General features: G+C 36.1%; 1 protein-coding gene and 1 pseudogene across 2 annotated transcripts; both read left to right on the forward strand.

Annotated features, from left to right (window-relative positions):
* Positions 1-38,459: 38,459 nt before the first annotated feature.
* ZFR (zinc finger RNA binding protein) lies at positions 38,460-119,941 on the forward strand. 2 transcript variants are annotated; one of them, XM_074203497.1, is made up of 20 exons: positions 38,460-38,592; positions 38,845-38,944; positions 53,813-54,095; positions 55,055-55,199; positions 56,748-56,966; positions 73,630-73,877; positions 77,275-77,466; positions 78,361-78,649; positions 79,548-79,735; positions 81,373-81,492; positions 82,179-82,324; positions 93,735-93,897; positions 95,911-96,116; positions 100,933-101,083; positions 103,104-103,245; positions 108,596-108,693; positions 109,546-109,641; positions 115,629-115,740; positions 115,855-115,952; positions 118,378-119,941. In XM_074203497.1, the coding sequence occupies exons 1-20, from the start codon at positions 38,556-38,558 to the stop codon at positions 118,555-118,557; spliced, it is 3,213 nt and encodes a 1,070-aa protein (XP_074059598.1). In that variant the 5' UTR covers positions 38,460-38,555; the 3' UTR covers positions 118,558-119,941. The 2 variants fall into 2 exon arrangements, with proteins under 2 accessions (XP_074059598.1, XP_074059599.1); XM_074203498.1 differs by lacking the exons at positions 108,596-108,693; positions 115,629-115,740; positions 115,855-115,952; positions 118,378-119,941 and having other exon boundaries at positions 109,546-109,632.
* Positions 119,942-132,476: 12,535 nt separating this feature from the next.
* On the forward strand, positions 132,477-135,541 carry LOC141499050 (eukaryotic translation initiation factor 2-alpha kinase 1 pseudogene; annotated as a pseudogene).
* The last annotated feature ends 8,638 nt before the right edge of the window (positions 135,542-144,179 follow it).

Genomic DNA, 144,179 nt, shown 5'->3' on the forward strand with positions numbered 1-144,179 from the left:
GCCTTCTGTGGGGGGGCGGGGAAGGAAGGAAGATAAGGGGGAAAATTGTAAAACTCAAAATAAATAAAATCTTTAATAAAAAAAAACAAGTAAAATCTTGGTTAGGCTATGCCACTGGGCTCACAAAGTCTGGTTTATTGTCAGGGTTCTTTTCTCCCCTTATAAATGACTTCATTGTTTATATAATGCATTTCTTCTCTGTGAGTAGCTCAAGGACCTGTAGAAGTCAGTACCTATATAGAGAAACAAAATCTAGAGACACTAGGCAGTGACAAAAGCTAAATGCATGGTTCTGGATTTGCAAATTTTTTCCCCCTCTTTTTCCCCTTAATAGGGATTTTCTTTTTGATGACCCTAGACTGTAGCTGCCACAGTCCAAATTCCATCAGTAGCTGATAACAAATGACAAAGATTTGATTTCATTATGATCTCCATGGCACCCAGAAGCCCAGATGGTGCATATTAGCAGTTGAGGCCAATTTGGAGCAGAGGGTGGGGGGAAGCAGCTGTTAAAAATTTCATTGAATAAATGAATCAATGAATGAATAAGTGTTGTTGATCATGTCCTGCCAAGCCTTCTCTTGGATTACTCCCACCACTCCCTGTGTTCGCCTCAATTTATATGCTACAGAAGGAAACTAGAGAAAACTGCAAAACTGTACTAACTTGATCCATTACAAATATATTTTACATAATCTCAACCACCTATTCAATTCTTTATCCCACTGATCATGGCTTTTATAAAATATTTCATCCTTCCCCAAAATGATCCCATAGGATGTCTGGAAAAGTCTCAACAAGTTTCTGAGGACCAATGTTAAATTTTCAGTATGAGTATTTGCACCTTGGAAACTAAAAAATGCTACAAATCATGACTTGATTTATTGTTTTGCTAAATGTGTAGAATGAAGAAAATATTAATAATGCAGATTAATCATAAAATTGCCTCTATATAGTTGTGAGGTTTTTTTTTTTGAGGAAGCCAGTTGTTTAACATTTACCAGCACATCCTATTCGAGCTCAGCAGTCTAATAGAAGGCTTAGGGAATGAGATCATCTCCAGACTAGGTGACTGTAGATATTATCATCATCTTCATCACTGACATGTGCTTTATATAGCACTTACATGATGCTCTCTTTTGGGGGGAGGGAATTGTGGGGTAATGGGGTTAAGTGATTGCCCAAGGTCACAGAATTAGTAAATATTAATTTTCTGAGGCCAAGTTTGAACTCAGGTCCTCTTGACTCCAGAGCAACTACTTTCTCCACTGTGCCACTAAATGTGCTTTAAGTATGACACAATGTTTTACATATATTATCTCATTTGAACCTCACTACACTCCTGCCTTCTCCCCACCCTCTCAGTTAAGAACTTTATTTCACATTTCCTTGAAAAAATTGAGGCCATTTGCCAAGAGTTCCTCTTCTCTCCTCTACTTCATTTCATTCACTCAGATATCTTTATTCACTATCTCTTCAACCCTTTCTAAGGCAAAACCCTCTATAACTAATCCTCTCACTTATCTTCAATCTTGTCTCCTGGACATTTCCTTGATTTTTACACATATGCTTATATCTTCTCGATCTTCAAAAAAAGGGGGGGGGGGAACTCATTTAATCTGTCCATATCCACTAAGTCACCATCCTATATCTCTCTTCCCTTTATACCTAAATTCCTTGAGAAGAACATCTACACTTTGTGCTTCCTCATCCTTTCCTCTCACTACCCCAGAATTCAGTGCAGTAGCTAGCACATAATAGAATTTTAAAAATATTTATTTACTATTTCCTGATCACAATCTTTTTTTAATCTTAGTCCTCCTCTTTATTTTCATTATGATCTCCAGTCCATCCATCTCTCAATACTATATCAAGCAGGAGTATCCAGATAAATGCTGACATACCTTTAACTTTGATTTACATTATTAACATTTTATCCATCGCTTCCTGAAGTCCAGATAATTCAAAAAAATCAAGCCCTCATTTATAGTGTTTACCATTTTTTCCCCTGAGATACAAATGCTCACATTGAAAATTTAGCAATGAGATCTGGCTACACTCTCCTCCCTTCCCAGACTTGACCCCTCAATTCTTTTGTTCATTCCTTCCTTGTCCTATCACCAATCATGCTGCCACTATCCCAAATGTGCATTAATCTCATCATTTGTCACCCTTATTTCCACTGATGAAAAGAACTGGGAGAAATATCAAAATTATACTGACTGGGTCCACCACAAATTTATGAAAATATAACTTATCTCAACTGGGCTAGGCAATCCTACCACCCCTCCCTGTTCCACTAATCACAGCAGCTATTCTAAATCTTTTCTTCTCTCCTTAAGTTTCTCATACCACTCCCTCCTGCCTCCCTTTTGTAAAAAGATTTCTTTCAAACATCACCAAGAAAATTGAAGCTATTCTCTAAAAGCTCCTTTTTCTCCCCCTTTCCTCATGTCATATCCCTATGACATCATCCTCCACTATTTCCTCCTTGACTCTAGTCTCTGGTAGAGAAAGATCCTTCTATTATATCCTTGCTAAGATAAACACTTCCACAGTCCCTTCTATCTTCTCTGGCAGATTGTCCCTACCATCATCCCCACTAACTCTAATCTTCAATTGCTCCATGGCTACTCCTTCCTTTTCCATTGTCTAAAAACATACTCAAATCTTCCCTGTCCTAAAAAATAAATAAACAAACCCTCACTAGATTCTTCCATACTGGTCAGATATAGTCCTTTATCTTTCCTCCCCTTTGCAACTAAACTCTGAAAAAACTTACCTATTAATGGTCAAAGAGCATGAAAAGACAATTCTCAGATGAAGAAATTAAAGCTGTCTATAATCATATAAAATGCTCTAAATCATTATTGATTAGAGAAATGCAAATTAAAACAACTCTGAGATACTATCTCATACCTATCAGGTTGGCCAATATAACTAAAAAGGCACATGATCAATGTAGGAGGGAATGTAAGAAAACTGGGACATTGATGACCTATTGGGGGAGTTGTGAACTGATCCAACCTTTCTGGAGAGCAATTTGGAATTATGCTCATAGGGCAATAAAACTGCATATCCTTTGATCCTGCAATACCACTACTGGGTCTGTATCCCAAAGAAATTATGAAAAAGAATAAAAAAAACCCTACATGTACAAAAATATTTATAGCAGCTCTTTTCATAGTGATAAAGAATTGGAAATTAAGGGGATGTCCGTCAACTGAGGAATGGCTGAACAAATTTTAGTATATGAATGTGATGGAACACTATTGTTCCATAATAAATCATGAGGAAAGGGACTTCAGAATAGCCTGAAAAGACTTGCATGAACTGATGCTGAGAGAAGTGAGCAAAACTAGAAGAATATTATACACACTAATAGCAACATTGAGTGATGATCAGCTAGGTTATACTTATTCACATCAGCAAGACAATAGTAAAAGACAATTCTAAAAGATTTGTGATGGAAAATACCATCCACATTCAGAGAATTAAGCTTACAATCTTCAATTTTGTAAAAGTTGTCTTATGTATAAGTTGTTTTTTTCTCTCTAATGCCCCCCCAATTTGATTTGATTCTTCTTCTTTACATGTATAGCCTAAATTAGATAGCTTTTTATCAGTGGAAAAAAGGGAAAGGAAGGGGGAAAATATGAAACTCAAAGCCTTGAAATGATTGTTGAAACTATCATTGTATGTAGTTGGAAAAATAAATAGCTAAAAAGTCATCTATAAGTACTGCCTCCATTTCAATACTGTTGACTACCCTGATCTCCCTGAATTTTCTTCTCTGTTGATTTCCATGACTTCATTCTTTCTTGATTCTATTCTTCCTCATCTGACCACTCCAACTCAATTTCTTTTGCTGGATCTTCATCCTTGTCAAACTTACTAATTGTTGGTGTCCCCTAAGACTAGGTCTTGGACTCCTATTGAACAATCTCATCAGTTCCCAGGGGTTCAATGATAATCTTTATACTGATGACTACCAGAATTATTTATCCATCTCTAGTCTCCCTCTTTAGTTTTATTCCCAAATTACAAACTGAACATGAGCCATTTAGAAGTAGGTGTCCTGTAGACATCTCATACTCAACAAGTTAAAAATAGAATTCTATCTTTCCCCAGCCTTTCATTCTGAACTTCCGTATTTTACTGTTGAAGGCACTAACATCCTTCCAGTCACTCAAGTTTACAATTGCAATATCATCAAGTCCCATCACTCAGTTAATTGTCAAACTTTTAATTTCTTTATATTGTCCCTTCTCTTTAACCTTTTCTCATCATTCACATAGCTTTCATCCTAGTTTCAGAACTCATTGTTTCTTGCCTGGATCATGCATACCTGAGTATTTCATCATCCTATTCAATAAATTTTAGTAGTTCTCTCTAGTCTCTGGAATCCAACATCAAATTGCCTTTTTGTCATATAAAGCTCTTCCAAACTCAGTCCTTTCCAGGCTTCTGATAACCCAAATGTAGTGGACCTTTTTTCCTCTATTTGAACAGGAAACTTCCATTTCCCATTTCCTTTCCTTCAACAATGGCTAGTACTCCTCCTATCTAAAATATGGTCTCTCTCCCAAACTATGATTCTTACCATCCTTTCCTTACTTTGTTGAAGATTCAGGTGCTACCTTTTCTAGGAAGCCTTTCTTGTTCTTTTCCAGGCCCAACAATTACTGTGATTATTTTCATGGTTGCTTTCCATCTACTCTGTACTTATTTTGCATTTTCTGATTTATATGTGTTATCTGTCTGTCTCATTAAACTATAAGGTCCTCAAAGTCAAGGACTTTTAATTTTTTCTTTGTATCCTTAGGGCTTAGCATTCATTGTTACTAAATCTAGCATAGTAAATGCTTAATAAGTACTTTCTAATTAATTTATGGACAGTTAAGTAACACAGTGACAGAAAGCCAGGCATGGAGTCAAGAAGACTCATCTTCCTTAGTTCAAATCCAGCCTCATATGTTTCTTGGGTAAGCCACTTAACCTTGGTCACCTCAGTTTCCTCATAGGTAAAATGAACTGGAAAAGAAAATGGAAAATCACTCCAGTATCTTTGCCAAGAAAACTCTCAAATGAGGTCATAAGGAATTGGACACAACTGCACAACAGCAAAATTAATTCATTATTTTTTACTTTCAGGTGATTGTAATCTCTAGGCCCACTAGTTATGACTGGTCCGAACCTTCACAAAATATTGTGAGAAACTGAGAAAATCTAATTGATTTTAATGATTCTATTTTATAATTGATTTAATTCTATATCTCCCCAACTCTTTGTGTAACTGCCTAAATCATGTTTCTTTGTCTTTGAATTAAGTACAGTTCAGTCTTCTTGGAGTTGTTTAAAAATTCGGTTTCTCTATAAACACTCTAATTAAAACAAATTTTTTTATCTTTATAACACTAGCTATCCTTGTACAATTCAAGAAATCTATATCTACATACTAGCAGTCATTCTTGCAGGTGAACCAAATCAATCAGAATTTCCAAGTTATAAGATGGAAAGAAGGGTTCTTACTAGCCCAACATTCCCAAGTTCCAGCCATTCATATTGTTCTCCATGCCTATGAAATTTCTGACTTTGTTACCAATCATATTGTCTTCTCTATGATGCTGTCTTCTATTTTTTTGTATGCTACTTTTTTTGCCTATAAAAAATTATCTGTCAGCCCTCATTCAAGGTCTTAGCTAGCTGAGGAAGCTGAGACGCTTTGCTAATAAATTGATTATGTTCAGAACTTGTGCCTCAGTAGACCTTAATTTCAATTGCAACAACTGTGATTGTGGGATTGTTCAAAAACCATACCTTTGTACATGTACTTTGTACATGAGGCTGAGTTCAAAGATGCCTCTGAACTTTGTTGTGACTGTTTAATGTAATGCATTCAGTGAATTTTTCATAATTAAGGATATGAACTATTTGCTAAAGATAATTTGCTAAGGACTGTGAATATTTAACTAGAATAAGAGAGTAATAGGGATAAAGCATCCATGGAGTTGAGCTTGGTTCAGGGACACACATGCTCAGTACAGAAAAACTATGGAATGGTATATCTTCACTTTTATCTCCTATGATAGCAACAGGGTAAATGAATGGTGTTCTAATTGGTCTTCCTGCCTCAAGACTCTCCTCCCCTACCTATTTTCCAGACAGCTGCCAAGCACAAATCTACCAACTTAATTCCCTTTTTAATAAACTCCAGGAGCTCTCTGTTACCTTTAGTACAGAATATAAAAGTAATATATTTTATATATATATATATATTATACATATATTATATATGTAATTCTATGTATGTTTGATATTTAAAGCCCTTCACGATGTGGTCCCAACTTACCTTTCCAGCCATAGTGCATTGCCTTCTTGCTCTTCTTCACATAGGTCCCTCCATCTCCTAGAGACTTTGCACAGATTATCTGTCTCCCATGCCTGAAATATTTATCTTCCTTACCTCTCTCTCTCTCTCAGTATTCCTGAGTTCCTTTGCGGTCAATGTGTATAACACACACACACACACACACACACACACACAAAGACACACACACGTCATCTCTCTTCCCTGGCCTGAAGGCAGAAACTATTTTTCCTTTTGACTTTGTATTACCAGTAACTACTATATTGTAAGAGTCTAATAAATACTTATTGGTTGATTGACTGGCACTTCCTTAGTCAAGATAATATATACCATATAACACATAACTAATTGTCTGACATATGGTAAAAGCACCACTTTGATCGGTTTATTAAATAACAGTAAACCTTAATTTATTCTGTAGATGAAAATAAAGCTTCTTATATTTTTCTCACACCTTAATAGATTATCCTATTCTGCTCATTTTGTGGATCATTATTTCATACTACTATAAGACTAATCTTCTTCATGCATGTAACCAGTCATCACCATTGTCTGATCCCAAGGTTTCTATGGCTCATTATTATCTTCCCTGGAAGGTTCAGACCTTTTGATTGGCATTCGAGACCTTGGACAATTTTGTGCCAGCCTACCTAGCCAACCCAAATGTATATTACTTCCTTCCATTTAGTCTATGTTTCAGCCAAACTAAGCTACTCTCCCTGCCCTAAGTTTGACCCACTCTCTCTTGCTTCTCTGCTTTTTCTCATCGCTAGCTATCTAGACCAGAAACTTCCCTCTTTTTTTTAAGGTTTTTGCAAGGCAAATGGTGTTAAGTGGCTTGCCCAAGGCCACACAACTAGGTAATTATTAAGTGTCTGAGACCAGATTTGAACCCAGGTACTCCTGACTCCAAGGCTGGTACTTTCTCCACTACGCCACCTAGCCTCCCTGACTTCCCTCTTTTTCTTGTTCTTTAAATTTTAAGTTATAATGGAAACCAAATTCCACTTCTATGACATTTTTACTTACTCTTCCCACTCCTCATCCCTCACTGATAAAGAAATTTTTTTCTCTTTGATTTCATGATGTCACACATTTTTATAGATCATTCAAGAAGTATTTACTAAAAATGGAAGATGTGCCACTTTGATATTATAATGCAATAGGGGAAGAGGAAGAATGACACTAGCAGCTCAGAGAATCAGGCAAGATCTCAGGTGGGAACTGATGTTTGTGAGAGGAATAGCCAGAGGAATAGCCATCCCATAGAGTATATACATAAGAGATTAAAGTAAGGTAGGTTTCAACTAGATGATGAATAAACTCATCTTCTGTTACTGTATAAAATTTCTATCTCCATATGTAATATATATCCTACTAAACTATAAATTTCATGAAGATAGGAAGCCAGTCCTCCCTGTTTTGTACCTATCACAGGTCATAATATATCCCTAATAAATGTTGCATTGAATTGAATAATAAATTTAAAGCATTAAGGTAAAAATCAATATTTTTCTTAACAAGTTAAGATAGACATTGTCACTCCCTTAACTTTATTTTGTCACAAAATACAGTCTTACCCAGTGTCCTTCTCCCTTCTCTTATCACCCCTACTCCAAATCCTTCTAGGAATAAGATATAAAATCGTGATGTGATAATTATTCACTACGCCTTTGTTGATACTTAATTATTCACTAGGCCTTCACTTAAATTTTTGTCCATTTTTTCAGCTCCTAAAAAATTTGAAATAAATTATTTCAAAATGTCCAAGAATTATATTCATTTTTCTATTAGATTATTGTATTATACAGAAATCACTATTCAAAAATACTGTGTGTGGTACAGAAACTACTACTACTGTTCAAAAATCAAAACAAAGACCTAGACACCTTAAGAGCAGAAAGAAATTTATTGCGTTCTCATGAGAAGGTGGTACTTCCCTCCTTGAACTAGTTGCACTGGCCAGGGAGTGAGTGAGTACAAGAAGCAAGGTTTATTTATATATTTATTTGTTTGTTTATTTCTTTATTTATTTTAGGTTTTCCCAAGGCAATGGTGTTAAGTGGCTTGCCCAAGGCCACACAGCTAGGTAATTATTAAGTGTCTGAGGCCGGAATTGAACTCAGGTACTCCTGACTCCAGGGCCAGTGCTCTATCCACTGCACCACCTAGCCACCGCTAAGCTAGGTTTATAATCATAATGCAAGCTCCTCCTCCCTAACCCCTTTCCCCATATCTCATTGGTTGGGCTTCAAGGGACACAATCTAGTCACAAAAATCTTCCCCATCCACAAAAACAAAAACAAAGGTAGCACAGTATTTTGAAAAACATGTCTTTGAAAGTTAGCTATTTTTCAATAACAAAAAAAAAGGGAGCTTTACAAATTTACAAACAAAATCTGAGGGAGGGTTTCAAGCACAGTATGTGGTGTTTTGAAAAACATGGTTTTGTAGGTCAGATAACTGCAGGTGTTGTTTTGTAGGGGAGTGCATTCCAACAGGATGATAAAAATAATAATAATAATAATAATAATAATAATAAACCCTTTTGAGGAAAATCAGATTTGCTTTTAAAATGTTGCTTTTCTGGGTTCAAATCCGGTCTCAGACACTTAATAATTACCTAGCTGTGTGGCCTTGGGCAAGCCACTTAACCCCATTTACCTTGCAAAAACTTTAAAAAAAAAAAAAAGAAATGTTGCTTTTTAGGCATTGGTTATATGCATGGTAAGGTGGTGAAAGGAGAAAAAGACAATCTTTTTCTTGCCCTCCCTTTGCCAGTCTTCTAGAATACAAACTCCATGAGATCAGAAAGTCAATCTTCACTAACGTTTGCACTTTGCCAAGTTAGTACTAGTTTTTTTCTTTGCCAAAGGGGCTAATGACCAATAAGAAACTTCAAAAGCAGATAGTATAAGCAGAAAGGAGAGGGAAAGGGCATTAGACAATCCACAAACATCTTCAATGATTAAGAGCTAAGTACACACACACACACACACACACACACACACACACAAATATATTTTAAATGCTGCGTCTCTAGCTTACTATCTTTTCAAAGCACAGCTCAGCAACATTTCTAACCAGGTCATCGATATAGATCATATAGTCCTAATTAAAAGCATAACAGTTTTTCCTAGTTGACAACTAGAGAGGTTAATTCTAATGGAAGGAGTTGAGGTTTCCCCACTTAGAAGAAATTTTCCTTTACAATCTAAATTCCAGGTACTTTATGGAGTCTCTGGTCTGCCCCCATGCGCCCCCTGGTGGTCTCATGACCTGAAGCAACAATTTACTGTAAGCAGAGAAAATAATTGTGCGTTCTATCTTCTATTTTCTTTCCCCTGGTAGCTTTTGTAATCACACTGGGTTTATGCAAAAACAGTTAGAAATCCATTTACATTGTTTTTATTATTTAGAAGAAAGGTCACCAAGTTCCAAATATGATCATCATGAATCATATGTCATGGGTTTGGATTTGTGTTCTGCCACCTATGAGACCTTCTACAAATCACATAACTTTTATGGGCTTTAGTTTCCTTATCTGTCAAATGGGGGAGGATAACTTCCAGGAAATTTGTCAGTGCCTCAAGTCACCAAAAACATTAGAAGCCTCTGTTTCCAGGGTCACAGAAACCAGATCCAGTGTACTGACTCTACCTGAAAAAAAAACCTTTTCCAGGTATGCCTACCATCTTAGAATGAGGGTGCTAGGCTGAAGTGAATGTTAGGTCAGTCTGGTCCATGATATCCAAAGACAGGATATTTGCTCCCCTGTTATCTAGACAGAGATTGAAATTCCCGTGTTGGAGTATTACAAATTGATACTTCACACCTGCAAGCACATCCATTCATACTTGATAAGACCCTGAAAAGTTCAGAGACTCTTCCCAGCGTTATGTCTGGCAAACTCCCATCTCTGACTTCCCATAACTGTATGATTCAGAAATACCATCTACTAAAGTGAAAATCCTTTTTCCTTGTTAGGTTTCTTTATTCTCTCATTTCTTTCGCCTCAATCCTATGCCTCCACAGTTCTCCTCCTCCTCTGTCCTGGCAACTCTTGATTTATTATTTTTGTTTTGTTTTTAAATATTTACTTAAACATAAAAAGAACATTATCATATACACAGCACAACATCAAAGAGAATTCAATTCATATTTCTTGCTTTTTTAAAAAAGTATTATTTTCAAAACTGTCCTAATGGTGTATGCTCCTTTCTTTCACCACTTGACTGCTTTATTTCTCAATTAAAAATTGAGAAAAAGAAAGAGAAGTTAAAAACCTTTGTAATGGATCACCATAGTCAAGCAAAACAAATCTAGCCAGGGGTCGTATACCAAAATATACGTGTCTGTTTTGTATTTTGTGCAAGATGTGAGTTCCCTATTTTATCACAGGTGATAAATGAATTGCTCATTGCATTCTTTAAGTGCTTGAATTTCAGAGGTTTTTTTAAGATTTTTTTTACAATGTTATCTTTTTTACATTGTTTTCCTAGTTCTGTTTACTTTAGTCTTCATCAGTTGATAACTACCCAGAATTCTCTGAAATAACTTCTTTTGTGATTGCTTATAGTGCAATAATCTTCCATTGCATTACTTTGCACTCTCTTTGATTCTAGTTCTTTTCTTTTTCTCTCACTGCTTTCCTTTTAATTTCCCTGTGGAGTTTAATATGCAAGGCGAACAGGGTTAAGTGGCTTGCCACACAGCTAGGTAGTTATTAAGTGTCTGAAACCGGATTTGAACCCAGGTACTCCTGACTCCAGGGCTGGTGCTTTATCCACTACACCACCTAGCCCCCCCACCCAGATTAGGATAGTTTCAAAAGAAATTGCAGTAAATGACTAGAGCAACCTACTATTTGACAAACCCAAAGACATCAGCCTCTGAGATAAGAACTGGATTTTTGATAAAAATTGTTGGGAAAACTGGAAAATGTTATGGCAAAAACTTGGCATAGACCCACATCTCATACCCTATACCAAAATAATCAAAATGGGTACAGGATTTAAACATATAGGGCAACACCATAGATAAATTAATAGACCAAGAAACATTCTATCAGATCTATGGAAAGGAAATAAATTTATGATCAAACAAGAATTAGAGTACATTCTAAACTACAAAATGAATGATTTGACTATATTAAATTAAAAGAGTTTTGCAGTAATAAAATCAATGCTGCCAAAATTAGAAGGAAAGCAGAAAGATGGGAAATAATCTTCACAACCAGGAGTTCGATAAAGGTCTCATTTCTGAAATATAGAAAGAATTGCATGAAATTTATAAGATTATGTCATTCCCCGATTGATAAATGGTCAAAGGATATGAATAATTTTCAAATGAAGAAATTAAAGCTATATATAATCATATGAAAAATGTTCCAAATCGTTATTGATTAGAGAAATGCAAATTAAAACAACAATGAGGTATCACATCACACCTGTCAGTTGGCCAAGATGAAAAAAAGGAAAAAACGATCAATGTTGGAGAGGTTGTGGGAGGATTGGGACATTATCTCTTACCCTTAATCCTAATTCCTCATACTGAAAATGACTGGACTTGGGAAGACCCAAATCGGTCCTCAGACACTTACTTGTGGAAGACTCTGAGCTTAACCCTGGTTGCCTCAGTTTCCTGATCTTCAAAATGACCTGAAGAAGGAAATGGCAAACCACTCCAGTACTTTTGTCAAGAAAACTCCAAATGGGGTTATGAAGAATTAGACTTAACTGAAAATGATTGAACAATACAACACTTGGGGAGTTTTGTAACTGAACTTGTCTGAGTGCCTTATTCTACTTTTCCTACCCTACCTTCTTCCTTTCATGTTTTTCTTTCCCTGTTAGATACATTATACCTTTTACCTGATCACCAGACCCAGATGACTCAGGAGGAGAAAGTGAGGTTGGTGACTTAGCACAGCACCTCCTCATTCAAATCCAATTCACATGTTTGTCATGGCATCACCTCCTTGATGTTATGTTCTTTGAGAATGAAGGACAAACATTATCCAATATGCATTTAATAAGTTTTGATAGATTGGTTGTTATTTGTATCCCCAGTGTTTAGCATTGTTAGAAATAAATCTTTAAAAGAAAAACAAAGACTCCAAGATGAAGTAACTTAAAAATGAAATACATTCCTGCAGGAAGGGGTGCATATACACTCAGAAACAGAAAGCAAACAACTTTTATCACTGACCCTGAAACTCCAATTCCCTCCCTCAGACCTTCCTTGGCTGGGGATTAGGTAATTCCTAATTTCCCAGTCCACCTCTTGTATACTTTGATACTTTGATATGTCATACTGACACATACATTGCATTTTATTATAATGAGCCTTAAGCTTCTCCTGGGGCAAAGAAGATAATATGTATAAGCTTATTAAGGATGCCCAGAATAATGAACCCAAGTAACCCCGTCATCCTACTGCTACATTAATCTTCTTGATTTACATATATCCATCTACTTGTCTACTTGGTATTGCTAAATCAGGATGTAATTATATGGATTAGCTACCTCTTTTGTATTTTACTAACTGATTCCTTCTTCCTTTTATGGAAACACAAAATATTTCATTTCTTTTATCATGGTGACTAGAACACAATAGGAATTTAATAAATGTTTATTGACTATACAGGACATGTCCAAATAAGTAATCCACACAATCCACCTCCATGACACTTGATTATTTCCAGAGCCATCTTGGAAAATTATTCTCAGAATTTAGAGAAATTTGGCAAGACATACACGATGTCTTGCATAACAAGAAAGGAGAACAGTATACACAAATATAAAGGGAAAGGACACTGAAAGACATCCAAGGATTGATTGATCAGTGCAGTAGCCATTTGGGACTCTGGAGAACTATTAGGGAATTATGCTTCTATCTCCTTCTCAGAGAAGAGAGACAGAGAAATAGGTGAGGAATAATACATTTGCTGTCAGACATGGTGAATATGATTATCCTGATTAATTGTACTTCCTTGTCACAAGGTAGAATTACATGGGAAGAATTATTGGGAATGATTGTGATATAAAAAAAAAGTACAGAGAAAATTGGTCAGTTAAATTGTAAACTTCCTTCTACCTTGGAATCCATTGACCTTTTCCTATAGCCAATCATAATCTGACAAACCTTAACCCAGGATTAATTGCTGCTAAAAAATAAGTAATTGATGATGATGATGATGATGATTTATACGAATTAGGTCTAAAGAAATTTTCCAAGATTGATCAATCAGCACATATTTAAAAAAAACAGAATATACAATTAATGAATATGCAGCACATACTTTAAAAAAGTTTATACAAGTAATGAATATTCAGCATGTGCTCTTGGAACTACTTTCTCCAACTCTACTTATACTAGAAGGTTAGGTCCCTTTTGAATGTCTGGCTATGTCTTCTCAATACTTTAAGGATAACCCCATAGGATTGGACAATATACAACTTTTGTAATGCTTGAGCCCCAAGCCTCTACCAGTGAGCTTTCCACTGCCACCCTCCATATTATCAGTTGATTGCAATCAATCAGACTTAATTGACTTTTCATAGTGGATATTTACTAACATGAAAGAGCATGGATAGAGCATGAATGGAATAAGTGTAGCTTTTCTTCTGAGTTCCTTATAGAGTCTTGAATCGGCCTTTCCTAATTATGTCCAATATATCAGATGTTCTTTAATGCAGTCATTGCAACTTGCCACTGTTGTTACAGGGACTTTGTTAAGATGCCAAGAAAAATTTAAATCTTTGGATATGTAAACAATTTCAACAATTACAAAAATTACGTCTTCTTCTGATCAAGGTAGAAGGGATGAGTGCTTTCCTTTCCCTTCCAAGTAAATCTTTCTCAGAGTCTCAATTGGAAGGTCAAGCTACGGGATGTTTTCATCTCTTCCATTCTAACTGGCATGCTATTTTATCAAAGACTCACAGAGCATGACCAAATTTCTTCAATTCAAATAGACTTTCTTTGCATTTGGTTCATTCACTAGCCTTTAAAGGCACCTAGGGCTGCTATGTGGCCTTGGAGTCAGGAGGACAAGAGTTCAAATTCATCCTCAGACACTTGATACTTACTAGCTCTGTGACCTTGGGCAAGTCACTTAACCCTGATTACTCTACATCCAGGGATTTTTCCAGTCGGACTGATTCATATCTGACCTCTGGACCCAGATGGATCTGGAGGAGAAAGTGAGGCTGGAGATTTAGCACAGCTTCCTTCTCCCACACACACTCAAATTCGATTTATATGCTTTTCACATCACCAATATATGGCACAATATATGTGCTTTTCATGACATCATCTCCCTCATGTCATGGTTTTCTTCGAGAATGGAGGACAAAATAAAAACATCACATCAACAGCAAAGGCATCTAAAAAAATCAAGGATTTTTTCATGCTTTGACTAAAACCTAGGAATGATTTGAGAAATAGATTGATATTTACCTTAAATGGGGTAAGATGATTATTTATGCTGAGTCTTACCCTTACAAATATAGAATGGGATAGAGTTACAAAAGAATTAGCTGGGAACAGCAAGGAAAGCTAGGGATCATAAAATGGGAGAATAAATTGCTATTCTTTTCTATTTCTCTCTGACTGTATCACTTAACATTTTTTTGTCAGTTGTTTATATGTCACCTCTAAAAATCCCCAGACTTCTTTTATAATTAATCAATTCTTCGGTTGACCCTGCCATTATACTCTGAATTAATCATACTATGTCTCTTTTCTTTTTCTCTACTTAATTCTTAAAATGAATGTTCTACACTCATTGCCTTTATTTCCCTCACTTTCTACTTATATTTCAATCCTTTTCAATATGGTCTTTTATCCCATCACTTGATGGAAACTTTACTTTCCAAGGTTAACAAGAACCTTTTAAGTACAAAACACAATGTTCCTTTCTAAGTCTACATCCTACTTAACTATGCAACTTTTGACTGTCTCTCATCCTCTTTTCTTGGAATCGCTGTCTTCTCCATTCTATTATGACACTGTTCTCTCTTTGCTTTTTTTACCTGTGTGACATCTCTTTTGAAATATCCTTCTGAAATATACTCATCTACTACTTAACCCCATTGCCTTGTAAAAACCTAAAAAAAAACCTTAAAAAAGATACTCATCTACCTTCTAACCCACAAATTATGAATATCCCCTAAACAGCTATACTGAACTCTCTTCCCTAACTTTAACCAAAATTCAACTTTCAAAAATTTCCTCTTAAATGCAAATTAAAACATCTCTGAGGTACCACCTCATACATCTCAGATTGGCCAATATGACCAGAAAGGACAATGATCAATGTTGGAAGGGATGTGGGAAATCTGGGACACTAATGCAATATTGGTAGAGCTGTGAACTCATCCAGCCTTTCTGAATAGCAATTTGGAATTATGCCCAAAGGGCAATGAAAATGTGTATACCCTTTGATCCAGCAATATCACTGCTGGGTCTATACCCTGAAGAGATCTTGAAAAAGGGTAAAAACATCACTTGTACAAAAATATTCATAGCAGCTCTGTTTGTGGTGGCAAAGAATTAGAAATCGAGTGAATGTCCATCAATTGGGGAATGGCTGAACAAATTGTGGCATATGTACATTATGGAACACTATTGTTCTATTAGAAATCAGGAAGGATGGGATTTCAGAGAAGCCTGGAGAGACTTGCATGAACTGATGCTGAGCGAGATGAGCAGAACCAGAAGAACATCGTACACCCTAACAGCAACATGAGGGTGATGATCAACCTTGATGGACTTGCCTACTCCATCACTGCAATAATCAGGGACAATTTTAGAGAAGCTGTGATGGAGAATACCCTCTGTATCCAGAGAAGGAACTGTAGAGTTTAAACAAAGACCAAAGATTATTACCTTCAATTTAAAAAAATGTACTACATAATTTTGCTATCTCTAAAATTTAGTTTTTCCTCAAGGATATGTTTTTTCTCTCAACACATTCAATTTTGATCAATGTATAGCATGGAAACAATGTAAAAATTATCAAACTGCCTTCTGTGGAGGGGGGATTGTAAAATTCAAAACCTTACAAAAAATGATACGTAGAAACTACTATTGTATATAATTTGAAAACAAAATATTACAAAACATTCCTCTTTCTATACCTCTGTATACTCTTTGCCCCATGACAAAAATGTATTCCCTCTTTAAGGAGCTAGGTGGCGCAGTGGATAGAGCACTGACCTTGGAGTCGGGAGGACTGGAATTCAAATGTAACCTCAGACACTTGACATTTTTACTGGCTGTGTGACCTTGGGCAAGTCACTTAACCCTGATTGCCTCACATCCAGGGCCATCTCCAGTCCTCCTGATTCATATCTGGCCACTGGACCCAGATGACTCTGGAGGAGAAAGTGAGGTTGGTGACAGCACAGCTTCCCCCTACCAATCCAATTCATATGCTTGTCATAGCATAACCTCCCTGAAGTCTTGGTCTTCTTCAAGACCTAAGAACAAATATCATTACCCTCCTTAACTCTCTAAGGATCCCCATAGGGTGCAGTTTAGGTTTCAACTCACTTTCTTGGTCCACACCATTTGTTTCCCCTTTTTGGTATTGTTTATCTTTGTACATGTTATTCCTTGTGTGAAATACAAGTATTTTGAAGGGTAGGCATTATCATGGGAATTTGATGCTCAGTTCTGAAGGAAAAAAAAAGTTTACATTCTGTTCAGTTTTTCATCTATTAAGACTGCAAAGTATAAAATCTTTGTTAAAAAAAAAAAAGTCCTTCAAAATATTCTGGCAAATGCAGTATTTTTCTGCCTTACCCTCCAGTATTTTTACAAATCTCAATTGGCATCTAAATGTCTTATCAGAAAACGATAATTAGAAACTTCATAAAGATGACAAGTTTATATACCATTAACATTGCTACTTACTACTATGACATTAGAAATCACTTTGCTTCTCTGACCTTCCACATTTTCATCTGTAAAATGAAAGACTTGAAGCAACTGAATGCCAAGGTCCAAGCGAAATGAGCCTCTGAAGTACAGAATCTAAACAAAAAGAGAAAGAGACACGTGAAAGCAAGAATTTGGAGTTATATTCAAGCTTCTTTTCTGTTTTAGAAATTGGGACTTGTGTGTCATACAAAATTAACCATTATGGTATTTATGCTTCTCTTACTCTTCTAAGTACCCTTTTATTTTAACACAATATAATTAATTAGAACAACTGACAATGGCATGTTATAATTGTGTGACTAGATTAGTATGTTAATGTATTTAATAATGATGATAATAGGTGACATTTTAACTTTTTACAGTTTATAAAACATTGTAATAAAAATTTTGTGGAGAAGTGAGTGCAAATATTATTATTACTGCAATAAATATTAACCACCCCCCCACAAAACCTGGCAATTAATCAGCATGCATTTATTAAGCACAATCCATGTGCTAGGTGGAGATCTAAGTACTAGAAATATAAAACTAAAAATAAAATACTTCCTGCCCTCAAGAAGTTTACATTTCATTGTGTGTGGGGGGGCGGGGGAGGGAAATATATATTAACTGGTCTCACTCTCCCTGAAATAGATAAGATACTAGGAATGTCCTGAAGGATTGGGAGTGTCTCTTCTTTAATACCCTCTGCTTGGGCCCAATTCAATGTGTTCCCTACATTATTTAGCCACCAATACTTAATCAGTTCTTCAGGTTAACTACTTAACAAGAATTAGTTTTTAAAGGGAATATTTACTTCAAAGTCCTAGCAAGAACAAAAGTGTAAACACTCCCACTCAACCCCCAGAGGGGGGAATCACAATCTTCCTTTTATCACCTCAGACTCAGAAAGAAGGACTCAAATTTACCCCTATTTTTGCAACTCATTGATCTCCCAAAGTCTATATCCAAATGGAGTCTGACTCTCAGAGGATCTTATCCCTAAAGGCCTGGTACCTCTGGACATTCATGGGGAATTAACTACATATTCTGGCACTGATTCTTTTTTGGACTCCTAGAGGCCATTCTCCTGACCTTTAGAAACACCAAATGAATCTCCTTAATCTGAAAAAAAAAAAAATTTGAGGCAAAAGCCCAAAGTCCATTTTTTCAGGGTCATGTGTTAGTCTCACCATTCTCTCACTGGATGCCCTCTGTGAAGGAATCAAACCAAATCTTGTACATTCTCAACTGTTTTCTTTTGCAAGACTCATCAACTAGTGCCTCTTGAAGGCTACAGACCCAAAAGATAAGGCTTCTTCCAATCACAATTTTGAACAGAGGAATTTGGATTGGCACCTAAAAACAATAGAAATCCACTGGAGTTTCTTGAGTAGAAGAGTATACATGTTTAAACCACTACATTAGGAATATCACTTTATAAACTATTTGGGATATGAATTGGGAAAGATGAGGCTGAGTAACTAAATGGGAGGTTACCACAATAGTTAACACAAGAGATGACCAGGGCATGAACTAGAATAGTGATTATATAAGTGAAGAGAAAGAGATGAATTAGAGAAATGTGAAACTAGAATTGACAGGAGTAGGTAACTAATTAGATGTAAGGGGTGAGAAATAGTGTGGGATTAAAAAATAGTGCCATGCTTGCAAATGCAACCATCCTAGGGGCAATAGGCAACCACTGGAGCTTTTTGAGGAAAGAAGTGATATGGTAGGACCCAGGTTTGGGGAAGATTTGTGGAGGGTTGGAGAGGAGAGAAAATGGAGAACACAACACAATTTTCCCTAAAGGTTCCTCCAGTTTTCATTCAATCTCCTGGGAAGAACTTTAAGTTCAGACTATCAAGAACCTTCTACTGGAAGGATGTTAGAGACCTTGGCACTCTGAAGGGCCAAGCCAGAAGGATCTTGAAGTTTCTATTGCTCACAGCTCTCATTCCCTAAGAATGTCTAAAATAAGATACAGTAGAATCATTTCCTTTTATTAAAATTATTTTCTCACCATAATTGGTTTCACATTGTAGCTGCAAAGTGGAGAAATAACTATGCTATGGCATGAAGGACCTGATTAATCTTTGATCAAAAAAACAAAAAATTTCCAGAAGGTCTAGGTGCATTGAATGGTATTTAATTGGTACTGATGATTAATGAAACTCACCACTTATAGTACAGTACAGAAGGGCAATGCAGCTGTATCACTCTTCACAGCAATAGATAATGGCGAGACTAGAGTTTTATAAAATGAAGTTTGGCAACGTTTGCTTTGCCCTCCTCTTTGACAAATAAGCAGAAAAATGTATCTTCAGGCTCTCCTATCCCCAGAAAGGGAGATCTAACACACATTGCTCTAGGAAAATGAAATCCTGATTATCCTCAATTAGGAAGCCTGAAGCCAATTCTAGGGGTGAAAACAGTAGGTCCTTAACAAATACCTATTATATTGAACTACAATTTCATTTTGAGGTGGCTTATCTTCTTAAACAACACAATTATTGACTGCTCTGTGATCAAGACTTTAAGCCTTTGTAAGAGCCCTGTAATTTTAAGGAAACAGATATTTCATAGGACTGCCATTCTTAATCAGGTTGCTCTGAATAATATCTCTGGATGGTCTCCCTGATGTTAGACTGACAATTTCGTTAATGTTTATTATTTAATTTAGTACACATTAATTGAGCACTTCTTTACAATGTTCCAAGCATCATGATAGATGTAGGAAAGACAAAGTAGAAAGCTTGCTCCTTCCCAACAGCCCACTCAAATCTCCCCCCTTCAAAACTTTTTTTGACTCCTCCTCAAGCTCATCCCTCTCAAGTCATGCAATGTCTCTCCTCATTTTTTTTAAAACAGATAACCTCCTAGGAAAAGCTATCTAAACTATTTATAGTTTTTACTTCTCTTCACACTTAGTCCTCAACTCTTTATCTGATATCCAGTCTTCTCATTCAACTTGAGACAGCCCTCTCCAAAGTCACCAATGATCTTTAAATGATCAGATATGATGGTCTTTTCTCAATCCTCATCGTTTTGCAACTTTTGATATTGTTGACCACCCTCTCCTCCTGGACTCATTTGCTAGTTCTTCATTCAATATCACATTCTGTAACTATAATATATTTCATATTTCCCTCCCAGGATCTCTTCTCTTTTCTTCTCTCTGACACTTTCTCTCTTGATGAACTCATCAACCTCCATGAGTTCAAGTACCATCCCCAGGCAAATGAATCCCTGGTCTATATATACAGTTTGATTCTTTAGTTCTGGACATTCTTGAACTCCAATCCCACATTACCAACCACCTATTACCAATTAGACCTTTCAAATTCAGTAGTTCCAAACTAATTTCATTATCTTTCTCTCCAAAACCTTTCCTTCTTCTGAATTTCCTTTCTCTCAAGAATACTCCCATCTTTTCAGGCACCTACTTGGTCAATTGTTCAATTCTCTTTTCTTGCTCATTCTACGTATATCTGTCTATTTAGCACGAAATTTCAATTCTCCCTCCATAATATCTCTCTCATCTGTACCTCTCTCTCAATTCACCACCATCCTACTTCAAGTTCTCATCTGAACAATTACAATATCCTCCTGATCTCTCTGTTTCGAATCTCTGCTTACTCCAACCCATGATCCACCAAAATAGTCAAAGTAATTTTCCTAAAGTGCAGGTCATCTATGGCCTCTTGGATATAAAATACAGACTCTGAGTATCTTGTAAAGTTCTTCACTATCTAGGTCCTATCTATCTTTCCAATTTCACCTCATGTTATTTTTTTTTTTTTTTTAGGTTTTTGCAGGGCAAATGGGGTTAAGTGGCTTGCCCAAGGCCACACAGTTAGGTAATTATTAAGTGTCTTAGACCAGATTTGAACCCAGGTACTCCTGACTCCAGGGCTGGTGCTTTATCCACTGCCTCACCTAGCCACCCCACCTCATGTTATTTTCTTTCCAATATTATACAAGTTCAGTCAAATCAACCTTTTTTATTGTTCTTCATAGAACATAATTCATTTCCTGACTCTGTCTTTGCCCTGGTTGCCACATATACTTAAAATAATACTATTCCTCACTATCCTCTATATAAAGTCTATTCTGATCCCTGCAACTAATAAGTGCCATTCCTCCCAACATTGTCTTCAGTTTTTTATTTATAATATATATTTTTATATTTTATTTATATAGATATTATTTATATAGATATTTTATATATGATATATAGATGGATAGATATAGAGATATATAGAGGTATGTATAGAGAGAGAGAGAGAGAGAGAGAGAGAGAGAGAGAGAGGTACACACACACATATATATATATATATATATATATATATATGTACATATTCATGTACCTGTTATCTCTTCCAATAAGAGGTAAGTTCCTTAAGGCAGAAACAACTGTTGCTATTATTTTGTATTTGTGTAACCCATCCCCACCCAAGTCTGAAGAAGTTTTCCTGAAATAAGGCCCTATTACAGAGCAGTTTCATGATGCATATATGACTTCTGATTGGTTGAGAGACATCTGAGCTTGCAACAAAGCAAACCTGCATAAGTGAAAAAGGAACTTTATCCATATTTGCAGAAATTGCTGGTATAAATGGAGAGACAAAGACAGAGAAGACAAGAGAGGGAGGGAAAAAGAGGAAAAGCAGAGAGAGAGAGAGAGAGAGAGAGAGAGATTAGCAGACCTCCCTTGAGTTACAGATATATGGGAAGGTAGAAACTAAGAACAGATTATTCCTGGTGAAGTAGTTTTCTCTTTTTGGAATCTGATTTATTATCTTGGACAAGAAGAATTTATCTATCCCCTTTTATTCTTATACCTGCTCTAATCTGTAAAATTTAACGAATTTCTGTTACTGCTTACTTTGACAAGGAGGTATATGCTAGCTCTTTGAGATTGCTGTGCATATGTTTATGTATGTTTGTGTATGTGTACCAAAAATGTTTGGTTGGAAACAATTAGGTTGACAAGAATGAGTAATTGTTCCTGTCTGATTGAGAACAATAAGGAAAAGTGATATTTATTCTGAAACACATGTCCCTGGGTTAGGATATGTGATGCATGTCAGAGAGATAAAATTCTTTTCTTTTAATTTTTTAATTTTTTCCAATTACATACAATGAGAGTTTTCAATATTTATCCTTTTGCAATGAATCCCACACATTTTTACTATATTCCACCCTCCCCATAGCAATCTGTTATAGGTTGTACATGTACAATCATGTTTAGCATATCTCTATATTGGTCATGCTGTGAAAGAAGAATTAGAACTAAGGGGGGAAAAGTGAACATGTATATATATATATATATATATATATATATATATATATATATATAGACAGAGAGAGAGAGAGGTATATAGATATATAGAAGTATATATATATATGTACATATATACATATATATGTACATATATATGTGTATATCTATATATATTCATGTACCTGTTATCCACATCTATACATGGCGTATAGACTCCATAGTTTTTTCTCTGGATGTGGATGGCATTTTCCATCACAAATCAATAATGAGATACCCCTTGTGGAGATAGGAGTATCCCTACCTGACTAGGCTACAAGCAGTAATAGCACCCTGTTCCTTCTACTCCCTTCTGCAAAAATAGCAATCTGCTTTAGAGATGAGATAGGATGGATCTCAAATAAGATATCTATCCATGCCACATACAGGCCAGCCTTACATATATTGGATTACTTTTGTTCCATCATTTCAGTCATTTCCAACTCTTCATGACCCCACCTGGGTTTTCTTGGGAAAGATATTGGAGTGGTTAGCCATTTTCTTCTCCCTCTCATTTTACAAATGAGGGAACTAAGATAAACAGGGTTAGGTAACTTGCCCAGGGTGACACAGCTAGTAAGTGTCTGAAGACATATTTGAACTCATGAAGGTGAGTCTTCCTGACTCCAGACTGCCTCTCTATATACTGTGTCACCTAGCTTCCTATATATTGGATAGCTTCCACTTACATACCTGTACTACATTTATAAACCCAACAACCAACAAAGTATTTGAACTTAATGTTCCATGGGTACTCATCCATGATGAACTTAGTAAGCTAATTCTTACATGTCAGCACATCAGGTGCTTATGATTTCCTTGTTGAGAGAGAAAACACATCTGTAACAAGGCTTTCAACAGGAGAAACAGAAGAAAACTTAAGATAAAAGGATTTGTAGAGTTAGAGTTCATATTAGAAATCTCAATTTCCCATGGCTTAAAATCTCAATCAACTCTGACTTCTCTCCTAAATCCTGAGACATGATTTCTAACAACTCATTGAATCTCTCCCTAGACTTAACCATGTTTAAAACCAGATTTATCATTTTTCCCCACAGTCTTTTCTTTCAAACTTTTCTGATTTTTCTCTGATCCTATCCCAATCACAAATGCATATAGTCTTATTTTTCTATGTTATGTTTAACTACTCCCTCTTCTTTGTTCCACATCTTGTTGATTCTATGTCTGTCACTATTGTTTCTATTCATCCCACCCTTATCCATCCCATTGTCATCATTCTTATTCACACCTTTATCACCTCTCAATTATTCCAATAGTCTCATAGTAACAAATTAACAATAACAACAATAATAATATGATTAAAAATTTTTATTATACTTACCATATGTTAGGCACTGTGCCAGATATTTTATGATTATTATCTCATTTGAGCTTCACAACCTTTGGAATGAGTATTATTATTATTATTAGTTATTGCCATTTTATAGAGAAGGAAAGTAAGGCAAACAGGGGTTAAGAGACTTGCCTAAGGTCACATTGCTGGTAATTGTCTGAGGTTATATTCAAACTCAGGTCTTCCTGATTCCAGGTCTAGCACTCTATCCACTATCCTATCTAGCTGCTGGAATATAAATGAATAAAACACTTATTAAACAATTGCTATATTCAAAATATTATGCTAAGTAATGTGCTACAAAAAGAAAAGTAAGACAGTCTTTGCTCTCAAGGAGGTTGGATTCTCATAGGGAGACAATAAATATGGAAGGTTTTAGTTGCAAGTCAAATGGAAAGTTCTATAGGTCTTAGGTGCAGCCAAAGCAGATGGTAATGCTTCTACTTTAATATCATATCCACTAATAAATCCTATCAGTTCCTGATGTCGAACCAATTGACAATACCAAGGATTTTAGTAGCAAGAACTTTCTTTTCAGGTTCTCCAGTAGCTATAGCTAAGCACCAGTAGTAGTAGTAACAACCAGGTTGTGTTTCCCCAGGATTTGCTTCATAGGATGATGTCTAAAGGTATGATGCTGAGATTATTGTTGTCCCTAGGGTATTTGGGTTCAGGATCTTGAGCTCCATCAGTGTCTGAGGGTAGATCATGTTCAAGATGATAGTAGTGCAGAATTGACTTGCCTGGTACATGTTTTCTCCTGTCACTCCCTCAGGATAACCTATTAAATCAACTAGGCTGCTCTTATGTGTGGCCACTGATTGATTGCCCATTTGGGGGCAATGGCCAGACTCTTCTCCATAGGAGTTGCTTCCCTGGATAAAGGTTGCAGGGGCTTGATTATAGAAATAAGAATAGTGGTCTGATGGATGTTGCTACTCCCAGGATCACTTAGTCCAAAAAAAGACAATATGGGTTTGGCATCCAATTGTTGTCCATTTCAGTCTTACAATAACTTCTAATTCATTCTAATTTTGAGTTTCATTCATGCCTTCTACTTTTACATCATATTCATTTCCAAATATACTCCTCCACCATTCCTCACTTAGTGAGCCTTCCCTTGTAACAAGATTAAAAAAAAAAAAAACAGTTCAGAATCAACCAACATATTGATAGTATCTGCATGTGCTACATGTGCAGCATTCTATCCTCAGAGTCTGTCACTTCTTAAATAAAAGGAGGGAGAGGTGTATTTTTTCATCCTTTCAGGAGTTGTTTGTTCCTTTTAATTGTACAACACAAATCTCTTTACTTTTGTTGTGGTCCATGTTGCTATCACCTTGTATGCTGTTTTCCTGGTGTGTTGCTTATTTCACTCACATGTCCTTCCATATATCTCTGAATTCTTTGTGCTCCCCCCCCTTTCTGGTACACAAATATATCCTATATGAAAATTCCCCACTTCATAAGCATCTACTTTATTTTCAGTTTTCTCCAACCATGAAAATTTCTTGCTTTGACTTACTAGAAGTATCGAAATTCTTAGTAGTAAGATCTCTAGGTCAAACAGGTCTAGCTCAAACATTTTAGTCATTTTTTCCCCTTATAAATCCAAGAAGGCAGTGTGGTACAACAGAAATAGCATGTCTCTAGAGTTAGAGGACCTGAATTTACAACCCAGTTCTGACTCTTATTACCTGTGTGATCATCATTTCACTTCTCTGGGTCTTGGTTTCTTCAATCTAAGAAATTAAGGGGTTGAACTAGATGACTTCAAAGTTCCCTTCTTACCCAAAATCTATGATCCTGTGCTATCATCAACATTAATGACAACATTAGTAATAAATTGGAGCCTGGACTAAAAACTCTAGGTCAAGAGACTATATTGTTAGGAAAGCACTTTATTCAATTTCATAAGCACTAATTAAATGACTAGTACAATTCAGGTACTGTGCTAATTTCTAGAGTTAGAGACTACAATGAATAGTCCTTGCTCTCAAGAAACTTACTGTATTTCCCCATGTATAATACATTTTGAAAAAATTTGGGGTCTAAAAACAGGGAGCATCTTATACAGTGGTTGTAGATCTTTTACTTGCATTATCTACTTTTTAGTGCTTGTTGTCTTTGTGCTTATTGTTTTGCATTTGTTACTGGTATATTAGCCCAGAAATGGCTCAGAAAAGATTTTGGTACAATGCTGAATTCAAGTTCAAAGTGATCCAGTTTGCAAAAATGTAGAATACCATGAGAGGAAAATCAGCCAAATGGCCTGATGTAGAGTGGAAAATGAAGAGATGGACTGAAGAGCAAAGGGTAATTGGAATTCCTGTGTCCACAAAGATGGTTCAGCAGGAGACCAGAAGAATTGCTGATGAAGAAAAAGTGACATTGATTTCAAAGGAGGACACAATGGGTGCTTTAGGTTCATGAAATGAATGAACTAAGCATGTGTCCAGGTAACAGACTTGCCCAGGGAGTGTTAGTGGTCAAACCCAGACTAAAGCACAGACAAGAGAGCAGTCAGAGCCTTTCCTAAGACAGTGATTCTTCATCACAGATGAGGATGAACTAATGGTCGGTAGTCTCTTACAGTGATGAGGAGTTGTGTGAATTTTATGATGAATAAAACTTGAGTTCAAAAACTTTATGTAATACATTTTTTCTTCAAATTTTGGGTCCCCAAATTAAGGTGCATCTTATACATGGGGAAATATGATGCATTATATTAGGGTAAGAATGGAGCATGTGCATAAAAATAAATGCAAAATTTCTACAAATTATTCTGGAGGAGGTGGAAAGCATCTTCTTACAGGAAGGACTGTTAAGAAGTGCAGAGGACAGGATAGTAATGATCTCTGAAATTCTTTTGGGCTCTAGATCCACATTAGATCAATATGATCTAAATAATCTAAATTTGAAGTTTGTTATCCAGGAAAGTTCTACTAATTCACAATTCCATGGTCTATCAGCATACCTTTCTTCCTGTAACTTCTCTGATACTGTTTTGGTCTTTTGTCATCTCAATCATTTTTCTGGGGAAAACTTGAGAATTATTTTGATTTGCTTTTCTCTTATTAGTGATTTAGAGTAATCATAATGTGATTGTTAATGATTGCACACTTTTTGAAAACTGGTTGTTCATATCTTTTGACCCTGATTTATTCTATAAACTTATTTCTGCTTCATTTTACTAATTTACAGGCCTACATATCACTCCATTCCCTAAAAGATTATCAGTGATAGGGCTGCTAGGTGGTGCAGTGGATAGAGCACTGACCCTGGAGTCAGGAGTACCCGAGTTCAAATCCGGCCTCAGACACTTAAATAATTACCTAACTGTGTGGCCTTGGGCGAGCCACTTAACCCCATTTGCCTTGCAAAAAAACTAAAAAAAAATCAGTGGTTCCCAATTGCCTGACAAAACCTAAATTAGCTCACATTGAATCATCCTTATCCCATCCCCGATTTTAAGGTTAGGGTACTAACACTCATCTATTGAGATTCTACCCATACTTCAAGGAACAATATTCCAGTTCTAGCTTCAGTTTCTTCCTTCACAGTATCAGGGGTATGTATGTTTATGGTTAACAGATAGCTCTACAAAAGATAAAAATAAAAAATATACATATACATGCATTTCTAGCTGAAATCTACCTTACTAGCACCCTCTTCTTTACTTTCTTAAGTCTAGTCAATCTACACAGCTGATTTGTAACATTTACTAATTTCTTTTTTTTTCTTTTTAGATTTTTGCAAGGCAATGGGGTTAAGTGGCTCGCCCAAGGCCACACAGCTAGGTAATTATTAAGTGTCTGAGGCCGGATTTGAACTCGGGTACTCCTGACTCCAGGGCTGGTGATCTATCCATTGCGACACCTAGCTGCCCTCAGCATTTGCCAGTTTCTAAGTTATAAATGCTCACAATGAAAATTCAACAATAAACTCTTTTTTCAAATAACTCTTTTTTATTATTTATTTAAGGCAATGGGGTTAAGTCACTTGCCCAAGGTCACATAGCTAAATAGTTGAGTAGACAAAAGACATTGAGACACCTAGCTGCCCCACCAATAAACTCCTGAAAGTTTGAGGTGACTTCAGCATAAATCTGTAAATTATTGGCCCATAATTGATAAATTCAGGTCTTACAACTTTGAATCCCTTTTCCTTTGTCTATATCTTGCCAGGATGAACTTTGAGACTCCTCTACCATCTGTCTCCTTTACTTATACTGATTTGTTACTGAGTGCTGGAGAAAACCACTGGGTCCACGAGATCAGTGATCTGCAAAGTAGGGGTATGGCTTGACCCAAAAGGCTATTCAACCAAACAATTGATGAGGTGGGGAATGGGTCATCCCACTCTTGCTCCAGTATAGCTACTTGTGGGTTTCTCTCCGATGCAATTGTCTGATCTTTTTCAATACTCTACTCTCTCCTACCAATGGTATCCAATGTGGGTGCTGTTCTCTTGGTTCTTTGGACAGATTATAACCTCTCCTGACCCAGATACCCACAACTGCCATACAAGTAAAACTATTTACTAGCCATCACGCTCCCCAGGACCAACACTCTATTCCCTCAATAACCATAGTTGCAACTCTAGACTTTGAGTAGCAGTTGGTGGATAAGAGTTTCCCACATAAACATTTTTCATTCTTCAGTAGAAAAGGATGAGTAGCATAGGATGAGCAGGCACAGATGGATTTCAATTACATTACCTTTCTCCCCATATCCACCCTCCTTCCCACTTTCACTATCTCCATCAAAGTCACTACCATCCCTTGCAGGCTCTCAGGTTCTCAGACTGTTTCTTTTCCTTGAGCTCAGTACTCAATTGAAGCTATTCTTTTTCAACGTTATCAGTGATTTCTCAATAACCAAATCTGATGGCCTTTTATCAATCTGGTTCTTTTTGACTTTGCAACATTTAAAATCGTTGAACAGGCTCTCCTCTTGTATACTTTCTCCTCTCTGGGTAGTCATGACATGTCTTCCTCTCTGTCTCTCTCTGTCTCTCTCTCTGTCTCTCTGTCTCTCTCTGTCTCTCTCTCTGTCTCTCTGTCTCTCTCTGTCTCTCTCTGTCTCTCTCTGTCTCTCTCTGTCTCTCTGTCTCTCTCTGTCTCTCTATCTCTCTCTCTCTCTCTCTGTCTCTCTCTCTCTCTCTCCCTGTGTCATACAGATTAGATTGCTCCTTCTTAAACTCCTTCATTGTCTCTTTATCATAACCTTAATCTATAGCTATATCATTGTAGATGTACTCCAAGGCTCTGTCCAGAGTCTTCTTTTTTCTCTATATGTTCTCTACCTGTGTGACTTTAGCTTCTATGGTTTTAATTACCATCATTAAACAGTAAGATTCCCTCTACATTTCTAGTCCTAATATCCCTGCCTAGAGTCCCACACTCTAATCCTACGTCATCAATTGACTAATGGACATTTTGAACTAGTAACATAGTTATATAGGCATCCTAAACTCAGTATGTACAAAAGAGAATTTATTGCCTGTCCTCTAAACTTACCTTTCTTCATAATTTCCTTACTAATTTTGAGGGCAACATAATTCATCCAAATTTCCCAGGTTAGTAACCTTGGCATTATCCTTGACTTACTCTCAATACACATAGTCAATAAGTTGCCCAATTTTGTCATTTTTACATCCACAATATCTCTTGAATCATCTCCTTTTCTCTAGGCACATAATTACCACTTAGTTCAGGTAATCATTGCTTGTCACCTGAACAATTGCAAAAGCCTCCCAATTGTTCTCTCCCATTCAAACCTCTATTCTCTCCAATCTATTCTCCACATAGTACCAAATTGGTATTTCTAAAATGCAAGTCATTCCCTCCCCCTCCTCAGTAAAATCCAGTGACTTTCTAGAGATTCTAAGATCAAATATAATTTTTAATTGTTATTATCTATAAGTTTTATAGCATATATAATAATTAGTAAATTTATATTATATGCCTATTAGAAAATGTATATAATATATAAGGTGAAGGACAAATCAAAGATTTCATTAGTATCATGAAACCGCCTGCTTGGTTAGTTGGTTGGTTGGTTTATTCTTGTCCTTTGTTATCAAAAAAGACCAAAATGATGCCATTATGAAAACAAATTAGAGTGTGCCTAGCTATGATTGATCAGAGCTTGGAACTTCCATATCTCACATTTCCTTTGAGTTGCTTCCATTCTGCCTTGCTCATGGAGTACAACACCCCTTTCTGATGAGGGCATACCATCCTGGGTGGTCTTGTGCCAGTGTCTCCATGCTGCATTATCAATTCTAAAGTTCTTAGGAGACCTTTTGGGTGTCTAGGTATTGCTTCTTCTGACCATCTTGAGAGTGCTTGCCTTGTGTAATTTTTTCCATATAAATAGTCTTTTTGGCAAGCATACATCTGGCACTCTAACCATCCTAGTTGGTTTCTCTGTAGTGACGCTTGAATGCTAGGCAGTTTAGTTCGAGAAAGGGTGTCTCCTGCTAGGTGAACTTCAGAATCTTCCTAAGACAATTTAAATTTTCAATTTTCTGACATGGCACTGGTATGTAAAACCTGTCCAGGTTTCACAGTCATACAGCAATGAGGTCAGCACAACAGAACTGTAGACCTTCAGTTTGGTCAATCTAATTAATACCTTTTCTCTTCCCACACTTTCTTTTGGAGCCTCCCAAATACTCTGGCAACGTGAGTGTCAACCTCATTGTCAATGTTTACCTCCCTGTAAAGGATACTGCCAAAGTAAGTGAACTTGTCCACAGTATTCAAAACTTCTCCATTTGCTGTAATGGATGATTTCATATATGGATAGTGTGGTGCTGGCTGATGGAACACCTATGACCTGTGTTCTCTTGATGTTAATTATTAGACCAAAATGAGTACAAGTATAGAGAATTGTGCGATACTGATAAACTTCTCTGGACAACCAATTATGTCTTATTCTTGATCTTTGTTTTTATTCTACACACATTCTCTGTAGGAAAGAAAAACATTTAAGCAAATAACCGTGACAGTGACTGTGCTAATCTATGGAACATTCCACAGCCATAGTGGAATAACACTGCTTTTTCATAAACACACTGCTTTTTCAAAAGAAAGATTTGGATTGAGTACTGGCCTTGCAGTCAGGAGGAGGATCTGAGTTCAAATGCAGCTTTCGACACCTATATTTACATGACCCTGGACAAGTATTTAACCCTGATTGCCTCAAAAAAAAAGTCTGTTGTGTTTTTAAGTTATTTTAAAAAAGGAAGGTTTTTCCCATCTTCTTCTCTCTGGGCCTTTTTTTTTTTTCCCTTTCAGGGTCTATGGACCTGATTGAGGGGAACTTGCAGTGTGTTTATTACATCAGAATAATGTCCTACATGGATTCCCTATCTTTAGATTACCTATCTAAATAACTTTATCATCTTTAAGAATGCCTCTTCAAGATTATGAAAAAGTATAAAAACATCACTTGTACAAAAATATTCATAGTGGCCTGTTTGTGGTGGCAAAGAATTGGAAATTAAGTAAATGTCCTTCAGTTGGGGAATGGCTTAACAAAGTGTGGTATATGTATGTCATGGAACACTATTGTTCTATTAGAAACCAGGAGGGATGGGATTTCAGGGAAGTCTGGAAGGATTTGCATGAACTGATACTGAGCAAGATAAGCAGAACCAGAAGAACATTGTACACCCTAACAGCAACATGGGGGTGATGACCAACCTTGATGGATATGCTCATTCCATCAGTGCAACAATCAGGGACAATTTTGGGGTATCTGCAATGGAGAATACCATCTGTATTCAGAGTAAGAATTGTGGAGTTTGAATAAAGACCAAAGACTATTACCTTTAATTTAGGGGAAAAACCCCATTATCTTATTATTAATTCCACTATCTCTTATAATTTATTTTTCTTCCTTAAAGATATGATTTTTTTCTCATCGCATTCAACTTAGTTCAATGCATACTATGGAAACAATGTAAAGACTAACAGACTGCCTTCTGTGGGGGGTGGGGTGGGGAGGGACGGAAGATTAAGGGAAAAATTGTAAAACTCAAAATAAATAAAATATTTTTAAAAAAGAATGCCACTTTAGCTTAGTCATTGAGAATATCCCATTCATTTTTGCTCAGTCTAGTCATGTTTACTATATTTGCTAAAATATCAGAGAATTCCTATGGCTAGCATTGATTCTTCCATGATTTGAAGTCAAAAAGAAAACGTAATCAAGCTATGTGTCCTGTTTGATTTAGATAATCACTGAACAAGCTATCTTGATGGTTACATCTATCATGGAATCTTACACGATTTTAACTTAGGTTACTGAAAGGTAAGGGAGTGTTCATTACTAGAAGAACTCTAAATAAATTATAAGGAGAGATAGATTTAATTCTCAGATTCAAAACTTACTGATTGCATAATTTGTCTATGTTTTTGTTTCCCCATATGAAAAGGGAGATAATAATACATGCACTACTCACCTTCACAATTTAAAGAAATTTAAAACACTATTTAAATATTGTTTATTATTATGAAATATGCTATATTAGAGAAGAATCTTTAAGGCTACATTTGCTCTATCAAATCAAGTGGTTGTTGTTATAATCCAACATCAACAAACATAAAAAAGTTTTGTGTTCTCTCCACTTCTGAATGTGAGGAGAAAATCACCTGTAAAATCTACCACTTTTCATATTTTCATCAAGGGTGTATGCCTAGGCCATCCTCATGCAGATTTATAGAGATGAGAATACAAGCAGTGAGTAGTTCATGATGTCACCTTTTTTGGTAATATTACCAATTATCAAACTTTTCTAATCTTTTGGAACACTCTACTCTGAGATATCATGAAAATCATTCCCTAAATGCCTTGAGAAATAGTAATGTCTCCAAAATGGGTTTCTTCTGTGTATATTTGATTAAATTCAACTGTTTCGGGGTGTCTAGGTGGCATAGAGCACCAATCCTGGAGTCAGGAGTACCTGAGTTCAAATCCAGCCTCAGACACTTAATAATTACCTAGCTATGTGGCCTTGGGCAAGCCACTTAACCCCATTTGCCTTGCGAAAAAACAATAAAAAACAAAAAAAAATCCTAAATTCAGCTATTTCCCTCAGTTTCATCTTCTTAGGTATCATTTTCACTACTTCATATAGCATCTCAAATTTTGAAGTGGTGGAGTTGATATGTATGTAGTGTAGAAGATGAAAACAGATCATATTAGAGACCCTGGAAGGTCTGCTCTATTTTTTATCTCTTTGTTGTACTCCTTCCAATTTTATTTATAAATGTTCTCAGAATGACTTGGCTTAGATCTCAAGACAGTCTTTTTTTTTCTCTTCCCCTGACTTGAGTACTTTTGTGAGGTTAGTTCTTAGTCTTCCATAGTCTACTTCTCTGAGATTCCTCCTAGTCAGTTGAAGAAGTTGAACAACTTTACTGAATGGGTATACTACAAATTTATGTTATATAAACCGAGTCCTCACTGCAGTGTGACCCCATTTAATCTTCCCTGCTTAGCTTTCCATCCTAATTCCCACAGAGTCCATCCTAAATTTTTCTTCTGCCATCTATATCAAACCTCCATGCTCCTCTCAAAAGGGAAATAACTGTCTATCTTGAGCTCTCTCTTCCCATTTCTATACTTTAATTAATTCAACATTTCCATTCACCACCACCTCCACTACCACTATCAACATTCTCTTCTTTGCTCTAGCCTCAGAGGAGACAACTCTTCACCTTTTGAATTATTAGCTCTTCTACTTTTGACTTTGATCCCATTCCCTCTCAAAAATAAGATTAAAGATCTCCCATCTTCCAGTTCTCAGGTCATCAGAGAACTCTTTCATGTCTCCTGTTTTGTTCTTTCTCTATTATCTCTCTTTTTCTATTCATTTCTCTATCTATGCTTCTTGTTCTTCTGTCTCTGTGTGTATATCAATCTCTCTCCCTCTTCCTGTGTTCTCATCTGACCTCATTGGGCAAATTGTCATCTCTCATATTTCTCACTATCTTGTAGATAACTATCAGATCTATGTAGCCAGTCCTAGTCTCAACTAGACCTCTGACTGTCATCCACAAACATTTATTAAACACTTTCTCTTTCCCCAAAAATATAACTTTCCTCACTTGCCTTCCAGTCACTCAGGTTTATTATCTTGGGCTATTCCTGACACTCCCTCCCTCTTCATCTTTCATATTTAATCAATGACCATTTGATATCTGCCTCCATAATATATCTCACTTCTGACTTCATTTCTCTACTCACAGAGTCATGGCCATCATCACTTCCCAATTGGACAATGGGGAAGAGCTTCTGAGTCTCCCCTCTTCCAGTTTCTTTTCTCTCCAATCCACTTTCTTTTTTTTTTTTTTTTTTAGGGGTTTTTTTTGCAAGGCAAATGGGGTTAAGTGGCTTGCCCAAAGCCATACTGCTAATTATTAAGTGTCTGAGACTAGATTTGAACCCAGGTACTCCTGACTCCAAGGCTGGTGCTTTATCCACTATGCCACCTAGCCACCCTCCAATCCATTTACTACACAGCTACTAAATCAATCCTCTTAAAACATTGATCTGACCACCTGACTTCTCCGATCAAGAACCCCAGTATCTTCATGTGTCCAGGTTAAAATTCAAACTCCCCTGTTTGTCTTTGGAAGTGCTTTGTAGTATAGTGGAGCGTAAGGTGTGTTCAGGGGAGATCAGCACCTCTGGTATGAGGGCTGCAGGTCCTTTTCTGAGCTACTTTCCAACTTTGCTTTACACCTGATTCACCTGTCACCTGTGACTCCAAGAAGCTGTAGCATGCCCAGCAGCCACACCCAGATAGACCATTTAGCAGACAGGTTGAGCACAAGTAAGGGGCCTCAGCCCCATCAGTGAGTTCCAGGGATTCCCAGAGAATGAGAACAATTTGTTCCAAAGGCTCAGAAGGCAGCAAACCTGGCTCAGAACCTGGTTCAGACACCCTGGACTGGGATGTCTCTGGAAGAGTGAGGCCAAGACTTCAAGGGCAACTCTGCCTCATTTAAATCCAAATTAACACAGAAAACCAAAGGGAGTTCTTTCCTACAATTCTGTATCACGATTACTGTTCTGACATTCCATCTTCTGTGCCTGATTCCACTCCTGGCTCCATGCTATTCACCCCTCTCCCTGGGCCTCATCTCTGCCTCAGAATTCCTTAGCTTCCTTCAAAGCTCAGCCTGCCACCTAGCCTAATCTCCCACTCTCCTTGCTAGCTAATGTCCTTCCCCCAGAATTACTTTGAAGATATTCCTATATACAACATATTATCTCTATTTAATGTATGTGTTGTTTCTACTCTCTACTCCCCCCTCCCTCCCAATAGATTCTAAGTACCTGTTCCAAGTCCCAGCAGGGGTCTGATGTGTGAGCGTAATTCTTGTTGAATAAATTAGTGAATGAATATTTTTTTCTATAAAACCTTTCCAATGAGCCTGTATTCTGAACAACTGTGTTATCTTTTTCTCTGAACGTTCTCTATAAATAAGGGAATCAAGGTCCCTATCATGATACAGAAACTTTTCTAAGAAATGTTGATAATCAGTCTTTATGGTTTTAATTTTACTGTCACCCTACCAGTAACTTTCCAGAACACAGCAACTACTTCCCTGTGTCTTTTTGTCCTGATCTGTATCTGGCTGCTCCACCCAGGTGTCTCCAGAAGAGAAAGTGAGGCTAGTGACTTGGCACAGCACCCCCTCACTCAAATCCAATTCACTTGTATGTCATGGCATTGTCTCTCTGATAGTCGTAGCCCTCTGCAAGCAAAGGACAAACAACAATCTTTCTTTCTATATTGGAATGCAAACTTCTTGAGGGCAGGGACTGGCTTGCTGTTATATTTATATCCTCAGAGCTTGGTACACTGTGCTTAATGATTTTCATTTATTCATCCACTTCTCATTTTTCATAGTCAACATCTTAAATAGGTCAAGTTGAACCTGATATTGCAACTCAAGGTCATATCAATGCTACAGGGAGAGAGTAAGATTTCTGAGGAGTTTGGTATAGTTATCATCAATTAACTAGAATATTTGGTTAACCACTATCCCCTCCCAATTACCTGCTTATCAGAATTAATGCACTGCCTTCATTCCACCCTTAAAATCTTTTTAATTGATCTTTTAGGCTGTGTCTAGCAATTCCATCTATCTGGTGATCTGAAAGGTATAATCTGAATTCTTCTAGGATACATATACATATATGTATACACATCTGTCTAGCTATATTTTTTTGCAATGGGGTTAAATGATTTGCCCAGAGTCACACTAGGTAATTATTAAGTATTATTTGGGATGGCATATATATATATATATATATATATATATATATATATATATATATATATATTTGTGTATCATTTGGTTTGACCTAAAAAGAGGGCATGATTACTTAGTAATGGATATTAATGTGATCTCTTATTCAATCAAAAAACAAGCAAGGGCATTTCCTATGAGCTGTCTCACCTCTTGAGAGACTCGAGGTTGTTATGAGTGCAGCATTTATCATAGAGGAAGGACCTAAGTGGACAAGCCACATCCACCTTTGTAACTTGCTGGTTCAAAGATGGGGTGAGCCATCCTCACTTTCTAACATGGTCTTTAACTTCCAAAGATCCACAGGAAGCCAGGCATAAAATTGGTGAAGACAGGCAAATCTCTTTATTAACAGCTTTTTTTCCTCCCCTTTATTCAAACAGCCTTGTAACTATTTCCATGATCAACTCCCCAAAAGTTAGTCTGTACCTTGAAACCAGATAGCTCATTGAAATTCGTGGCTCATGGAAATTTTCTTTTTTTAAAAAAGTACAATTGTAATATCCTGTTGTGGGAGTTATTCTATTTACAGCAACAAAAGAACAACAAGCTTTCACTGGAACACTGATAACCTTTGCTTTGAGCAACATTAGTAATCTTGAATACAATGCCATTCATTCTTTAAGAGAATTCAATTTCTTCATCTTACCCTTTGGAAAATGGAAGAAGTATCTTTGGAGCACATACTGCGTGGGACTTTATAGACTCAGATTTCCTCTTTTCAGGGTCATGAGAGTTTTTTTTTTTTTAAAGTAACTGGGACAGTTTTCCTGGGCTGGCACCCTTGCTTGCAGACCTCGTGCTGTTTTATTTACAGTGAGGCTTCCTATCATGGGTAAAGCCTGCTCCACACATTACTCTCTGTAATCATCTCAAGAAATTAGAGCTGTAGAGGAAAGTAGCTGGAGGAGGTAAGGAGGGAAGGGAGAAGAAATGAAAGGTTGATAAAGACAGGTGGCCAGGAAAGGAGAGACAATCAGAAAAAAGAAGAGAGGTGAAAATGCTAAAGTGGTAAGTAAAAAGAAATAGGTGTGGGGGGGGGGGCAGCTAGGTGGTGAAGCAGATAGAGCAGTAGCCCTGGAGTCAGGAGGACCTGGGTTCAAATCTAGTCTCAGACACTTAGTAGTTCCCTAGCTGTGTGGCCTTGGGCAAGCCACTTAACTCCATTGCCTTGCAAAAAAAAAAAAACTAAAAAAAAAAGGATAGAAGGGGCAATTAGGTGGTGCAGTGGATAGAACATGGACCCTGGAGTCAGGTGGACCTGGGTTCAAATCTAGTCTCAGACACTTAGTAGTTCCCTAGCTGTGTGGCCTTGGGCAAGCCACTTAACCCTGTTTGCCTTGCAAAAAAAAAGACTAAAAAAAAAAAGATTGATAGAAGGGGCAATTAGGTGGTGCAGTGGATAGAACATGGACCCTGGAGTCAGGAGGACCTGGGTTCAAATCTAGTCTCAGACACTTAGTAGTTCCCTAGCTGTGTGGCCTTGGGCAAGCCACTTAACCCTGTTTGCCTTGCAAAAAAAAAGACTAAAAAAAAAAAAGATTGATAGAAGGGGCAATTAGGTGGTGCAGTGGATAGAACATGGACCCTGGAGTCAGGAGGACCTGGGTTCAAATCTAGTCTCAGACACTTAGTAGTTCCCTAGCTGTGTGGTCTTGGGCAAGCCCCTTGACCCCACGGCCTTGCAAAACGAAGAACTAGAGAGACCTGAGTGAGCGCAAGGGCCCGGGCCTCGCCCCCCTGCCGCCCTCCCGCTCCTCCCGCCTTCGGTCTCTGGCCGGGGTTAGGAGCCCATTCCGGGGCCTGGCTCCGCACCCGGGGAGGCGCGGGCAGAGAAGGCCAGAATTAGCAGGGGGTGCTTCCTGGCGGAGAAGGGGGAGTTAGGGGAGGGGAAGGAAGGCGGAGGGGGAGGAGGATACGGGAGGAAGAGGAGGAGAAGGAGAAGGAAGAGGAGGGGAGAAGAGGAGGAGGGAAGAGGAGGAAGCGTGAAAAGGTGAAGGAGGAGGAGGAGGAGGAGGAGGAGGAGGAGGAGGAAGCGGAGGAAACAGAGGAGGAAGAGGAGGCGGAAATACTGGGAGGCTGGGGAGAGGCGGCGGGACTACATCTCCCAGAGTGCCCGGCCGGGGGCGCCTGCGCAGTGAGAGCGGCGGCGGCGGGTCTGTTCTCCGCCGAGGAGGAGCCGGCAGAGGAGGCAGGCAGCGGGTGAGAGTTCAGAGTTCAGCAGCAGCAGCCCGAGCCCATGATTCCCATATGCCCTGTAGTTTCCTTCACCTATGGTGAGTACGAGCGGCCCCCGCGGGGACCCCGGCGCCCCCCGGCCGGCCGGCCCGGGGCTCGGGGAGGCGGGGAGGGAGGCGGCCTCGGGGCGTGCGGGAGGCGGGCGGCGGGCGGCGGCCCGGGCCGCGGGCGAGGCGGCTTCTCACCCAGCGTGTGTGTGTGTCTCTCTCTCCTCCCCGGCCGGTGCCCGCGCTCCTCCGTGTGCCCCTCCTGCCGCCATGGGACCCGACTCCGCGCGGCGCCCGCCGCAGTGCCCAGCCGGCTGGGGGAAGATGCCAAAATGGCGACCGGCAACTACTTTGGATTCACCCACAGCGGGGCGGCGGCGGCGGCGGCGGCGGCCCAGTATAGGTAACGGCCCCCTCGGCGTGTGCGCCCACCCGCCCTCCCCGCCCCCGCCAGCCCGCGCCGGAGGAGGTGGCCCGGCCGCCGGCCCGGGCCTCGGGCCGACCCCGGCGCCGCTCCGCGGCCGCCCGGCCCGGCCCAGGCCCCTCCGGAGGCGCAGGACGCGGCCCGCCAGCTAAGATGGCCTCCCGCGGCCTGGGCCGGAGTGGGCACCGGCAGAGCCCTCGGGCGCGAGCCGCCCCCTCCGGCCCCCCCGCCACTCCCGCCTCCTCCTCGTGCCCTCTCCTTCATCCCTTCCTCTCCACCTGGCCCGACCCGCTCCCTCCTTCCCTCACTCTTCTCCTCTTTCCTTCATTCCATCCTCTTCCTCTTCATCCCTTCCTCTGCTTCTTTTTCCTTTCCCCTTTTTCCTCTCTTCCATCCCCCCCTTGTCACACCTCCATCCCCTCTTCTCCACATGAAGTGGACTTCAGGGAGAGGAGGCAGATCGCCTCTTTGTAAGAAATGGGTTAAAACAGTACCCACCTCTCTGCTCTCACCCTCCCCACCACTTCCCCTCCCCTTGCCATCCTTATGTGGTATTGTTGGGCAGAGGTAGGGGTGGGAATCATGTTTTCCCTGGGGTGTTCTTTTCCTTCTATGAAAACTGTTCTGGTGGTCAACTTAACTGTCCGGAATTAAGGATGGGAAGACTATGTTAATTAAGTTCCCCACCAACTTGAGGCATTTAAATATCCATGTACCCGAGACCTGTGAAGTTGCTATCCTGAGAAGGACACCCAGTAAGTCAGGGCCCTCTACACCTATAAGGCACCTGTATTACAAAGAGTTCCCAGGTAGGATAAAAATCTTCCCTTAGTTTTGCTGTCTTACCATCTTATTAAACATATCCATAGTGTTAGCATTCTACTACTGAATGATTAAGATACATCTGGCATTATCTTTTATTTTAGGAAGATACTTTTAAGATTTTAGCAACTACAGATAAGGGACTTTTGGCATCTACCTCCTTGACTTGCTTGGCCTTAGTGTAAAAATCGCTAAGGGATAGAAATTCAACCTGTGGTTTTATTTGTATTGGGGCCTCTCTTGAAAGAAAAACAAATAATTGGTTTCTAAAGTTTATCCTAACCTTTGTGTATTTTTTATCGTTTCAAAGACCAGCATAAACCTAGGACTGATTTCCTTCTTTACCTTTAAATTAAACTTAAACTTGGTTAATAAAAGTCTTAAAGTATTTTTGAAATTCCATTTAATCATTAGTCCAAAAAAATGACAAAGTAGTTTTCTCCGGAAACATTTTCAGATAAGCTCAAATATAGCTGTTTAAAATAAAAAAAAAAATATTTAGAGAGACAATGTGGCATAGCAGTTTGAGATTTGGCCTGGAAATTAAGAAGACCTGAGTTCTAGTGTGACACATATTGGTTATATGATACTAAGAATTTCTCTAAGATTGGAAGTTGCAAGTAAGTGCTTATTTGCTTTGATAGAGGACTCTCCTCATTGAGAGTTCTACAGAAATTCAGGGTTTTTTTTAAAATTAATAAAATAAAATGTAAATATTTGCCAAGCACTCTAAATGCTATTGACATTGTTAAGCTGACTGCAGTGTGAGGAGTGGAATGAGATTTAAAAAACAAAAAGCACCACAACTTGAATATGTTATACTATGTAACAAATTCTTTTCTTTTGTGTCATTAGTGTATAAAAACTAGGGAAAGTTGCATTTACTTTTAACAGTACTGTGATGTTGTTTGGATGGAAATTTTTAAGAGATATTTGGAACTTCTCATATCCTTAACTGCAAAAGAGGTTGCAGATCACAGTCTGGATCATAAATCAAACTACCTAGGTACTGAGTGTTCTAAAAGAGAAGGGTATGACTCTTTTACTATCTTGTATAAAGAAAAAAGGCCATATTTTTGGTACCTTATCTCATTAGATGCTAATTCTGTTTTAACATAATTGTATTTTTTAAATTTAAATTTATTATTCCCAACCACATTCAACAAGATTTTGAGTTTCACATTTTTCCCCCCTCTCCCTTCCTCTTGAAAGTGAGTAATCTGATATGCATGTATAACTTTGTTAAATATGTTTCCATATTAGTCAATGTTGTACAAGCTGAATCAAAACAAAAGGGAACAAAAACCTGAGAGGGTTAAAAAAAAAATAAAGCATAAAACATTTTTAAAATGGTATGCTTTGATCTGCATTCAGACTCCATAGTTCTTTCTCTGAATGTGGATGGTATTTTCCATCACAAGTCCTTTAGAATTGTCTTTGATTATCGTCCTGTTGAGTAGAGCTAAATTCATCTTATTTGATCATCATACTGGTTCTTCTCACTTCACTCAGCATTGGTTCATGTCTTTCTGGGCATTCCTGAAGTCTCTTCCATTCATGATTTCTTACAGATCAATAGTACTCCCATCACATTGCTGTAATACAGTTTGTTCAGCTATTCCTCAGTTGATACACATCCCCTTGATTTCCAGTTCTTTGCCGTTACAGAGAGCTGCTATAAATATTTTTGTGTGTGTGGATTTATGATTTTTTTTTTTGAGAGACAGATCTGGTAGTGGTATTACTGGATCAAAGGGTATGCAGTTTTATTGCTTATGGGCATAGTTCCAGATTGCCCTCCAGAATGGTAATTCTAATTGATATACTTGATTTAGTGTGAGAGAGAGAGTTCAACTTTTAAAAACACTTTTTTCTGAAAAAGTTTTGAACTGGAAATAGGCAGTATGGGAAGAAATTTCATTTAGGTTATCCCTAAACATTAATTATCTTTGGATAGGTTTTAGGGACATATAACTTTCTCCATCTAAGATGCTAAGCTACTTCTAGAGATACTTGTGGAATATATTCCTATGATGTTGGAAAATTAACAAGATGTGATTAAAGTTTGCCATCCATTTCACATATTAAATTCAAAGTTAAGACAGCTTGCTTTTAACTATAATATCTCACAGAAGGGATCCTATCAAATACAAAGGAAAGGGTGTTAAATTTAGAGATTAAAAAAATACCTATGTTCATATCTCATCCGAAGTTAGTTATGTGATCTTAGGCAAATCATTTAATTTCTCCTTGCCTTAGTTTACTAAATCTATAAATAATGAGATTAGATTAGAAGACCTTTAATGATCCTTTTTAACTCTAAATATGCTGATCCTTCATAAAATGAAAATTGCTTGTACTTTCCAAATATTTTTAAATTATACCAGTTAATGAAATGTATTTTCATACCAGGCACTCTAGTAAATATTTCCTTGGCAATAACCTTAGAAACAAGACAAGAGGACTTAAAATAACTAGCCTGAAATTACAGTTCATGCATTTGATGACTGTTTTTCCCTGACATTGATATCATACTTTTCATTAATAGTAATTATGAGTCTTTGGAAATAGTAGCTGTTCATATATTTCACCACTTGTCCAACAAGATCAAATCACAGGAGAAAACAATTTAAGCTATTCATATATTCCTTAAGAGTTGCATACAGGGTTTAAATATAAACTTTCAGAGCTGAGTTTTAACAAGTTACAGAGAAGCACACTACATGTTCATGCTATCATCTTGAAGGATCTTGAACTTTGCAAAGTAAAAATATTGGGGAATCCCAAAAATCTTAGTGCAGTTTTAAGCTTCACTAGCTTTTAGAACCCCCAGTCTAAGTATAGCTCTATAAGATTTAAGTTCATACAGCTTTGAAATGCATTTTATAGATGAGAAGTTGACCAGCTCCTGAATGAATTTATCTACAGTGATCTTAAACGTTTGAAACTTGTTCCCCCCCTTTTTTAAAATGAGATCTAGATGTTTCAATTTTTTTTTCTCAATTTCAAGCAGATTTGTGGTTTATGCACATATATTGAAATTTCAAAAGATCTTTTTGATCAGGTGTTTAAATTCTTACACTGTGCTAAGCAGTGGGCATAAAAATATTGTAATAAGTAATGATTATCCTCAAAGAATGTTCTTTTGGTGTAGGTAGGAGATACAACTTGGCCACAGATAAGTAGTAAATATAGGATACATGCAAAATAGCTACACAGTGATATGAGCTAAATCTTCAAGGGACCAAGGAATTGGTTTCTAAGAAGGGAAAGCATTCCATGCTCTGGGCACAGAAAAATCTGTGCAGATTTAGAAATGGAAGATGTAATGTCATGTATTGGAGCAGTAAATAACCAAGCTTGTCTGTAGCCTAGAGTATGAGAATAATAGGTGATTAGCTTTAAAAGATATGCCAGACGGCTAGGTGGCGCAGTGGACAGAACACCGGCCTTGGAGTCAGAAGTTACCTAGGTTCAAATTCGACCTCAAACACTTAATAATTACCTAGCTGTGTGGCCTTGGGCAAGCCACTTAACCCCATTGCCTTGAAAAATCTAAAAGAAAAGATAGGCCAGAACCAAAGTATTAAGAACTTTATATGCCATACAGAGTAATAATTGATGTCATCTTAAATGCAATGGGGACCCAGTGAATGAAGAATTGACTTTGTCAGACTTGTGAGTTATAATTAATAATATCCTAGTTCTGTGGAGAGAAGAGATGCTGGAGATGGGGACCAATTAGGAGACATTTGCAGTAGTCTGGAGGAGAGGTGGTTAAATCCTGGACTAGAATGGTTGTAGTATGAGTAAAGAGAAAGGTGTGACTATGAAAGATATTTAGAAAGTGGTATAGACAAGAGTTGGTTACTGATTGGGTGGGGGGAAATGAGGATGACCCACAGGTTACCATTCTGGGTAGCTAGACGGATAGTAATACCCTCAACTGAATTGGAATTTAAAAAGAGGAATAAGCAAAGGAGGAAAGTTGAATTCTGTTTTGCATATGTTGATTTTTGAGATGCCTGTGGTATATATAGGTGGAAATTTTTAGTAGGCAGTTGGACATGCAGGAAAACAAAAATTTTATTCTGTTTGTCAGCTTTTTGTTGAACACTGCATGGTAATTAAAGCAATCCTTAGTGTTTTTTGCTTTTTCATGTTGATTGTTTTTGCAGTAAGTAAGCCATCGTATTAAGCTATGTCACATCCTCAGGTACAAAAAAATGTTGCATGTTTTTGCTGATGTAACATCAGTGACATGAAAACAATTCATAAGAGGAAACCAAAGGACTGAAGAAGAAAAATTATCCCAGATTTTTAAAAAGCAAATAGAATCTTAAAATTCTAGGCAATTGAGCTTGACTGATTCCTGGGAAAAGTCTAGAATAGGTTATTTAAGAAATGGTTAGCGAACAGCTGGAAATCAGCATAGTTTTATCAAGAACAGGTCATACTAACTTTGTTTTTGTTTTGACAGTTACTAAATTAATGGATATGAAAATGCTCTGGATATAGTTTTTTCTAGGTTTAAACAAAGGAAATGTTAAAAGTATACTTTATTCTCATGGGGAAAAAAATTAGTAACATAAAATTAGTTTTAAAACTGGTTGAATGATTGAACTCAAGGTAGTCATTAATGCCCTGTTATGACATGACAGAAGATTTTCAGTGGAGTGCCTTTGGGAATTTGTGCTTTGTTTTCTGATGTTTTAATATTTTTATTCATGACTTTAGTAAAGGCCTAAATGGCACACTCATTATAGCTTGTAGAAAACACAATTCTGGAGAAGACAAAGTAACTGGATGTCAGTCAAGATCCAAAAAGATCTGGACAATTTAGATTCTTAATGAGTCATATGGACCCCTCCAGAAGTCTGGTGAACCTATGGATTCCTTCTCTGTGCAATATTTTTAAATGCATATGACTACAGAGGAAACTAATTATATCAAAATTCAGTTATCGATATTTTTAAAAAGCAAAACAAATTTATGTACTTTAGATAAGACCCCCTGGGTTAGCACTTTGGGCTAAATCTTATCAAATGAAATTCAATAGAAATAAGAATAAAGTCTTATTCTTGGGTTCAGAAATAAACTTCGCAAGTTCAGGTTGAGAAAAGCCACAGTTAGTAATTTGAGTGAAAAAGATCTGACAGTTTTAGTGTACTGATGGTCCAGTATGTTTAGCTGCTCATTGTGGCAGCCCTAAAAGATAATTAAATATTAGGGTAGCATTTAGGGATTTATAACTTTATAAGAATGTAGAGGTGATCATATATTCTTTCAGGGACATCATAGGTGGACCACTGGGGACCACGATTTTAAAAGAACATTGATAAGCTGAAGAGCATCTGGAAGAGTACAACCAAGACAGTTAAATGCCTTAAGAAGATGAGTGGACTGGGATTTTTTTTTAGCGTGGAAAAGAGAAGATCAGGGAAGAAGTTATAACTTCCAAGTAATCATAAGACTTTTTTTTTTTTTGCAAGGCATTGGGGTTAAGTGGCCTGCCCAAGGTCACACAGCTAGGTAATTATTAAATGTCTGAGGTCGGACTTGAACTCGAATCCTCCTGACTCCAGGGCCTGTGCTCTATCCACTGTACTACCTAGCTGCCCCAGGAGTCTACTTTGAAAGAGGAATTGAATTTGAGGTTTTTATTGACTGAAGGGACAGGAGTGATAGGCAGAAGCTGAAAGCTAACGAGCTTGTTGTCAGGAAAAACTAAGCAACTAGAAAATTGAATTAACCATCTTAGATTGGGAACAGGGTGTTCTTCCTCATTGGAGTTCTTCAGACAGAGACTGGTTAACCATTTATTAATTATATTTAAGCTTCTTTTCAGGTGTGCTTTCCAATACAAAAATTCTGTGACTTTCAGTTTATCTTTTCCCCTTCCTAAAACTTAAGACCAACTTTTGAAGAGGAAATTTCTTTATATTTACATTTTTTAGCCCATTAAAAAGATATGGCAAGGACAAATAGTTAGGAAAAACCACAAGACAGTCTGCTAGAAATTGTGTAAGGTAATACTTCGCTGCCTCCATGACTAAGATATAACTTCACATCATAAATTTTAAGAGCAAGCAAAAAATTGCCTTTTAGATCTATGTATAGGGAAGAGTATTACTATGTTTGATAGGATCCCACAAGATAAACTGAATAGTTTATATAAAATTTTAAAGATTCTTATACAAAAAAATTTAATAAAAAAGGAAAAGGAAAATAGATAACTAGGAAAAAAAATCTTTGCAACAAATTTATCATAAAGATCTTATATCCCAAGATATATATACAGAACTGATTCAAATTTATAAGAATGAGCCATTTCACAAGAATTTCATAATCAAAGGAATAAGCGGTTTTCAAAGGGAAGAAATCTAGGCTATAAAAATGTTCCAGAGGGCGGCTAGGTGGTGCAGTGGATAGAGCACTGGCCCTGGAGTCAGGAGTACCTGAGTTCAAATCCAGCCTCAGACACTTAATAATTAACTAGATGTGTGGCCTTGGGCAGGCCACTTAACCCCATTTGCCTTGCAAAACAACCTAAAAAAAATTGTTCCAGATCACTAATAATTATGAAACACAAATTCATCCTTATTAGACTGACAAAGATTCAGAAGAGAAAAATTATTAAAGTTAAAGGGACTGTGGTTAGCACTCTTGGTGGTGCCATAATGTGGTCTAGCCATTCTGGAAAGCAATCTGGAACTATATCCAGAAAGTTAAAGTATATTAAACTTATTCTGGACTTAAAAACTTTCACTATCCAAAGGACTCAAAAGAAGGAAGCCAAAAATTAGAGAGGGGTTTCCCCTGCTATTGGGGGAATGTGTCTAAAGAAATTGATATATGAATGTAAGGGATTTTATTGTCCTATAAGAAATTACAAAATGGATAATTTCAGAAGGAAAAGGGAAGACTCTTGTGAACTGCTACAGAAATAGAAAATAAAGTCACATAGAGAAAAACAATTTTTTTTTGTTTTGCTTTTTTTGCAAGGCAAATGGGGTTAAGTGGCCTGCCCAAGGCCACACAGCTAGGTAATTATTAAGTGTCTGAGACCGGATTTGAACTCAGGTACTCCTGACTCCAGGGCCAGTGCTTTATCCACTATGCCACCTAGCTGCCCCGAGAAAAAAAATTTTGAAAAACTTTAGAACTCATAAATGCATTGATAAAACCAACATTCAAAAAGAATGAAGATGAATTCAGCTCACTTGCTATGATGAACTTAAAATGCAAATAGGGAAATAAAATTTTAAAATTTGGCTTATGTGGAAATATGCTTTGCAGGACTTATGTAGTTGTGTATTGAGGTCTTTTTTTTTCCATTCCAGTTTTTAAAAAAATCAAACAACCTTGCATAATGGGCAGGGAACTATCCTTGAAGACAGGAATACCTGGATTCAGGTTTTTCTCTGTCATTAGCTATGTAAGTGTGGGCTAATCACTGTCAAATGAGAGTGTGCCTTGAACCAGATTTAAATATAGTTAGGAAATATTTAATAAATACATATTAATAGAAAAGAATATAATGTTAATATGTAATTTTTCTAAATCAATTTACAAGTCCATAGGATTCCTTATGTACCTTAATGGGATCCATGATTTCTATTTGAGTTAGACACAACTTTGTTAGATAACTCCCTGAGACTATTAAATTGCCAAAAAGATACACCCTTCATGTGGTTGATAGAATTTTGTTACCCTGGAGTTCCTTATACTGGTGAAATCACAGATGCAGTCATTATCCCCATAAAAATCTTTCTGGAAGTGCAGTAGTTTTCTTTATGAATGAATTGCATAGTTCTGAGGGAAAAATCTCAGTGATGTAAAGTGAAAAGTTTTTGGGTTGTTTTTTTTTTAATACCAGTTTCATTTCTGTAATGGGTTTTGGAAAATGAATTCAGAGAGTACAAAATGTTCCAGAAATTTAGATAACCAGAAGAGTCAATCCCACATAAAAAAGGAAGGATCATTCCAAGTAGGGGGGAAAAAATAGAGTGCTCACTCTTGGGGCCAGCATTTTACTTTTCACTGATAGCATAATGGCCTGGTTTCATATCCCAACTCTTCCACATATACTTGCAGAATCATGAGAAAGGTCATTTAATCTCTCTGGGCTTCAGTTTTCTTACATATTAAATTAGAGATTTTGGACTAAATGACCTCTAAAATCTTTTCTAATTCTATGTCTTATAGACCCTAATTCTAATCCTGTGGACCCTAAATTTTTTCTTTGTCTCATACTATACAGTATGAATATTACTATCTTTTTCAAATGCATACTTTCAAGGAAGTTATCTTTTAAAAATCTCTCTCGACAGAAATTTTAACTTTGTATATTAACCTTGAATGTGCTCTCATTGGCTCATAATGAAGCATGTTAGATAACTTTGTACTTGTAAAAGTGGATTTTTTTTTTTTGTGGTCATCACTTGAAATCCAGCCTTGGATTTTCTGAAACTAGACATTGTTGATTCTTGAGATATCTGTAAAGAACAAAATGTGTTTCAACTTTCCCAGTGGAACTCCTTGAATTAGTAAGATCCAATGAGTTCAGTTGGGTTGATTAGTGAATGGATTTTTTTTTTTAGATGAGGCAAGGGTTTTTAACGGGGAAGAATAAGGGTAACATGAGTAAAATAGTTTTGTAAACTTGATCATTAACTTTGAAATTGACAAAACCAGGTGAACTGGTTTTGGACCCACGATGATGGAAATTTACTGGTCTTAGAAATAATTAATTCTAGATATAGCAGTTCTATTTGTTGAATTCTAAGATCTTCATTACAACTTATATTGAAACATTTGAAATAATCTATCAAAATTTTAATTTCTTTGTTGATAGTAGTATTCTGATGGGTAGGAATTTTGAACAACCTTGTGAGAGACATTCCAGAGAAAGAGCATTTCTATCTTGATCTGATACCAGATAAAAAATGTAGTTAGTAAAGTAATCAATATGTGAGTTTCAAAGTCAGTAATGAGGACCTCAGGGATCCTTATGAATAGTTTAGTGGTCCCCCCAATTCTATTTGAATTGGACGCTGCTGTTGGACAAGCTTTTCTATGAAGAAGTTTTCAAATGTAAAACCTCATTTACAAAGTGAAATTCTGAGCACTGTAGTTTGAGAAATGCTTAATAAAAATAATTTTCTTATCACAAAATTAATATATTAGATATATGTTGTTTGAGACCTAGTTAGTATGATCTATTGCCAGTTTTTTTATTTGAAAAAGTATTTTCCTTAAGAAGTAAACCTGTTACGCAATCTTGAGTCAATCCATCAAATTAATAAGACAGAATCATAACATACTTCTACTTGTCTTGCTATAGTAGTTAACAGTTTCTAGGAGATTTTAGATAAACTCATGTATGCTAATCATAGCAGGTGATTAGGAACACTTGTAATCATCAGTGATGCACTCTCTCTGATTGTCCGCAGGAAAGAGAGAATATTATGAAGATCCATAAGAACTGTGCTATATAGTTAAAACAGGCTGAAGGCTGTATTTTCTAAAATATTTTTTTATTGGCTATGAAGAGCATGGGTTAAAAGTTTGATATTAAATTAAAAGCCATGGCATGTATAATTGTTAGAGAACTGGTCTCAGAACCAGCAAGACCTGAGTTTAATTAAGTATTGCCTCTGGAACATTGGCTTAGGTGATCCTGGGCAAGTCATTTTCCTTCTTATTGCTCTAGAGCCTAGAATCTTGGCAACTTTCTAAGACTATAAGTTGCGGAGAAGATACCTACCTGTTTGGTAAACATTCCTCATCTTGGAGTCCCTATTTCAATAAAATCATGGTTCCAACTTTTAACCTACACTTAACCCTATAATTTTTAATTTTTAAAAAATTGATCATGGTTTATTAAAATAATGATTTAATTTAGTTATACAGTCCATTAACAAACATTTATCAAGTGTTTTCTGTGTGCCAGGTGCTAGTGATATGAAAACAAAAATGAAATTTATCTTTACCCTCAAGAAGCTTTCATTCTATGAACATATGTAAATATAAACAAAGCTACATGTGTACATATGTACATGCTATATAAATAGAAATAAATTATATATAAGGGGGGTGGAATTAACTAACATAAGCTAGCAGGGTCAGTTAAAGCCACATGTAGCTGAGCTGAGCTTTGAGGTAATCTAGGTATTCTGAGAAGTGAAAATGAAGTTTATTCTATGTACAGGAGACAGCCTAAGTACCACAGATTCTATAAGTCTGGAAAGATAAGCAGGAGTCAGGTTGCTAAGGACTTTTAATGACAGAGGTTCTTGTCATTTGATCATAGAGGCAAATGAGGACCATTGGAGAAGGAGAGTGACATCAAAGCTGTGTTTTAGGAATTGACTGGCACCTGTGTGGAATATGACTAGAGAGGCAGACAATTCAGTTAGGATGCAGTTGGAATAGTTGAGGAGAAAAGTGATAAGAGCCTGAATTGTGGAGTGGTGGATGTGAAAGTGAAAAGAAAAAATATGAGGGGATAAATAGTGAGGGATTATGAATGGTCAGAAAAGCCTGAGTTGTAAACCTTGGATACTGGAGAAAGATGGTGCTACTATTCTTTATAGAATAACAAAGTTTGGAAGAAGGAGGAGTCTAGGGAAGAGATAATGAGTTATGCTTTGGACTTGTTGAATTTAAAATGCTTCTAAGATATACATTTTTGGGTGTATCCAATATGTTCCAATAATTGGAGCTCAAAAAAGGGACTGTGAATATATTTATAGATCTTAGGAGTCTTATGCATAGAAATTATAATTGAACTCATGAGATCTGATGATATCGTAGAGAGGATATCACCAGAACATCTGTTTCAGCCCACAGTTAAGGGAGTAGGATCAGTAGTCTACAGGAGAAAAGGTTCTGGAGGGGAGAGTGGTCAACAATGCCACATGCTAACAAAAGATGACTGAGGGAAAAACCATTGTATATAGTTATTAAAATATCATTAATTTTTGAGAAAACAATTTCATTTGAGTGAAGTCGAGGCTATATTTCAAGGACTTGGGAAACTAGAGCAGAGTTTGTGAAGGGGAAAAGAAATACATGTAGTTGTTGGAAAAGGAAATGGGATTCAGAATAAGCTGAAGTTGAAAAGTGAAAGGAAAGGACAACAAAAAGATTTTTGTGGGGATTTTTAAAGCTATATTTAGGGGAAAGAAAAGGACTGAGGAAGAGATGGGAGCCAATCAATTGGTTAAATGAAAAGACAGGTAGGTGGGACTAAAGTAAGATATCACCTATGTGCCCTCAATGAGTTCATATCCCAAGATATTGAAACAGTATTTGGGTCTTTGCTGAGTTACTGTTAGTGATCTTGGAAAGAATGTGGTGAGACAACAGAACTGGCAAATAACTTTTTTTTTCCCCCTTAAGGGAAGCCAGAATCTGCCAGAGAACTTGAATTCACTTTCTGGCCAAGTTCTAGAAAATCTGCATTATAGGAATGTATAATGAATGTATAGAAGAGAAACAGTGATCATAAAAAGCCAGCATGGTGTGATCATGAGCAGGCTCTCTGGATTAATCTCATTTTCCTTTTTGACAAAGATTAATAGACCAGCAAGTCAGACATTGTAGAAAGAGATTACTTAAATTTTAGTGAAGTATATGACAAGTCTTTCATAGTTTTCTTGTGAACTTTTTTTTTTTTTGGCAAGGCAGTGGGGTTAAAGTGACTTGCCTAAGATCACACAGCTAAGTAATTATTAAATGTCTGAAGGTGGATTTGAACCCAGGTCCTCCTGACTCCAGGGCCAGTTCTCTGTCCACTGGGCCACCTAGCTGCCAGGAACTTCTCTTTAAGATAAAGATATGGCACAAATTATATAAATACAAATTTGGTGTGTTTGGAAGTGATGAATAGCCTTACTCATGACAGAATTATTGACTGCTAGAGATCAGCTTTGAAGGAGTCTTCATGGAATACCCTAGGAAACTAAGCTTGGCATTGTGCGACACTATTATTACCTTGAGAATAAGAATTGGTTGACATGTTTTGTTTATCAGATGTATGCATAATGCAAAGTTAGGAGAGAAAGGCAATATATTCATATTTTGGATGATATATTCAGAATCAGAACTATTTCAGAGCCAAAACCAACACATTAAGTCTAATAAAATGAAATTAAGCAAGAATAAATGTAAAATCTCACACCTGGTTGTCTTCATATTTCCACACTTCCGAACCATGCTCGACATACGTTAAGTGCTCAATGTTTATTGAAATTAATCAGATTCTGAAAAAAAATCAACTTCAAGTACAAGAAGGCAGAGGAATGATGGGGGGCAATATTTTATAGTATCAAGGACTAGAAAAGCTAGCTGTGCCTAGAGGAAGGTAACCAGAATAGTGTAAGAACTGGAACCATGTACATGAGAAGTGGTTAAAATATCAGGAAATATTTAGCTAAAACAAAAAAATGATTTTGGGAAGAGACAGGATTAAAGGTTAACCTTCTTATGAGGTAGAATCAGCTTTGATATAAGGAAAAACTTAACTATTAGAATTGATCAAAAACTAAAGGATTTCTAGCAAAAAATTGTTGACAATTATCTAGTATATTGTAGAGTAAGTTGAACATGATTGCCTTAGAGGTCTTCTCCAACTCAGATTCTGTGACTTACCTAAGAGAAGAAGAAAGTGGATTTATTTACTCTTCTATACTCATGGATCATTGTTTAAGCTTATGCTGTCATTAAGGTTATTGTGAATGTCCATATAGTTTGTTTGGTTTTTTTAATGGGATCCATGCTAATATTATAAACAATAAAAATGCCTGATTCTAAATAGTTCTAAAAAAGAATAGCAATACAGACTGAAGTACAGTTCATGATTTTGCTTGTTGGACTTAGCAAAATGATCCTTAGCAACTTAGATCCTTAGAACTTTGGATCATCTAGGACTAGTAAAAAATCAGTAAAGGGGGTAGATATGTTAAATTAAGGGATAATGAGGTTGGATTTAGTAGAGAAATTTGTCAGGGAAAAAGAGTCCTAAATACTCCACCAATGCAGGGATCCTATTGCATTTAATGATGATGAAGACTTCAGATTGTTCTTAGGCCAGTATAGAGTTAGGGAACCCTGTTTGTTTTGTTTTAGTGTTGTAGTTCTTGACATGTTTCTTCATGTTACTACAGTGGAACCTTTCCCATCTAATTCTCCACTATTTATACCATAAGCGACTAGGGCCAGAGACAAAAGTATTTTTTTTTTAAAACTGAACCAGAAGCAGTCTGGTTCAAATTGACTGCCTTATGCCCATTGTTTCCATTCTGCCCTCTTGACATCCTCCTCCTTGTTCCAGGACTAATTCCAGCTATTACTATAATAGACTACAAGCAAGTATCAGGAAAGAAAAATGGAAGTTTAATCATACTGAGAATCTTAGCCCGTATGAACTACTACTTTATATGTAATCCAGAAAGAGACACTGCTGGAAAGCCAAAAAATTATTTAGGATGTTAAATATTTTCTTTTAATGTCTGCTTTTATGATGAGTGGAACTTTCATTATATAACCAAGAAAAGTATTTTTCAGCCTCAAATTTCCTCCTTACATTGCATTTAGTTTTTTCCTTTTTAATTTTTTAAAAATTTAAGGCCATGTGGTTAAGTGACTTGCCCAAGCTCACACATACTTAGGCAATTATTAAGTGTCTGAGGTCAAATTTGAACTCAGGGCCTCCTGACTCCAGAGCTGGTGCTCTATCCACTGTGCCACCTAGCTGCTCCTATTTATTTTCTTAAACCTCATTTCCTGGTATAGATTGTCTCACTCCATCTGATAAATTGCCTTAAATTATTGTATGTTTTCAAGCATTATCATATGTATTGAACTTGAGTTAAAGGTTCTAGAACAATAGGTGGTACTTTGTAGTATACCACATTCCTACATTTTGTCTAGATTATTCATGATGGTTACTTAAATGTGTTGAGGTGAAGAATTAATATTAAGAGGTGTTAAATTTATTTTTTCCATTTTGTAACATAGCCAGCAGCCAGCTTCGGGTGTAGCCTACTCACATCCAACTACAGTTGCTAGCTACACTGTCCATCAGGCTCCAGTAGCTGCTCATACAGTTACTGCTGCCTATGCACCAGCAGCCGCCACAGTTGCAGTTGCCAGGCCTGCTCCAGTAGCTGTTGCAGCTGCTGCAACAGCTGCTGCTTATGGAGGCTATCCCACTGCTCACACGGCAACAGATTATGGTTATACCCAGAGGCAACAAGAAGCTCCACCTCCACCACCTCCAGCCACTACACAGAACTACCAGGTAAATTAAAAAAAAAAAAAAACAATTGATGCTTTTGAATCATAGACAAGAAGAATTGGATAAGACCTTAAATAGGACATCTAGTTAAACTCTAAGGCCTATTGTCCTCTTCAAAATCATTAGTTATATAAACCTTGGGAACCATTTGAGAAATTTTATAAAAACCTATTCTGATATAATTTATGTAAGAACAGTTTATGAAAATCTTCATATATTTGAAAACAAGCACTAGGTTGCCACTTAGCCTTCTGTTTAACATAAGTAAAACCCAAATCCCTTGTATTTCTTTCTGTATGATTAATTTTCCAAATCTGGGATAATTATGATCTCTCATCTAGAGCTTTCTTTCTTCATTGTCCTTTTTAAAGTATGGAATGAGAAACATTTAGTCATCCATTATATTTGCTATCAAGTATTTGAATATATACTGTTAAGAACTAATTTTTCATATTCATGCTCAGGTTTTTTTTAGATTAGGAAGCTGAAGTTTGATATCCCCATATATATATACCAATTTTTTAAAAAGCCACAAAAGGAACTTTGCCGAAAATAGCCATAATAAGGATCACAGAGAGTTTTATATTCTAGAAACGAATCTTAAAATTCTCGGGGGCAGGTCCAGAGGGAGGAAGAGGATGGAAGTGAGCACTGAATATGCTTTATACAAAAATGATTTACATACTTAAATGGATCTGTGGTCTAATTCATATATACTGTGGGCAGATTTATCTTTTAGTGTTGTAATTTTCTTTCTTTCATGACCAAATCCTCATAGATAGGTCCTATATTAATTGGAATGCATGCTGAATTCAGTTACATGGTATAATAAGTTTCTGTATGTACGCATTCTGATTTTATTTTCTTTTGTCAATATTTTCTGGTAAACTCTGCCCCTTATTCCATCACCATCTTTTAAGTATTTGCTTGTGTCAAGATTTTCTCATATTCATTTTTTAAAGGACTCATACTCATATGTGAGATCTACTGCCCCTGCGGTAGCTTATGACAGTAAGCAGTACTATCAGCAACCAACAGCAACTGCTGCTGCCGTAGCTGCTGCTGCTCAGCCTCAGCCTTCTGTTGCTGAATCCTATTATCAGACAGGTGAGTTGTATTAAAGTAACCTTGTCAATGTAAAACATTGTATTATGTACAATTTACCAAGAGTTCCAACTGTGAAGAAGAAATCTTATTTTTAATTCCAAGAAGCTCCCTTATTTTACCTGCCATCATAGAAGAGATTGCTTAAGCTTCTTAGAGGGTCCAAATTGGCATTTTCTAATCACACTCCTCTCTCACCTCTAATTGTCTGAGCTGTAAAAAAGGGGCAGTGGCTTTGACTTTTAGTCATGTCCTTTTTCCTTGTTGGAAATAAATTATGAGAGTTAACTGCTTAAATGTTGACTGCTACTGTGATTAATCATTTAGGGGACCCCCTTCGGTGATTTTTTTTTTAGTTCCTATTTTATGGATCTCTTCAGTTTTTTTTTTCCTCTCTAAAACACAGTTTTACTCAAATTCCAAATATGGTTCAAGTGGTTTACAATACTGTTTACACCAGAAGCTGTCTCCAAATGAGTGTGCCTATCTGGAAAAAACAGAGAAATTTAGTTTGTCTTTAAAGATGTTGATGTTAACTTTTAAAAAAAAATTTTGTGCTCAGAAGGAGTGACATAAGCAGTGTCATAATACTTTTAAGTGTTTTCTGAAAATAGCAAATTAAGTTTCTTAAAAACATAGTTTGTCTAACTTAGCTGGTATTGACATTTCAATTAACTTTTATTTTGCCAAAAAAAATTTTGTGCAAATACCATTTCTAAAGACAATGGCAATATTAAGGATAACATTACTATAGTATTATAGTCTGAGTTGGTAGAGATTTCCCATGCTAATCCAACCTATATTCCCAATAGTTGTATCTCAAACTTTTGCTTAAAGATTTCTTTTTAAATTGAGTCCTTTACTTCTGGATCAGTTCATTACATTTTTGAGATAGCTCTGATGGTTAAAACATTAACCTGAAATAGACCTGAAATTTATCTTCTGCAACTTTTCTTTCACAGTTCTTTTAGGTCCAAGCAAATCAAATCTTAATTCCTTTTCCACTTGACAATCTTTCAAATACATGGAAAAAGTTGTCACTTTTCCTTAAATTATTTTTTATGAGCTAAATATTCAACTTGTTCTTATTTAACATGGTTGTTTGCTTCCACAATTTCCTTACCAATTTGCCAAAGTACCCTTCCTAAAATGTTCCTTGAATAGTACTTATAAAGCAAGAGTATCCAGTAGGATTAAAATCCCCCCCTTTTTTTAGATTTTTTTTTTTGCAAGGCAAATGGGGTTAAGTGGCTTGCCCAAGGCCACACAGCTAGGTAATTATTAAGTGTCTGAGGCTGGATTTGAACTCAGGTACTCCTGACTCCAGGGCCGGTGCTCTATCCACTGTGCCACCTAGCCACCCCTTTTTTTCTTAATATTCTCCTAAATCAACTTAATCTTATACTTATTTTTAATTAACATTTCATATGAGGTATAGAGGAGGACTTTGCCTCTTGAAGTAGCATAAGATCTCTTATTTAATAATATATTGTTTATATATATTTAATTTAATGATTCATTATCTAATATCTAATATCTAATATTATTTAGCTCCTAAAGCAGGGTATAGCCAAGGTGCAACTCAGTATACTCAAGCCCAGCAAACTCGGCAAGTGACAGCCATAAAACCAGCCACACCAAGTCCAGCAACAACTACTTTTTCCATATATCCTGTATCATCCACTGTACAGCCAGTAGCAGCTGCAGCTACTGTAGTACCATCCTATACCCAGAGTGCTACTTATAGTACCACTGCAGTTACTTATTCTGGTAAGTATGATATATTATCTTTTCAAAAAAATGATTAAGCAAATTCAAGTCTTTTTTAAATGTCAAGTTCATATATATATATACACATATAAGTGTGTTCATAAGATCATATTCTGTTATAGAAGTCAAATAGAAAAGATAACTATTATATTCTGAAAATATAAGGTTTCAATGATAGTGCTGTAAAGTTATGATGGAACATAACTTCCCAGTAAGAGGAAAAAGTGAAAGACTTTGTTTAAGGTGACTAGATATTAAAAACTTGATTTTATTGTCATTCTATTCTTTATGAATGGTAGACAGTTGCATTGATTGGGGGAATAGGAAAACAAAAACATTAGCAATTGTGTTGACTACAGGGAAAGGTATTTGAAAGGAGAGAAATTGTTATATTAAGGGAAAGAAAGTAGAAATTGGATGATGAGTAGTTGAAATAACTTAAGAATGTGAGATGATTGCCAGTTTACACCAACCTTGTGTCTAGACTTTGGACAATCATTAGTCCTATTATAGTATTCCTTACCTCTTTATCTAGGTAGGGCAGTGGATAGAGTTCCAGACCTGGAGTCAGAAAGATCTGAGTTCAGATGTGATTTTACGTACTTGCTAGATTTTTGACCATGGTCATGTCACTTAGCCCTATTTGCCTTGGTTTCCTCATCTTAAAATGAGCTGGAGAAGGAAACGGCGGACTTTTACAGTATCTTTGCCAAGAAAACTCCAAATGGAATCACAAAGAGTTGGAATCAACTGAAAAACAACCACCAATTTGGGGTAGTATCACAGGGTGTCTTAGACTTGGTAAGAACTTCAGAGGCTTTCTAGTTTAATCTGGACCAAATTAAGAATCCTCTAAAATAAGCTGTTAAATCTCTGACCTGAATCCCTCAAATAAGGTTATAAAGCAGCTTCTTCCATTTGGGGTATTTCTATTTGTTAAGAAGTTTTTTCTTAAATCAAGTCTAAATTTGATGATCTGGAATTTCCATTCTCTGCTTTGTTTTGCCAAAATAAATCTAATCCTAATTAATCACTCTTCCATTTCAGTTCTTTGGACACTTTAAAGGCAGATATCATATGTTCCTTAAATTTTGTCTTTCTCAGTCTAAATTGCCTAATTGCCCCAATTCTGTCCACTTAAGGCATCTTCTTTAGTCTTCTCATAATTATAGAAGCTCTCTTTGGACATGATTCAGACTTGTCTATCTTTGCTGAAATAGAATGATCAGTATTAAACAGGGAGTTCCATGGTGGTCTGATAAGAACAAAATATATCAAAAACTATTACCTCCATTTTTCTGGCAACTATGCCTTTCAGTTTTTGTCTGCCATGTTAAGCTGCTGGTTCATTGAGATTGATATCTACTAAAACTCTCTGAATCCTTTACAGGTATATTATTAGCCAGAATTGCCTCTACCATACTGTAGTTGGGAGATTAAGTTTTTTTTACCCCAAATATAGAGCTTTACATTTTTATCCTTGTTAAATGTTTGATTTAGCTTATTTTGGTCCATTCGCTATTTTTATATTGATTTATTCATAATGACCTATTACTCCAAATTTTGTTATTTTTCTAAATTTAAATTTAGTATGTCATCTGTCTTCAAATCATTGATAAAGCATATTGTTTAATGGCAAGAATAATCCCTGGACAATTCCACTTGGAGACCTCCCTCCAAGTTGACATGGATCCCTGTCTGGTTATTCAACCAGTTTTAAGTCTGTCTAACTTTGTTGTATTCTGTTATCTATATTATATCTCTTCCTCAACTACAGGTATGAGGCAAGTATACAAATCTATAGTATTCTATTAGCATAGTTACTTTCTCCCAAAAAGAAATTTAATATAATTACCCATAATGACTTTTAGTGATTAACTATTTCTCTAAGCGTTCATATGTTATTTCCATAATAATGTGATGTAGAATTGTATTAGGAGTCGAAGTTCTGAGAATCTTTGTAGTTTTCAGAATCAGTTCTCTTCTCTTGTTTGAAAATTAGAATAGTTCATTTTTTCTCCAAGACATTGCAGATAACATCATCAGCACTTCATTTGCCTTTTGGAATATAGTCCATGCTCTCCCATCCTTTAATATAGAAACTACTAAATCCTATGTAATCCTAACTGTGATAACATGACATTTGAATTGTTTTTTATATATTTGTTTTCTCATTATCTCAATAGTCTTGTAAAAGTAAACATAATCCCCCCCACACACACAAAGATAGAGAAACTTCAAGAAAAATAAAGTGAAAGGGAAAAAAATGTTTACTTCAGTCTGTATTCAGTTACCATCAGCTCTGGGATGGATCACATTCTTTATTATAGGTCCATCAGAGAATTGCTTCAATTTTTTTTCCCCCACAGTTGCTATTGTTAACTGTATTTCCCTTCATTCTCTTCCTCCCCAACCCCATTTATTCTATTCTCTCTCCTCAAAAATGTGTTGTATCTGACCACCCTCTCTTCCCTCTCTTTTAACACCTACACCCTTTCCCCTTTCTCCCGTTCCTTTCCTCTCCTTTCCTCTGGGGTAAGATTGATTTCTGTACCCTGTTGAGTATATATGTTACTTTCCCTCAGATCTACTTAGGTTGAGAATGAAGGCTCACTCATTCCCCTTCACCTCCCCCCCCCCCCCCCCCGCCCAGTTGCAAAAGCTTTTTCTTGCCTCTTTTACATGAAATATCTTAGCTCATTCTACCTCTCCCTTCCTTTTCTCCCAGTACATTCCTTTCTTACCCATTGACTACATCTTTATATTATACCTTCATATTCAGCTCCTTTCTGTGCCTTGTCTATTTTTACTCTTTCTAACTGCTCTCATAATAAATGAGACAGTTCATGAGTTATCAGTATCATCTTCCCATACAGGAATACAGTTCAACATCATTAAATTCCTCATGATTTGCCTTTCCCATCCACCCTCTCTATGCTTCACTTGAGTACTGGCCTTGGAGATCAAACATTCCGTTCAGTTCTGGTTGTTTCAACAGGAAAGTTTGAAAGTCTCCTATTTGACTGAATGTCCATCTTTTCCCCCTGAAAAAACGTTCAGTTTTCCTGAGTAGTTGATTATTGGTTGTAATTCAAGCTCTTTTTGCCTTCCTGAATATCATATTCCAAACCCTACAAGCTCTTAATGTAGACACTGCTGAATCCTATGTAATCCTGACTGCAGCTCCATGATATTTGAATTGTTTGACCGCTTGAAATATTTTCTCCTTGACCTGAGAATTCTGGAATTTGACTCTAATACTCCTGAGGTTTTGGGATCTCTTTCAGAAAATATGATCAGTGAATTCTTCCAGTATCATTCATTACCTTTTGGTTCTAGAATATCAGCAGTTTTTTTAAATTATATAAATATTTTATTTGCTTTCCAATTACATATAATAGTAGTTTCTACAAATCACTTTTTTTGCAAGGTTTTGAATTTTTGCAGTTTTCCCCCCTCCCCCCAACAGAAGGCAATCTGATGTACTCTTTACATTTGTTTCCATGATATGAATAGATCAAAATTGAATGTGTTGAGGGGCGGCTAGGTGGCGTAGTGGATAAAGCACTGGCCTTGGAGTCAGGAGTACCTGGGTTCAAATCAGGTCTCAAACACTTAATAATTACCTAGCTGTGTGGCCTTGGGCAAGCCACTTAACCCGATTTGCCTCGCCAAAAACCTAAAAAAAAAAAAAAATTGAATGTGTTGAGAGAAAAGAAACAGATCCTTAAGGAAGAAAACATTAGAGATAGCAAAATTATGTAATACATGAGACAACTTTTTAAAAATTGAAGATAATAATCTTTGATCTTCATTTAAACTTCACAATTCCTTCTCTGGATACAGATGGTATTCTCCATCACAAATTCCCATAAATTGTCTCTGATTATTGCACTGATGGGGTGAGCAAGTCCATCAAGGTCGGTCATCACCCCATGTTTTTGTTAAGGTATATAATGTTCTTCTGTTTCTGCTCATCTCATTCAGCATCAATTCATGCAGGCTTTTCAGCATAATTTTTTTTTTAAGTTTTTGCAAGGCAATGGGGTTAAGTGGCTTGCCCAGGGCCACACAGCTAGGTAATTATTAACAATTTTTTTGAAGGATGAAGTCCAGGTCCTTTTTTCTTTCTTTTATATCTTGGCTTTTAGGTAGTCCAGTAATTTTTAAATTGTCTCTTATGGATTTATTTTCTAGGTCATTTGTTTTTCCAATGAGATGGTGTTGATTTTGGTTGATTCTTTTGTTTTCTTTTTTTTTAGTGGGTTGTGGTTTTTTTTTGCAAGGCAATGGGGTTAAGTGGCTTGCCCAGGGCCACACAGCTAGGTAATTATTAAGTGTCTGAGACCAGATTTGAACCCAGGTACTCCTAGTGACTCCAGGGCTGGTGCTTTATCCACTGTGCCACCTAGCCCCCGCCCCCCTTTTATTTAAGATTTTGCAAGGCAAATGGGGTTAAGTGGCTTGCCCAAGGCAAGGTGTCTGAAGTCGGATTTGAACTCAGGTACTCCTGACTCTGGGGCCAGTGCTCTATCCACTGTGCCACCTAGCTGCCCCCAGTTGATTGATTCTTGATGTCTCATGTGGTCATTAGTTTCCACTTATCCAGTTATTTTTTAGAAGTTACTTTCTTCAGTTAACATTTCTATGAACAATTCTATTTTTCTTTTTCTTTTTTTTAAAGATTTTTTGCAAGGCATTGGGGTTAAGTGACTTGCCTAAGACCACACAGCTAGGTGATTATTAAGTGTCTGAGGTCGGATTTGAGCTCAGGTCCTCCTGACTCCAGGGTTGGTGTTCTATCCACTGCACCACCTAGCCACCCCTACAATTTTACTTTTTAAGTTTTTTTTTCCCCAGTAAATTTTTCTGCTTCTTTTTCCATTTTTAAAAAACTATTTCTTTATCAGACTATTGGGTCTTTCGTGATTCTCTTGTATCATTCTCATTTCTTTTTTCAACTTTTCTTTTACTTCTTTTATGTGATTTTTAAAATCCTTTTTGAAGTCTTCTTTTGAGGGAGTTCTTTTTGGGCCAGAAACTAATTCTTTTTTACTTGAGGCTTTTTGAGTATAGATATTTTAAAATTGTTGTCCTCATCTGAGTCTGTGTTTTGGGTGGGGTTTTTTTTTTTTGGCAAGGCAATGGGGTTAAGTGACATGCCCAAGGACACACCAACTAGGTAATTATTTTTTCTTTAATTTATTTTTTGTTCTCATTTTGTACAAATTTTTTTACATTAGTAAAATATTCTTGTTTACAAGTAAGCAAAATACCCCTCCCCCCATGAATATAGATAGACTTGCTTGGGCTAAAAAAGTAAAGGGGAGAGAAAAAAATTAAAATAAAAAAAATAATAGTAATAATTGTAGGTATGGCCAGGTGGCGCAATGGACGAAGCACCAGGCCTGGAGCCACGAGCACCCAAGTCCATATCCAGCCTCATAAACCCAGCAATCACCCAGCCGTGTGACATGCAAGCCAACCGATCCCCACTGCTCTGCAAAAACCAAAAAGAAGGGGAAAAAAGACCCAAAATAAAATAAAATAGTAATAATAGTAAGGATGGCTGGGTGGCAGACAGAGCATTGGCCCTTGAGCCAGGAGCACCTGGGTCCAAATCCGGCCCCAGACACCCAAAGATCACCTTGCTATGTGGCCCCAGGCAGGCCACCCAGCCCCACTTGCCCTGCACCCTCCCCCAAATAATTATAACAATAAATGTGCTTCAGTCTTTGTTCCAACACCAACAACTCTGTCATGGGTGGATCTCATTCTTTATGATAAGTCCATCACAAAAGTTACTTCCATATTTTTCCAACGTTGCCATTGCTGATTGCAACTCCCTCCTTTCTTATTTCTCCACTACCATGTACTATATTTTCTCTCTCCTTTCACTCTGATTCTGCTGTAGGGTGGCTGAGTGGCACAGCAGACAGATTCCCCGGCTGTGGGGCCAAGAAGCCCTGAGTCCCCATACCACCCCTTAGGCCCAGAATCCACCTGGCCCTATGGTCCTGGGCAGGCCATCCAATCCCAGCCCCCTTGCAAGAAGTAAAAAAAGAAAATGTGTTATATCTGACCACTCTCCCCCCATGGTCCATCCTCTCCTCCTTTATTCACATCCCTACCCCTTCCCCCTGCTCCCCCTTCCTTCTTACTCCAGATGTGTATACCCCATTGAGTATATTTGCTGTTTCCTCTCCTAGCCATCTCTGGTGAGAGCAATGGTTCCCTCATTCCCCCCTGCCTCCCCCCTTCCATATCATTGCAATAGCTCATTGTAATAAAAAAAATCTTACTATGTGAAATATCTTGGACTATTCCCCCTCTCCTTTTTCTTTCTCCCATTCCATTTCCCTTTTTTCAATTGACTCCATTTTTATACCATATTTTATCTTCGAATTCAGCTTTCTCCTGTGCTTCAACTATAAAAGCTCCCTCTACTTGCTCTATTAACTAGGAATGTTCATATGAATATTATCAGTATCATTTTTCTAAACATGCAGTTCAGCCTCATTAAGTCCCTCGTATTTCCCCCCTCTCCTCCAATCTCCATGCTTCACCTGAGTCCTGTATCTGAAGATCAAACCTTCTGTTCAGCTCTGGCCATTCCAAAAGGAACATTTGAAATTCCCCTGGTTCATTGAAAGTCCATCTTTTTCCCTAGAAGAGGACATTCAGCCTTGCCTGGGTAGTTCATTCTTGGCTGCATTCTAAGCTCTTTTGCTTTCTGGTATATTATATTCCAAGCCCTACGAGTTTCCAATGTAGTTGCTGCTAAGTCCTGTGTGATCCTGACTGCAGCTCCTCGATATTTGAACTGTGTCCTTCTGGCTGCTTGTAATATTTTCTCTTTGACTTGGGAGTTCTGGAACTTGGCTATAATATTCCTAGTGGTTGTTTTTTTGGGTTCTCTTTCTCAGGGGGGATTGGTGGATTCTCTCCATTTCTATTTTGCCCACTGCTTCTAGAATATCAGGGCAATTTTCCTGTAGTAATTCTTTGAAAATGATGTCAAGCCTCTTATCCTGATCATGACTTTCAGATATTCCAATAAATTTTAAATTATCTTTCCTAAGTCTGTTTTCCATATCAGTTGTTTTTTCAATGAGATATTTCACATTTTCTTCTAATTTTTCATTTTTTTTTGGTTTTGAAGTATTGATTCCTGATTTCTGTTAAATTCATCAATCTCCCTGAATTCTATTTTTGTCTGAAGGATTTGTTCTCCTCAGAGAGTTTCCTTATCTCTTTTTCCATCTGGTCAATTTTGCTTTTTAAAGCATTCTTCTCCTCAATAACTTTTTGAACTGTTTTATCCATTTGACCTAAACTGGTTTTTAGCATGCTTTTAGCATTTTTTTGGATTTCCTTGACTAAGCTGCTGACTTCATTTTCATGTTTTTCCTGCATCTCTCTCCTTTCTTTTCCCAGTTTTTCTTCCAATTCCCTCATTTGATTTTCAAAGTCTTTTTTTTGAGCTGTCATAGCCTGAGCCCAATTTCTGTTTTTCTTGGAGTCTTTAGATGCAGGAGCTTGTGCTTCCTCATCTTCAGACTGAGTATTTTGATCCTTCTTGGACTCATTTGCAAAATATTTCTCAATAGGCTTCCTCTTATTTCTCTGCTTGCTCATTTTCCCAGCCTGGTCCTGGTTTTGGGGTGCTTCCTGAGCTTTTGGGACATTCCCACAAAGGTCTCAGTGTGTGAGTCTCTGTCCTCCCTCCTGGTCTGTGAATGACCTTAAGCACCCCCCTCTGCCACGGGGCTGAGGTGGGGGGGGGGCTGCTCTTCTATGGGGGGGCCTAGACTGGGATCAGGATCTGAATGTGGTCAGAGCCCCAGAGTCCTGTTCCAGAGGCAGAGGACAGAGCTCTCAGTCTCTCTCTTCACTCCCCTCCCTCAGTTCAATGGGCTCATGCGCTGGGGGCTCCTGCTTACCGGCTCTGCCTGCTTCTGTTTCCGGGTCTGGGCTGAGGAAAGACCAAACTGCTGGCTGTGTACCCTGAGGGCTGGGCTCCACGAGCTTGCTCTGGCAGAGGTCCCCAGCTGTTCCCCCACTTTGTGCCCGGTACTCCCCAGGGTACACTCAGGAAACTCCCCCACTGCTGTGAGCCAGGGCTCCCAGCGCCCTGGGGCTTCCTCCGGGAGGCTGAAGTTCTTTTGCTCTGGTGGGCCACCCCTCCTGCTGCCGGGGAGCAGAGCCTTTCTGCTCTTTTCCAGGTTACCTTGAGTAGAACTGCCTCACTGGGTCCCTTTGTGGGTTCTGTCTCTCGAAAGTTTAGAGTCCTTAGCTTATGAGTTATATCAGAGAGCTCCTAAGACTGGATCCCTTCTTGTCGCCATCTTCCCAACTAGGTAATTATTAAGTTTCTAAGGTCAGATTTGAACTCAGGTTGTCCTGACTCCAGGACTGGTGCTCTATCTGCTGCACCACCTAGCTGCTCCTGAGTCTGTATTTTAACCTTCCCTGTCAGCATAATTACCTTTTATGTCAGGTTCTTTTTAATTTTTATTTTACTCATCTTCTCTAGTCTATTTTGTTGTTATTAAAGTTGAGTTCTGCTCCTAGGGTGGAAGGGTTGCTTCCCAAGGTTTTTTAACTTTGGGACTAAAGGCCTAACCACTATTGCACAGGGTTGTTGTGAGGATCAAATTAGTTAATATTTGTTAAGTGCTTAGCACAATACCTGACTCACAGTAGGCACTATAGAAATGCTTATTCTTTTATTCCCTTCCCTTGGAGTCAAGAAAACCTCAGGTCAAATTTGACCTCAGGCATTTGTTAGTTGTGTGATTCTGAGCACATCTAACTTGGCCCAAGTTTCCAGTTCTGTAAAATGGAAGTCATGGATAACTTATCTCCTTGAATTGTTGTGAGGATGAAATGAGATAATATTTGTAAAACTACTTAGTAATAACAGTGACTGATGTATAAATAGGTACTATAAAATGTTGGCTATCTTTATTTTTATGTCTATTACCACCCTCAACTGATAAAGGGTATTAGTGAACATTGATTACATTTTTAGTTGCTGTCCAACTCACATTTTCCAATGTGTCTCTCTGCCCTTTTTCTCCCAGAGACCCAAGATTTAAGGGATTTTTTTCCACATGCCAAACTTACATGCTATATTCCATATTCTTAGTTCCCCACCTCTGCAAAGAATGGAGTGTGGGTGTCTTTTCATCTCTTCTTTGGAGTCAAGATCGATGATTATAGTGTCACAGCATGCAGTTTCACTTGATTTGTTTCCACTTTTGTTGTAGTCATCGTGTGTCATTTTATTGTTTCACTTTACTTTGCATCATGTATGTCTTCCCATGTATATCTATCTCTGTTCTTCCTATTTTTGTTCCTTATAACACAGTTACATATTTATGTTTATGTACAAATTTTATTCTAACACATTTCTGCCAACTAGTCTTCAGTCTGTCATTTGCCCTTTTGTTTTTGTATATAAACCTTTTAAAAATTTGTATTAATTTAAAAATATTTAAATGCTTATCCTAAGTACTAAAAATAAAATATAAATAACATTACAATCTGTATTGTCAAGAAACTTATATTCTAATCAGGAGTCAATAAATATATATGTATATACTATAAACATAAAAACAAATGCAAATCAGTAGAAGTTAGGGAAGGGAAGATTCTTGCACTCGGAGGCAAAGGGATGATTTCAACATATCTTTCATATAGAAGAGAAATTTGAAGTTAATATTAAAAGAAGAGAGGAGACAGTATGGTCCAGTAAAATGAATTGGTACAGTGGCCATGTCCAAAAATGTATGATCCTTTCTGCACCTTGAGTCTATCACTTATCTCTCAGGAGATGTGGTTGGTTGTTCCATGAACAGTTTGGGGTTTCAAAGTTGGTTCTTAGCCAAGTAGAGGAAGCATTTAAGCTGAACTCTCCCAACCTTCTCCTCTATTAAACTCTAAAATAATATCCCAAATTGAATTTTGGAGCAGCATAGTCAACTAATGGTCAAGGTGAGCCATTTTTCTAGCCCAAAACAACTTAGAAGATCAGGAGAAATCTGTGGCACAGGACCAGGAGTACAATGGGCAGCAATATCAACTGGGCATATTGGCGGTTGTAGTAGTAACAGTTTGGATTGCTCCTGCTGCTTAGAGACAATAAGGAGATTGGACAACTGGTTAGAAAGAGATCACCTTGTCCTGTCACTGTGATAATGTTTTTCCTTCATTCCCAAAGAGCATGATATCAGAAAAGTGATACCATGACAAACCCATGAATTGTATTTGAGTGGGGAAATGGGACTGTACTAATTACTAGTCTCACTTTCTCCTCCAGAGCCATCTGGGTCCAATGGCCAGATATGAATTAGGAGAGGTGGAGATGGCCCTGAATTCAAGGCAATCAGGGTTAAGTGATTTGCCCAAGTTCGCACAACTAGTAAGTGTCAGAGGTCAGATTCAAACTCCCATCCTCCTGAATCTAAGACCAGTGTTCTATCCACTGTGCTACCTAGCTGCCCAGGACCAGAAGCTGTTTAGCAATGTTACCCGTTACCCAGTTCCAGGATCACAGTTCTAGGGAGGAGTGCCTGCATTTACCAGAGAGCAGAGACTCTGATTATAGTTTCAAATTGAAAAGAAGGTTTTTAGGGGGGCAGCTAGGTGGTGCAGTGGATAGAACACTGACCTTGGAGTCAGGAATACCTGAGTTCAAATCTGGCCTCAGACACGTAATAATTGCCTGGCTGTGTGACCTTGGGCAAGTCACTTAACCTCATTGCCTCAAATAAATTTAAAAAAGAAAAAAGTGTTGCTAGCATTTAAAATTGCAAGCAAACAGAGTCCCTAGGTGGACCAGAATGCAGAAGAGGAGAGAAGTAACTTCACCTCTCCCTTGATCATATCACCTTGAAAGAAATGACATTAGACATTCAGAACTAGCTTTGAAAGTGGAGTGAAAAGGCCTGAAACAAGGGACAGTGGTTAACCTAATCCTCACATAAAGCAGAGCCCAACTTTTATATAAAATTTAGCCTCAAGAAATAAGCTGGAAAGATATGCAAACAGCAGCAAAAAAAAAAAAAAGAACCTGATTATATAAAACTACCTACCATAGTGACAGGGGAAGGGAAGAGTAGGACACAAACTCAGAAGAAAAAGGTATAAAAATCTCTTTAAGTAAAACTGTCAAGAAAAATGAAGATTGGACATAGGCCCAACAAGAATTCCTGAAAGAGCTAAAAGATTTTTTAAAAGGGCAAAAATAGATTTTAAAAATTAAATGTGAATGATAGAGTAAACATTGGGAATAGAAATGAGCAATGAAAGAAAATTATGAAAAGAAGTGTAAAAATTACTGAATAAAATATCATCTTACAAAGTAGAATTGGCCAGTTGGTGAAACTAGTATAAAATCTCCCTGGGAAAAATAATTTCTTAAAAATTAGAATTAGGCAAGTGGAAGTTAATGACTCCATAAGATATCAAGAAACAAAACAAAGTCATATCAAAAAGAATGAAAAAAATAAAATTACAATCTCATTGGAAAAGCAACTAACTGTAAAACTAACAAGGAGAAATAACTTAAGAATTATCAGACTAACTAAAAGCCATAATCAAGGAAAGAGCTTAGAAAGTATAAAGGAAAATTGTCCCAATATCTTAGGGCCAGAGGAAAAATTAGAAATTGAAAGAATCTACTGACCACTTCTTCAAAAAGATCCCAAAATGAAAATTTCCAGGGATGTTACAACCAAATTTTAGAGTTCCCAAGTCAAAGTTGGTTTTTCTTTTCAATAGTGCTATCATTATATAATTGGTCTAGATCTTATTTCACTCTCTGGCCATTTATGCTAACCAGAGTCTCTGAGATTATCTCCATCATTGCTTGCAGCATATAATAATACTCTGTTACATTCATTTACCATAATTTGGTGAATCTCTAATTGATGTAGAATAACTTATCCTGCAAAACATTTTTAACTAGTAGAATGGGGAATGTATGGAGGGAGGGGAGGGATCATCTTTAATGGAAGACAAGACTATCTAGCACCTTATATTAAAAGACCTAAGTAGGGTCTTTGAAATACAAACATAAAGTCTAGAGAATCCTAAATCTGATTCAAGCAATTGGAAGAAGCAGTAGACTGCAGTCTTAACATTTTTATAGGGAAAGAGAAACAAGTATGCAATTTATCACTTGTCTTCTAAGATATTTTTCCAATTTTTTTCTCTAGACCTTTACTTTAAAAATTTCTTATTATTTCTTCTAGGTATTCATGTAATCCTTGTAGAAAATATGTGTTTTTCCTTGAATCTTTAAATACACAGCTGAATCTTTCAGCTATCTTTCAGTGGATTTTGGTTTTTAAAAAAAAAACTAAATATTGAGCTGTTGCTCAGTCTTTCCTCAATTCAGACATTCTTTGTGTAAGTAGAATCAAGTAGCATGTTGAAATCCAGTGTAGATGAGGTCTTGTAAAGCAAAGACTAAAAGTCAAGGAGCTATGTGAGAACTGTTTAGAAGAAACATATTAGGCTTAGGAAAGAAATTATGTGAGAAAACCTTTATAAAGCAATTTTGCCCAGTTCAGTTTCCATTTGTGAACTATCCTCCCCAACTGCCTATTGCCCTTTCAGACTTCATTAGCATATACAGTAACATTTTGTCATGAATATACTTTATATATCAGTTTACTTCTGTCTGGATTTAGTGAAGATAAACACCTTACCATTGGACAGTTTCATATTATAGATAGATAGATAGATAGATAGATAGATATAATGGTCATGTGTTCAGAATTTATAAGCTTAGACAGCAACAAGTTAGAGAGAGAGATGCTATTTTAAATTAGAATATCCTCACTTATAAAGAGTAAAAGATGTCATTTTATATTAATATTTGAATAACGTAAGTTGATTGGGGGAGGGGTAAGATAGGACTTAGTGGAGTTTTTCCCTTAGACTATTATTTTATATCAGTGTGGGGAATCCCCTGTTGTTTAAATCCCTCCAATAATACATATTGGCAATTCCTCTGTAATTTATAGTTATAGAGAGTTGCCCATTATACAAAGAGTTAAAGGATTTGTTCACACACAGACACACACACACACACACACACAACCTAGTATCTTATCAAAAAGTAGAATATAATTTTCAAAGCTATTATCTGTGTACTTCCATGCTGCCTTTTGATATGTAAGATTTTCTTAATTTTTGTGTAATTGAGGTAGTATTACATAGATATGGTGCTGGTTGAATTAAAGTCTTGCCTTTTTTAATACTTAGACATGCTATTTAATTTCCTGGTGTTCTAGGCACAGTTTTTTAAAATTATACATCCGTATTTGTAGAAGAAATAGTTCACCTATTCCAATATAATCACAGGTCCAGACCAGAGAGAAATTATTTGTAATTTGTTATTTCTCAAGAATAATATTGTATTGATTATTTATGAGAGCTTCATGTCATGCTGTGTTTTGTTTTTGATTAAGATTACTTCCTAGTTGGCACCTGTAACTTCAAATAGAAAGACAAAGTGTGGCTTGTTATGGTGATGGTTTTGAAAAGTAATCTCACCTGGTTCACATACTATTTTGAAAAGAAAGGTTAAAATTTGTAGCCTAGGATCATTTCCTCCAGGTTAGGGGATATTTAATAATTAATTTGTGATTCCCTTAGTATCTCTGATACCTAGTACGGGTATACAAAAATGGAAGTTCTGGTCACCAAATCTCTCTGATGCCATTCTACTCCACCCCTCTCTCTAACTAGAGAATTCATATTGGTAGTTGATTCCTTTAAACACAAAGACCAAGCTGTGTTTTTGTTGGAAACCCTTCCTTCCAGCTCACCAGAACATTGTAAAAAGTGCTCATATTTTAACACTGTTCTACAGATTTTCAAATACGGTTTCAGTGCCCATATGTCAGAAAGCATATCTCTGTTTGAGGTTGATAGAAATGTTAAACAACTCATTTTTATGTCATTCAGAATTTTGCATTTAAGAGAATTTGTAGTCTCATAAGCCAGTCCAGAGAGCATGGGCTTTCCTGGACGTGGAAGTTTCCTCATTAATCACAATGATATTCATTAAAATATAATTTTACCTTCTGTGTTATTGAAGAACTAAATATATTAGGAAGAGTGAATACATCCATAAGAATTGAGAAAGAGTAAATAATAGTAGTTTTCTTTTGGTCAGTCTAACAAAAAATTCAGAAGTTTGTTTTTTGGAGTCTGCAGCATTCATTAAAATATTAATTTCTTATTATTTATTTTTCCAATTATATGTGTAGATAATTTTCAGCATTCATTTATATAGTTTTCTCCCAACCTTTCCTTCCCCCACCTTCAGATAGCAAATAATTTCTTTTAGGTCATACATGTATTACACATTTCCATATTTTTTTAGGGTTTTTTTTTTTGCAAGGCAAACAGGGGTTAAGTGGCTTGCCCAAGGCCACACAGCTAGGTAATTATTAAGTGTCTGAGACCGGATTTGAACCCAGGTACTCCTGACTCCAGGGCTGGTGCTTTATCCACTACGCCACCTAGCTGCCTCTACACATTTCCATATTAGTCATGCATGTAAAAAGAAGAATCTAAACAAAAAGGGAAAAATCACAAAAAGGAAAAAGTTTTTACTTTAGATTTTAGATTTAGAAAGGTGAAAATTATATTCTTTGATCTGCATTCATTCTCTATAGTTCTTTTCTCTGAACATGGATGGCATTTTCCATCTTAGGTCATTTAGAACTGTCTTTGCTGTATTGCTGGGAAGAGCTAAGGTCTATCATAGTTGATCATCACATATTGTTGCTGTTAAGATGTACAATGTTCTGAATCTGTTCCTTTCATTCAGCATCAGTTCGTGTAAGTTTTTTTTGAGGTTTTTCTGAAAACTGCCTACCCATAGGATAGTAGTTTTTACTCTTTATTTTCGATCATTTTAAATATCTTTGATTGATGGAGTCTCTACCAATTTTTTCATTGTATTCAGAGACTTTCCACTCCTTCAGATTACCTATTTTCCTATCTTCCATAACTACTGCTCCATAAGGACCACATACTAACTGATTGCTACACTAGAGCTAGGTGGAACAGCCACTAGCCTTGGAGTCAACAGGAGAGGAGTTCGAATTCAGCCTCAGGCATTTAACTCTTAAGAGCTGTTTTGACTTGGGCAAGTCATTTAACTCTGATTGCCTTTCATCCAGTTATCCTGATTCATATCTGGCCACTGGACCCAGATGGCTCTGGAGGAGAAAGTGCGGTTGGTGATTTAGCACAGTCTTCCCTCAAATCTAATTCAGGTGCTTGTCATGGCATCACTTCCCTGATGTCATGGTCTTCTTTGAGAATTAAGGACAAACATCATCATCATTATCATCTTCCATAAGCTTCCATTCTACTTACCCAATAGCATCATCCAATAAACCCAGTGACTTTCTCTTTCAAGGGTCAGGCTTACTTGACTATTACTTCTCAAACTCTTATTTCATCAACATCTTATCTTTTCTACTAATTTAATTTGTTTTTTTGGTTTGGCAGTAGATAATATAGCATGACAGATTTCACTCATCAGAAATGGCCTAACCAGTGGAATCAGATCTCTTTTAAGTAAAAGTTACTTCCTTCCTCTTTGCTTTAGAAACATTTCTTCTTTCCCTAACCTATCCCTGTCTCTTAACACCCAAGAAAGAATTGCAAAGCAAATACACTGTAAATTGTCAAATTAACAATTTTAACTTTCAGAGGTTTTAGTTTGTTGACAGATTTGAATATTAAAGGGATGAGTGAGTTGTTTTGACTTTAAGTTCACATCTTAGTCACAAGACTTTTTTTATTTAAAAGAAATTTTAGCAAAAACTATCCTAATTAAAACAAAAAGATTATTCAGAGAGACCTGGCAGAATGTCATGGGAATGTCATGAGAGCTAGGATTTAGGATAATTATTCTGCAACTGTTCTTTTTTAGCTAGTTCTATCCCAAACTTGGTATATTTGTTCAACCTTGGGGAGAAGGCAGAAAACCTTATCTCTTGTTCTTTTGTAATGCTTTCAAAGTTATTAAAACCTAACTTCATGAAGTCTCCCTCTCCAAATTAATTTCCCCACTACTCCCCATTATAAATAGCTCACTTCAGGGAAGCCATTTCTCAGGACCCCATAAATTTTTTATGTTGATTCAGGCATGCTAGTTTAATTTTAAAAGACCTTTTTCCCCTGTCTAAATCTTACCTCTACATCAAATCTCAGCTGAAGACTACCAGCTTTGAAGCTACTCTAACATTAATTGACATATTCTTCTTTGAAGTCCTATAGCCTCAGACTTTGCCATTTGAATATATTCTTCCTTAGGATTGAAAATTATGTCATGTACTTACCCTTGGTTTCTTAGACCAAACTTCTCTGAGAGATCATATCTGATTTTATATCATCCCAAGCATCTAGTTTATTTTAAGTAGGTAGACATAATTGTATAGAAAAAAGGTAAGTAAGGTTTTTCTTGCGTTCCATGGAGATATACAGTGTTTAAATGTTGATACATTTGAATACTATACCTATTAACTGAATTTCAGTAATATAACTTGATAATTTAAATTTTAACACTGAATATTTGATTTTTTATAATTATGTAAATAATATTTGTTTGATTTTTATTTGTAAGGTACCTCTTATTCAGGTTATGAAGCAGCAGTATATTCAGCTGCATCTTCCTACTACCAACAGCAACAGCAGCAACAGAAGCAAGCGGCAGCAGCAGCTGCTGCTGCTGCTGCAACCGCTGCCTGGACAGGGACCACCTTTACTAAAAAAGCACCATTCCAAAATAAACAACTGAAACCAAAACAGCCTCCCAAACCACCCCAGATTCATTATTGTGATGTTTGTAAGATCAGCTGTGCTGGACCACAGGTATCTACATTTTATATTACTGCAAGTCTTAATGATCATATTTGAAAAGTGTGGACGGCATTCTAAGTTTTCTTCCTGAACATAATGGCTTTTTGACCAAATATTTTGGCCAAAATATTTTTCTTTGAAAGGAGTTCTTGCTATTGAGACTTGAAAATAATAACTTAAGAGATGAATATTAATGTAAATGAGAGGCAAATATAACTATGAAAGACATTTTGGGGTTTTTAAAGCTTAACTTCAATTTTTATGTCTTATTTTGGACTTTGCCTTCTTTCCATTCAAAAATACACATTTTATTTTATAAAGCTTTGGGAGAGAAAGTTCCTCCCATTTTGGGAATGAGGATATTATTTTCCTTTTTCTTACTCTTTCTAAAGTTCTGTTTTATTCTTGGTGGAAATTTCATAAACTCATAGACTTTAGGAACTAAAAGGGACCTAAAGGGACCTAACTTCTTCATTTTACAGATGAGGCAACATTGTTTAATGTAATATTTTTAGGGTATATAAACAAAGAAGTGGGGAAAAATAGGATTTTCTAAAATATCCTAAGTGAATCTTTTTACCAGGTCACCCTAATAATATCCTAATAATAATATGGATTTCTTTATAAGTTGATACTAAAATAATGATTAATTTGTGTGAGTAGAATATGAACAATCATCTAGTTGCTTTATTGTCACATCATATATAAAGAAAGACGGATTTTGGCATCAAGAAAAGTGCAGTGAAAGTTCGTTCAGGGTGCTGGATAAATTAATATAGGAGATCTGTTTTTCCTTGTTCTTTTTTAGTTTGTAGCCTTTAGTTTTTCTTGTATATGTGATATCTGTGTGTCCCTTGTCAGAATCAAACATTCAAATCTCTTTCCAAGCATAATCTGTTTTCCCTGTTTCTAAAGGGCCTAAAAATATAGTGAGAGTTAGGTAGCCAGAAAGTTATGTTTCTGAGAAGAGGAAGGGGCAGATCCTTGATGTCTTCCTTCCCACTGTGTATTGAGTCTTCAAAATTTTAACTTGTTTTAAGCCTACTGGATTAGGGTATGTTTAACCAGATATTGTATTGCCTTTGAGTTACTGAACCCTTGGGTCATTTAAAAACAGCAAATTATAAGCGGAGTTGTAGTCAAGTCAGTTTAAGAATATCTTATATGTGTATGACTGATTGCAAACTGCCATCCATCCTTCATCCCAAGGGAGAAGGATATCATGGGGGCTGAGTATGCATATGGAATGTGGTCCCCTGGAATGAGCGTGTGAAAGGGTGCTGCTGTTGAGGATAAATATGCAAGATTGGGTATATAATAAGATTATAGTATTGGAATATGAGTATTAAAGGGTTTTGTGGACCTCTCAGGTGAGTGTGAGAAGAAATGATACTGTGAGATGTAAGAATTTTCAGAATGAGTAATAGAAATATGTCCTTTGAAACAGAGTGTTAGTAGGATGAGAGAGTTTGGTGATAATTATATAGGAATGATATGTCCTTTATGGTGTGTGGATATATAAAATGTAAAGAAATGTAGAACATTTCTTATGAGAAAATGTTTTTAGAGTTGAGTGTGTAATGCTAGGCATGACAAATAGAATATAGTGAGCATGAACACAAAAAAAAAAATACAGAATTTACTTGAGGATGGCTACAAATGTGAACAAATAAAGGCAATATAGCATTCATTTCAACAAACATTAAGCTCCACTTAATAATTACTTAGCTGTGTGGCCTTGGGCAAGCCACTTAACCCCATTTGCCTTGCAAAAACCTAAAAAAAAGTGTTTTCTCCTGATGGGAGGGTATGTGAGCCACAATAGGTACACAAATAAATAAATATAAAATTATTTGCAGAGGGAATGAATACATACAGAGTGGGTGGGTGATAAGATGAATAGGTTAGAATGTGAATCATGATTGAGTCTTTCATATATATATATACATACGTGTGTGTGTATATACATACATATATGTGTATGTACACACACATATGTATGTACTGGCTACCTACCCATTCAAGTTTGCACCTAAAAATTTACCAATGAAGACTCTAGAGTAGAAATTCTAAAACAGAGTAAGTTAAGTCCCCAGGATTTAGTCTTTTAAGTTAGTTTGGTATCAGGGGAATGGCAAGAAGATGATGATTGGACTGATAAGTGAAGTGTGTCTGAAAATGGTTAGAGAGAGGGGACTAATGCAGGGAAAATATGTGTTAGCACTGAACCAATAGTCAAAAACCTAATGCCCTAGTCCTGTCTCTGCCACTCAAAACTGATTTGAAAATATTTTAGTTTAACATTGATTTTATTTAGCATCTGCTCTGTACATAGCCCTTGTTGGGTCATGCAATAGAAACAAATTTAAATATTACTGCTACTTTCATGTAATATCCAGTTTAGTATACTATAAAACTTGTCTTCACTGCTTCTTCATCTATAAAATGAAGGCATTAGATTAGCTCTCTAAGGTCCCTATTAATTCTAAAAGTATATTGTGTGTTTGAGTAGTAGTAATGAGTAATATGCCTTTTTCAATGAAAATAGGAGTTTTGAAATCAAATATGACATGATTAAGGAAGTTCTAAAGCCCAGAAAAGTATCCTAAAGACCTTGACTTTGGGTATGTTACTAAATTCTGTTAGGCCTCAGTTTCTGTATCTGTAAAATGAGGGGATCTAGATAACTTCTAAGGTAATCAATAATACAGTTTATTTCCTCATTTTCTTATAATTAAAATTGCTTTTCTTTAAGTAGTAGTCACATTGAAGATAAGTTAGAAACTTTCACTCACTTTTTCTTGTTTGCTAATATTAGGACCATTTGGAATTATTTTTTATTCTAAATTTACAATATTCATTTAGTTTATGGATTAAATGAGTTTGTGACCTTTATTGCTATTTGTAGTGTTTGGGAAATTGCAGAGTTAAAATTAAATAACAAACAACATTTTTGGAGCTCAGCCTAAATATTTATAAGATAATATCATATATATATATATATATATATGTTTGCCTATAGCTTTTTGTTGATGTAGAATGTTCATTTATGGCATAAAATTTTCCCTACTTGGCTTTTGAATTTGTTTAATGCTATATATACATTTATTTTCATTATTTTGATTTAGGAAAGAGAAACCTCTCCTTTCTGTCTAATCAGTTGTATTTTTGTTAAAAGAAGAAAAACTCCCAGGATTCTGAAAATTACTGCATTTTATTAGAAATCATAGTCTATGGAGCCACCAGTAATCTAGAATGAATTTGTCTAGTTTGTAAGGAATTCTATACTCTAATCTTCAATGGCTTCTGGAAATAGTTGTCTTGATTTTTAAATAAGTGTTTTGAGATTTTTAAATTGGGTAATATTGAATGGTGTACAAATGAAGGAAAATGTTTTCTTTTAAAACAGACTTATAAAGAGCATTTAGAAGGACAGAAACACAAAAAAAAGGAAGCTGCATTGAAAGCTTCTCAAAACACCAGCAGCAGCAGTACCTCCATCCGTGGGACTCAAAATCAACTACGTTGTGAGCTCTGTGATGTGTCTTGTACAGGAGCAGATGCATATGCAGCACACATTCGTGGTGCTAAGCATCAGAAAGTAGGTGCCTTTTCTCACACACAGACAGACAAGTTCACACACATCATGTACCTATTTCTATGTCTATATATACATATATACCCACACCCCTTATATCTTCATTTGGATTGGGGTTTAAGTAGAAGTAAAGGTTGGTTTTCAGAGCTTAAAAATCTTCATAATTTCTTTGTTAACTATGGAAATTATTTGTAATTTTCACTTCCTTTCACTAAAATACCTAATGCATTACTGAATTTGCTCTTTAAGTTTATTTTCTAGAAACTGAATTAGAGAACTAATTTTATTTCTTGGAAATTCTTGGACACCGACGTTTCCTTTCTGTTAAACTTGCGTCTGATTAGCTATGACCTTGAATAAGTCATTTAATCTTTCTTAGCCTTGGTTTCTTTACTTAAATAAGGTGGAAGCTTTGAGCATACATATTTGCCTCATAAGTCAGTCATGTTGTAAAAATAAAAATTCTTTAGTAAGAAGGTATTTTAAATTTCTAATTTAAATTTCTCTCCAAATAACATTAAGTGCCCCATGTGCACATGTAGATATACTAGGAATTCTACAGACAAATTTAAAATTATGCATTTTTACTATTGAAAAGTTTAAACTGAAAAAAGAATAGTATTTTTTGAGCTGTAAGCTTATCTATCACAGCTCCCTAATTTTACAGGTGAAGAAACTGAGGCCTTGAAGTTTATTGAATTGCCTTAGGTTACCTAGTTTGGTAATAGGCAAATATCTATACATGAATTTAACAGGAAGCAAATATGTAAAACTATATAACAAAATTATACTGAATGGAAAGGGGATAGTTGGATTTCATTGTGAAGTGTTATTTATTACTTTAAAAAATCTGTATGCCCCACACAATGTGGATATTAATAAAATATTTTTTTATAGGTGGTAAAGTTACATACAAAACTTGGCAAACCCATTCCTTCAACGGAACCAAATGTTGTTACCCAAGCTTCTTCTTCAACTGCTGCATCTGCTTCTAAATCAACTGCCTCTACTTCTGGTATTGCAACTAGCAACAGTACTGTGAATTCTTCAGTTGTAACTTCTGCCGTCAAAGTCCTTACACCTGCCACAAACACAGGTCTCAATACAGCATCAAACACTAAAACATCAACTGTGCCTGCAAGTATGGCTGCAAAGAAAACATCTACACCCAAAATAAATTTTGTTGGCAAGTATAACTGTCCTTTACTATGAGACATATTTAGACAACTCAGAAAATTCACAAGATAGTAGTTTATACAAAAACTAAGTAGAAAGTTATTTTTATAAATAATATTATTAACCGTTTGTGTCCATATCTTTATCCTTTTATGTTCCAGTGGGATATTTATCACCAGTAGTATAAAAAACAATCTTAACAATTCTATTTATTCATTTATTTATTTATTCATTCACTCACTCATTTGTTTGTTCATTTATTTATTTGTTTGTTTGTTTGTTAGGTTTTTTCCAAGGCAAATGGGGTTAAGTGGCTTGCCCAAGGCCACACAGCTAGGTAATTATTTAAGTGTCTGAGGCCGGATTTGAACTCAGGTACTCCTGACTCCAGGGCCTGTACTCTATCCACTGTGCCACCTAGTCACCCCAACAATTTCAAAACTATTTTTACAAAAAAGTTGACAAATTAAGATTAAATTTTAAGAATAGGAAGTTGATATTTTTAAAAGGGAGTTAGAATGCAAGACTGTTTCAGCTTTTTCTCATCTGTCATTTATTGAAATCAAATTGGGCAGCTTGAATTTTAAAAATGTAAAATTCTGTGTAAATTTTGGTCGCATACTTCTTTTCTCTTCTCCAATTGTAAACTGAAGATAGCATCCAAACTAATGAAAATGAAAGTTTGAGTTTCTCTAAGTGAAGTTATTATGTATACTTTCAGACAATTTAATTTTACTTGTTAATAAACATCAAAAGCTAAATGTTTTTAAGTCTCAAGTCATTAGAACAAAATATCCATAATTACTAAGTAGTGTTATTGTTATGGGAAAATTGTAGACATTCCAATTTAATTTATGTGACATATGTTTATGGTTAAAATTTACAAATTTTTTTATACCTTTTTCTAGGTGGCAATAAGTTACCATCAATTAAAACAGAAGATTTGAAAGGTACCGAGAGTATTAAACCTACCCCTGCTACTTCTACTGTACAGACCCAAGAAGTAAAATCAGATCCATCAGATCCAGTGACACCTACAACTCTTGCTGCTTTGCAGAGTGATGTACAGCCAGTAGGCCATGACTATGTTGAAGAGGTATTAAACCAAGATTATGAAGAATATTACAAAATTCAGAATGGGATTTATTATAAAAATGGGTTTCTGGGGAAGAAGTAAATACTTTTGTTCATTTACAAATCTTTTTTTCATAACTTCTGTGTTAATCCTAAATAAGATGACAGTTTCTAAGATGTGTTTACTTACAAACTGACTCTCCTCCCTGTGGTCTAGAAAAGCTCTTAGTTCCTTTGTTTTTCACCTTTATTCTCTGCCTGATAGCAGTTCATTAAGTGATATTTAATATCCAAAAGATAGAAATAAGCAAAAAAGCCTTAATATTCAGGAAAATAGCCAGACAAAGCTTTGGTGCTTTACTTCATAAGAGAGGAAAATGGAACTTAGTAATTATTACATGTAAAATTGAGGTGTATTTAACAGGTCAAAACATCCTTGAAGATGAGAAGTTCGGGAACATTGGATTTAATTTCTCAGTGAACTCACTCATGAGAGGGATTGAAAGAGATGATCTCTGTCTGTACTCCCTTTGAATTTGTGATTTTTTTGAACCTTCCAGATGAAAAGACAATGTAGAGCCCTACCTATAGGGGGAAGACTTCTAAAGGGAACACATTGAATCAGGGAGAAATATTATCTGGCTACCAGAAACAAGAGCATATGTACTTGTTAATAATTGTACTTTTTAAAGGCATAGCTGTTTAAAACATTAAGGCAATCTACTTCAGTAGCTTCCAAAAGCATTGCTGTGTTATAACATTACATGATAATTTGCATTCTCAGTAGTGACCCTAAATCATCAAGAAAATGGTATTAATGTTCTTTATCCTCTGTATATTGAGGTATGGAAATAATAATAAATTTTAAGGGAAAATGTCACTTTATGACACTAATACTTAACTGGAAAACTATGGTAGACTTTGAGGGGGTATAGTAAGGTTTCTTACTTTAAAGAAATTTACTAATTAATCAAAGTATATTTCCATTATCTTGAAAATTCACTCATCCAAAGTCTCCTGGATACATCTAATATTACTGTAAAAATTTAAACCTATCAGTATTCCATATAATATAAAAAATATACCAGGCAGCAGTATAACTTAATTGGTAAGAGCATTTGGTTAGGAATCAGAAGGTTTGAATTCTAGTGAATTTTGTTAATGACTAAATGATACCACGTAAGCTCTCCAGGCTGTAGTGAAACCTAAGGTGTTTTGTACTAAATGAATTCTAAGATACTTTCTAGTTATTATACTCTTAAGTAGTTGGGGTGACTCATATTTTAATAGGGACTCAATTTATGATGTATATAGATATTATCTCTACATTCAAACCTAAATATGAAAATAATGAGTAATTGGAATTACCTAACACAGGATTAACACAGGCTTAATTGAATTATAAAGGAGGTCTTGCTTTACTAACAGAAACTGTTTACAGGGAAACATCAAAAGATGAATCCTTACCAAAATTCCTACATAGGCCTTCCTTTCAAGCTCACAGGCAACTCATATACTTTATATTTCTTTTCTCTGGCTACAACTGATTGTGATTTCTATCATTAGGTTACAGAATTTTGAAAGTGAATGGATGATGTTAAATTTAACATATAAACACTATGTCTTCCTATTTTTAATGTTTTTCATTTGTTTCTTTAGGTACGAAATGATGAAGGAAAAGTAATTCGGTTCCATTGTAAGCTCTGTGAGTGTAGCTTTAATGATCCCAATGCCAAGGAGATGCATTTAAAAGGGAGAAGACACAGACTTCAATATAAAGTTAGTAGAAATTGCTTTGTATTTATAGAGTTTTTACAAGCTAGAAAACAAAAAATCAAAATGACACCATTCTGATCATATGGGAATTCATATTCTAAGGGTATTATGACCCATAGGGCATAACTATTCTCTTTTTTTTTTCCTTTCTCTTTTTTGGTTTTTGCAAGGCAATGACTTGCCCAAGATCACACAGCTAGGTAATTAGGGATGTGAGGTCAGATTTGAACTCAGATCCTCCTGACTTCAGGACCTGTGCTCTATTCACTGTACCACCTAGCTGCCCTATAGCTATTTTCTCATCCAAATTTACTCAACTTCTTAGTTTTTCCATATTTGGAACTATATATCAATCACTTTTTTCTTTTAAGGCAATAGAGCTTGAATGATAATTTCATGACCATGAAGTGTTTGAAGGATGTGATAATCTCCAGACATTCATAATGTTTTAAGTGTTAATTTCTGCAAGCAGCACTTTTGGGGTCTAAATTGAATTACTATATGTATCTGAAAACTATAGTAATTTTACTGAATTTCTCCTCACTTATTTTTAATTAGTGAGATTTTACTGTAATGAATTGCCTTCCTTGGAAAAATTTAAAAATATATAACTAAATAAATTCTCAGAATATTGAAAAGCTGTCCTGAAAAAGACTGATGGAAAAATACATTTTAAAATATTTATTTAGAAAAAAGTAAATCCAGATTTGCAAGTAGAAGTAAAGCCCAGTATTCGAGCTCGAAAGATTCAAGAAGAGAAAATGAGGAAGCAAATGCAAAAGGAAGAATACTGGAGAAGACGTGAAGAGGAGGAACGCTGGAGAATGGAAATGAGGTACTATTTTTCATTTTTTTAAAAAAATGTATTTTATTTTGAATTTTTTACAATTTTTCCCCTAATCTTGTTTCCCTCCTCCCACCCCCCACAGAAGGCAGTCTGTTAGTTTTTACATTGTTTCCATGGTATACATTGATCTAAGTTGAATGTGATGAGAGAGAAATCACATTCCTAAGGAAGAAAAATAAAGTATTGTACCTGATTGTTGCACTAATGGAATGAACAAGTCCATCAAGGTTGGTCATCACCCCTGTGTTGCTGCTAGGGTGCCCAGTGTTCCTCTGGTTCTGCTCATCTCTCTCTGCATCAGTCCATGCAAATCTTTCTGGGCTTCCCTGAATTCCCATCCCTCCTGGCTTCTAATAGAACAATAATGTTCCATGATATGTATATACCACATTTTGTTACGCCATTACCCAATTGAAGGACATTTACGTTAATTTTCAATTCTTTGCCATCACAAACAGCTGCTATGAGTATTTTTGTACAAGTGACGTATTTTTTTTTATACATTACTAAAAGATTCTTGTTTAAGAGTAAGCATAATACCCCTTCCCCCCAAAAAAAAAAAAACTATAGACCCTCATGAGAAATAAAGGAAAGAGGAAAAAAAGTGTGTTTCATCTGTGTTCTGATACCATCAACTATCTTGGGTGGATCACTGTATGATAAGCCCATCATAAGAGTTACTTCCATGCTTTTGCACTGTTGCTGATTGTAAATCCCTCCATCCATTCTTCCCCATTACCATCTATTACATTTTCGCTCTCCTTTCACTCTGTCCCACTTCTAAAATGTGCTGTGGGGTAGCTAAGTAGGGCAGCGGACTGATCATCGGGCCTGGGGCCAAGCCAAGCCCACATACCACCCCTGAGACCCAGCAACCACCTGGCCCCGTGGTCCCAGACAGACCACCCAATCCCAGCCCCTTGGAAGAAGTAAAAAAGAAAATGTGTTATATCTGACCATTCTCACCTATGATCTACCCTCTCCTCTATCACCCATATACCCCCCTTCCCCTTTACCCCTTCTCTCCTTTTTACTCTAGATGTCTATACCTTATTGAGTGTGTATGCTGTTTCCTCTCTGAGCCATTTCTTTTTTTCTTCCTTTTTTTTTTTTTTTTTTTTTTTTTTTTTTAGGTTTTGTAAGGCAAACGGGGTTAAAAGGCTTGCCCAAGGCCACACAGCTAGGTAATTAGCAAGTATCTGATACCGGATTTGAACCCAGGTACTCCTGACTCCAGTGCCTGTGCTTTATCCACTACGCCACCTAGCCGCCCCACTCTGAGCCATTTCTGATGAGAGTGAAGGTTCCCTCATTCCCTCTTGCCTTCCCCCCTCCCATATCATAACAAAACCTCATTGTAAAAAAGAAGAAAAAAATTTCTCATATGAAATATCTTAGCCTGTTCCACCTCTCCTTTCACTTACTCCCAGTGCATTTCCCTTTTAGCAATTGACTCCATTTTTACAGTACATTATATCTTCAGATTCAGTTCTCTCTTGTGCTTCATCTATAAAAGTTCCTTCTACCTGCTCTAGTAAATGAGAAGTTTCATATGTGTATTCACAGTGTCATTTTTCTATGCAGGAATATATACAGTTCATCATCATTCATTCCCTCATAATTTACCCTTCTCCACTCTATGCTTCACCAGAGGTCCTGTATTGGAAGGTCAAACTTTTCTGTTCAGCTCTGGTTGTTTCAATAGGAACATTTGAAATTCTCCTGGTTCATTGAAAGTCCATCTTTTCCCTGAAAGAGAATGTTCAGTTTTGCTGGGTAGTTGAATCTTGGTTGCATTCCAAGCTCTCTTGCTTTCTAAAATGTTATATTCCAAGCACTATGAGCCCTTAATGTAGTTGCTGCTAAGTCCTGTCTGATCCTGAATTCAGTTCCATGATATTTGAATTGTGTCCTACTGGCTTCTTGTAATATTTTCTCTTTGACTTGGGAGTTCTGGTACTTGGCTATAATGTTCCTGGGAGGTTGGGTTTTGTTGTTTTTTTTTTATCTCTTTCTGGGGGAGATTGGTGGATCTCTCAATTTCTATTTTGCTCTCTACTTCTAGGATATCAGGGCAATTTTCCTGTAGGATTTCTTTAAAAATGAAGTCGTGGTTTATTTGCTGATCATGACTTTCAGGTATCCCGATAATTTTTAAATTATCTTTCGGGGGGAGGGCAGAGCCAAGATGGCAACAGGAGAGGACCTTCTCTTAGGTGCTCTCGCTCAAAACTTATAAACTAAGGACTCTAACTAAATTTTCAAGAGACAGAATCCACAGAGGGATGCAGTGAGACAGTTCTAAAACCCAAAGTAACCTTGAAAAGAGCGGAAAGGCTCAACTCCATGGTGTTGGAAGGGTAGCCCGCCAGAGCAAAGGAACTTCAGCCTCCTGGAGGCAACCACAAGGAGCTGTGAGCCACGGCTTGCAGCAGCGAGGGCAGGTTCCTGACCTATTCCCTGGGGAGCACACCAGACACCAACTTGGGGGGTCAGTGGGGGGGACCTCTTCCACAGCTAGCACATGAAGCCCAGTCCTCAGGGAACACAGCAAGCAGCAATGTGGCCTCCGCAGCCCAGATCCAGGAACAGGAATCAGAAGCTGGTAAGCAGGAGCCCCCAGGGCATGAGTGCTGAGCCTAGGTAGGGAAGTGGAGAGAGACTTCTGAGGTCTGTCCTCTGTACCTGCAACAGGACTCTGGGGTTCTGACCACATTTGGATCCTGATCGCAGTCTAGACCCCCCCCCCCCCAAACTCAGCCCCGTGGCAGAGGGGGCACTTATGGTCATTCACAGACCAGGAGGGAAGACAAAACCTCACACATGGAGATCCCTGTGGGGGTGTCTCACTAATATTCAAAAGCTCTGGAAGCGCCCGAAAACCAGGCACAGGCTAAAGAAAATGAGTAAGCAGAGAAAAAAGAGCAACACCATTGAGAAATACTTTGCCTGTGATCCCAAGAAGGATCAAAACACTCAGTCTGAAAATGAGGAAGTACAAACTCCTGCATCTAAAGACTCCCAAGAAAAACAGAAATTGGACTCAGGCTATGACAGAGCTCAAAAAAGACTTTGAAAATCAAGTGAGGGAGATAGAAAAATTGGGAAAAGAAATGAGAGAGATGCAGGAAAAACATAAAAATGAAGTCAGCAGCTTAGTCAAGGAGATCCAAAAAAAGCTGAAGAAAATAACATGTTAAAGACCAGCATAGATCAATTGGATAATAGTTCAAAAAGTTATTGGTGAGAAGAATGCTTTAAAAAGCAGAACTGGCCAGATGGAAAAAGAGGTAAGAAAGCTCTCTGGAGAGAAACCTTTCACACAAAGAATGGAACTGAGGGATGTTGCTAACTTTACGAGAAATCAGGACACAATACTTCAAAACCAAAAGAATGAAAAATTAGAATAAAATGTGAAACTTCTCATTGAAAAAATAACTGATCTGAAAAACAGATTTAGGAAAGATAATTTAAAAATTATTGGAATACCTGAAAGTCATGACCCTGAAAAGAGCCTTGACATCATTTTCACATAATTACTACAGGAAAATTGCCCTGATATCCTAGAAGCAGAGGGCAAAATAAAAATGGAGAAAATCCACTGATCTTCTCTGGAAAGAGATCCAAAATAACCCAACTCCCTGGAATATTATAGCCAAGTTCCAGAACTTCCAAGTCAAAGAGAAAATATTACAAGCAGCCAGAAGGACCCAATTCAAATATCATGGAGCTGCAGTCAGTATTACACAGGAATTAGCAGGAACTACATTGAAAACTTGTAGGGCTTGGAATATAATATTCCAGAAGTCAAAAAAAAGAGCTCAAAATGCAACCAAGAATCAACTATCCAGCAAAACTGAATGTCATCTTCCAGGGGAAAAGATGGCCTTTTGATGAACCAGGGGAATTTTAAATGTTCCTGTTGGAATGGCCAGAGCTGAACAGAAGGTTTGATCTTCAGATACAGGACTCGGGTGAAGCATAGAGAGTGGAGAAGAAGGGGAAAATATAAGGGACTTGATGATGAACTGCATATATTCCTGCATAGAAAAATGACATGGATAATACTCATGAACCTTCTCAATTAACAGAGCAGGTAGAAGGAGCTTTTATAGATGAAGCACAGGAGAAAACTGAATTTGAAGATATATTGTGGTGTAAAAATGGAGTCGGTAGATAAAGGGGAAATGTAATGGGAGAAAGAAAAAGGAGAGGAGCAATAGGCTAAGATATTTCATATAATAATAAGATTTTTCATTGTTACAATGAGCCATTGCAATGATATGGAAGGCAAGGGGGAATGAGGGAATCTTTGCTCTCATTAGAGGTGGCTAGGAGAGGAAACATCATATATACTCAATGGGGTATAGACATCTGGAGTAAGAAGGAGAGAAGGGGGAAGGGGGGAATGTGACTGATGGAGGAGAGGATGAAACATGATGGGAGAGTGGTCAGATATAACACATTTTCTTTTTTATTTCTTGCAAGGGGCTGGGATTGGATGGTCTGTCTGGGACCATAGGGCGCCCGGTGGATTCTGGGCCTAAGGGGTGGTATGTGGGCTCAGGGCTTCTTGGCCCCAGGGCCAGGGATCTATCTGCTGCACCACTCAGATACCCTACACTAGAGACAGAGTGAAAGGAGAGAGACAGTACAGTACGTGGTAGTGGAGAAGTACGAATGGAGGGTGTTGCGATCAGCAATTGCAGCGGTGGAAAAATATGGAAGTAACTTTTGTGATGGACTTATAAAGAATGTGATCCACCCTCAACAGAGGTGGTGGTTTTGGAACACAGGCTGAAGCACATTTTTTTATTATTATTATTTCTTGGGGGGGCGGTGCAGGGCAAATGGGGCTGGGTGGCCTGCCTGGGGACACACAGCTGGGTAGTTATTGGGTGTCTGAGGCAAGATTTGGACCCGGGTGCTCCTGGCTCAAGGACTAGTGCTCTGTCTGCCACCCAGCCACCCCTACTATTGTTATTATTGTTTTTTATTATGGATGCTTTGTGGGGGGGGTTGGAGGTTGGAGGGGTTTTGGTTTTTTGAGGGGTTTTTGCAGGGCAATGGTGTTGGGGTGGCTTGCACAGGGTCACACAGCTGGTTGATTGTTGCATGTCTGGGGCCAGATCTGGGCTCGGGTGCGCCTGGTTCCAGGGCTGGTGTGCGGTCCACTACACCACCTGGCCATACCTACAATTATTTTTTTTATTTTAATTTTAATTTTTTTCTCTCCCCCTTTTACTTTATCGCTCATGTGGGTCTATGTTTTTGGCGGGGGGTAGGGTGTATTATGTTTACTCTTAAACCAGAATATTTTAGTAATGTATAAAAAACATTTGTGCAAATTAAGAATAAATAAATAAATGGGTGGAAAAAAGTTAACATTCCTAGTGAAGTCCTCTCGGTTAAAAATCGTCAAAACAAAAGACAGACTATTATTCTTAAGACTATTCTTAGAAGAGGGAGAGAGGCCTTGCATTCTCAATCAGACACCCTCCTGATTCTGCTAGGGAGAGAAATAGTGGCATACTTACAGTCTTAGTTAGCGAGTCTTAGTCGATAATGGACTGAGAGAACAGTAACCTGCCTTCTCTTGTTTGATAAGTACTAAACTAAAGAAAAGTAGAGTTCTTTAGAAGCCTTGCATACTCACACATTAATTCATTTAGCAGAAGGTCATTAGAAATCTTCTTCTATACCTCATCATCTGGATGGTGAGGGAATATTTTATGAAAACCTTTTATTCTTTGTTGCTGGGTAGATTTTTCATGTAAACACTGTAACTCTGAAAACCTTAACCAATCAAATTAAGGCGGGGGGGGGAATCATGCTAGGCCATATAATCTTGCTTGACTGTCACCTTGGGGCAGCTCCTTGATCTTTACTACCTTTGTGAGACTTGGAGTGTGCCCTTTTTTCTAGAAAAGCTGAAATAAACTTTCTAATTTTTCATTCTTTCGGTGTTGAAGTATTGTGTCTTGACTTCTCATAAAGTCATCAGCTTCCTTTAGCTCCATTCTACATCTGAAGGATGTATTTACTTTTTGTTTTGGGGGGGGGTTACATTTTTGCAAGGCAAATGGGGTTAAGTGGCTTGCCCATGGCCACACAGCTAGGTAATTATCAAGTATCTGAGACCGGATTTGAACCCAGGTACTCCTGACTCCAAGGCCGGTGTTTTATCCACTATGCCACCTAGCCGCCCCTGAAGGATATATTTGCCTCAGATATTTTTCTTATCTCCTTTTCCATCTGGCCAATTCTGCTTTTTAAAGCATTCTTCTTCTCAATGACTTTTTGAACTGTTTTATCCATTTTTTTTTGGATGTCCTTGACTAAGCTGCTGACTTCATTTTCATGTTTTTCCTACATCTCTCCCATTTCTTTTCCCAATTTTTCTTCTGTCTCCCTCACTTGATTTTCAGAATCTTTTTTCTGCTCTGTCATAGCCTGAACCCAACTTCTATTTTTCATGGAGTCTTTAGATGCAGGATCTTATGCTTCCTCATCTTCAGATTGAGGAGGATTCTTGGGATCATAGACAATGTATTTCTCAATGGTGTTCCACTTTTTTCTCTGTTTCCTCATTTCTCCAGCCTGTGCCTGGTTTGGGGGGGGCACTTTGGGGGGGGTTGCTACACCCTACTGGGACCTTTATTCCTCCAAGGTTTTATGCTCTCTTGCCTGTTCTTTGATTTGTAGAGGACCTCGGGCACTCCCCTCTGCCCTGGAGCTGTGGGGAGGGTCCCTGCTTAGTATGGAAGGCCAAACTGCAACCTGGATCTGAGTTTGGGCAAACAGCAGAGTCCTGTCCCAAGGATAGAAGAGAGTTTTCTTCGGTCTCTGTGGGCTGTGTTCTGGAGGTACAGGCCGGTTTCCTCCACTTCTCACTGCAGGTGCTGCAGCTAGTGCTCCTCACTCCACATTCATTCTGGTGTAGCAGAGTTCTCTCACGGCTCCTTAAAGCTGTTGCCGGTGATCCCCAGACTGAGCTGGGCTGCTCTGTGCTGCCACTACGGCTTTTTTCACCACCCCCCCCCCTTTCCTAGTGAATCGCGGAACTTCTGAGTTATCTTGGACTTGGAAAATGTATCACTCAGTCTTTCTGTGGGTTCTACCCCCTCTAAATTTTGACTAGCGTCATAATTTTTTGGTTTTTTGAAGTTTTGGGGGGAAGGAGTTTCTGGGAATTGCTGCCTTCCCTCCTCCATCTTTGCTCTGCCCTGTTATATTTCATTTTTAACAGAACATGAAAAGCTGCTTCATACTTGATAAATATTTGTGAATGGCCAAATGAATTAATTATTGGTATCTGTGCTGTTTACTATACTTTAAATTTCAAGGAGCATCAGCAGCAGGGATCTGCTCACATGTAGTTCTTAGATAAAGTTTTGGAATTTTGTTTTTTTTTAAGCAAAATTAAACCAATGGGAAAAAAAAATTAAACCAACCAGTTAATGTCAAACATTAAATTTCTTGTCTGAGGAATAATTAGGTAGCCTCAGGTACTAGTAGATCTCAGGGCCAAATCTTTGATGTTTTGTCTCACCGCTAATAAAGTCACTACCATTATTGGATATCCCCACTATCCCTATTCCCCCTCTAATACTTGTTGGCTTCTTTCTCCCCCCCCCCCCCCCTTTTTTTTTGATTTTGTTTTTGTTTTCACAAGGCAGTGGAGTTAAGTGGCGTGCCCAAGGTCACATAGCTAGGTATTTCTTAAGTGTCTGAGGCTGGATTTGAACTCAGGTACTCCTGACTCCAGGGCCTTACTTATTTAGGGCCAGGTTCTTAATACTTTTACAGTATGGAGTTAATCTGACAAATTTGTATTATGAGTATAATTGGGAAAAACTTTAAGAACTCCTTTGGGGACCTTAAAGTTTCTAGATCACACATATACATATACATTAAATCAGCTAATAAAATTGTATAAACCAAGGAAGGTGAAGCTTTTCTATTGATTGAAAAAATACATCATTAATTAGAATACTAATGTTCAAAACAGTCACTTTATTTTTGATTCCTCAATTTCATAAAGATATAAATATTAGAATCAGAATTTGAACCCTCTTCTGAACTCAATCTAATGTTTGGTTTTATTGTTTTTATTACACAATTTTGTCATCCTATAGGTTTTTTGCCAACAATTTTTAAAAATATTTTGTTTTTCCAACTACATGCACCAATAGTTTTTACCAATTTTTTTTGCAAGGTTTTGAGTTTTACATTTTATTTATTTGTTTTTTCAACTTCATGCTACAGTAGTTTTTACCAATCTTTTTTGGGGGGGAAGGGGCAAGGTTTTGAGTTAGATCCATACTGATCATGTTGTGACAGAAGAATCAGATCCAAATGGAAGAAAGAAAACATTAGAGAAAAAATGACAATAATGCATAAGACAACTTTTAAAAATTAAAGATGCATTTTGGTCTCAATTTAAACTCTACAGTTCCTTCTCTGGATATGGATAGTATTTTCCACTACAAGTCTTTTAAAATTGTCTTTGATTATTGTGTTCCTGAAATAGACATGTCCATCATATTTTATCATCACCCCATATTGTGTTAACCTGTTAATGTTCTGGTTCTGCTCATTTCACTTAGCATCAATTAATGCAAAAGTCTTTCCAGGTTTTTCTGAAATCCTATCCCTCATGCATGATTTCTTATAGAACATCAGTATTCCATCACATACATATACCACAATTTTTTAAGCCACTCCCCAGTTGATGGGCATCCCCTCAATTTTCAGTCCTTACCACTACAGAAAAAGTTGCTATGAATTTCAAATGTTTTTAAGACTTAATTTGATTTATATATTGAAATTGTTTTGAGAATTTTTTGGCAGACTTCAGAAGTTTTGGCATTGAAGGAACAATACAAGTGATAACTATTTCCTTTTTGAGAATTGAACAAAAAAGAAAAGCTGAATAGTTTACATCAAAATTGATCACAATAAATGCATCCTGAATGGAAAAGTTGGGAAATATTGGATTGTAGCCAAAAAAATTAATGATAAACCCCTTCAAAGGAGCTTGTAAAAAACTTCTTCTGAGGAGTTTCAAGTTTTGTGATTTAGAGAGCACTTAAGTTTTGTGATTTAGTTAGGAACAATTTTATTAACTCATTTGGACCTGTAGTCTAGTTAAATAGTGCTTATTTAACAAATTTGAACAAATTTAAGATCATTCTTAAATGATCTTAATGTACTAAAACATTATACACCTATAATACAAGAGATAATGTAGTGTAGTGGATAATGGGTTTGACCACAAAACCAAGAAAACCTGGGTTTAAAACTTTACTGTGACTCTAGCTGACTGTTTTTGTCCTTGACAAATCATTTAGTTTTTCAGTATGCTAGGCAAATCTCTGAGACCATAAGTTGTAGAAAGTGCAACTTAGTTACTTTGAGAGAGTCCATACCTATACCTTGTCTCTACTTACACTGTCCTGGACCCTCTTCTCTCTATACAATTTTATTTGGTGATCTCATTAGCTTCCATGAATTTTATTTTCATCTCTTTGCTGTTTCTCAAATTTAATTATCTCATTCTGTCTACTGACATCCAACCTCAATTCTTCAACTCACTATTAGGTATCTTGAACTAAACGTTGTATGAATCTCTTAAACTCAGTATGTCCCCCCTCATTATCTAAACTCTTCCCTCATCCAAGCTTCCCTATTACTGTCAAGGCACCACTCTCTTTCTAATCCCTAGTCTAGGAAATTAGATGTCATCCTCAACTCTTCATTTTTATCTTTGTAATATCTCACACCTATTCCTCATTGTCTCCTGTGATAATGACACCACCCTCATCACCTCATGCCTGGACTCTTACAATAGCCTGCTGGTTTTGTCTGCCAACCACAAATCTTTCCTTCACTTAGTAGCAACTAAATAATCTTCCTAAAGTATAGATATGACCATGTGACTCTCATATTCACTAATTTCATAGCCTTCCCTTATCCTGCTTACCTCTGACTAAATATTCTGAGTGAGATCCACTGACATTGCCCTCCTCTTAAATAAGACATTCTTCCTCTCATCTTCACCTTCTGGCTTCTCTGGATTCCTTCAAGTCCCATCTAAAATCTCACCACCTTTACAGAAAGCTTTTCCCAATCTCTCATAATTCTAGTGCTTTCTTTTGATTGAATATTTTTATTTTATCTTGTATAGAGCTTGCTTGTACAGTTACTTATATGTTGTCTTTTTCATTAGACTTGTGAGCTCCTTGTAGGAACTCTTACTTTGCTTTGTATTTCCAGCACTTCACATAGTATCTCACACGTAGTAGGTATTTAATGTTCATGAACTGTTGACATGGACCCTGCCATATCAATCTGAATATAATCCACATGTTTCCTGAAAGTTTCATTTTGATGAACTTCAGACTAGCCTCCAGTTTCACTGTTCAGCTTAAGCCTTATTGATCTTCACAATAATAAGTTGGTACTATACAATAGTTAACTTATATAATACTTTATAGATTACAAAGTAGCCTCAGTTGAGTCCCTCAATAACCTTTTTTTTTTTTGCAAGGCAACTGGGGGTTAAGTGGCTTGCCCAAGGCCACACAGCTAAGTAATTATTAAGTGTCTGGGGATTTGAACCCAGGTACTCCTGACTCCAGGGCCAGTGCTTTTTCCCCTGCGCCACCTAGCTGCCCCCTCAATAACTTTTTAAAGTAGATTTAAATAAAACTGTTTTTCCAGTTTTAAAGTTCACAAAATGAAGACTTACGTTAAGAGATTTGCTTGTTGTTATAGGGCTCTGGTGTTAAATGAAGAATCTGTATTACACTGCATATATATACACGTGTGTGTATATACATATATATCACATATGTGTGAGTATGCATACATACATATTTTTCCTACTCTAAAAATAGAAAAATCAGTCTGCTCTTACAAAATCTGAGGCAACTGCATCCCCACTATAGCCTCTTAGAGATGGGAATTGCAGTGCAAAAGATTGTCACTTCTCACTCATCTTGCAAGAAATTACCATTATGACCTACTAGCTCAGAATGAGGAATGGAACAAGAAAGAATAAATGTATCTGAGATAATCAGAGAGAATTAAAAAGGACAGAGTTGGAAGGAAAATACCTTTTCTCCATCAGAGTCCAAGACCATTAAATTTAGTATTCATATCTCCTTTTCCTTTGTCCCCCCCCTTCTACAGTTCCATAAAAGGACTGCCTTCATCTTCACTTATAAACTCAGTGTGATTTAGATTTATTAAAGAATATCTGCCTTATTCATTTAGCATGAATCTTCCTGAGCTTTTGTGTTTTGCTCACAAATTATGATCCAATGACTAATCCAAAATTATTTAATTAGCAATAAATGTATTTTCATAAATATATAATGTAAACTAATTTCAGACGCTATGAAGAAGATATGTACTGGAGGAGAATGGAGGAAGAACAACATCACTGGGATGACCGCCGGCGAATGCCTGATGGAGGATATCCGCATGGCCCCCCAGGGCCACTAGGCCTCCTTGGGGTCAGACCAGGAATGCCACCTCAGCCCCAAGGACCTGCAGTAAGTTTTTATTCTGCAAATTTAGGATGAGGTAGATTGAACATTATCCTGGCATTAGGAAAGAGAAAAAGTATATGATAACCTTCTTGTGCGTTCCTTGATGCTTCCATAGAATTCTTATTAGGACATTGGTTTCTACTTGTTATCAACTCAAACAGGATTACCTTTGAAATTTTACTTCTTCACAAAAAAGACTACCTACCTCTTGTTGTCTTCTAAACATAAAAGGGGAATACAGAGGGGATCTATACTTTTTACTTTGATCTCAAAGCACTTTCCAGCTTTCACTTAAAAGTGTCTTGGAGACTTTGCTTTCCTGATTTCTCTGGTCATATGAAATTGTTTCTATTGAATGTGTGAAGAAAACTACTATTAAAATTTGAGGCATAATAAATATATATAAGATTTCTTCTGATGAAAAAACGTTAATCATCATGCTTCAAATTTAGTTCCCCTTTTCTCTAAGGGAGAGGTTCAGGTCATTCAAGGATCAACAAGAGGAAAAGAGAAAACATGGAAGTTGGGGATATAGACAGAACTTTTGAGTCAGAGGACTAGGGTTCAAATTCTGCTTCTGCTGCTTTTCTTCACCTCTGTGACCTTTGAACAGGTCACATAGCATCTTCTGGTCTCAATCTGTAAAATGAGATTATACTAGTTGACTTCAACTCCAAATTTCTGTTCTTAATGTAAATAAATAAATACCTTTTGCAAATGAATGAAATAAAGAATGGGAGGGTATTTTGAATAGAGAAAAAGAGAAAGCTTTCTTTTCCTCTCCAACCATCATTCTGACTTGTGGCTCATGTATAGATGTGTAGAAGAGGTGTCATGGTGGATCACCTGCACAGTGGGATCCAAAAGTATGAAAATGGCAGATTTCTAAAATAAAAATGTGTACCAAATGTTTCTTTGAACTTTAACTTTATGCAGTTTTAGTGTAATCTTTATAGACCTCCCAATAAAAATTTTTTCTTTATTTTAGGAAAAATTTTCAATATAGGTTTTTATATATATATATAAATCTATGTAAAAACACTGTACGTTGTAAATTTCATTTTTATTTTTACAGTTATAAAACAGCAGAGTGGATTTAAAAGTTGTGTATTTTATTGCTATTAAAAATAAAAGATGTATTTCTGAAAAGAATTTTTAAATTAAATCTTAGGGTTTTTATTATTGGTTTCTTTTGGTGGTTTTTTTTTTTTGTTTTTGGGGGGTTTTTTTTAGTTACTAAATATTTTATTCTCATCCCCAGGCAAAAGTTATAACAAGTAAGCCTAATAATCGAAACAAATTCCTTTATTAATAATGTTCAAAACTGTGTCTCATTCTGCATGTTGAGTCTACCTCTTTTGGAAGACAGGCAACATCAGTCCTGGAATCATGATTGATCATTACATCGATCAGAGTTCTTAAGTCTTTCACAGTTGTTCACTTTTGGGAAACAGTTGTTTTGGTTATATAAATTAGACTTCTGCTAACTTTACTTTTTATCAGTCACTAGAAGTTCTTCCCCAGGTTTCCCCAAAATCATCCCTTTCATTTCATATGGCATACATTTTCCATTATAGTCATATGGCACAATTTGTTCCTTTACCTAATTGTTGGTCATCCCCTTTAATTCCCAGGTCCTTGCAACAACTAAAAGTTACTATATTCTTGTACATATGGGAAATTTTTTTCTTTGATCTCTTTGATCTAGATGTGGTATAATTGGGTCAAAGGATGTATATAATTTAATAGATTTGAGGAATAAATCCCTATTTCTTTACTATAATGGCTAGTCTAATTAACAGCTCCATCAGCCATGCCACCATGTCTGTGTTTTTTCAAAGCCCTGTCAATATCTGTTATTTTCTGTTTGTAAGCCTTAACCAATTTAATGAATGTAAAGTGTAACCGTTAGTAGTGTTTTAATTTGCTATTCTCTAACTTACTGTTGAAAATTAAGTATTGTTTCAACAGAATCCTTTGTATAAATGAAGTAATAAAGAATTTTCTTCTACACAGCCTTTACGTCGTCCTGATTCATCTGATGACCGTTATGTAATGACAAAACATGCAGCTATATATCCAACTGAAGAAGAGTTACAAGCAGTTCAAAAAATTGTTTCTATCACTGAACGGGCTCTCAAACTTGTTTCAGACAATATGTCTGATCATGAGAAAAGCAAAAGCAAAGAAAGTGATGACAAAAAAGAAGGGGGTAAAGACAGGTATGTTTTTTTTGTTGTTGTTTCTTCTCAATTTTCAGGGAACAAAAACCTACCTTCTCTTCCCCCTCCTCTCCCTTATCATTTTGAAATAAAGAAAAAAAGGAATCCTCTAACAGATTTGCATAATCAAACAAAACATTGGCCACGTCCAAAAAAACGTGCCTTATTATGCACTGTGGATTCATCACCTCTCTATCAGGGGGCCAATAGCATACTTCACTCTGTGGAATTGGTTGAACATTGTATTGATGAGAGTTCTCTTTATCACAAAAATGTAAACTATCCAGATTAATGGAAGAAGAAATATAATACTTAAGCCAATTTTAGACAAAGAAATTGAGCAAACCATCAGTGAGCTTCCTAAGGAAAAAAAATCAGCAGGACCTGATGAATTCATATGTGAATTCTGCCAAACATTTAAGGGACAATTGATTCCAATACTATATAAACTATTTGAAAAAATAGATAAAGAAGGGCCCTGCCAAGTTCCTTTTAATACACAAATATGGTTTTGATACCCAAATTAGGGAAATCAAAAACAGAAGGAGAACTATATACCAATTTCTTTAATGATGATCAATGCAAAAATTTTATGGAGATTATAGTAAAGATCATTTGCTATGACCAGGTGAGATTTATTCCATAAATGCAGGGTTGGTTCACCATTAAGAAAACTATTTGAAATATAATAAGAAACAGCAAAAATCATATGATAATCAAGAGAAACCTTTGACAAATTATAACACCCATTATGTTAAAAACATTAGAAAGCATAGGAATCATTGGAACCTTTCTTAAGATCAGGAGACTTTAGAACTGTGACTGTCTTCTCTCCACCATCTTGGTCAGAAGTAGAACCTTTCTTTAAAAGATAATTGTAGGGGTGGCTAGGTGGCGTAGTGGATAAAGCACCGGCCCTGGAGTCAGGAATACCTGGATTCAAATCCGGTCTCAGACACTTAATAATTACCTAGCTGTGTGGCCTTGGGCAAGCCACTTAACCCTGTTTGCCTTGCAAGAAAAAAAACCTAAAAAAAAAAGATAATTATATCTTTCTGAAACCAAAGCAAATATAATCTCAACAGGAATAAACTTTAAACCTTCTCAATAAGATCAAAAATGAAGCAAGGATATACATCATCACTACTACTATTCGATATTGTTTTAGAAATACTAACTATAAGACAAGAAATAGAAGGCATTTAAATGCAGAAATGGTCAAGAATATTATGAAAGTTGATCAGATTGAGTAACATGACAGAAAAAGAAAATGACGAATACTGGAAGGGTTGTGAAAATATTGAGATATTAATACATTATTGGTGAAGTTGTGATCTGATCCAACCCTGCTGGAGAGCAATTTGAAATTGCCTAAAAGAATACAAAATTGTAAACCTTTTGACACAGTTTCTAGGCGTGAATCCTAAAGAGATGGGGGGGAGCCTATTTTATAGTAGCTCTTTTTGTGTGGCGCAAAGAATTGCAAATATCAATTGGAGAATGGCTGATTTGGTTGTACTATATAATTGTGATGGAATACTATTGAGTTAGAAGAAATGAAAAGCCAGGATGGTTTTCAGAAAAACTTGAGAAACCATTAATTGCAAAGTGAAGTGGGCAGAACCAGGACAGTATACATAGTAATAGCAACAATATAAGGATGATTGTAAAAGACTTAACAACTCTGATCAACAGTCATTCAAAACAGTAGCAAAGGATCTGTGATAAAAAAAAATTTTATCCGTTTTCAGAGAGAAAACTAATGAATTCTGAATGCACATTGAAGCATACTTTTTTAATATTATATTGGGGTGGCTAGGTGGTGCAGTGGATAAAGCACCAGCCCTGGAGTCAGGAGTACATGGCTTCAAATCCGGTCTCAGACAATTAATAATTACCTAGCTGTGTGGCCTTGGGCAAGCCACTTAACCCCGTTTGCCTTGCAAAAACCTAAAAAAAAATTATATTTTATTGCTTTATTATTACTTTTGACAACATGGATAATATGTAGCTTTTTTTTCTTGCAAGGCAATGGGGTTAAGTGGCTTGCCCAAGGCCACACAGCTAGGTAATTATTAAGTGTCTGAGGCCGGATTTGACTCCAGGGCCAGTGTGCTCTATACACTGCGCCACCTAGCCTCCCAAATGACTACTTTTGGTAACATGGATAATATGGAAATGTTTACATGATCACACATGTATGATCAAAATCAAATTGTTTCTATTCTTGGGGTGGGGATACCCTGCAGGGAAAGAGAGAAAATTTGGAACTTAAAATTTTTTTAAATGATTGTTAAAAATTGTTTTCATGTAATTAGGGAATATTTAATGAAAATAATTAAATTTATTTTATGAAAAGGTTTTCTATCTTCTCCCCTCAAAAAAAGACCAAAATGTTTTCAAAATTATGTTTTTGTTTGTTTTTCAAATTATGATTTTCAGTTCCAAATTTTCTCCCTTCTCCCACCTACTAAGAAGGCAAACAATATGATTCCCATTATATACTATAGTCATGCAAAACGTTATCCTCATACCAAATGGCCCCCTTCCTCCCCTGAGAAAAAAAAGACCAGATAAGAAAAATAAAATGGAAAAAATATGCTTCATTTTGTACTCAGAAGTCAATCAGTTCATCAGGAATCCTTTGATATTGTTATGAACCACTATATTGATCAGAATAACTAAATCTTTCAGTTGATCATCTTTACAGTATTGCTGTTTACTATCTACAATATTTCCCCAGTTCTGCTCATTTCACTTTTGTCTCAATTCATATAAATATCAGATTTTTCTGAAAGCATCCAATTTGTTACTTATTATAGTACAGTAGTATTCCATCATAATCATATACTCTAATTTCTGTAGTCAATCCTCAGTTGATGTACATCTCCTCAGTTTCCAGTTTTTTACCATCACAAAAGAAGCTATTATAAATATTTTTGTACATGTGGATCTTTTTCTTTTTTGCTTTGATTTCATTTTGGATACGTAGGAACAATAGTGCTGGGTCTTTTCTGTCACTGCCACCAACCTGGAACAGGCTTTTAACACTTAACTATTAGAGTAGGCTTCTAGATAATCTCTCTGCTTCAGGTCTCCCATTCAAGTTAATCTTTGACTTTAAACTCTATTAACTTGCCTATTACCAGCAGCAGCAAATATAACAACCCTCTCATTGATTTTTTTTTTTGCAAGGCAAACGATGTTAAATGACTTGCCCAAGGCCACACAGCTAGGTGATTATTAAGTGTCTGAGGCCGGATTTGAACTCAGGTTCTCCTGACTCCAGGGCTGGTGCTACATCTACTGTGCCACCTAGCCGCCTCTCCTCTCATTGATTTTTAAAGCCCTTCATCATCTGGCCCATTCCTACCTTTCCAGTCCTGTTACTCCTGCCTGTACTCTGTTCTTCAGTGACAGTGGCCAAAGGGAAGAGAAGAAGCATGTGTTAAGTATGTCAAGTGTTCCAGGTGCTGTGCTCAGCACTTCACACTGTCTTTCAAAATAACCCAGAGATGTAGATAGTCCTTTTATCCTCTTTTTATAATTGAAAAAAACTGAAACTGACAGAACTTTAAGTGATTGCTTAAGTTTATACAGCAAGTAAGTATCTGAACCTAGGTATTCCTGTCTCCAGGTCCAGTGTTTTCTATCTATTATACTTTTAGCTGGAAAAATACTCATATCTCCCATCTCATATTTTCAATGGCTGACCCTTCTTGCCATCACAAATTGTCCTTTTGTCTTTCTTTGTATTGCCAGCATCTGGCACATTGTTCATTGTTATTCAGTTGTGTCCACTTTTTTGTGACTCCATGGACCCTAATGTCCAGAGGGTTGGGGTTTTTTTGTTTTGTTTTAGCAAAGATATTGGACTGGTTTGCCATTTCTTTCTGTAGCTCATTTGATATGTGAGGAATCTGAAACAACAAACACGTTTAAGGGACTTGCCCAGGATCACACAGCTAATAAGTGTCTGAGGCCAGATTTGAATTCAAGTCTTCCTGACTCTAGGCTCTGTGATTTATTCACTGAGCCACTTAGCTGCCTCCTAAGGTAATAAATGCTATTGATTTGGCTTTATTACTCAGCAGCCAAGGTGATCTTCCTAATGTGTAATTCTGACCTTATTCATCCTTGCTCTTGTTGGAATGTTGACACTACGTCTTTTACCAACCTACCCTCCTTACACTGACTGCCCCCCCCCCCAATTCCTTGAAGTCTTCTGCGTCTACCTGACTTCTTTTAAGAGCAAAATCATACCTTCCCCAGGAGAGGGCTTTGCTGATCTCAGCTATCTTCTATACATAGTTACTAGTGCCTTCTCTCACATTGCTTTCTGTCTACTCTAAATCTAGCTTATGTCTGCATAATAATTTACATGTTGTCTCCCCATTGAGAATGTAAAGTCTTTGAGAGCTAAGAACTTTTTCTGCTTTTCTTTGTATCCTCAACATTTGGTATAGGGTCTGGAACAACTTGTTGACTGACAAAATCTAGTTCTTTTGGGTTTTTGCAAGCCAGATGGGGTTAAGTGGTTTGCCCAAGGCCACACAGCTAGGTAATTATTAAGTGTCTGAGCCTGGATTTGAACTCAGGTATTCCTGACTCCTGACTCCAGGGCAGGTGCTCTGTCTGCTGCACCACCTAGCCACCCCTCTGACAAATCTTGTTGTGCCCATTTAGTAAGTGGATGCAAACACCCATTTAATCAGTTGACAAATTTTTATCATCATTTTATATGTTGTTTGGAAAATAGGTGTTCTTACTGGGAAAAAGAATATTAACATTGTAATGCAATTTGATTTTGCTGTAGAGCTTTAAAAGGAGTCTTACGGGTTGGAGTATTGGCAAAAGGATTACTTCTTCGTGGAGACAGAAATGTAAACCTTGTTTTACTGTGCTCAGAAAAACCTTCAAAGACGTTACTGAGTCGTATTTCAGAAAACCTTCCCAAACAACTTGCTGTGAGTATTGTCTAGAATGTTAATTTTTGCTCTTTGGTTGAGTTTGAAGTTATTGACAAAACCACTTTAATTTATAGCTCAATGATCAGAATTACTAATGTGAGCTTTCCAGACTCAAATTAGTTTTTCAATATTTTCCAGAAAGTATTTTTTCTCCTCTCTATAATTTTATATTTTGTAATGAAAGCATTTGGTAATAATACAGTTTTACCAGTTTACTTTTATTTAGACTAGCCTTCTTTTGAGAGACTTAAATAATGAGAGAGAAAGCCATTGCTAATTGGTGCTAGCTACTAAGAAGGCAAACAATATAAATATATCTTTCCAGGTTTTAAGCTACTAACCTCTTTAAGTACATGTTTTAAAGTAAATATCAGCGACTTCTATAACTTACCCATCTGAAAATTTCTAATGGTAGAAAATATTTCTAGCAAAGCATAAGAACTCGAGATACTTCTGCTAAAGCAATTCCTTTTTGTACTCTTTTTTTTTTAAATTTACTTTTCTGTAATTTGAGTGCAACAAGTTTCTTGTCAGAAGAATGTTTATAGCATTAACAGCACTTCTTAAATTTCTAGTATAGTTTATATTGTTCTGAAGCTTTATGGGTTTTTCCCCAATATCTCATCTGTTATTTTTGGACCAGCCAGTAGTCTTCTAATGTACCCACCATTTGAGGCCTCTATTTTAAATGAATTCTTTTGCAGACGAGCAATTAGACTATTGAAGAGAAGTCATAGAATCAAATAAATCTTGAGCCAAAAGGGACTTGAGGGGCCATCTAGCCTAGTATCCTTGTTTTACAGATAAGGAAACAAAGTCAGGAAAAAGTGACTTCCTCAAACTCAAACAACTAGTAGAAGAGTTAGAAGTGGGATTTGAACCCATCTCTGACCATCCAGATAGATTCATGGAGGTTCTTTCCACAATACTACCAAATTATATCAACACCTAAGATTTAGGAGGGATGTGTTTTTTGTGTTTGTTTTTTATGTTTTTGTTTTTGCAAGGCAGTGGGGTTAAGTGATTTGCCTAAGATCACAGAGCTAGGTAATTAATAAGTATCTAAGGCCATACTTAAACTCAGGTCCTCCTGACTCCAGTGCCGGTGCTCTATTCCACTGCGCCACCTCGCTGCACCTATTTTTTTGTGTTTTTAAAAGAAAAAAAATACCTTAAAAGGAATGCCAGTTGATATTTCTCTAATAATTGCTTGTTTATTTTCTAAATAAATGCTTCTCATTCTTTATGCCAGATCCCAAAGAATCTTTATATTATTGGTTCCCTAGCGCCATAGAACCCTTCTGTTATAGCACTGAAGGTTTGGAAAGTGCTTTACAAATACTCTCATGCTCTAGCAAGAATTCCTTTTGCTTTCAGGGAGTCTATAGAGTTGTTTCTGGTTTATGGTGAGGTAACTCTATCCTGCTCCCCTACACACACACAAAATTCCTTTTTAAGAGGAAACAAATAATTCTTTACTGATCATCACTGAATACTGAAGAAAAATGAAAAGGACAAAAGAAAGACCCCCCCCCCCCCCCCAAGATAGGATGGTGGAGTTAGGGAGACTATTTGTATTAGTCATACTGAGGAAGAGATGAAAATGAGGTAACCCTCAGTCATATTACCAGTCTGCAGTAAAAACCTTTTGTTCAGGTGTAGAAGAGAAACTTCCGTTTTGAAGATAAATTTATCTGCTGACTTCAGATTGAATCACAACATAAATATCCATGCATATAAAGTAAAGAAATAATTTTTCTTCATAGTTTCATGCCAGACTCTCTGCTAAGATTCTCCATTATTCAGCTGGGGTTAAAGCTATGTTTCTGCTGCTCACAGCTAACTGACAAATAGGTTATAGCAAATTACAAATGTGTGTGTTAATAAAAAATTAGGTGCTAAAGCACTGCTATAAATATGATTAGTTAGTTGAAGCATCACAAAAGCAACTTTAAAAAATTCTCCCTTTATTTGACATTATTAAAAGTTTCAGTTAATACTTTTCTTTGTCATATAGGTGATAAGTCCTGAGAAGTATGACATAAAATGTGCTTTATCTGAAGCTGCGATAATATTGAATTCCTGTGTGGAACCCAAAATGCAAGTTACTATCACGCTGACATCTCCAGTTATTCGAGAGGAAAACATGAGGGATGGAGGTTGGAAAGTTGTTAAAGATACTATTTTCCTTATAACTGTATCTATTCTGTTTAAGATGGCATTAAGCCCTAGAAGGCAACATGCTGGCATTAACATATATATATATGTACTAGGGAGAATTGACTTAGCAAAACATTTCTGTTTATGACCATTTCTGGAAAGTAAATTCTCTTATTTGCTAATGTATTTTGTTTCCTGATCAAACTTAATGAGATGATTGATTTTGCTTTTTTTTTTTATTTTAATTGCTAACCTCAGTTTTCTGGAAAAGTTCAAAAATTATTTTTACCTGAAGGGTTCAGGTATTTGGAAATTTTAGAAAAGTGGTATTTATAGCAAGGGGAACATGAGTTTTAACTTTATAGAAGTTTTTGCCCTTGCAGTATAATTTTTAAAACTAAAGTATTTTAGAAATAAAACTACTAGATTGTGAACTGGATAAACGATGTTTATACATTCTTAAGAGGCATTGTTGTGCATATAACTATAACTTTTGCTTTCATATTAAGGTAAATGTCATTTCCAGTTTTCTGAGGTTGCTCTTTGGTCTGGAGTGCTTTCATAAATATACAGTCTCCTGACATTTATAGGTTTGAGCATTTGACCCAGACACTATATAAGAAATATTGTGATAATAAATGGCATAGTTAGTGAGTTCGAGGTCAAGTTAGCACTCTTAAAATCAATTTACATTTATAGAATATGAAATCCTGGTGCCAGCAGTGTTGCTTTAGGGATTATTCTATAACACTTTCAAAGCTTCCAAAGCTTTTAAGCCAACGAGCATGATCAGTGTCTGCAGTATGTTGGTTCTATTGTTTTTATGGGTCAGATAAAATTTACTTTGTTTCCTTTTTTGTTTTTATAATCTTAATAATTTATTGAAATTGAAGTCTTTATCAATATACTATTCATAACGTAGCCTTAGAGGAAAGACTAATATAAACTATCATATATATATATATATATATATCTATAGCAAGACTATTAAGAATTTATATATATATAAATTATACCAACCATTTTTTCATTTCCCTTAATATATGAGGGATTTTATCATAGCAGTATAATTTGTGAAGACAGAGCTTTGTAATGACAACTGCTTAATGCTTTGTTTTCCAAATTTTTCATGCCCCAGAGAACAAAGCTTTATTTCTTTTAATGTGTTCATTGGAAATCTGTCGAATTTCGTGTGCTACACATTTTGCTTCATTTTAACATCTTTAAAGATAAATGGATTTTATGTGAAGGTTGTTTTTTCTGGGTTTTTCGTTGTTGTTTTGGTTTTGTTTTGGGTTTTCTTGTTTGCCCTTTTTTATCATTTTTTTTAAAGCAGGCCCCAATCTGGTCTATCATGGATTTTGCCAAGAAAATACTATTTTTAAATCAATTAAATACAGTCATATATGACATGTGACTTTTCACTTAAGATTTGGGAAGAAAACCACTAAATATTTATGGAATAAAAAACTTTTTTTCTAGAACACATTAAATTATAACCCAGTCAAGTTTAATTTGTTCTTTGCATTTTACAATAGAGCAAAAGTCTTTATTTAGGTTATGAGCTATAGACATAATAACTTTAAAATTGTAATAACTTGCACATTCCAGAGGAAACAAAACTATTTTTGTCTGACCCACATTTGAGTTAGAATTACTGTTCTGAGTTTCATTTATCTGCTTAAGTAAGTATTACTCTAAAGGAAAATAGCAAAACCAAAAATTAATAAATTTCACTTCAAGACACTGAGCTGAAAAATGGATATACAAAAATGTCAGAGATGTGTTGCCTCACTGCAAATAAATGCAGTAAATCATGTCTTCAGCTTTATTATGAAGATTGCTTCTTTCTTGCTGCAGAATAACGGTATGTGTGGTTTTTCTTTTACTGCAGCTCTCAATGCTCTGTGTCTTAAAATGGTTTAAAGCCTTTAGCTTGCTTCGGGGAGTTAGTTCAGGCGATAAGGAAGGCTTTGCCGGAAGAATTATTGTAAATGAAGACTTTGCACATAGTTTGGAATCCTGCTGATTTAATTTCACTTCCAAAAAAACAACCTTTAAAATTATATTAAATTATTGAAATAGCTGTTAATCGCAAAGCAGTCAATATCCTTCATAGTTTGCGTTTGACAGTTATCCGTCATTTCACAGAATTGACTTTAAATTTGATGTGTTCAAAATGCTCTAACCCTTGCTGTGGAATCTTTTCTTCAGCAAGTCAAGTATGTGTGTGTGTGTTTTTTTTTCCATCCTTAGCTTATCAGGCCCGGTCCAAAGCCTTCTAGCAGAGGGAATTGATTCCTGTCAGGGGTTGCTGCCAAGACATCGGAAGGATTTTTGACCAAGGTTTTCAAAAGCTCAGTGTCACACCTGCCATATTGAATAAGGAGGGGTTTTGGATGCATAGTTCTAGCATTTTACTGTCCTTTTGTGTGTTTTTTGTTTTTGTTCTGTTTTTTTGTCCTGGTCTCTATCTTTATAGAATTAAGCGGTGTTCACACTAGCTTTAAAATGGTTGACTGAATTATATAACCATGTTTATTGAAATTCATATACCTGTTAACTTTTAATTAATAAATAGTGTGGACACGGCATGTCTTCTAACTGACGATTAACCCCTTATTCATATATTTTTAGAATACATTCACATAGGGTAAGAATTTGCCTATTGTTTTTGTAAATTAACCTAGTCTCTGTTGTATGTTAACAGGGTGTTAAGCAACAAATATAATTTTAGCACAGTGACCTTTATTAAGGGGTTAATCCATCTGAAATGTAAAAATGGATACAAAAATCCACACATTAAATTTTATTTCAAATTCCCTAATATATAGCCCTAATTTATTTGGATATTGCAATAGGTGTCTTGGCATCTTTGGACTTAGATTAATAGCTAAAAATTTCAAGCTTAATTTATGCTGCCCAGCAATGATATATGGGATATTTTTGAACCACAATGTAAACTCAAGATTTTCTGCTTGTGGATTGGGGTTGGGGGGAAGAGTTCATATGAATCTGGAATAAATTACTACTTTTAAATTGATAGGAATTATAATCTTTCAATTCTGAGTTTTTATTTTAAAAAAAAAAAGATTGCACAGTATCACCTATTTGCACCTAGTTTTAACCAAATAAGTAAATAAGGGACCTTAAAAGCTTTTGGCACATTTTGCCCCTTGTTCTTTTCTGCTTTTTACTACTTTTCTGGCTGTGCTTTCCAGTAATATCTTCCTCAAAAAATGTTCCAACTATCATTAAACTCAAGTTGTATTCTGGCTCCTGGAATTTGTCTTACTAGTTTCTCTCTCTGAATGTATGTTTACTAATAACTTGCCTGAATATCTTAATTTTCATTGTATTTACTTCATAAAAACTTTTTATTATACACAGTCTATTTTTCTACTTTATATCAAAATACCGTAAACTTTCCATTCCTGGATATCTGTAGACCTTACTTCAAAGATTCTAAAAATTTGTGTTTTCATTACCTGTTTTAGCTTAATCTGGGTTGTAAGAATTAAAGGTATCCCAGATTTTATAATGGAAATGATAAAATTTAGCCTTTTAGTTTACACTTAAAATATGCCCAGTATTTTTAAATGTTTCTGATGACTTTACAATTATGAAAGCAATGGTAAATTTTTCAGTTATAAATAGTCCTTAAAAAATAAAATAATTGGGCAGCTAGGTGGTGCAGTGGATAGAGCACCGGCCCTGGAGTCAGGAGTACCTGAGTTCAAATCCAGCCTCAGACACTTAATAATTACCTAGCTGCATGGTCTTTGGGCGGGCCACTTAACCCCATTGCCTTGCAAAAAAAAATAAATAAATTTTAAAAAATAATCCTTTTTTTTTCTTATGTTATTACAGAGTCTTGTCTTTTACTTGAAACATTAATGACCTTAATTTTCTGTATTGTTTTCTAAATTCCCCTTATATTTAGTGGTGTTCTGCTTAAGCATTATATACTATCAGTAACCTATAACATAAAACTTTTCCAAATATAACATCTTTATACTGAACTCCGCAAACAACCCCAGTGACTACATTAAATCTTTTAAGTTTGTCAGCTCTGCAATTTTATAACAAGACTTAGGGAGGCAGCATCATTCAGGACAAAATTACTGAATTTATAAAATAGATCCTCTGGTTTAATCCTAGCCCTGGCTTTTCTGTGACTTTGGACAAGTCATTTAATCAATCTTAGCTTTAGTTTGATCACCTATAAAATGAAGAGGTTGAGCTTTGATCTCTAAAGTCTCTACCCTAACTTGAATACTAATGAATTAACAGTTAAGATTTATTTCATTACCAAATGTTGATATTTATAGATGTATACATTCTTGCTTTGAGATATAAGATAATCAGTTGTTGGATTAGATATTGAACTGGCTACTGTACATATATACTGTACATAGATATTTCATTGCTTGAAATAATTTGATTTGCCCTGATCTTTAGGTCCTATTTTCTTCCCAAATACATTTGTGTATTCCTCTAGTGGGACAAATACTTTTGATATAGTAAAATGGAAATTAAAAAATGGAAATTAACTTTTTAAATTGAGGTATATGGAATATATTTTTTCTCAGTCAGTAAAGCACCATGTTAATTGTATCCACCTTTTATTCTGCCTTCATCACAGTAGTACCTATTTCCCCCTTTCTGCTTTATATCCCTCCTCTCTCTTCAATTATACCATGACATTATAAGAATTCTAAGACATTTTAAATTGCTATTTCACATTACCTTTGCATTAAGTCAAACTTTGAAAGAAAAATCTTTCTTAAACCTTTTTTTAAGAATATACTGTTTTCCATTATTTAAAAATCTTCCTTTTCCACAGATTCTAAAATCTCTTTCAAACCTTGTTCACTATGATTTCCTTTCTGAAATTAGGTCCAAAATAGCCTGTGACCATTTAAGATGATGAGAAAATTCCATACGTTTGTTATAAATTCTACTTTATTGAAGTGGATTTTTGTGTTCCCTCTGTCTTGTGTTCCTTGTGCTGGTGCACTGTGTCCAACCATCCTTCCTTTAACATTTAATTTTGGAGGGGATTTATTTTTCTAGAACATCTATTTGAAATCTAATTCACTGTTGCAATCATTGAAGTGAAATAATAAAGTAACTGAGAGATAAACTTCATTTTACTCTCAATCTTTATGTTGGGTTAATATTCTATGAATTTAAAAGAGAATTTTGCTAAATATTAATCATTGATTTCAAAGTGCTAGTAAAATCTCAAATGGCATGTGTGACATTGAAGCTACTTTAAGGAAGTGTCTTGCTCACCTGGTCAAACACCCATTCCTCACTGCATTTTGCCAATTCAATCCATTTTAGATGTAACCTCGGGTATGGTGAAAGACCCACCGGACGTCTTGGACAGGCAAAAATGCCTTGACGCTCTGGCTGCTCTACGCCACGCTAAGTGGTTCCAGGTTCGGAACATCATTTTACTTTTTTCTTGTAGCCTTATGAGAGAGTAGTTCAGTTACAGTATGTTTAACTGTATATAAACACTCAAAGGTTGCCCATGGCAATGCTACTTTAAATTAAATGAACAGAAAAATGTTTAACATAGTTCAGTACAGATCTGCTTTATGCAGCTGATTTGACAAGAAACTTACATTTTGGGGTGTTTGGGGTTTTTTTTGGTGTGTGTGTGTGTGGTCATTGAGAAGGCGATGTTGAAAGCTTGACTCGCTCTGGATCACCATATGCTGTGTATTTATATAATATTCCATAAGGCTGCAGAGTACCTTTGCTTTAAATAATGGAATATGTGTTTAAAGCTTTGTGTTTAGTTTTAAGATTTTTTTTTTCCTGTTTCTCTAAGTTTATAAGTGTAGGGAGTGAAAGGTGAGGAAGCCGCTGTTTGGTTTAGTGACTTTGCAGCCTTGCAAAGGCACAGTAAAGAAACCAAACAGATTCCCTCAACCTTTCAGTCCCTAGACAAAACTTTTTAGCTCTTTACTTTATTCCCTTTATTTCTAATATAGGCAGATTTTTAATTTACTGTTATAAATGAACATAGGTCAAAGTTCACAGGGGATCAAGAAATATTATTCTTGTATAATCTGTGCACTTTGACTTAAAGTACAGCTTAAAGTACTAACCCTGGCATAAAATACTGCTGTAAATGGCAGCTCATGGAATGAAATTTTGGAGTGATTTGTTTCTGTCATTATAGCTGAGCTTCCATTGAACAGTGGTGTTTTAGCTTTTTTCATCAAGGGCTGTTTTCAGTAGTTTCTAGGATTAATTAATTTGATTTTTGTATTGCTCTCAAGGCTAGAGCTAACGGTCTGCAGTCCTGTGTGATTATCATACGTATTCTTCGTGACCTTTGTCAACGAGTTCCAACTTGGTCTGATTTCCCAAGCTGGGTAAGTTGTTTATCACTTCTATGCTGTGAAAATGTGTTGGTGATTTTACTAATTTTTAAACCTTGAACTAGCTTTATTTTCATTTTTATTTTATGTCCTTAAAGTAGCATATCTTTTCCACATAGGAAACTATCAGCAGGAACTTAGGTTATGTTTCTAAAACAAAACCAAACAGAACCTGTTGCATTTCTTCCAAAACAATTTACCTTTTAAATATAAAGATGCTAGCTAAACTATGTGATTTTTCATATTTTCAGTATTTCTAAAGAAGATATTTGATTGTTATTATTAACTTTATCTTGAGCAAACATCATATTGGAATTCCAATGACTTGTTTTGAGTGATACTTTGATGACAATACTTCATAGTCATATCATTTACTAATGTCAGGTGATTTTCTCAGATTCTCTTTATCATGCTCCCTTTTTAGGCTCTTTATTTTATACTGACTACTTTGTGGGTAATGCTGAAGTAGAATTATTTCATATAAAATTTTGCTTTGAGAATGAAATAAGACAAAGTTACTTATTTATATACATTTCTATTTTTTTAATGGAATGATATTTTGCTACAATATACAAGAATTGGAAAAATTTTGGAGGCAATCAATCAGTTCCCACCTAGATCTGATTAAGAATGCTCTCTGCAACAGATGACAAGTTGTCTTTAATCTTCTAATTTTTGGGGTACCTGTTCTGTGGATGTTTCCTTAAAGTAAACCTAAATTTGCCTCTTTGTAACTCCCAGTTTGTTGCTACTAGTTACTAGTTTCTCTGAGTAAGTCAATTGGCCCAATCCCTTTTCTATGTGACTGTCCTCGAAATAGTTATGTCCTTTCTAGAAGTAGTCTTCAGATTAAATATCCACAATTCCTCTAACAGATTGTCATCAGGCTGGCCCTTCATTCAACTTATCAATAACCTTTTTTTTTTTTTTCATTTTTTTAAAGATTTTATTTACTTTTGAGTTACACAGTTTTTTCCCCTAATCTTAATTCCCCCACACACACAGAAAGCAATTTGTCAGTCTTTACATTGTTTCCATGGTATACATTGATCCAAATTGAATGTGATGAGAGCGAGAAATCATATCCTTAAGGAAGAAACAAAGTATAAGAGATAGCAGGATCAGGCAATAAGATATCAGGGTTTTTTCCTAAATTAAATAGTCCTTGGTCTTTGTTCAAACTTTGTTCAAACAGTTCTTTCTCTGGATACAGATCGTTCAGTAACCTTCTTAAACAGGTGATTCCCAGGGCTTGAGCAGTCAGATAGTCTCATCAGGATAGAGAATAAGATTATCTCCAGACCTAAACACTCTGCTTCTTTGATGATAGACTAAGATTAATCCATAATGACATCATTTACCTCTTCAGCTTCTAGTCCTCTAACATGCCCAAATTCTTTTTCCATTGTATTTCTGTCAGGCTGTGCCTCTTTCACCTTATACATTAAGTTTGATTCAAAAGTATAAGACTTTAAATATTTATTCCAGTTAAATTTAATCTTGGATTCAGCCCCAATATTTTAGCATGTCCTGATCTTTTTATCTTACCTAATATTGTCTTACTTAGCTATTGTCTCTGTCAGATTTAGGTTTCTTGGCAGATGGGGGGGGATTTTGCAAGGCAATGGGGTTAAGTGACTTGCCCAAGATCACACAGCAAGGTAATTATTAAGTGTCTGAGGTCGAATTTGAACTCAGGTACTCCTGGTGGTTCCAGGCCAGTGTCCTATCCACTGCATCACCTAAGTGGCAGATTTGCTAAACTGCAGCCCATACTTTGATGCATGTAATTGGAAGTAAATAGCAGGACTCCTTGGAATGCATTTGGGAATAGTCCTCTATTATCAAATTGTGCTGCCTAAATACCGGAGGGGCAGTTCAATGCCTACTTTGATACTTTACATGTAATAGATAGTCAGTTGGCTTTTGACCTTAATACATTGAAAATAAGACATCATTAGGTAAGGGATTCCTAACTTTTTTAATATCATGGACCCCTTTGACACTCTGGTTGAGTGTCTGGTTGAAAGTATCTTTCTAAGACTATTTTTTCCTTTTTTTAAATTAATATTTAATTTGTTTACTAATTATATACAATAGTAGTTTCTACCTATCATTTTTTGTAAGGTTTTGGATTTTACAATCCCCCTACTCCATCCCACCCCCGCAGGAGGCAGTCTGGTAATCTTTATATTGTTTCCATTCTATATATTGATCAAAATTGAATGTGATGGGGACTGCTAGGTGGGGCAGTGGATAGAGCACTGGCCCTGGAGTCAGGAGTACCTGAGTTCAAATCCAGCCTCAGACACTTAATAAATAATTACCTAGCTGTGTGGCCTTGGGCAAGCCACTTAACCCCCATTGCCTTGCAAAAACCTAAAAAAAAAAAATTCAAAATTGAATGTGATGAGAGAGAAATCATCCTTGAAAGAATATTTTTAAATGTACATAAAAAAGTAAAATAAATAGAATTACAAGGGAAATAGATTAAGGGGTGGCTGGGTGGCGCAGTGGATAAAGCACCAGCCCTGGAGTCAGGAGTACCTGAGTTCAAATCCAGCCTCAGACACTTAATAAATAATTACCTAGCTGTGTGGCCTTGGGCAAGCCACTAAATCCCATTACCTTGAAAAATCTAAATAAAAAAATGAATTTAGATTAATAGATTATATTGAAATATCTGATGGGTCTAATAAGGTCTAATAATTACAGTACTTTTTGAAGAAATAATGAGTTTTGCAGCAACTTAACAATTTAAAATAATTTCTTATATAAAATAAGATATTTCTCTTGTTGACAGTTACCTCTAATTATAGCTGATACTGTAGTTTTGACTTATTGAAAGAAATGCTCAATATCATTTAGAGAATGGTAAAAATGAAGATTTAAACCCCCCCCCCCATACAACTTACATACTCCCTGGCGTCCACAGATCCTTTAAAGTAATGTACAGGAGAAATAATTTATTCAAATTAACAGACTTTTGAAAATCTTAATATTTCTAGTTCGTCCCTGGAGTCAGGAGTACCTGAGTTCAAATTCGACCTCAGACACTTAATAATTACCTAGCTGTGTGGCCTTGGGCAAGCCACTTAACCCCATTTGCAAGGCAAAACCTAAAAATAAAAAAACAAGAAGAGTTGTTTATGGATACGTAAAATACACTGAAAACTAGTTTTGTTAGTTTGAGGAACAGTGTGTTAAGGGAAGGGGGGGCTCTAATATGCCCATATCCTTTTCCATTGCTGTACTTTGAGGTTATACTTATACACCAGCATTAACAATTTCTCATTCGTCCATATTGAGGGTTTGATGTCAAATCTACAGGAAAAAATCACCTTAGCAATTTTATAATACTTTTGTGTTTTTTGATGTTTATTTTATAAATATCACTTTAAAGTAATGTTCTTCTGCCAAATAGAATCCTCCCTTGTAACAAAGAAGCCAGTTACACAAAATCAACTAACATCACATCCAAAATAAGTGTTAAAAGGTACCAAATGAGGGTTTAGAATATAATTTGGGCCCAATATGTTATGGCACTGCCTTTTCCTGTTTCTTGACTATGTTGTTGCTAGGTAAATGAACTCCCAAGATAAGTGACATATTTAGTGTTCCCTGGTGCTAAAATATTCAAGATGCATAATTTCAGAACTAACACTAATAATATGAAAGCTAGAGAATCTCAGGTTGTCATCATATCCTCAAACCTAACACTTTATGTTTTGAAGATTTAGAATGCTTTTTTTATTTCTAAAAAAATTTTATTTAAAGCAATGGGATTTAAGTGACTTGTCCATTGCCACACAGCTAGGTAATTATTAAGTGTCTGAGGCCAGATGTGAACTCAGGTGTTCCTGACTCCAGGGCTGATGCTCTATCCACTCTGCCTAGCTGCCCCTAGAATGCTTTTTTGTTTTAAAAAAAAATCAAATTGTGCAAAATTAGGCATAGATTAGTTCAATCTGTAAATAATTTGTAACTCTAGTTTTTTTACATAATCAGCTTGATAATAAAACTATTATTTAAAAACCCTGTCCTTAACCTATTATTGTTTTCTGAACAAGCATACTTTTGATAATTGTGATTATGATCTGTTCTTTGTTATCTTGCTTCTTACAGTTTTACTCCAGTAGAATGTAAGCACCCCAAGGGCAGGCACTATTTAGTTAGTCTTTTGTGTTCTCAGTGTCTAGCAAATAATAGGTATTTAAGAGAAGACTTCTTGAACTGTATACTGATTTGGAGGTCTAAGGACCTGGGTTTTTATAGCTAAATTTGTACTTGCTGTTCTTTCTAACTGGGCAAAGGCAATCTCTTTGTATCAGTTTCTTCATCTATAATATGAAGAAACAGTGTTAAGATATAGAAGGACCCTTCCAGATCTGAAACTGTTCTCTGTTTCTGTTTATTGTCATTTAAAATGACAATAAAATATTGTATTAAGATTACCATAATCTACCTACACATTCCCCAACTTGGGTATTTTGATTGTTTCCCATTGCTTTGCTATTATAAATTTCATTTAACTCTTTTTTGTACATGTTATTGTTTGATTCAGTTTTATTTTTTTCAATTCTAAATTCTACCTTCCCACTCTCATTTCCCTATCCAATGAAAAACAAAAAAAATAGAACCCATTACAAATATGCATAAATAGACAATGAATTTCCACATTAGCCATGTTTTCTGAAGAAGGGAAAAAAAGGAAAGAAATTGAATTTATTTTGAGTCCATCACTTCTGTATCTGAAGGTGGATAGATAGCATGCTTTTCATTGTGACTCCTTTGTAATTGTTGATCATTGGTCATTTTATTGATCTAATTTACTAGGTCTTTGAAAGTTGATTATCTTTATTTGCACATATTCTTTAAAGTGAATTGTTACCACTGATCTCTTCAGACTCAATATCATTTACAGTTTTCATTATAATTAAGGCGCTATGTACTGGTACTCTATATTATTTAGTGAAGCTTTTGAATAAAAGTAAAATACAAACACAAATTTCTGTAATGGACAGTTATTTATTTATTTGTTTGTTGTTGTTTAGTCATTTTAGTTCTGTCTAACTCTTTGTGAGTCTGGGGTTTTCTTGGCAAGGGTACTGGAATGCTTTTCCATTTCTTTCTGTAGCTCATTTTGCAGATGAGGAACTGAAGCAAAAAGGATTAAGTGATTTGCCCAGCTAATGTGTGGGACCAGATTTGTACTCACTAAAATGAGTCTTCCTGACTCCAGATCCCATATTCTATCCACTGAGTCATCTAGTAACCCTCATTTAGTTGTACTTATTAATTGAAGCATAAGAGCTAATTTCCAAGATAGGAAGTTTGTGGTGCCATTACAAAAGTTGGACTACAAATCTAGCAGTGCCTCAAATGAAAATTACAGTTTTGTTTTTTATAAACAATAGGTGGGGGAAATCTAATCTTTGGAATGTTATAATAACAAAATAATGTGTCTGGGTCCTTCAAAAGCTATTAAAATGAAGCAATTTGAGCCTTTATGATTTAAAAATTTTCATACACTATTAACTTATACTTAGCCTTTATTTATGGATAGATCTCTGTTGTTCTTCGGGGGGGGGGTCACAGATTAACTTAGGTCACAATTCATCCATAATACCTCACCTTGTATATTTTTTGTCCCTATCTGTCCATGCATCTTCTATTGAGTCATGAACCAAAACATCTGTGGCTTTTCGTGGTTGTCAGTGTTAATTTGTTTTTAAATAGTGACCAAAAATGATTTTAAAATGTAATTTGGTTTTGTAAATATGAACTTCAAAGTCAGTTTTAGCATATAAGCTTTTATAAAATGCAAGGTGATAATGTTTTCTATTTAATAGACTAGTTCTTAGTTTTCTTTAATAGCACCTTTCATTTTTTGTGACTATAATTATATTCACCTTAGCACCAATGTAGATAGCAATGCAAATTTTTTTGTCAGTTATTAAAACACATTTTTTTTTTCTTAGGCCATGGAGTTACTAGTAGAGAAAGCAATCAGTAGTGCTTCTGGACCTCAGAGTCCTGGGGATGCATTGAGAAGAGTTTTTGAGTGCATTTCTTCAGGAATTATTCTTAAAGGCAAGTTACAATTGTTGACTTTTTTTAATCTCATGGCTGAATAGGACTGAGAATAATTTTTGAAGGGTAATGAACTTTTTAAAAATTTTCCTATTTAATGGTGATATGCTATAGGTGGTCCTGGACTTCTTGATCCCTGTGAAAAGGATCCATTTGATACACTGGCTACAATGACTGACCAACAACGGGAAGATATTACTTCTAGTGCTCAGGTAATGTAAATATTTGTTAGAGTAGAAACTTTACAACCACAATACTGTTAGGATCATAGGTTATAGAACTTAATTGGATCTTCTAGAGGTCATTCATTCCAGCTCCCTCATTTTACAGAAAAGAAAACTGAGTCTGAGAGAAGCTATATGAATTACTTAGGGTCACACAGCTGGTAAATATCTGAGCTAGCATTTGAAACTGGGTCTTTTATGACTTAAATCCAGCTGATACTACATACAATACCATGTTACTGCACTGCTAGATTGTCCTTGTTTCTGCCATTTTACTATTGTAGGTGAGATTATTTTAGATATTGTTGATCCTTCTGGATGTCACACTTGACTGAAATATGATATAGATCTATGTTCAAATAAACTCAGATGAAATCACTTTAAAGTGCATTTAAGCATCCTAAGTTAACTTAGTCTGAAACTGGAACTTTAGAGTAGAGTAAGCCAACATCTTGTGTTCCTATAATACGATGATTATGTAGTCCATCTTCTACCAACTACACTAATGAAAAGAACAGACATGTAGATTGCAAAGCCTGTAAGTTTTACATTTTTTATTATATTTAGCTTAAACTCATCTTATTAATTTTCTCTGGACCAACATTACTCTTGACAAAACATAGATATATTAAGTGAAAAAGGAAAAACACACCAGCATTAAAATTTACCATTCATATAGTCATTCATTCAGAAGTTGACTGTTTAAGGGTTCAATTCTCAAATCTTTTCAGATTAGGAAACCTTATGAATGTATCGATTGAAAGATGCTGAAGAACTAAATTTCTAATACATGTGGAGGGAAGTAGAGGGGTAGGTTTAATCACATTGTTGTGGAACACCTGTGTTAGTTTTCTAGGAGACATCAAACAAGCTATTTGAATGCCTTAGGGTAAAGGTATTTATTTTTATATTTTAGATAAATATATAAATATATTAGATAAATATATAAATAACCATTAAAGTTATGTTTTGTTACACTGGTATGTCTCAAATTTGGCTTAGGGCAAACCTTGTTATATAGATTAGGGATCTAGATCCACTAAAGCAGAAGATGAATCTATGAAATGCCATTAGTAAAATGAAGAAATTTTATTAAAGGATCTCTTAGGATCCTTCCTGGTTCTTTCTGCTCCTAAGTATATAATCTTAGGTTGCCCAACTTAAACTTTATATTTTAGTTAATACAGACTCTTGCTTTTTAGAATGAGATCTTCCCATACACTATCCATAAGACACAAAACTTTCTTATGCACACAGAAGGATATAGGTATATACACTCTGTACTTAATAGGAGATTTCATATAGTGCCTGTACAATGGATATTATCCTTAAAATTAGGCAGGCTTTATCTCGTCTGATATAAGAATAAATTCATATATTAATAAATCTAATATTTCAGGATTAAAGACTAGATCTGATTTTCTAATTTGGACTACTCTGCTTAAAATAAGAGTCTAGCACAGAGATGACAAACATGTAGCTCAAACAATATTGAAATCTTATTGGGGAAATCTTTTTTTAAAATAAATTGGAATATGATAAAAATGGAGAAGAGATTAACATATGGTTTTCTAAATTAATATGCAGCAGAAATATCAGTATCTGCAGGGTTCCTTATGTGTGGTTTATTCTCCCTTCTTACTCTCCTCAATCCTACACCCTTTTTATTTGAAGATGATATCACTGGTATAGCATGTAGGAAGAGGAGATAAAGCCACATTCAATTTTTGGTTTGAATTTTTGTTTCAAGATTTATGTTTCTTATCTAAAGAGGAGTGGCAAGAAAAGAGTGTTAGAAAAATTAAGACCACAAAATCATAATTATGAAATAATAATATTAAAGTAAATTTTTTTTATTTTTATTTATTTTTAGCAGGGCAAACGGTAATTATTAAGTGTCTGAGATCAGATTTGAACCCAAGTACTCCTGACTCAAGGGCCGGTGCTTTATCCACTATGCCACCTAGCCGCCCCTATCTAGACTATTAAAAAAAGAAGTAAAAACAAACAGCAGATTCTTAGGTGATAACTGTTTTTCATCTCCTTTGAAGATAAAACAAGCAAAAACTTCTTAAATTAATGGCAAGAAAAAAAGTACAGATTTGTTCAGAAATGAAGCCTGTCAAATATTGGAGTGGAAGGCTATTAACTCTCCAAGAATGTATTTACTTGTTCTACATCATGGAAACAAATAAGATTATCTTTTCACAGTCTCCCTGTCATACTATTATTCAACAAAATCTTTTGAAACTGATATCTGGAATGAATTTGACAGCTTAATCTAGGCATAGAGTGGTAGAACTTAAGTTAATATTTTTATTAGCTTCATCCCCATTAAGTGAAGAATATTGCTTACTAAAATCTGATTGAGTAAATTATAATTGCACTCCCCAATGACTCTTTCTCTTAACAGTTTGCTCTGAGACTCCTTGCATTCCGTCAGATACATAAAGTTCTAGGTATGGATCCTTTGCCTCAAATGAACCAGCGCTTCAATATCCACAACAACAGAAAACGAAGAAGGGACAGTGATGGAGTCGATGGATTTGAAGCTGAAGGAAAAAAAGACAAAAAAGATTATGATAACTTTTAAAAAGTTTTTTGTAAATCTTCAGTGTTAAAAAAAAAAATGTGCCCAGTTGTTGGCTGTTTTTCATTCATAATAATGTCTACTTTGAAATGCTTATCAAAAAAAGTTGGAGGGTTAATTTTTTTGGAAAGAACCAGGTGTTTCTGTGAATTTAAAAACTTTTAATGAATGTACAGTGTTAGGTATTTTATGAATGGAAAGACACCAAAAATATTTGTACTCAAATTGGGGTGGGGGGGGCTGGTAAAATATAAGTTTAGTTCAGATTTTTTTCCATTATTTCACTCTTATTTTACTAGCTGCTTGTTAAAGATTTCCCCCATATCTGTGTCTTTTATTAACTAATTCATTGTCTTCTTAAATCTTAACTGTATTTAATGCAGCATTCGTGCTTGCTACATGTATTTTGATATTTTTATTTAGAGGTTTTGTTTGCTCTTTGACACTAGTTGTAAGTTACTTTGTGTTATAGGTAATATACAGCTTTCCCTCTCCCCTTAATATTTTACAGCAGAACTTTTTTTTGTAAAGTGAGACTGCAGGATTTTTTGTTTCTTTTGTTGTTGTTCTATAAGTGAAGGATTACAACACACACAAAAAAATTACCCTGCCATTTGAGTGCTCAGAAATGAATATTTCTGTAGATCTTGTGGCATTTGTCTCTTTAGTGTGATATAAAGGTGTAATTAAGACAGATTTCTGTTTATTCTAATCAAGTTTGCTGTTAGTTGTGCATTAGCAGTATAAAAGCTAATATATACCATATGGTCTTGCAACAGTTTTAAAGCATCTGCATAATTGATAATAAAAGTGCATGATATTTTTGTTTTTAATAGACGGACTTTAAAAACTATCATTTTAGGTTTATTGCGTAGATCTTTGTACAATTGACTTTTGACATAGCAAGGCCAAAAAATAACTTTCTGAACATTTTCTTCTGTGCATGTTGAAAGGGCATTTTCACATTTAAGTGGGCTAAACAGATATTTTCAAAAGAACTTTATCATTGTGGACTAACACCAATAATTAGCCCTTAATCATAATGGAGTTTTCTCTTATTGGTGCCTGTGAGGTTATTCTAGCAGCTATTTCAGTATAACGCAGTTCAGTGATTTCCTCCCTCATGCCCCGATAATATGCAGGCTATTTAAAGTAAGGTTGATAAAATATTTATTGGATTAAAAAAATGAAGATTTTTATCAAAGAAAAACCCAGAAAATTATTTGATATGGCCATCTTATATGCTTATGTCACCTTCAAAAAGCTAAATATTTTAGCAGTGGTGTAATGAAAGTGACATCGGATTGTTGATGTATGCGCTGGTACACAGGTGTCATTTTGTTGTCACAGCACTACAGTGAAATACGCAAATAAAAACTTAAATTCATTTAATGAGTTAAATTCATTATATGTTAGAACTGACTTTTTAGTAGTTCTGTTTGCTCTATACTGTTTAGGTCAAGCTATATTAAAACCCAAGAATTGGCATTCACTCAACATTCTAAATATTTTTAGCTCATAGCTTTCCTGGCACATTTTTAAAAATTAGTTATTAATACTGGAGATTTCTGAACATTTGTATTATTAGGATTAATTTTGTTTTGATTTCATTACTTGATTTTAGATTTGAGGCTGCCCCAAATGTTTTGAGAGACAGGATTATATATAATGGGGGGAAGGACACTAGACTAATAATTGAGACTCAAGTTCTAATCTAGACTCACCCACAAATTAACTAAATGACTATGGATACTTCATCTTTCTCTCTTGGTTTCCTCAATAAGAAGGTTGAATTCAATCCCTTTTAACTTAACTGCGCTTTTCCACCTCTAAAATTCTACAACTGGACTTTTGTTTTACCCTTCCTATATCTCTTAAGGGTACAGACAGGTTCAAAATTATTTTCAGTTCATTTCTGAAAATTATGCACCTAATTCAGGTAAATCTGCAGTTGTAAATGAAATGGAATTTCAGGGCCATAGATCTATTTCTTGATTCCTTTATGTCCTTTTTTTTTTAATTTTAATGTTCTTATGTGTGAATAATCATTTGAATTCTTGTAACTGACCAGCTCAAGTAATTATGGTTTAGCACATGAAGAATTAACTAGCCACAATTTTATCAGGATACAAAATGTGATGGCTGACAATCAATTTGCTGCACATGTGGCTTCATAGATGTCTTACTTTTTTTAAAAAAAACTCTGTAAATAGCAGAGAGTACCAGATAGGCATACTTATTTGAAAGAAAAATTACTCTAGAAAAGAAGTTGTTGCATTTGTGGGTTTTTAAAAATAGTTTGATAATACTTAAAAGGTTACCATGTGAAGTTTTGACTCAAAAGAAGATAGGACATGGTACTTAACGCACTCTGAGATTAGCGATTTTTAACGTGTTTGACGATGTTTATCAGTATGTAGTCACTTCTCATGTGTCCATCTGAATCCTAATCTAGCTCTTCCCTTACCAGTATTCAGGATGCTTTTGAGCTTCTGCCCTCCATCCCCCTTTGTTATTGTATGTCCAATATGTGTACATATTAATTTTAATAGCTCTGAGGAAATGAATATTTAGGAAGGCAAATATCATTCCCATCCCCAAATTATATGATGAAAATCAAAACAAAATGATCTTTTGATATTTGTACTACTTGGCTCATCTCCACAATTTTGAACAATTAATGGTGTTTTGCAAAAATCAATGAGGGAGTATTACTTGACTTTTGTATTTAAATAAATGAAGTCATCATTTCAACTCTGAAATATTGGTCATTTTATTCTGGCCAGAAGAAAATTAATTGGCCAAAAGGGAAACAAAAGGAACAGCACTTTAAGATAATTTTTTTTCTGTTTTCAAAGCATGCCCACAGCAATATATTAAATTGTTTGAATATTTTATGAACCAATTAGAGCAATAAAATATCCCTCATGTTGAATCACCAGGTTTCTACCATACCAAATTTTCTAGTGCTGTAAATATTTTTTGAAATTCAATGTATAGGACTTTAAATGAAAACTTTAATAAATATAATAAACTCCTATTCATAATCTGAAAAAAGTCTCAACCATAATTTGTTTTGTATTTTTCTATTTTGTTGGATCCATAATTTCATTGGTGTGAGTACTCTCCACTAATGCAGAAAGATCCAATTATATATACTTAGTCAATTTTGTTTACTAATTTGTTGCAAATTGGAGATCCTAATATGAATATTCAGCTAATCATACACTCATTTTTTTTAACCATTCTGGATTAATGAGTTTTCTATATCACAGTTTAGTATCTAATTTGCATATTCTATCTATAGAAATAATTTGGGTAACAAATTATTTTTTATGTTCTTGAAGCTAGCACTGTTTGAAGTAGTTCCATAGTAAGGGCAAAATGCTTTTGTAGAATTATTGCTCTGAGGTAATGCAAAGTTTGTAAAGAGTAGATAAACGTAACAGCTAAAGATATTGTTGCCTACATTAAAGTTATAGATTCTGCCTACCAAAGTTTATTACAGATAAATATACCAATTTAATGTTTTCTAACTGGAACAAATCATTTCATAAAATTAATAGTAGTATAAATAATCTAGGTCCATTAAAGGCTATGCCCCAGAAAAAAAGTTTACTATATTTTACTGAGATTTGTATATGCTTCTAGTGAGATTATGTAGCCTGCTATACAAAGTCCAGAGAGATTTATCACCAGATGGTTGACTGTTCATTGTCCAAAATTTTACATCTGAGCAATCCCAACATGAATTGGGAACTTGAATTCTGCATGTGCCCAAAAACCCATAATGATCAAGTCAGTTGTTTGAAATATATCCAGATAAAGATACATACATATTATATATATATATATAATATGTATGTATGTATATGGGATGTTCACTACTTAGCATATCTAATGAAATACAAAGATCTCTTCACTTGGGAATTCACTTGAGATCTGGAATCTAGGCCAAATTGCATGGCTGAGAGCAGCTAATCCTCTCTTGCCTGTTTTCTTTCCTTTCTCATCTATAAAATGAAGTTAGACCATTGATGAAGTTGAATGTCCCTTGCAAGATCTAATATGTATATGTGTGTGTGTGTGTGTGTGTGTGTATATATATATATATATTGAAATGACCCTTTTCCCCCCATATTCTCAGTAAAACCATAGGAAATTAATGTGAAGAGCAACATTTGTGATAAACTGTATGGAGCATAGATACTTTATTTTATATTCTTTGATTTTTCCTTATTTTTAAAACATGTAAAATTTATGGTTAGAAGAATAAACTCCTAAGGGAATGGTTTCCTCTTAATGAAGAACATTTTTTCCTGTCCATTCCAAAATACCCATATTTATTGAGTTATAGCAACAACTTTTAAGTACTTTAACTTCTAGAGGAACTTTGCATTGTAGGTCCAGCAATATGTTTTGTTTGCTTATGCTGCCTTTCTTTATCATAGAGGAACTAGAAAGAGTTGCCTATTCAATTATAGGTGGTCTTGGCCAGTATTACTTATTGCCATTGTAAGCAACAACAATATGAACATTTCACTATGAGACTATCAATCCCAATTTTCTAGTTTACTCACATGGAGTAATAGGCTAAATTTAAGTAGATATGATTGTGGCAGAAATTGATCACTTACATTGGTGAAAAAATAATTGAGACTCTGTAATCATCAACCCTGTAAAAGTTGTCATGAAATTGATAAATTAAAAAGATAATAAAAATGTATCTTAGAGCTTCAAAAGAAGAAAATTAATGGTTATTCTAGTCAGAAAAGCTGCATCTCAGCATCACTCAACTAAATTTGATTCTTAAATATATTTTAGGCTTTCTAAGGTGCTCCTGAGTGTCCTCATGGCTCAGTGGGTAGTCCTCAATTCTTGAAAATAATATATCAGTAGAAGACAAGCCTCACACAAACTTCTGAATTTTTCAGAGGCTCTTTATCCAACTTAGTAGAAGCTAGAGGGTTGACCAAAAGCTAGTGAATTTTTTTTAGCTATAGAAGCCATTAGACCAACTGACTGTAGTTTTAGAAAGATTGCCATAATAATGAAGATACCCATACCAACAAAATCATAGCTCCTTGAATGTGGGCCTGGGCAACATGCTATGGTAGAAAGCATTGTGTGACCTAAAGCAAGTCACAACTTCTCTGGCTTTAGTTCCTCATCTGTAAAATACGTTATTTGGATTAAATGACTTTGAAGTTCCCCATGAGTTCTAAATCAATAATCCTATCATTAAGTAGAAATTTTCACTTTTGTCAGTTTTGAGGGTTGATAATCTATAGAGATTATAGGCCATAATGCAAGAGCTTCTTCAACAAAGAATAGGAATGTGAAAAACAGCCTGGGCTGTAACCATAGCTATTAGGGTATGAAAGGTCTGTTAGGTATATGAAAGGACTGAAACAAGTGTTAAAAGGGTGTTTTTCCCCTAGAAATAGTTTTTTGAGTTAGTGAATTAAAGCTGATTAAACATGGTTAAAATTTAGTTTAAATAGGCAAAACAGTTGATGTCAAGAAAAGATCTCTTTATAATGCAGAAAATTGTATTTATATATACTAAAGGAATTATTGATTTAAGGAACAGAAAATAGTGATAATCATTAGGAATTGTTTTCTTCACTACTGTTAAAGAAGTTCAAGAGTCACATTTTGGGAAATGAACAGCTTATAATGAAAGTGGTGTTTTAAAATGAGACTTGCATTTTTTTGGATCGCCTCTAAAACATACAGTTATGGCAAGGTTCTGTTCAGGGAATGAAAAAGAATAAATTTTCCAGAAGTCTTATACATCTAATCAAAAGAGCTTTAAATTGAAAGTGGGGAAGGGGAAGAGAAGGAATTTAATTTTAACACTAAGGACCTAATTCTGCTGTTTCTGAAGAAAAGATGGAAACTAAGATGATAGATAGTGAGATTAGATGGATTCAGAATTGGTAAAGGCCAGACTCCAAAAGCTTAATCTATTAATGCTTAGATGCTGTGTCTCAGAAATCTAGCATTGTACTAAAAACCTTTTTATGAATGATCTGATTAAAGGCAAAGCTGTATCCTTATCAGAAACAAAATCAGAAGCATTAACTATCGCAGGATGATAGATTTAGGATTTAAAGAAATGCTGACAGGCTCAAGAAATTAATTTCACATGTGTATGATGCTGTAGGCCTTGTAAAATATTAGTTTGAAAAGGATCTGGGAGAATTTGTGTAGTGTATTGTAAGCTCAATAGGAGTCAATAATGTGAAATGTGATTTTGGGCTATGTGAAAAGAGCCAAAGAAATAGTAATCCTGTACTCTGCCTGTCCGTGTTCTAGAAGGGACATTGATAGGCTAAAGAGAATGCAAATCACAGTAACCATAATAGTTAAACCTATGCCTGTCAATTGAAGGAATAAAACTTTTAACCTAGAAAAGAAGACTTAGGGAGAATGTGACAACTGTTTTTCACAAAAGAGCAGAATTATGGGGATGGAAATTTCAAAGGGACAATAATTACCTAACTGTGTGGCCTTGGGCAAGCCACTTAACCCCATTGCCTTGCAAAAACCTTTTTAAAAAAAAGGTAGAAAGTACTTATTATATGTTAAGTCATGTTCTAGGTGCCGGAAACCAAAGATAAATGCAACCATCTTCTCAAGAACTTTACATTCTATCAAGAAAGAAGAGTTTCAGTGAATCATCTTGTCATCTCAAGGTATCTTAGAAACACAAAAAGCAAAACGTGTGGATACAGGGCCAGGAGCATAAGTGAGGAGCATTCCAGGGCCCAGAGGGGAAAAAAGGCACCAGAGCAGGAAGAACTTGTGCAGAAAGAAATCTCACAAGATCCTTAAACTAGAATAGCCTCCAGGAACATTGGGGTAGCTCTATTGCCTGCTGCCCAGTTCTGCTTAAAAGATCCAGGTCGGAGAGGGGCAGTCTTGAGGGAGTATGAACTTTTCCTAGTTGTCTATTGAGCAGAAAGCAAATTCAAGAAATGTGTGGCTCTGAGCCTAGGAGCAATAGGGACTATTCTACCCTTTAGTCTCAAGTTTGGAAAGAAATAATCAGGGCAGAATCCCTATATCAAAGCGGAGTTAGCAGTTCATTCATTTCACCCTGAACCTATGGAGCCTCTCAGCAGTCTAACATTGACAGAATCTAACCATTTTCTACTGAAATTCAACCAAGCACAAACTAGCAGAAGCAAATTGGGATTGTGAATATGCAGAACTCAAGCCTGGGAAACCCATGAACAAAACCCCAGATCACACCCATCCAGGAGCAAAAAAAAAAACTTGCAGACCACCAGCCGGTCTTTGAAAGCAGTGGAAGGACATAAGACTGGATACATCCTCCCCCAGAAGTGCAGAGTCCAGCATTAGCAGAAAGTTAGAAATTGACTTAAATCTGCAAACAAAAGAATTAACAAAAGGCAATTATGATGATAATGTTGAAAAGGTTATGGAAAGACAGGCTTACTAAGATATTGTTGGTAGCGATGTGAAATGGGATAATCATTTTGGAAAGCAATTTGGAATCTTGCAAACAAAGTAACTAAAATGTTCATACTCATAATAAGAAACTCCATTACTAAGTTTAGAACCCAAGGGGGGAAAAAAGTTCCCATGTACTCCAAAATATTTATAGCATCCCTTTTCATCACTAAAAAAGTAGAATCAAAGTAGAGGCCCATTGATTGGAGAATGGCTAAATAAACAGACATGAATGTAATGGATTACTAATGTACTATATAGGAAATGATATGTGATGAATATGCTTCTATAAGCATGGAAAATCTATATGAACTGATACATGGTAAAGGAAGCAGAGCCAAGAGAACAATATACCCAATAATTACAAAAAAGTAAATAGAATTAACACCAAATAAAAGTAAATATAAGCTCAAGTGGTACTGAAATGAAGAAATATAAAGGATACTCCCCATCTAACCCTTCATAGAGGGTTAGATACCCACAGTTATTACATAGTCTATATGCTTTTAGACTTTTCAATAGATCAATCATTGTGTTGACTTTTCTCTTTTTCCCCCTCCAAAAAAATACTATTTGTCATATGGGATGGCTTTTTGGGAGGGGTAGAGATACAGGGGATACTCTGGTGATGTGAGAAACAATATCAATAAAAATTTATTTTAAAAATAAAGCAAAAAAAATCCAATGTAGCAATCATGATCTCAGACAACAAAAATAGATCTAATTAAAAAAATAAACAAGAGGGGCGGCTAGGTGGTGCAGTGGATAGAGCACCAACCCTGGAGTCAGGAGGTCCTGAGTTCAAATTCGACCTCAGACATTTAATAATTACCTAGCTGTGTGGCCTTGGGCAAGCCACTTAACCCCATTGCCTTGCAAAAACCTAAAAATAAATTAAAAAAACAGGGAACTACACTTTAAAAGGTACCATAGACAGTGAGTCAAAATAACATTTAAGCAGGACTTGGAATCAAATCTAACCTCAGACATTAACTGTGTGACCCTGGACAAATCATTTTGCCTCAGTTCCTCATCCATAAAATGATCTGGAGAAGGAAATGACAAACCACCCAAAATGGCAGTGGATAAAGTACCGGCAAGCCACTTAGCCCCATTTGCCTTGCAAAATCCTAAAAAAAAAAAAAAATGGGATCCCAGAGTTGGACTTGACTGAAACAACTAAATATTAACAAAAAACCATATTGTATATTTCCTCATGTATAAGAAACACCTCAATTTTGGGGCCTGAAATTTGAAAAAAAATTACATGAAGTTATTGAACTCAAGTTTTATTTATCATAAAATTCATACAACTCCATCACTGTCAAAACTACCTTCCATTATCTCATGTTCATCTGTACCTCTGATTGTTTCCCCAATTGGAGGAGGACCAAATTGACATTCAGCAGCAGGATTTCCATTCACTTTTACAAACTGGATCACTTTGAACTTGAAATCAGTGCTGTACGAAAATCTTTTCTTTTTTTTCTTTTTTTTGTTTAGGTTTCTGCAAGGCAAACAGGGTTAAGTGACTTGCCCAAGGCCACACAGCTAGGTAATTATTAAGTGTCTGAGACCGGATCTGAACCCAGGTACTCCTGACTCCAGGGCCGGTGCTCTATCCACTATGCCACCTAGCCGCCCCCAAAAATCTTTTCTAAACCATTCCTGGGTATAATGTGGCAAAATGTAACCTAATATACTAGTAACAAATGAGCGCAAAGATAACAAGTGCAAAAAATGCAAGTAAAACAATCAAAAAGGGCTCATCTTATACATGAGGAAATATGGTACACTAAATGGAATAGCATCTAAAATCCTAAAGGAAAAATCAAATGAGTTACAAGAAGAAATGGGCATTAAAGCTATAATGGGGAGGGACTTGAATTTACTTCCCTTGAAACTAGATAACAAAGTAAAAGAAATGAACAGAATTTTAGAAAAGTTAGATATCTCTGGAGAACATTGTGTGATACCTTCTCCAAAACTGACCAAGTAGGGACAGCTAGGTAATACAGTGGATAGAGCATTGGTCCTGGAGTCAAGAGGACCTGAGTTCAGATCCAGCCTCAGACATTTAATAATTACCTAGCTATGTGATCTTGGACAAGTCACTTAACTCCATTACCTTGCAAAAATGAACCCTGAGTATAATGACAATAACTTCACAAAGAAATGGAGAAAAGCAGAAATATTAACTCATCTTTTCTCAATCAAAATACTGTAAAAGTTTTATTTAATAGAGTTTCTTTGAAGAACAGGTTAAAAAGTAATTGAAAAATAAATAATTTAAGGAATGAGTGGGTCAAAGAATAAATTATAGAAACAATAACTAATTTCATTAAAAATAATGACTCCAATGAAAAAAGATGAAAATCTATGGGATGCAATCAAAGAAGTACATGGGTAAAATGTGTATCTCTAAACATTTTTATCAGTAAGAGAAAACAGATCAATGAATTGGGATTTTTTTTTAGGTTTTTGCAAGGCAATGAGGTTAAGTGACTTGCCCAAGGCCACACAGCTAGGTAATTATTAAGTGTCTGAGGCTGTATTTGAACTCAAGTACTCCTGACTCCAGGGCCAGTGCTCTATCCACTGCACCATCTAGCCATCCCATGAATTGGGATTTTCAACTAGAAACAGTTTTCCTCACTCCCAGCTAAAAATTCTGAAAATCAACAGAGACTGACAGAATGAAAGCAAAAAAATTAATTGAATTAATAAAACTAGGATCTGTTATTTTTTAATGAAATAAAGGACTATTCTTTTTTTTAGGTTTTTGCAAGGCAATGGGGTTAAGTGGTTATCCACTGTGCCACCTAGCCTCGCCAGACTATTGATTTTTTAAAAAGAAAACCAAATTTCTAATATAAAGATTGAAAAATATTAAGAAATAAAAGTAATTAGGGACTATTTTACCTAAGTATGTGCCAATAAAACTGACTATCCAAATGAATGGAAGTATATTTCAAAAATATAAATTGCCTGGTTTGACAAATAGGAAACAGAATAAGAAAAGGAAATTGAATAAGCTATTAATCACCCCCCAAAGAAAAAACCTCTAGGACTAGATGGATTTAAAGCAAGTTCTATGAAACTTTAAAAATAAATCAATTCCAATACCACAAAAACTGTTTGGAAAAACTAAGTAAAGAGGGATCCTATAAAATTCTTTCTGTGATACAAATATGGTCTTTATATCTAAATCAGATAGAGTTAAATCAGAAAGAAATCTCTAATAAATATTGATGTAAAAATTTTAAATAGAATTTTAGGAAAGCTATTACAAAGTATATCACAAAGACCACACACTATTACTGAGCTAGGTTTGTACCAAGAATGCAGGGCTGGTTCAATATTAGGAAAAACATAGATGTAATTGACCTTATTAATTATAAAAATATCAAAACTATGTTTCAATAGACAGAGAAAATTTTTTGACAAAATATAATACCCATTAGTATTTTAAAAACAACAGTACTAGAAATCTTAGGAATAAACAGAACTTTTCTTAAAAATATTTAATTATTTATTATCTAATAATAATGTTTGTCCTTTTTCAAAGAAGACCATGATATCATGTTTGTCATGACAACCCCGGGAACTGGATTTGAGTGAGGGGGTGCTGTGTTAAGTCACCAGACTCACTTTCTCCTCCAGAGCCATCTGGATCCAGTGGTCAGATATGAATCAGGATGACTGGAAATGGCCCTGGATGTGAGGCAAAGTTAAGTGATATGCCCAAGGTCACACAACTACTAAGTGTCAAGTGTCTGAGACTGGATTCAAACTCCCATTCTCTTGACTCCAAAGTCATGCTCTATCCACTACACCACCCAGCCACCCTCAAGGTCTATCTAAAACTAATAGAAATAACTATGAAGGAAATAAGGCAGAAGCAAAGAAATATATTGTCCATCTGAGAAATACTGTCAGTATTTCTCAAACAGAGTGGATGTTATCTGTCATGGACATTGTAGGGAAGGTCTTGAAAGACATACAGAGAAAAAGATGGACAAGGTATCTATTATCTATTAGCTTCAGGGTATGTCTTTTAGCTTAATTATGACAAAACTAAACTGGAAGTTCTAGAAACAGGAATTTTGTGGAAGGTACATTTTGGTCATGAGTTTTGAAGAGGAAGAAACAATTTAAAGTAAGTTCATTTTTTAAAAAACTTTAAGCATCTTTTTAAAAAAATTTTAAATTTACTTTTTTATTTATATATAACTAAAATAGTCTTATTGTAAGAGTAAACATAATCCCCCATTCCCCCACAAAAATTTTTTTAAAAGTCTCATGAGAAATAAAGTGAAAGAGGAAAAAAAAATGTGCTTCAATCTGTGGTCCGATACCATCAGCTCTGGCTCTGTGGTGGATCATATTCTTTATCATAAGTGAATCAGAGAAGTTACTTCCACAGTTGATGTTGCTGATTGTAATTCCCTCCATCCATTTCTCTCCACCACCAATTATTATATTTTCTCTCTACTTTCACTCTGACCCTAATCAAAAGTGTGCTGTGGGACAGCCAAGTGGCGCAGTGGACAGGGCACCAGCCCTGGGACCAAGGGGCCCCAAGGCTACATCCCACACCAGAGATTTGGCAATCATCCATTTTCTTGGACAGGCCATCCAATTATCCAGTTCCACCACTTTGCAAAAAGTAAAAAAGAAAATGTATTATATCTGACTATCCTCTGTCCCCTACATCCCTCCCTTCCCCCATTCTATATCCTGCTAAGTATATATATATATATATGTATATATATATATATGTTGTTTCCTTTTTGAGCCATTTCCTCCATACCATTGCAAAAGCTATTTCTTGACTCTTACATGAAATATCTTAGTCTATTTTACCTCTTCTTTCCTTTCTCACAGTACGTTTTCTTTTCACCCATTGATTCCATTTTAAAAATATATTATACTTTCAAAGTGTCTTGACTATTAAAAGTTCCTTCTAACTGCTCTAATATATGAGAAGGTTCATATGAGTATTATCAGTATCATCTTTTCATGCAGGAATATACACAGTTCATCATCATTAAATCCCTCATAATTTACCCTTCTCATCCACCCTCTCTATGCTTCACCTGAGTCCTGTACTTGAAGATCAAACTTTCTATTCAGCTCTGGCCATTTCAACCAGAACATTTGAAATTCCCCTAGTTCATTGAAAGTCCATCTTTTCCCCTGAAAAGGGATATTCAGTTTTGCTGGGTAGTTGATTCTTGGTTGCATTCCAAGCTCTTTTGCATTCTGGAATATTATATTCTAAACCCTACAAGACCTAAAGTCCTGTGTGATCCTGACTGCAGCTCCATGATATTTGAATTGTGTCCTTCTGGCTGCTTGCAATATTTTCTCTTTCACTTGGGAGTTCTGGAACTTGGCTATAATATTCCTGGGGGTTGTTTTTTTATCTTTTTCTGGGGGAGATCAGTGGATTCTCTCAGTTTCTATTTTACCTTCCACTTCTAGAATAACAGGGCAATTATCCTGTAGAAATTCTCTAAAAATGAAGTCAAGGCTCTTTTCCTGATCATGACTTTCAGGATTTTAAATTTTAAATTCATGACTTTAAATTATCTCTCCTGGATCCATTTTCCAGATCCATTGCTTTTTCAATGAGATGTTTCACATTTTCTTCTAGTTTTTCATTCTTTTGGTATTGTTTTATTGTATCTTAATTCCTCATAAAGTCATCAGCTTCCTTTAGCTCCATTCTACATCTGAAGAATTTATTTTCCTCAGAGAGCTTTCTTATTTCCTTTTCCATTTGACCAATTATGCTTTTTAAGGTATTTTTCTCATCATTAACTTTTTTTTTAGGTTTTTGCAAGGCAAATGGGGTTAAGTGGCTTGCCCAAGGCCACACAGCTAGGTAATTATTAAGTGTCTGAGACAGGATTTGAACCCAGGTACTCCTGACTCCAAGGCCAGTGCTTTATCCGCTACGCCACCTAGCCGCCCCTTATCATCATTAACTTTTTAAACTGTTTTTCCCATTTGACCTAACCTAGTTTTTAGTATGTTATTTTCATCACTATTTTTTAGATCTCCTTGACCAAGCTGCTGACTTGGTTTTCATGTTTTTTCCTGCATCTCCCTCATTTCTCTTCCCAGTTTTTCCTCTACCTTACTTGATTTTCAAAATCTTTTTTGAACTCTGTCATAGCCTGAGTCCATCTTCTATATTTCATGGAGTCTCTAGATGCAGAAGCTTGGACTTTCTCATCTTTTGAGTATATGTTTTGGTCTTCCATGGGACCAAAGTAATTGTCTATGGTCAGGTTCCTTTTTTTCTGTTTACTCATTTCCCCAGCTTGTACCTAGTTTTGGGGTGCTTCCTGAACTTTTGAGTATTATTGAGACACCCCCCACAAAGACCTCAGTACGTGAGGCTCTGACTGTGCTCTGGTCTGTGGATGGCAATGGGGGACCCCAGACTGCAACCAGGGTCTGAATATGGACAAAACACAATTGTCCTGTCCAAGGGCCAGAGGAGAGACCTCGACAGTCTCTCCCCGCCACCTTACCTTCTGTGAGCTGAGCACTCTGGTTGCAGCTGCCAGGCAACTCTGTGCACCTGCTTCCATTTCCTGGGATCTGGGCTGCACTGAGGGCCACAGCTAGGCTGATGGCTGCAGTGTGCTGAGGGACATACTGGCTCCTACTCTGACAGAGATTTCCCTACTGATCTTTGAAGCTGTACTTGATGTTCCCTGGGTTGCCAGGTCAGGAAACTGCTTTTGCTGTTGGGAGCTGGGAGTCAGTGTTCCCCGTAACCCAGGTGTCGAGGCACCCAGCAGGCTGTTCCCAGAAGACTGGAGCTCCTTTGCTTCAGTATGATAATCCTGGCTGTGCTACCACCCTCCTGAACAGTAGAACAGAGTTTTCCCATGATTTTCCAGGCTACCTTGGGCTAGAAAATTGCCTCACTGGGTTTTTCTGTGGGTTCTGTCTCTCGAAAATTTAGTTAGGGCCATAATTTCAAGACTCCTGGAACATTTCTGAGAGAACTCCTAGAAAAGGTTATTCTCATGCCACCATCTTCTAAAGTAAGTTCTTGAGTTACTTCTGGCGGCCTGTAGCGCCTCCTCCGAGAGGCCGGCCGATCCGGCAGGGTCGCTGTGCCCGAGGCTTGGAGCCAAGGTCCTTCTGGAGCCCTTGGATGGGGCGCATACCCCTGTGTGGCGAGCGATGCTCGGGACGACCCCGCATCGCAGGAATGGGAAGCGAAGGGCGCCGGAGCCGCCGCGTTGCCACCGCCGCTGGCCATAGACTTCCCCCAAGAGGGGTCGGACATTCGCTATGATGAATCTGATGTTCCTGCAGAACTCCAGGCTGTGAAAGGACCTCTACCACATTCAACATTTCCCTCTGCAGCTGCAAACCAACTATTGCTTGTTTCTTTGTTAGAGCACTTGAGCCATGTGCACGAACCAGACCCCCAACGTTCAAGACAAGTGTTCAAATCACTTTGTCAAACTTTTACCAAAATGGGGTTGTTGTCTTCCTCCGCCTGCAGTGAAGTATTTAGTTCTTTGAGGTTGCATCACAACAAAGCTATTACTGAATTAATGAGAATAGCTAAGCAGAAAGTTCTTGAGGCTCAGCATGAAGAATACCCTCCTGTCCATAGAGTCAGAGCAAAAGAGGTGGTTTTTGAAGCACAAACTTCTCGTTATCTAAATGAGTTTGAGGAAATTGCTGTCCTTGGAAAGGGCAGGTATGGGAAAGTATACAAGGTCAAGAACAAATTAGATAGGCAATTTTATGCAATTAAAAAAATTCTAATCAAGAAAGTCACTAAAGAGGATTGTATGAAGGTACTTTGGGAGGTTAAGGTGCTGGCAGGTCTACAACATCCTAATATCGTAGGCTATCACACAGCTTGGATAGAACATGTTCATTCAGCTCAACCACAAGATAAGACACTTTCTGTTGTCCCCTTACCATCACTCCAGTTAGTATCTGAAAGGATAAAGGACAGTGATCAGTGTCTTGTTCAAAGTGATGAAAGTAGTAGCTCATCCATTATTTTTGCTGACTTAGACTCAGAAAATGAAAAATCCTTTGCAGAAACTTGGATTGACAATCACAACAACAAGCTAGTAAATTATACTGACTTGAACACAAAAGATGCCAATGAATATGAATCTCAAGAAAATTCCTGCTAGATCACTTGTTAAACAGCATATGCTGCAGGAAAATAATACATACCTAGAAGAGAATTTTACATCCACTGAAGAATCTTCTGAAGAAAATTTAGCTTTGCTTGGGCAGACTGAGGTGAGATACCATCTCATGCTCCATATTCAGATGCAGCTATGTGAAATCTCTCTTTGGGAATTGGATTTCTGATCAAAATAAAAATAAGGGATCATCTGTAGATGAACCTTCCTGTCCTTATGTTATGGGCAGTGTTTCAACAAAAATTTTTCAAGAGCTATTGGAAGGTGTATATTATATACATAACATGGGAGTAGTACTCAGGGATCTCAAGCCCAGAAATATCTTTCTTCAAGGCCCTGACCATCATGTAAGAATAGGAGATTTTGGTCTAGTTTGTGCAGACATCATTCAGAAAGACACAGAATGGACCAATAGAAATGGAAAAAGATTGACACATACTTCAGGAGTGGGTACTAGTCTGTATGCTTCACCAGAACAGCTCCAAGGATCTGAATATGATGCCAAGTCAGACATGTATAGTTTGGGTGTGATTCTTCTAGAGCTCTTTCAGCCTTTTGGAACAGAAATGGAAAGAGCAGACGTTTTAACGGGCTTAAGAAATGGTCAGATCCCAGAATCACTTAGCCAGAGATGTCCAATACAAGCCAAGTACATAAAGCAATTAATGAGGAGTAATTCTTCACAGAGACCTTCTGCTCGACAGTTACTGCAAAGTGAACTTTTTCAAAATCCTGGAAATGTTAATTATGTCCTACAGAAGAAAGTAGTTGAACAAGAAAAAGAAATTGAAAAGCTCAAAGAAACTATTAGACTACTTTCTCTGGAAAAAGATATAAAGGAAGACATGAAAGAAAGTGAGGGCTCTCCAGTCTGACCCTGATCGCTGTGTTGTGTACCACCATCCCTGGGGACATGTGCATTTATCAGACCAAAATCAACCTAGCAGCTTCCCTTCAACTAGGGGTTGGTTTCCCCAAAATCACCCAGGTACTTTGGTGACTCTAGATAACCTTGGGCCAATGGTAGTAATGACCCATTTGAAAGAATGCCCTATCAACTTGTGATGGTACTTGTCATTCCTACCATGTTGACCATAGGCGATGGATATTTGGGCTTAATAGGAAGCCTGCAACATCCAAGAAAGGCAACAGGCTGGCAAATTACCCACTCTAAACTTGGATAGGAAGTGACAATAAATAACAGTAGAAGACTTTTTTGAGGTCCTGTAATTGGAATGAATATTTTAAATCCTTTAATGAGGATTCAACTTAGGCAAGTCTGGTGCCTGCAACCCCAGTAATTCAAGCTCCAATAGCATTTTAAAAGTGTCTGTGGTTAAAAATGTTGTATTTGGATCTTGGGAATTGAGTTGGTTGTATGAAGCAAGTTGAGCCACTGCTTGTCCTAGCCCATAACTTAACAGATTTCATTTTAGATAACTTAAGTAGTTAGGACCATTCATAGAATTCTCAGTAAAAATCTGACCCAAATTATGCTAGTATGTTTCAACTTTAAATATGAACTTACCTTCCCAAGCATTGAATCTAAGTCTACTGTGCTTGTAGTTAAAGTAGCATTCATTAGCTTGGATCATGTTTGACACATCAAAGTCTGCATCTGGTGTTTGTATCGTCTTGGAGAGCCCATCAACAGCAGCTTTCAATTCATACAACTGTTTTAAGATCTCTTCCTGGCGAGACTCAAGAGCCTGAAGAGATGGGTCAGCCTCTTCCTAAATCAACCAAAATTAACAATGCTTTCATTTTTTTAAATTTCATTTTCTTTCATCTCATAGCAGTCTTTTGTTAATACCAAAGTAAGCCAATGAAGAAATGCTATCTTCCCCATACAATTTAAGATACATTGATCCTATTTTCTATGCTTATTTTAATACATGAGTAAAAAGGGAGACTATTAAAGGAAAGCAATCATATATTTTTAATAGCACATGCTACTGTCATCTGCACATAAGTACTATTAGTATAATGTACTGATAATTATGTTTATTTTCTTTAACTATTAAACTATTCCATTCAGCTTAATATAGCAATGGAAACAGATAACATAGAATAAATTGTCTTCCAGTACATTTCTACAAAAATACTCTGCATGCTCTGATTGTAGAAAAGTATGAAAAATCACCTTGGTGTCCAATAATTAAGCTACTTACAATTAAAAAATTTATAAAAATTAAAGTAAGTTCTTTTTTTGTTTTTAGATTTTTTTTTTGCAAGGCAATGGGGTTAAGTGACTTTCCCAAGGCCACACAGGTAGGTAATTAATTATTAAGTGTCTGAGACCGTATTTGAACCCAGGTACTCCTGACTCCAGGGCCGGTGCTTTATCCACTGTGCCACCTAACTGCCCTTAAAGTAAGTTCTTAACCTGGTGTCATTGAGCTTTTTTTTAAATTTATTTTGATAATTGTACTTCAGTATCATTGGTTTCCTTTGTAATCTAATGTATTGTATTTTATGACCTTAAAAAATATTATTCTAAGAATCCATAGGGTTCACTAGATTACCTGATTCGAGGACACAAAAACAGTTTAAAATCCCTACCTCAGAAGAAGAGCTCTTCTAGGAAGAGACATGTAACTAACTTTGAACTTCAAGAACGTGATTTTTGGCCCCAGACTTTTCAATGGGGCTATATAGGCCTCCAAAAAGAAAGGAGCATAGAGTAGTTTACTTTGAAAAAATTCTAATGTTCAAAGCAAGCCTCATCAACTGTATACCCCATTAGGAATAATGAGATGGGATCCCAGTTCTATTTTGTTGTATTTCGTAACTGTGGCCATGATTAAGGGGGAAGGCCAGGAGTATTCGTATTATGCCACTAGAAGTGAAATTGGTCCAGCACAAAGTGAACCAGAGCAAACATATTTGACAAGAATGTTTTCATTAATCATGAATGAAAATCCCTAATCTAAATTAACAAAGGAAAGGTAACAGAATTAGAAAGGGTTGGGAAAGACTTCCTGTAAAAAGATTTTATTTGGGACTTCAGGGAAGTCAATAAGTAGACTCGAGGTATAGTCAGAGAAAATGCCCAGAACTTAGAGATAAATCATCCCATTGATGATACAATGAAGAAGCCGGCATCATTAAATTAGAGAGTACATGGCAAAGAGAAAGGTCTAAGAAGACTAGAAAGCTAAGAAGCTATAAGGTTATGAAGAGCTTTGAATGCTAAACACAAGACTTTGTATTTAATTCTGTAGGAATTAGGGAGATGTTGGAGTTTATTGAATAGAAAAGAGGTGAAAGAAAGGATGACACAATTGGAAACTATGCATTAGAAAAATCACTTTAGGTTGGAGCCAAGATGGCAGATTAGGGGCAGCCATCCAGCTGAACTCCTCCAATATTTCCCTCTAAACAACTTTAAAATAACACTTCAACAAATTTTTTAGTAGCAGAGTCAACAAGAAAAGAAATGTCTGTAACACTAGCTTGGAGATCTATCCAGAGCCCACATATAGCAGTAATGGTGGCCACAGCAGCAGCAGTCAGCCCAGAGAAGGGGATGGGGTCAGACAAATATGCAAAAAGATATTTCAGAAAACCCTTTGCTGGCACTAGGTACAACTAGTGCTAATTGGCAACTCCATTTCCCATATACAGTTCTGAATTGCAGTTCTAGGGTGGATAGGAGAGTTGGTGGTGAGACACAAGGGAGCAGGAGCCCTGCTCAGGGTACCAAAGCAGAGAGGAGCACTAGCAAGGGCAGTTTCAAGGGACAGGGGCCCTTCTTTGGTAAAGACTATAACCCAGATCAGGAGAGTAATAAATATAACTCTTGGGACAACTAGATGACGCAGTAGATAGAGCACAAGCCCTGGAGTCAGGAGGACCTGAGTTCAAATCCAGTCTCAGACACCTAATTACCTAGCTGTGTGTCCTTGGGCAAGTCATTTAACCCCATTGCCTTGTAAAAACATTAATATATAGATATATAGAGGTATATCTAGATATATCTATATCTAGATATAGATATATTAATATAACTCCCAGGATCACATCTTAGAAGCACCAAAAGATTGCAAACACCCAGATCTAGCTCTGAAAATAGCCACACAAAAAAAGCCTAAGCTTGACACTATGCACAGCTATTCCCAGGTTTAACATAGTTCAAAGTCAAGAAATAGTCTGGAAAAATGAGTAAAGAATAAAGAATTTGACCATAAAAAGCTATTATCAGGTAAGTTCCAGGTAAGATGAAGACATTAACTCAGAAAACAACAATGTGTGAAAACAACTACCAAAAACCCTCAACGAAAAATGCTAATTGGACCCAAACCCAGCAAGAATTTCCTGGTAGAATTTAAGAAAGAGATAAGAGTGGTAGAGAAAAAAATGGGGAAAAGAAATGAGTGATGCAAGAAAATTATGAAAAGAAAATTAACAGCTTGGTAAAAGAGGCACAAAAACAAGCTGAAGAAAACAACATATTAAAAAACAAATTTAGCCTAATGGTAAGTAAAAGAGGTAAAAAAAAATTCACTTAAAGAAAAGAATTTCTTTAAGCTGATTTGGTCTAATGGAAAAAAAGATACAAAATTTCACTGAAGATAAAAATTCCATAAAAATTAGAATCAATGCAAAATGGAGTAAGAACTAGGAGATCATTGTGTGAAGTAACAAGCAATATTGTAATGATGCCCAAATGTGAAAGACTTGATTATTTTGAATAATAGACAATTCCAAAGGACTCATGATGGAAAAAAGTGGTATCCATCTCCAGAGAGAATTGATGAATTCTGTGAACAAACTGAAACATAGTTTTCTCTATTTTTCTTTTTTTTAAAAATACGGCTAATATGGAAATATATCTTACATAATTTCACTTGTATAATTGATATTAAGTGTGGGAGAGACAGGAAAGAGGGAATTTGGAACTCAAAATATAAAAAGAAAATAATATTTGCCCCAAAAAAGGATAAATATTAGAGAAGATATGGGAAAATTGGGAAAACTGGTGGAGTTCTAAACCCATCCATTCTAGAGAACAATTTGGATCCTTGCTCAAAGGACAACCAAACTGTGCATACCCTTTGATTCAGCAATACTACTACTAGGTCTATATGCCAAAGTGATCATAAAAATAGGAAAAAGTCCTACATGTGCAAAAATATTTATAGCACCTTTTTTGTGGTGGCAAAATATTGGAAATTGAGGGAATGACCATTGAGAAATGGCTAAACAAGTTGAGGTATAGGAATGTAATAGAATACTATTATATAATAATAAATAATGAACAGGCAGATTTAAGGAAAAACCAGGAAAGACCTGTAAAGTGAAGTGAGTAGAACTAGAAAAACATTGTATATAATATTGACAGTATTGTGTATTAACCAACTATGAATGACTTAGTTCATCTCAACAAAAGAATAATCCAAGACAAGGACTTACAAAGGAAAATATCTACATCCAGATAAAGAACTGATGACTCTGAATGCAGATCAAAGCTTATTTTTTCACTTTATTCTTGTTTGTGTTTTTTTTTTTGCCTTTTAATGTTTCTTCTTTCACAACTGTGACTAATATTATAAATATGTTTTATGTGAGAGCACCTGTATAAGCTATTTCAAAGTGTCTAGCATTTTTGGAAGGGGGAAGAGAAAAATTTGGAACTCATGACCTGTAAAAATGAATGCTAAAAGTTGTCTTGACATGTAATTGGAGAAAAAATAAAATGCCATTTTAAAAAAATGTTAAAAAATAAATAATAAATACCAAAAATCACTTTGATATTTGAACTGCAGGTAGATTGAAGTGGGGAGAATTTGAGATAGGTAGAACCACCAGCAGACTATTGCAATAATCTAGGCAACAGGTGATTTCTGGTGTGTCCCAGAGCAGCAGTAATGTCAAAGGAGAGAAAAAGGCATATTCAAGAGATGTAAATTCTAAATTGACCCACCTTGGTAACAAACAGGGTATGGGACGGGCTGGGGGGGATATAGGGAAGAGTCCATGATGACTCCTATGTTATAAGGCTAAGAAACTGGGAGGATAGCCCTGCTCTCTATGGTACAGGGGAAATTCGGAGAAGAAGGGTTGATAATTTCCAGTCCTCAGACCATAAAAGGCCTTTGGTCTGGGGCTGCCATGGCAACCACAGGTGGCACTTAAAATTCAATAAATCTAGGAGATTTTTAGGGATAAATTAATTAAATGTTTGGCCAAATATAGCAGGCAAAAGATGTTATAAATATCCAAATGACCCTTGGCAGAAAAATGTCCCCACCCCTGGTTTAGGGGGAAAAAAGAATGAATTCAGTTTTGTATATGTTTAATTTGTCAACTTAGTTATCCAATTTGAAATGTCTTAGAGGCAGAAGGGCATGCAAGAATGACAGACAGCAGAGAATTTGGGGCAGGAAAGACAGACTTGAAAATTATTAGCTTAGAGATAAATCTGTAGGAAACTGATGAAATCACCAAAGAAACTTGAGAAACTCCTACGGTTAGTGGGTGTGATCTAGTTGAAAATCCAGCAAAGAAGACAGAAAAGAAACAGTCAGGTGGGTAGGAGGAGAGCCAGGAGAGAATGGTTTCCTAAAAAGAGAGAAAAAAACAGTATTAAGGAGAGAGTGATCAATCAGCAGTATCAAAGGCTGCATAAAAGTCAATGAGAACTGAGAAAAGGACTTTGAAGGTGGCTAGGTGGTGCAGTGGATAGAGCACCGACCCTGGAGTCAGGAGTACCTGAGTTCAGACGTGGCCTCAGACACTTAATAATTACCTAGCTGTGTGGCCTTGGGCAAGCCACTTAACCCCATTGCCTTGAAGAGAGAGAGAGAGAGAGAGAGAGAGAGAGAGAGAGAGAGAGAGAAAGGACTTTGGCAATTGGTAACTAAGAGCAATTTTAGTGATATGATAAGGTCTGAAGCTGGATTGTAAACAAGAAGAGAGTGAGAAGAGACAAAGTTAAAGAACCTACTATAAATAACCTTTTTGAAGAGTCAACTATAAAGGATAGAAGAGATGGAAAACAACAATGGAGATGAAAAACTCAAGAGAGGGTTTTATCAGGATGGGGCAGATATGGAAATATTTGTAGGAAATACATAATGAACTGATAGACAGGGAGAGACAGAGTCACAGAGTGGGGATGACATAATCGATTCAATGAGAAGGGATAGGATGGGATCTCTTGAATAAGTAGAAAGATAAGACTTGGTAAAAAGTATAGGTAGTCTTAACTTTTCTCAGCAGTGCTGTGATCCAAGACGACTCCAAAGGACTTATTATAAAGAATTCTATCCATTCCCAGAGAGAGAATTGATAGTGTCAGAATAAATTGGAATCCTACTTTTTTTAAAATTTTTCTTGAGGGTTTTTTATTTTTTTGAGTAGGGTCTATATTTTCCTATCACATCAAGACTATTATGGAAATGTTTTGCATGACTACACATTTTTAAGCTCTATCAGATTACTTATTTTCTCAGTGGGGTTTGAGGGTGGAGTGAGAAGAAGGGAGAGAATTTGGAACTCAAAATTTTAAAAATGAAAGTTAAAACTTGTTTTTTTATATGTATCTAAGAAAAAATTAAATAAAATAATAATAAAAAAGTATGGTCACTTGATTATGTGAGAAAGGGATGAAAGAGGAAATAGTAAATGGCAAAAAGTATTTTAGTGATAAGAGACTAAGGAAGAGGAATGAAAAGGAAGTTCAAGGCAAATGGTCTCAATATAAGGCAAGACTCTCTCCAATGAGAGAGTGGGAGAAGGAGATGATGGGTGATGATGGTGTTTGTCCTTAATTTTAGAAGAAGAACATGACATCAGGGAGGTGATGCCATGACAAGCACATGAATTGGATTTGAGTGGGGGAAGCTGTACTGTCTCCAGTCTCATTTTCTTTCCGGGTGCCACCAGAGTCCAGCGGCCAGATATGAATCAGGACAAATGGAGATGGCAGTTTGAGACACTCAGTGTTAAATGACTTGTTCAAGGTCACACAGCTAGTAAGTGTCAAGTGTCTGAGCTTAGATTAGAACTCAGGTCCTCCTCACTCTAAGGTTAGTACTCTATCCAGGCCAGTAACCTTTTTAAAGTGTTGTCTTCCCCCATTACACTGTAAGCTCTCAGAGGGCAAGCAGATACATTTCTCTTTTTCTTATTTATATCATCAGCATTCAGCATGTTCCTGACACTTAGTAGGTATTTAATAAATAAATTGAAAATTGAATTACTATGTACTAATATGTATATGGTCAAACATACACATAAAAATTTAAATGACTGCCACAGAGATAAAACAAATGTTTTAAATTATATTTATTTTATTTATTTGCTCTCACCAAAAGAAATTAGTACCATTTCTTCATGAAAAAATTATTTTGACAATCTTAGTTCAACAATTTGTGAGATGAATTCAAAATTCTGTTTTTCAGACATAAATCCAAGTTAGGAAAGATGTTGAGAAGATGATAGGGTAACTGATTAGGGAAATGGCATTTTTTTCTTCTTCATCTCATTACAATAAGGAATTTCCTTGTTAACCCTAATACAATTTTTTTAAAAGGTTGAATTTCCTGAAAGTGCCACCTCTCAAGAGGCCCTTCTAGAATCTTCCAGCTGTTACTATAGACCCTGCTTAAATCTCCTTTTTTTTCCCCACTCAGAAATCATTGTTTATCTCATATGTGTAGTACTCCCTTCCTTCGTTGGTGGACAAATGAGAGGGATGCCTGCATGTCAAGGCAGAACTCCCAGTGTATTTGGATGCAAAGCCCACAGAGGCTGGTGTCTATACGTCAGGACAGCTTTCATTTCCCCTTATCCTAAAAAAAAGAAAGGAAGAGCTGAAATATATTAAGAAATGACAGAGCATAACCAAGGGAAAAGATGTGAGGTCCAGCACTCAAGGAATGAGAAAGAATGAGAGAAGCCTAGATTTAACACAATTTAAAACTGGAGAGGCTAAGCAACAGCTAAATAAACAAGTTCTCGATGGTTACAGACTTCTCCAGTTGGAATTTGACACAGGACCATCCAAGTTCAGTGGCACAAAAGAGCCAAATTAGCTCTTGGGGCTGTTGTGGTGGGTAAGAAGCTTAAGATGAAGGAAAGAGATGTTACTGACATAAAATATAGCTCCCTCAAATCAGGATAAAATAAATTAACTGAAAAAATGAATTAACTGAAATTAACTGTCTAGACAGAAGATGAGCCAATAGTTTTCCAGGCCCCTATTATTTAGCAAGACAAGAGCTAAATTTTCAAGGTGAACATTTTCTTACACCTCACACCTAAAAATCAACCCCACTAGTGCTTTGACCCTGGGGTCTGTGAACTTTTTTTTAATATCGTAAATCATTTAGTTAAATAAGATTCGTTCTAGTTTACTCAGAATTCTTGTCTCCAGAGTAAGCTTTCAAACAGTAATGAAGATCTGGAAAGAACAGGAGTCAAGGAGTCAGGAGACCTGGATTCAGAAGTGTGCTAATAAATGTTTAAAAACTGGTTTTCCATTTTAATCTATTTATTAATATTTTCTTTATCATGTTCTTGAGTCTCAGCAATCAACAAAACAATCAAGCCCTGATTTTTAGCAGGTTTGTGAGGTGTAAATAAATGTTCACCTTGAAATTTTAGCAGTCATTTCTGGTAAACTTGTATGAACTGTTTCCAGCATGCCTCTCCCTGGGTTTTACTCTTTTTTTTTTTTTTTTGCAAGGCAAATGGGGTTAAGTGGCTTGCCCAAGGCCACACAGCTAGGTTAATTATTAAGTGTCTGAGACCGGATTTGAACCCAGGTACTCCTGACTCCAGGGCCGGTACTTTATCCACTACGCCACCTAGCTGCCCTGGGTTTTACTTTTTACAGGAAAATACTGATGTTACATGGAATGCTATTTACTTTCCTGGACCTCTTAGTATTCCTCTATAAAATCAGAAGATTGGACAAAATAATTAATTCAA

Source organism: Macrotis lagotis, chromosome X (genome assembly GCF_037893015.1).
Source record: "Macrotis lagotis isolate mMagLag1 chromosome X, bilby.v1.9.chrom.fasta, whole genome shotgun sequence".
Taxonomy (NCBI): domain Eukaryota; kingdom Metazoa; phylum Chordata; class Mammalia; order Peramelemorphia; family Peramelidae; genus Macrotis; species Macrotis lagotis.

Coding starts and splice junctions, on each gene's coding strand:
- ZFR (XM_074203497.1), top strand. CDS start 38,556: ATGATTCCCATATGCCCTGTAGTTTCCTTCACCTATG. Junction 77,467..78,360: donor GTGGTGCTAAGCATCAGAAA/GTAGGTGCCTTT, acceptor ATTTTTTTATAG/GTGGTAAAGTTACATACAAA. Junction 82,325..93,734: donor CGCTGGAGAATGGAAATGAG/GTACTATTTTTC, acceptor AACTAATTTCAG/ACGCTATGAAGAAGATATGT.